The sequence below is a fragment of the Dermacentor albipictus genome, chromosome 6, assembly GCF_038994185.2.
Source record: "Dermacentor albipictus isolate Rhodes 1998 colony chromosome 6, USDA_Dalb.pri_finalv2, whole genome shotgun sequence".
Classification (NCBI taxonomy): domain Eukaryota; kingdom Metazoa; phylum Arthropoda; class Arachnida; order Ixodida; family Ixodidae; genus Dermacentor; species Dermacentor albipictus.
In genome coordinates this window covers 57703369-57847547 of record NC_091826.1, presented here as the reverse complement: position 1 = coordinate 57847547, position 144179 = coordinate 57703369, and the positions used below count along the sequence as shown (strand labels likewise).

The following is a 144179-nucleotide window of genomic DNA, read 5'->3' as shown; positions in this document are numbered from 1 at the left end:
CCGGTGTACGATCATTGCGCGGAGCTGAGCGTCGTTGAACTCGACGTCGACGCCTCTCACAACACCCTTGCATGTATTGTCCGAGGCGGCCATGTACGCGGCCACTTCAAAGACCCCTTCGCGCAGGTGGATCTGTTGAACCATCGCGTAAGCACGCGCGTTCCTTTCTTCTGGTGTTGAGACGACGTAGATGTTTTGCACGCTATTTGGGCAGACGATGTCTTCGCCAACCTCGTCGGGTGAAAGCGCCGCCGCCATAGCCAGCGCCTGTGCCGCTCTAATAGTGCTTATCTTTTTCACGTCGAGGCCACCCCTTGGCCTAACGATGACTCGAATATGGTCCCGTGGCAGTCTCGGGAGCCTTGAGGCTGCGGCTAGCTTCTTCAGCGCGTTCCGCGGGGCTGCCGTGCGGCGGCCGCCCCTGCCGCCTCCCTGCTTTACCGGGCTCGGCGTCGACTTGGAAGTGTCTTGCCTTGCCTTCTTAGTCTTGCCCGTTGCCGTGGTCCAGCCGGGGCACCTTGCTTCTTCGGGGGTGATGGCCACCCCCTCCACCATCTCGACTTCGGGCATGATGCCCCACCACCCCGGAGTTAGGCCAAGGCCTAGCCCGTACTCCTCACCGGCGTTGACCCGTTAGGGTTAGCTCCGCCCGGCGTGGCGAAAAGTTCAAGGTCGTATAAACGTTCCAGAAAAGCACCTACCGATATAAATCCGGTATCGGCTTGATCCCCGCAACAAACTGCGTCGAATGATACACAGTGTTCAAGCGTTTTCGCGTACTGCACCACCGAAAACATTTGAGGAAACGGGAGCCGATGTTTGCGCGTCCGCACTTCTCGGCGCCCCCTGGCGATCTCCACTGGAAAAGGAATTCGTGTTTGAGTTTCCGCGTAAGAGAATTATATTTTCTGGTATATTCAAATTACAGTCCCACGCTATCGTGTCTGTAGGTTGTGTATAGGTCGTACTTTAAGATTTTTCTGACACATTTTACTTTGAGGAATTCAATTATTTCAGTAACGCCTCTGCGTCACGCGGAGGGTCTGCATCGTTGTGGTTCGGTATTATTTTTCGCGTAACGACGTCGGAAGTCGACATCGAGTTTTTTGCGACATGGGGCTCTTAATGCTGTCGCGTTAACATGTCTGGTTCTTGCGTTAGGCGATGGCCGGCGCTGACGGTTTTCCGTCAGTCTCATCTCACGCACCGTCGAGCTGCGTTCCAGGCCAGCGTTGCTGGTGTCCTACAAAGTTCGGTTCCCTGGTATCAGCCAACGCTCGGTTCCCACTACGCCGCAACAGTCATCTGGCATGTTGCGCCTGGTCATATGTCGCTTCCACGTATTGTCAGAACACCGCGTGACACGCTCTGCCGCCGCTCTTTACAGCGAAGCTGTTTATGGCTAGGGTTCCGTGCATTTTTTGTTCTGCACGGGCATGCATGCTGACTGATCCTGGTGAAAGTGCAGCAAGGGTCCAAGCGCAACGGCACATATCCTTGTGAACTCCGGGCGATAGGCTCCGGGAACGGTAACGCGTTTTTGAACTACCTTTATCACACCTGGGACCAAAAGAGGTCCCTCTTTAATATCTTGGGTCCAAATAAAGCCTGCATCACATATTTTAAGCTGACAAGTACAGATACCACACTTTGACACGCGTCGGTCATGTCTACGTTCACGTCGCCCTCTCTCTGTCGGCGTTCCAAGCTCATGCATATCATTCCTTCCGCTCTAGCCTGGTGGCGGTCGCGTCGAAACGTCACGCGTGTCTAGTTCCTGCGCCACCTCTGCATGTGTCGTGTACTAAACAGCTTCGCTGATCATCTGCCTTCACAGAATGATATAGATCATTTTTTTTGTTACCGTAATAATAGCCTATTCACGTACATGGTCCTGAATATTTCCCTGCGCGTGTTCGAAGAAAGGTTTTGCGCTCACTGCTGCACTGTTCTTGCTCAAATTTTGCAGAACGATCGCATTTTGGCGTCGGCTTCGTTTGGTGTAAAACATGGCGCAGGTAATTGCCTGGGTTTCAAGAAAAAAGTGCAAATTTTATTCTGCTTATGGGGATGCGAACAGCTTCGGCGACGGCACAATAATAAACTTGTGTCGCCACCTGCCGCCAGCTGCAAGAAGCAGCGTTTCAGGGAAGGCTGCCGCGTGTTGCTCAACTCGAGGAAGAATTAACACCAGCATGGGGGAAGAAACTGCATAAAAGGCAGCATCAAGGGATAAAATTAAAGTCATAAAATATTGTGCAGAACATATCAGTAATGATTGTCAGTGTAAGCGAACAGGCGAATGCGAACGCTTTCACTCTTACATGTGTATATGTATGTGTGCGCGTGCGTGTGTATGTGTGTTTTAAGAGAGACAGAAAGAGCTGATTTCAAGCAATAGTGTTCACATATACCAAAGGGGTGGCTTTTGGTTTTCTATGTGTTACGCACAGGAACGCAAAAGAAGTGGCGAAAGAAAAGAAACCATATATAGTTAACAGTGGTGGATTGCGAAGATAACAACTGCATCTGCACCGTGTGCACGTTATTTCCCAAGTATAAGCGTCAACACGTCTCTCACCCCGTTGCACTGTTCGCCCCTTCCAAGTGCTGATAACGCAGCTTAATTTGCCCGACTAAACTTGCCTTGGCGGTATATCTTCACCATGCATCCTTCCTTGCCCAACAGTGCCTCGAGCCACCGCTAGAGCGCAGTCAATGCTGTATTCAACTCTTCTATCCCAGCGAAAAATTCTCCCTAATCCCTTTCGGTGTGCTACTCCTGAAGCTCCGCGCTGCAAGAAAAAACTGAATGAACGGGGAGAAAAGACGAGGGCAAAAAGCTTGTTTAAGAACCTAGTACGTCGTCGGGGCTTAACAAAAACATAAATAAATTGTCCAAATAAAGAGTTCTTTCCACGACGAAATACGACAGCCGGAGGCGCACAGGGTGGCCTCTTGCTTCCCTTCTATTTTTTTTTCGGGAAGCGGATTGTTCTTGCGATTCCTTAATCTCCCGCCTCGAGAGCGCGCGCTCTCATCGCTCCGGGCGTTTTCATCCCCCGACGTCGACGACGCCAACGCGAGAGCCGAGTTCGCGCTCCGCTGCTCCCGCGACCGCCGCAGACCGCCTCCCCACCCTCGCGGCGTCTCATTTCCCATCGTTTCCCTCTCTTTTACCCTTTCCCTCCTAACAGCAGAGATCCCCCCGAACCCGTCCTTTCCTCCGTCTCCCCACTCACTCTCAAACACACGAGCACCACATTTCTAGGCATGCATGCGTGGAGCACCTATTTCCTCGTTGACGAAGTAATCGCATCATCACCGCTTGCGCCGTCGGCCAACCGTGAGTGCGCGGTAGGGAAGAAGGGAAGAAGGGAAGAAGGCAAAAATAAAAGGAACGCCACGTCGTTCCTGTTGGGGATAGTGGGAAGGTGCGTTACAGCGACCGACGGGTAGACGGGAAGGGCCGGGGAAAGACAGTGGGTGAGCGAAAGGAAAACCAAGTCTCGAGTGCTCTTTCTTTCCTTTCTTTCTCTCTTACCTTCTTCCTTTCTTTCTGTCTCTCTTTCGTGAATCGTTGTCTTGGCACGACTTGGCCTGACTTGGCCTGAAGCGCGGCGGAGTGTTTTAGGTTTCCTCGCCTAACCCCAGAGAGACTCGCTCTCTCCGCGTTTTCACCGGCACCTTGCACTTTGACGTGTACGTACTTCGTATATACGCCCCAAGCTTTTAAGCACCCTATTACTTTCGTGTTCCTTTCGAGTGATGTTCCCGCCATCTCTCCTTGCCCCGCCATGATGCTGCCGCTCCTGCAGCTTCTGGAACGCCCGAACTCAACCTTTTCGGCTTTCCGCCACAATTTAACGCCTGCCAGCTTTTTCGTTCGGCTCTTCACTCTCGAGACGCAATGCCTCGGTGGTTTCATTACTTGTCTTTCTCTCTCGTTCTCGCTCTTTCTGTTGCGCAGCCCTTGTGTCGCTTCCTTCTCGTCTCGAAGCTTGATCGTTTTAGAAGCTTAGCCATCTTTTATGTTTTTTGTCGCTCACACATTTTCCTCGTCCTCGCCGTTGCCTTTCGACATCGTTTCCCTGGAAACGAGGTGTTTGTTTCGTCTTCTCGCACCATTAAGCCTCGTCTCCCTGAGGGCCTATGAAGACGCTCGGCATCGTCTTCTTTTCATTATATTCACGCGGGCATAAAGCTCCCCATCCAGGTTTTCTTAGTGGGACTTCGCGTTTACCTTTTAGTTACATCATAATTGTTATGCTTCCTCATTTTTAATTTGCTGCTTGAAGCAGTGTTCATTAGCAGGACGCACCCTGCCGGCCTCCTCAAAAAATTTTCTTTTGCGCATCCTTCGTCCGTAGTTAATGACACGTAGCAAACGCGTTCTTGCGAAACTAAGGATGAGGCTGAGCGTTAAAAAGTGCGAGAAAACCTTGGGCGTGGCACTGGCACAGCCTTGTCCTCGTAAAACGCACATCCAGAAGTCGCGAAAACCATTCCCATAACAGTTACCGCTGGCACTCTTCAAACGAGTTATCAATAGGTTTTCTGAAGGACCCCTCACCAGGTTCCATCGGAAAACTTGATTATATGCAAACAGTTGTCAAGCGCCGTCCAGGAAACGCTCTACCTAAGATTGTTTTACAAAGTTACTCCTTATAGAGATATAAGCAAATGAACCTTCGCTATTAGCTCCGAGAACTACCTACAGGGGCGCTACGAGCGCCGCTCATGTGACGTCAAGGCACGGACTCGCACCTGTCTGCTGCAGTGCAGGTGGTGTCCGGGCGTCTTCTGCAGTGTTTCCGTTTGTCCGCTCTGGTTGCCTGTACTTGCATACTTATGACGGTCGTCTCAAGTATACTTTTACGACATCTTCGTTCGCAAAAAAATATTCAAAGAGCTTATTTCCTAGACGGCAATATATTTCCCAAAGGTAACTCTACATAGCCAGCCGGAGGAGCTCAGAACAGCGCATTGTAGGTTTTTCCTGCGCGGATCTACATCTTGCAGCGGTAGCTCAGGTGAATAATGAAAGCATGAACCCGAAAAAAATAGCACATAATAAATTTAGGATACCATGCTTGCCGTGATGCAACAAGAATCTCACAAACGCTGGCTATCTATGACTTCTACCCGCTAAAGCATGTTTGCCCACGACAAGTAGTCCAAGGTATAATATCGAATATTTGCACTTCGTCACAGAAACGCTCGATAGCAAAACGAGGGCTTAACTAACAGTGCAGTTTAGATTCTACCAGCACCACTTGTTTGAGTGCTTCTCAAAATTAAACCGTTCTTCACCGGTCAAAATTAAGTAGCATTAATTTGAAGTAGTGCTAATTGAGGATTACAGCTGTTTGCAGCACACAGAAAGGAATGTAGCAATATTTCTTCCCATTTCCATGCTACAAGTTCAACTAACTTGAGCAATTTACTGGTGCTTGTTGCTTGAGGGACAGACATGACGAATATGCTTGGCGAATTGACACAGGTTGCTCGGCCTAAATTTTTTAAATGAAATATACCTTTTGGACCATATGGCTGCAGCCAGATAGAACCCGAAGCCTTTGTAATTAGTGGTATAAAGCACATTGAAAGTATCATTATTCCAAGGTGGAGAATAAAAATCAAGTGAATTCATGTGAGACTTGTGGTCTCTTCCTTATGAAGCGGGTAAGCGAGGTTATCTTTATGTACTGACGAAGCGACTGGTTCTCAGTTTGTATAAGTAAGCAAGGCAGGATCGAGACATGGCGGGGCAGAAGATGCTTGAAGTTTCATTTCCAAGGCAGCCTAAGATGTCCTGCAGTGCATCGAGTATACTTTAGGCATTGCAATTGACGCTATAAAAAAACTGTATCATGGTTTGAATTCCAAGTTGTTGTGAATTCATGAGTTTCGCGAACAATGCGTATATCCCCACAAGGACAGTCGGTTGCTTGCGTTGCGTGACATACATGCCATATTGTCGATAAAGGCTATTAAGGTTGATATTAAGGTATATATTAAGGCCACTATGATACGATATACATAGCGCCAATTAATTGGACCTTGATCTTAATCACGAAACTTTTCTTTCAGGTGATTGCTCTTATAATATTCGTGGAGCATATACATACTATACATGACGTACCGTCGTGTTAACAGCCATGAGCAATCCGTTTTCTGGCTGCCTGTTTCAGAGAACGGTGAAAGTATAGAGCAAACTTTTTCCTACAATCTGCGCGCCTAACTATTCCCTTTGCGATTCCTCTTAAGCATTAATAAAGTGGCCATATTTGACTAAAACAACTCACCAGAGTAATACGAATCATGATGAAAGCTTCGCTGGACAGTGTCTTAACACGGATTTATAATGTTGACACTATATAATACCAAAACTTTTCTTCCATGTAAAATGCAATCTCTCTCATCGCTAAGTGCTAAAGGAACGAAGTGTTGAGCGGAGCATCATACACGACATCGCGTGTTGAATTTGCAGACTTTCTTTTTACGAAAAATTTATGGAGAGACACGGCGCATATATGCATTGCAATACCAGTAGACCTCTTCAACGCTACGTGGCTTGCGATATCCAAGCCGCAAATTTTCTCGACTCACGTTCTTTTGAAGAAGAAACTTCGGTTCAGGCATGAAAGCAGAAAGAAGCCGACATATCCTTCAATAAGTGCGGCTCGCGCCACTAATACCCCAAACATGCACGAAGGGAACGAATGCGCGCGGCAGCCGCGTGAGCCGGAGTGAGCAACGTCCTGGCCGTGACGTCACTCACGAGAGGGCGCCACTCCAACTTCTCGCCGCTAATGCCGTAGTGCGAACGACGTGAGCAATCCTACCTGCCGCTTACACTCTCTCCCACCGCCACCAAGCGGCATTCCTTTCCTGCTTCACGTCACCGTGTCGGAGGCGAGAGCCAACGTGATGCTTCAATCCCGTTGCATTGTTTTTTCTTTTCTTTTTTTTTTGCCCTACCTTTTTTGTTTGCTGCGCGGCGTACAAGCGGTTCCGTGCGCTTCAGCTTTGGCGTAAATCTCCGACTTCGGGCCGCTGTTGGCTATTCGTGTGCTGCATGCGATACCCCCGCGACGCCAAGGCATCACGTTTCTGACGTCATCTCGTCTGGCGGGCAGAGTGACTTCTCTGCGGAAGGCGCGTGAACGTTTTGAATTTTGAGTAGTTTCCCAGGCATCAAACGATGTAATGCTTTGTTAGTGTTCTATTTCAAACGCAACAGAAGATACATATATATATATATATATATATAATATAACAAAGAGAGGAAATGCAGGACGTCAACCAGACGAGCATCCGGTTTGCTACACTGGGAGTAAGGAAAAGGGAAGACAGAAAGAAGCAAAAGCGGAAGAAAACGGACCCCCTGCGTTCACACACAGGAAGACCATGAACGGATACTCAGGGCGGTGCACTTCGAGAACTGCACCAGTGCAAGGATGATAGCCTTTTGCACCGGCGACGGGTGGGGCCACGGTCCGAGCATCTCTGACGAAGAAAACGGTCTCGAGTCCGTTGTCCGGACGGAGAGGCGTAGGCCGTCGCAGCGAGGACAGATGCACAACGGGTGCCTACTGGTCTCCTCGCACCCGCAGGAGTCGCACGTCCGGCTATCGGTCATTCCAATACGGTAGGAGCAGGAGTTAGTAAACGACCCTCCCAGCCATAAGCGCGGTACGACAGCCTTGTGCTTCCCAACGAGAAACGCCAGGTGGCACTTGACGAAACATGTCAAATTGATTGCCTAATGAGACCGCCTTCTCTTTTCGCAGTTTGTAAATTGGAGAGAGGGGAGGAGGGTAGCAAACCGGATCTTCCCCTCTGGTTAACCTCCCTGCCTTTCCCCTTTCCTATCTATCTATCTATCTATCTATCTATCTATCTATCTATCTATCTATCTATCTATCTATCTATCTATCTATCTATCTATCTATCTATCTATCTATCTATCTATCTATCTATCTATCTATCTATCTATCTATCTATCTATCTATCTATCTATCTATCTATCTATCTATCTATCTACCTATCTATCTATCTATCTATCTATCTATCTATCTATCTATCTATCTATCTATCTATCTATCTATCTATCTATCTATCTATCTATCGCATTGTAAATTAGGAAAGTGGCACTCGGCGGGTGCTACAACTTCCTCCTAGAACGTATCTTCTTCTCCGGGCCTACTTTCAGACTTCTCACTTTTTCTCGGGTGCCAGCTTCCAGTTTTAGAGTGCCGTTATACCTCACCAAGATTCACGTGCTAGCGAACAGATCCGCCTAACGTCCCCATGCGTGCCTCCAGTTGACGCCCTCCTTCTCCCCTGTACTCGTTGCTACATCATACGGAGCGCCGGTTTCGCTTCTTTTGTTTGCTCGACGATGTCGGAGGGCGCTGCTTTAAAGCGGGGTGAGGCAACGGGCTGCCTATGTCACCGTGAAATATGTAACGGTAATTACGCACCCTCGGCCATAATGCAGGAAAACCGGGCGGCGTTGAACGTTCGCGGCTCCGAAAAACAAGGCGGGGAAAAAAAATATGCGAGCGTGTGCAATAGGCAGACGACAAGAAAACTGTTTCCGCTCGTTCGTCCCTAAATACGGTGCAGTGTGCAGGAAACCAATCATATGAAAGAGACCATTGCAGGGTTGGTAGCCGCACTTTCGATCTGGTCATATTTTAATTGTCATCTCCATCCGCGGCTGAGTATTCTTTGTTGTTTCCTCTTCTCTGTTCTGAGTAAGATTACAAACAAAATGGCCAGGCTTAGCTTGGTTAAGCCAAGAATGCGTTGCATATTGCGCATGTTGGGGCCCAGCTTTTCCTCCGGTTGTCGTGACGTCACGTCACGTGGTTGCGCTAAAGGTCAATGGTGGCTGCCCGGCCGCGCCCAAGGGCTGAACTGAGTGATTGCAATATGTAACGCATAAAAATAGAAGCAACTTAATACCAAACATAGCAAACTTAAAAGAGAATAGACCCACATATGAGACGCGCAGCAATGAACAATGGCTCATACCCTCAATGGTGGCTGCCCGGCCGCGCCCAAGGGCTAAACTGAGTGATTGCAATATGCAACGCATAAAAGAAATTTCTAAACATTTGCTCATAGGCAGCTTAGTTTCGTACATTGCGCGTTCATTTTCGGCTTTATTTATGAACGGGAAACATTGTCGTCCAATCAGAAGTAGCCAGAAACTACGAAACGAACCCGTACGAGTTTCTCAGAATGTTTAGCAGTTGAAGAAAACGTCTTCCTGGTCCGGGTATCGAAGCCGGGACTGACGCTTTTTAGTGACGGCCGCAGCATCGTCTGAGCTAAACGTGAGACTACAGCAGGCCGCTGCACTGTAAAATAATTTACACTCTAAAAAAGTGAAAAAATAGGGTGTAAATGTGTCTATAACTCACACTCTTAGGGTGTTATCAATATAACGGACACCCTAAGGGTGTGAGTTATAGACATATTTACACCCTTTTCCACTTTTTAGGGGGTAAATTATTTTACAGTGTGTTCAGGAGCTTAGTACTTCGTGTTGTTGTCCAGTGGGGCTGTTCGGCTGCCGCCTCGACTGGTGTCAAAATGGTGGACGACATTAAATTGAAAAATGTTCTGTTTTCTCAACGCCGCATAATGCATAGCGTTTTACGCGGTGTCCGGTGTTTCGCAAAGCGTGCTTCGCCGCATTACTCTTTCCTACAGCTTGAGAAATGCCTCCTTCCCTCTTTCTGTTTTACCACTTCATCCGCTCAACGTACGCATTATCACTTCATTTTCCTTTTTTTGTGTATGTGTCTTTTTCTTTCCTTTCTTTGTAAGCATGTGTGACAACGTCCGTTGCACAAACTGAATTTAACTTCCCGTATTGCTTAACGGCGATTTACTTCGTCGTTATTTGTCTTTTTGTTTATCTAGCTTTCTTTCTCGGATAATTCCTCGAAAGTCCGTTCTCTAGCCGCTTGCGTGCACAGGAATGGGTTCGCTCTGCAAACGTCTGTATTTCATTTTCTATCCTTTCGACGCCTTGTTTGACCAGGAATAATAATGTACTGGAAGCACACACTGAAGATTTATTTTGTCGCTCGATATTCCTTGGCTTAGAGTTCAATTTATCTCAATCCGCCGCGGCCAATATTTGCACAACAATGGCTCGACTCTCGGAAACGCTGTGGCGGTTCCAAAGTTTTTCATTCTGCGCAAACGAAGAACGAAAATAAAGGACAGAAAAGAAAAAAAAAATGTGAAAGTCGGTAATTTTGAAGGCAGCGGAACAGTATGAACTTCTGAATTTCGCAATTGAGGACTTCCGTTCTTTCTTTTTTTTCGTTCCGGTTTGAGGTTTAGCTTTGACTATGAATTTGTAGGGGAACCGTGGGCTATAATCGCACTAAGACTGCTTAAAGTATACAAAAAGGGACGTCGAAAAGGTACATATTGCTTAGTGAAATTTCGACATCATTTTAACATGCGTGATTTCGACAGTTCAGATTCGATCGTCACATACCAGCTTGCTTTCTCTGATGTATATATATATATATATATATATATATATATATATATATATATATATATATATATATATATATATATATATATATATATATATATATATACTACCAATTTTGAACTTTCGCTTTCCCCTGTTCGCCGTTATCTGCTACTGATTTTGACTGATGAGACGGCGTTCCGTGGAACTCTCTATTTTTATCAGCATTCAATCTTCCTTGGTTCTCCACGTTCGCTCGCACGGCCGCTCCCACCATTAGAATATGCCTATCGGGACGTATTCGATACCTTCGTGGTCATCAAAGGGTTTTTTGCTCTCTCAGCAGGCGACACTATACCGTTGGCCATGTGCGGGCTATCGCGGCATCCTTGTCAACTTTAAACGTAGAACTGGCACGACGTATACATAAACTGAAAGGAGCGAGGCCCCATAAGGACGTCTATACAAGAAGCTGCCGAGTCGCGCTACGTTTTCGGTATCTGTTGTAGTGTCCATTCCTCCAGCTTATAAACCGAAGAGCATCCCACATATAGCGGACGCTTTTATGGGACGCTTCTGGTACGCGAGAAAACGGTATCCTACAGATAGACCAACTTGTACTGCATTGCGTGCAATTTTCAGCATTTGCCATAGAACGGCGTCATAGGCGAGAGGCTCGGGAAGGCTAGCATCTTTTTTCTTTCCCATTCATCAGAGAGTGCTGCATTGGAACAGCCGGATTACCCAGCGCAAGACTTTCTTAATATGTCGTTAACCCCTTCTAGCCATTCTGCATCAACTCTAAACCTGGCGTGATTAATTCTATAGAAGAACTCGTAAATAGCAGTGATTACTTTAATCATTTGTTAATGTCTCAAATTTTAATCCACCTCTTTCGAGTCCAAACTTTGTTAGAGACCATTGTTAGGTTCGGATCATTTTCGGCAATTCTGGAGATGCAATAGCTCCATTCGAACTCGATGCTATAACCGAACAAAGGGGCCCTGTCAGGAACTTGCCATATGTGGAGGCGGCTTCCCATCACAACAGTGATCGGTTGATTTCGACATCATAAAGCTGCTATGGCGTAGTTTCAAGGACGCCGTATGGCAGAGATATCTGGTATAATTTCGTTCACCGGGTGCTTTCTGAACCTCTTCAGTAATGACGACGCGCAAGCGGCTTAGTTCGGCGCAATGTTTTAGAATGACGCAACTAGAAATCGTACCCACAACTGTGTGCTCCATAATTGCGCGAATCCCACGCAGTTTGAGAGTTACAATGGATCGCGAAGCTTCTCGACTTCCATCACAAGCTTACTGTTGAGACGCTGTTGGCGCAGACGGAACTCCAAGCGTAGGTGTGTGCGAGCTGTGATGCACGAAACTTAACGCTTGACCAAGACCGCGTCTGTACATCGCTTGCGAGGACGTCGTGAGATTGCGCATCTCGACCTAGACGTATGTGACCACTCGTGTGACCGCCACTGGTGACGTATAAAACAAGCACCACTACGCATATAGTGCTTTATATCCAGAACATCCCGTGATTTTGTTCATAGGGCGCAACAGCTGAATGCCCTGGACGGACAGACAGAAACTTACGATTGTTTGTGACCTGACATCATTCCCATATTTTTTATAATGTTCGCAGTGATTTGAGAGCATTATGCAACGCGTATATGCGTTGGAAGTGGGAGCAAGCAAGCGAAGCTGCACCGATTTCACTGAAAGCGTAGCAGACGAAAAGTGCGAGCCCAGCGGTTTGCTGACGTCACGGGAGCGTCACGGACGCAAAGCTAAGTTACACGCGATGAGAACAAGTGTATGGTGCTAGTTCCTTTTTAGCGCGGTCACTGGAGCATCGGATACCTTTATATACGGGCACGTGGCTTCAGCGTGTGCGCGTGCATGAAGACTCCATCAACAAACGCATCATCGCTTTCCCTAAAAATCTATTATTTTTCTTTTATTCCAATTCAAAACCTCTTGGTGGCAGTTGTTGGTGCCACGTTTGGACCCCTTGTGAAGAGACAAATATATTGCATAGAATATCGAACATTACAACACATGCAGCTTTGCGATACTGCGGTGATCATGTATGCTCAAACGATAAATCTTCATCTCTGTCTTTAGCGCTGCATGACTCTTCGATAATTAACGAGAATATGAACCTCAAACAGAGATAACCAGGGCAGCTATGGAGGTTGTGTAGGGTAGCAAGCTATCTAACGCAACCAGCAGGGCGAGCCAAATATTGCGAACTTGCACTCCCTCCCTCCCCCCCCCCCCCCACACACACACACACACAAAATAGTAATTATAAAGACGCTTGCGTGCCATGCATTGGGTGCCGAACACCACCTGCTGGAAAAAAGATAGGCGGAGTCCCCCACTAGGCGTTCCTCACAATCAGATCGTAGTTTTGACACGCAGCACAAGCACAAATTACAATAATTAAGGTTCAAATTTTTAAAGCAAAGCTTTTTTTTTTTATTGCCGAGTTGCAGGCACTTCTGCGTACGTATCTGGCCTTTAACGCCGAACGTGTTTAACGGGATTGGTGTCGTCACCAATAGGAACGGTGCAGTGAAAAAAAAAAAACTAGTTTATCATTTCAGGCATAACGCGTCGTACAATAATTACTGGGGGAACTGCGATGAGGACGATTCATCCAGGACGGCAGTGATGGTTAGTAAATTAATTTGCCTAAACTTAGTCCTTGATGGCTTGACATTGTGGCTTCAGTTGCGACTTTGCAAACTCATCATTTTTCATCAATGTACGGCGTTATAAATGAACAAATTGACTTTTCCGACGATAGGACTCTAACACAGGGTCTCTAGCACGCAAGCCCGATATTAAAACCATTTCGACATGACGCAATTCATGGAACCAAATAGAAACTATTTATTTTTTTTTATTCGTTTGGTTTGCCAAGCGGTATAACTTCGGAATGAAATAGATATAACCATGTCGCGGCTATTGCCTTGAGACGCTTGGCGCGTTTTGATTCGCAGTTGAAGTAGAAGAAACTGACGCACCAGAAACGCCACAGGTGTTCCAACGCGGCCATTTGGACACCACTGAGCATTTAAACAAATAATGTGTATATGATGTACTGCGTGTGTATGATGTACTGTATGATGTGTGTACATAATATCCAGCCTGTCTATAATGCGCTCCAAGTCATATTTCTTCGTATAACAGGCTACTAATATTTATGTCTCGAAAACCACAATTCATCTACACACACGCATCGTGCATGAGCCAATCACACCAAGAATGCTTCGGTTTACGTAGATGTCAAATATTTACGTAGATGCCAGTTTTCTTTTTTATTTGTTTACGCGAAGCTTTTTTGTCTCATATCCCGATTTTCCGGGCGCTGCAGCTGTGCAGGTCATGCTCGAGCGTGCCGCTGGGTTTCTTGCAACACCACCAGGTGGCGCTCGCCTCCGCGCATCCCGGCCGGCGCCGCCGCGGCAGCGTTTCACAGTTTGTGCGTATGGCACACGTTGTGCATGCTTTCCCATGCGACCAGAATGCGGGTGCTGGGTTTCAGAGGTCGCGTACGTGCTGGGCTGTGATATTGTAAACATTACAATCGTCCATAGCCTGAAGGGAGCGCTTGGAGCTGGCGTCTCAGCAGCATGATGGCCGCGTACGCAAAAGGAACATGCAAACACGTGACAACAAATTGGCTCCAAAGCCTGCACTCGGCGTCGAGGAAAACCAGGTCCGAAAGAAGCGTCGCGCGAAACGGGGGCGTCTTCGCCACACAGCGAAACGTTGTGCAGACCGCGAATCTATGTGTATAACATATAGATTTAACTTTATAATATTTAATTGAACTGCGCACAGCCCCGTAATTCACTTGAATTTCACAAATTCTGCCACGATGCAATGCGTTCAGTGATAATGCTGCGCAGTGATGCGCAGTGATAATGCTCAACCCTCCCAGAGATTGTGAGCAACCACGCACAACAACACCTCAAGCAAACACGTGTGTACTATGGACTGCGCAGACAAACAGCAGTGGTACATGCGTGGCAACGTTTAACATCAACTCACCACTCTCGTATTGTGCTAAACGCTGAAGAAATAACACATGCGCGGCCAACAGCACCACTAGTTGTCGTCAATCAAAGCAAACTGCGCACAAAGCTTCGCTTACATCGATTCCCACAGTGCGCGGGATCCCTGTACTCGTTGTTTTATTTTTATTTTTTATCTCGTAAGTTAAGCGCCGCTAGCAAATCCTACACTGTCGGCCTCGAAATTGCCGCCCCGCAGAAAATTAACGGGACGGTTCAGGCTTTCCGGAAAATTCCGACTTTTTTTTTTTTTTTCGTTCAGCGCATAGACAAGCGCTCCGGCCTCTTTGTGGTAAACAGGCCCCAATCGAAAACTCTCGGGGCGCGTTGTAAATGCTGCTTGTTTTGCACGACTCGCGCTGAGTGAACGGGGCAAGCGAGGCTATAGCGAGGGACCGTGGCGTCACAGCTTCGGCAACCTGTTCATGGGTGGTTGGTTGCGTGTACCGCGCCGCCTGTTGGGAGCGTGCGCGTAACTGTGGTTTCACCCATTTCCTTTTTTTTTCCCTCTCCGTCGCACTTACACGCCTTGAATCCACTCAGGGATTAAGCGGGGAACCGGCAGCACGCATCCACGGGAAGCGGGCTTGCGAGTACGGCAGGGAAGCACAAAACAGGCCGCTTCGGAAAATTCCGATGAGGAGCGCTGCGTGAATGACTTCGTTCTTGTTTGCCTATGCGCTAATCGGGAAGTCGTGAAGCTCGGAGTAACTTGGTCCCGCCATGGGTGGTTTTCTTTGTTAGGGGTTCGCTCGAACGGCCAACTTTTTGAGAAGCTTTTCTTCTTGAAAACTTGCCACGTATAATTAAAAAAATATATTTCGGCGCCGAAGGTTACAGCGTCTGTAAACAACTTGCGCTCTGATGAATTGTAGACCGGAAGCGAAAGTGTAGCTAGGCACGGGCAAATAGCGTCGTTTCGTTGTACGCGAAATCCACTAAACAGTAAAAAAAAAGAGAGACGGAATTGCCTATTGTAAATTTAGAAATTCCTGAATGAATAACCTGTCAGGAAACCATTAATGCGTAATTCAAGTACACAAATGGTTCGTTAAAGGAGCTAGGAGTAGTAGAATGCAGAGACCAAATAGAATCTATTTTTTCTTTGTTCGCTTGGTTTGCCCCGCCGTATAACGTCAGAATGAAATCGATGTAACCATGCCGCGACTATTGCTTTATACCGCTTCTGTTTTACTCTGCGTTTTGTAGGGATTGTGTCCAAACAGAACGCGGCCCACAGGGCGTTAAATATGCGGCGTAACGCGCGAGCCATGGCCAGTGCACTGTGCGGACCCAGCTGTCCTTTCAGAAGTAAATGAGGACCTACTATTCTCCTGTCCGAGGCCTTGTGCTTTAAGGATGATAGAGCACAGTTAAACGAAGCTCCGGTGTACAATAAGTAAAAGGCGGCTGCAGCAATGCCAGCGCGAAGGCAGGGAACGAGCAGGATGAAAATGCGTCATTTTTGTTGGCTATGCGTTTCTTCCAGGTCTCACGGTTCGTTAACGAGAACTGCGGATAATAGGGGCTCTTAATAAACGCAGCAGAGATGTAGAAATAACGTAGGGGCAGAAGCTGCCCCGCTGTTTCGGCGGATATGCTCACGACGCAGATCAATTCGTCCACGGTAAAGTTAATTTGACAACTAAATTAACCGAAATTAATCATTTCACCATCTCACCAGCCGTCGCTAACTTCCTTCACGCCTGCTTTCAGGAACCTTCCGTTATCACCTGTCGCTTTCGACAGTTCGGGATTTTTGTCCCACACGTACAGTCACCGTCAAAATTTTAAGGACGGCGGGATCGCGGGAAACTGGCGCCGTTTCGCCCGAAAGGCGAACCATCAGACGCGATAGCAAATTAATAGACTGCTATAGGAAGTAATGACAGTAGCTTTATCGACCGCACGCACTTGTAAACATTCGCTTGCTGACTGAATTAACAAGCATGGTATTAGGCGCGCACACGCAAGCATGCACGCATCCCACTCGATGACCGCGGACCCATCGCACACGAAGCTATCAGCCCTCGGAGCGCCTAGACTCTGTACCCATCGCAGATCGCTTTCAAGATATGTCCAGAGCGGCCGCGCTCACCCGCGTCGTACGCCGTCGCCGCTCGCACAGAACGCCCCTCCCCCCCTCCCCCCCCGGTGCCTTGCGCGCGAGGCAAGACGGCGCTTTTCCTCCCCGCCTTCCCTCCTGGCGCGAGCGAGATCGAGCAACGATCCTTTTCGGCTCACCCCTGCACACTTTCACTCGCACCCACAGCATACGGCGCGCGGCCTCGATGTCAGCGCACTTGGACTTTATGTGGAACATCACGGCAGCGCCGACGCCGACGGCGGAAGGGCGCCTGAAGTGTCCACACAATTGATGTCGCAATGGAAAGCTGCATATTAACGCAGACTAACGTTATGATTTGCAGCCTGCACTTGCACTTGCGAGCAAGATAGCGTTGCACGGTTTCATTGGTTACGGCGGTAGCAACCTGCTGAGAAATTCAACATAGCCTCGAATCCTGGAGTCCGGAAACTTTTGAAGCTGACTGCACACATTGGTGCACGAAGCCATTAGCTACCCGGTGCGCTCTATACTGGTTCGCCTTCGAGAACCACTGCTAGTTATCGCAAGCTGGCATGTTACTGCACACTAATAATTCCCAATTTCCTCTTTTCAGGTTTCAACGAAGAGTCCACCGACTACCCGTCGCTCCTCGGGCTTCCCATGTTCTCCCTCCGATGCACCCACAAGGCCTCCGTTCAACTAATGAGCATTTATGAAAGAAAAAAAAAGAACCATCCTTGGGCCACTGAGTTCGTTTGGTGGGTAGATGAACTTGCTAAGCTCTAGCACCATTTGAATTCAGTTCATCCAAGGAGTCTGTTTCTACGTGGTAACATCGAAATAATAAGGAAACGCACGACCACTTCGTCAAGGTAAGCGTTCAATACTTTATTTAGCTGCTCTTGCCGATTGACGCCCTGAGCGTGATAGTTCCTGGAATATGGGGCCGTATGCGTGAAGTTTTTCGTTCGTAAGAGATCTTTATCACAGGCAGGCCGCCTTCTCTATAAATATGTCGAGTATCAGGATGGGCAGGAATTTTCTCCGACGAACAATAATACCATAAGACGTTTTTGTGGTCACGCACTCTGACGAGCAAAAGTGTCGAAAATGCGGACTGCCCTTTGCAGCCAATGGGAAAGGAAAATAACAACAGAAATGATAGACGACATAGGCAGTAACATTGATCCATGACTATTGCATCCGGTTTACGCCTTAAATTTTAGGCCTTAAATTAGCACAGTAAGTTGTGAAATGACGCGATGCAGAAGATTCCTGGCAAATGTGAACAACCTGGGCGTACACACCTGAGTCAAGGTAAGCGAGCGTTTCGCATTCTAGTTGCCCGATTCGAACGTGGCCGCCGATACCCGGAAAACGCCAGGACAACATCGCGCCTACAGCACGAGAGCGCTCATCCATTAAACCAATGCGGCAGATGTTCACACAAATCTGTTCGGTCGTGCAAGCTCCTTGGACTTTTCAGCCTTGCCGAAAAAAAAAAAAGTCACCTGATGTGTGGCTTCGTTTACGACACGAAAAATAACGCCTTGCTAATGAGCCCCAACACCAAAAACAAGAGAAACAAGAGGTAAGTAAGAATCCAGCTCTCTCGCTTAATCACCCCGTGCCGATTTGGAAGCTTACAGCTTGCTTGTCGCGAACTCTCGGCAGAATTAACGGAATCACTCCAAATTAGGAAACTACACACACACACACACACACACACACACACACACACACATATATATATATATATATATATATATATATATATATATATATATATATATAGTTGTCCGAGCGCGCGAGCCGAAGTGTGTCTTTCTCTTCATTACACTCGGCCCTGCTGCCGAAGGTCACTCAGGTGGTTGGGATGGCGCTGGTGATGGAAAGCTGTTAGTTAAGTCAAAAAGCGTTAACGGAAAGTCGTGAAGGCCGTTCTGTGCGCAGCCAGCATCTCTGGGGGTCGGCACTGAGTGTTGCGCTCGGGTGGCATGTCTCGCCGAAAGTTATATCTCGTCGCACTTGGCAAAGCACGGCAGGGGACGTTGTACACTGAACCGAGGAAGGCCGCAATGACGCGTCCTGCAAACAGCGAAATCCTCTGCCCAACCCGTCGCGCGCTTCCTCGCAACGTTGACCCTGACTGATCGAGGCTCGCCGTTGCGCTGGAATTGGTCGAGCTTGACGAAAAACCCCGTGCCTTGCCAAGGCGTCTGGCCTTTTGCTCGTCTAACGCGGTGTCTTGCGCGTCTTTCGCGTGCGGGCAGGCCTTCGATGATAATGACCTTAAGCAAGGCCTACCTCAGCGCGGTGTGAACGACAGCGAATTCGACTAATGACTGCGTGTATACATCCAGCGATGTGACTCCGATGAGTCAGGAAGCAACTCATTCTACTATCTGTGCACAGGTCGGGTTCCTGGAAGCGATAGAGTCGGCGCCTCCATGCACTCCGGCGATGACGTGTTTGGGAGCCGTTTTACTCACCGCTGTGGACCGAAAGTGGTCTCGGTGTCTCGAAGTGTTGCCAGAACTATTGCTTCAACGCGAACTCAGCGGCGAAAACGGAGCGCGCGCGAAGTTATCAGCGCTCTGTCCCCGTCGCAGATCGCTTTCAAGGCAGGACACGCGCTTTCCCGCGCGACCGACCCGCCGTGGTTGCACAGTGGCTATGGTGTCGGGCTGCTGAGCACGAGGTCGCGGGATCGAATCCCGGCCACGGCGGCCGCATTTCGATGGGGGCGAAATGCGAAAACACCCGTGTACTTAGATTTAGGTGCCCGTTAAAGAACCCCGGGTGGTCGAAATTTCCGGAGTCCTCCACTACGGCGTGCCTCATAATCAGAAAGTGGTTTTGGCACGTAAAACCTCATAATTTATTTTTTTTTTATTTTTTTTTCTCTCGTGACAGCACTATGCGCAGCAGCCTCGTGCTTCGACGATAACGATGACGATTTATTGGCGTCCCCTTTTAAACGGTGTGGTGGCAAATACTCATATGGCCTGCTCGAGTTACTCAGGTATGCCATACACCCTCTTCATTCTAGCATTCTTTGTATAAATCTGTTTAACATCTTTCTTTTCCTCTAAACTTCTCTACTTACCTTGTACAGCTACCTATGCGCGCGGACACACTGTGGACACATTGCGGACAATTGCGCCATCTAGGGACAATTCCGAGATGTCCGCGCGTGGCTTTCAAAGCGACAAGCGTGGCGCTCCGGTGCCTGAGGACTCCTAAAAATTGTTCCTTCACTTGCCGCACACTCAGTGGCACATGTTCTGTGATACAAGTTGGCGAGAGGTTCATTAAAGAGCAGAATACGTGGCCAGTGCGTTGATGGCGGAGCTCGCTCAAGCGTTGGCAGGAAAGGCGTTTATTGAAAGTGACACATACCGGGTACACTTGTGGCGCAACCTGGCAATGCGTCGGGTTGCTGTCGTTGAGGAACCTTTGTCACGTGAGTTCGATTCCGCTCATCATCGATGAAAATTAGAGGATCTTTCTCGTCGTAGTGGAGCGGCATATTCCCTATGGCACGTACCTAGTTACCCAAGTTGGCGTCAAAGACGTTCACTGAAGAGTGGCACACACTTACTGCCACACAACCAGTGAAACAAGTTAACATCGGAGGTTTATTGAAGCCAGCACAGACTAAATGGCACATACCTGATGCTCCAAGTCGACGTCAAAGAGTTTTTTCGAACAGCGGTACCCCTACCCATGCCCGCATCTGCAGCCACCCATGTCGGAGTCAAAGATGTTCGTTGAAGTGAGGCACGTATGTGCAACACATTGCCACATACTCAGTGACCCAAGTTTGTTCGGTGGCTGGTTTCGAACGCTCTTCCTTCACCACAGCAGCCCGATGCGCTACCCGTTCGACCTCGGACTACCCATTGGCCCAGGCAGGCAGGAAGTGCTTAAACAGAAAGATACACGGATACAAACACAGGCCCCGGAAAGTGCGTGAAGTGCCCAAAAAATGCTAACGCATTAATAATAATAATAATAATAATAATAATAATAATAATAATAATAATAATAATAATAATAATAATAATAATAATAATAATAATAATAATAATAATAATAATAATACAGATTATTATTATTATTATTATTATTATTATTATTATTATTATTATTATTATTATTATTATTATTATTATTATTATTACAACCAGCGTCGCCAATATCCCTAAAGCATTCAACAAGTGCAATCTTTTGACCTCCGTCTCCAACTTTACTTTTGAAACCAAGTGAACCTTAATTTTCCGGACGCATGGGGCAGCTTCTGGTGGCCCTCAGAATGAAATTATCTGTTGGCGCTGAGGCGATGTCGTCGTAACTTCAGGTTGCACGCAGTACAACAAACTCCGCTCCGCAGTGGCAACAATACGAAAAAGTATAATTGAGCTTTAGGAACATAATGTTACAATTGCGTCTCGTTTCTTCCTCAGAACGTGGAGACTTGGCGCTATGTTTAATGAAGATCGAGCGCCCTTATCTTTGTGCAATGAAATAAAACGGAGAAGAAAAGGACATCGCCATGGTTTCGAGGGTTGCGGTCGAGTGAACAAAATGTGGTCGGTGGTCGGGCGCGTTTGCATATTTACAGGGACTTGCACGGTCGTATAGCAACGCCTCCTACAAGAAAGTCGCCTTGCTTTTTCGAACGCAGAAGGCAATACGAAGCGACATAACGCGGGCAGAGACTTCGCACGTGTTACTTGGCGAGGGCATGGCTTCCATGCGTTCATTTCGTCGCGGAATCAGCGGCGACGCAATTTCGCTCGCAGCCAAGGTGTCGAGCCCAGGTCCTCATAGCGCAGTTCAGCATAAACCTAAAGTACATTGGAAGCGTCATCTGCGTTCCTAAACCACTCAGTATATACGGTTAACGGCGCCCGAGAGTCGCTCAACGTTATCGTCAATCGAGGAGATTAAGTTCGAGGGGGAGGTGCCGTAGGCGGCACCAACGAAAACCCCTCAGTGGCGGGCAGGCAAGGCGCCGCCGTCACTGACGACGCTTTTAAAGTTTAAAGCCGATCCGCACGACCCGCCGTTGTTAGCTCGCCCACTCTCCCACTTCCTTTCCAACTCTCCTCCGAACACTGCTCGGGGTCTCCTAAATCGGAACCTCATAAACCACGAGCGCATTGCGACCCCCCGTCTCCCAGTCATTTCCACGACGTAACTTCATTCGCACAGCGCCTGCCTAAGCGCCCTCCGTGTTCCACGTCCTCACCCCTGAGGTGTGCTCGCAAAGCCATCAGCGACCGGGGGGTTCTCGGTTGACAACGTTTCCCGGAGCGTATGGGCTCCAAGCCGAGATCTGGCAGCATGTGCGAATGTGGCACTTCGGCGCGCCGTAGACAATGGAAACTTGGCTGTGGGGAAAGGAAAAAAAAGAAAGAGAAAGCGTTTAAAGCTGGTTTCTCGCATAGCCCCAGCCACCGCTGGCACCAAGCCACCCGTCCTCCTTTTCCTTCCTATTCTCCCTCTCTCTCTCTCTCTCTCTCTCTCTGCCCCTCGCGTCCTCTCGTTCGGTCACCATCGCCACGAGTTCTCGCGCGACGTCTATGAGCGCGCTGGCACTGACGACCGTCTATTGTCGTGGCGGCGGCGACCGGGTCCGCTTAAACGGAATCGCACCGGTCGTCGAACAATGGCGGGTTGCATATGGGGGAGGGGCTCCGCCGAACGGGGCTCGACAAACGGCTTAAGGCAAACACCGCCGCGCGGCGGTTCTCCAGCGCGGGTCTCCTCCCCACTTCCCCTTTGGCAGTCGTTATGCGCGCAATCCGCTTCATCCTTCCTTACTTCACCTCTGTCGTTCGTGCACTCTTCTTACTCTATTTCGTTGTTTGTTGTTGTTGTTGTTGCACTTCTTTTTGACTGCTGCGCCGTTTTCCGTTCGCGCGGCGCTTGTGTCGCCGTTGATTGCAGTGCGCCCGCAACGCGTGGGCGCGCGGCAATACCGGAAACGCGGAGGACCGCCTCTCGCGTTTCGTCACCGCTGACGCCTGCCTTTCGCGGCAAAGAACTTCGGCCCAAAAGGCCTGGAGAGTGAGGAAGGTGCTCGAATGTGCGCGAGCTTTCAATTCTACCTGTAAGTACTTGAGCTTCTTTTCTTTCTTTCTTCCTTTCTTTCTTTGTTTCCTTTTCTTTCCTTCTTTCTTTCTTTCTTTCTTTCTTTCTTTCTTCTTTTTTTTTGCGGGACAATCTTCCGGCACGCGCACGATGAAAATCGGTTTACATTCAGACCGGCTAAAGCGAAGTTTTGCCGCACAAGAAGTGCTTAGGTTTCTTCGCTTCGTTTCTTTTCTTTTTCCTCGCGACTCTGGGTTTATAGTGCGAGCGAAAGCTGAGCTTTGCCCCTCCCCCCCCCCCTTCCTTCCCCACTAAAAGAGAAACGAACGCAGTTGCAGCCTTACGCATGCTCTTTAGCAGCGGGGTTAAGAATGGCGCAAAATGCAGCGTTCTCTTCCGTCTTTAGCCCGCTGGCGTTTTAAACAAGATTAGTCCCTCAAAAACGAAAAAAAAAGTAAAGCTAGAAATTGTGCCACTCAAATTCAAAACGTTCGCTGTCACGGACAAGTTCTTTGTTGCTCGAATGGCGAAAAGTGAGGCTGGGGGAGACAAGGAATGTTTTCAAGCCCGAGCCGATACCCTTACGGTTCATTGAAAGCACAAACACTCTCAAGATTTAATGCTTCCCACAGAGAATAGATACCACGCACACAAAAGTGCACTGCGTGCACAACGCATGCTCGAATGCGTTCATGTTGTACGTATGCACTCCTCACCACGACGCTGGTCACACAGACATTTTAACGTATAACACACAAGATATAATTGTTCTGGTGCTGTTAGACACAACTAAGAATTCGTTTAGAAGCTTTTATTGGTGTAGTATCCTTGGCGACATTAACTGAACGCAGCTAGTCGTAATCTGTATGCGTGCTATCCAAGTAGCAGTTTCACCGAGAATGGTGTTATGAACACTCCCTACATTCTCACTAAACTAGATTGTTGACAAATGGTGCCTGGCTTGCAGGCCAAAAAACACCGGCATGATGCCGTTCAGTGCATGGTTCTCGTATATGAAACCTGCGAGAAAATGGGAACCAAGAGCGTTCACCGATTTTCGCTGAAACAACGCTTAAAGCTCATCAATCAAGCCACGTCAGGTGCCCTATACACTTCGTGACCTTCGACCAGCGTCTCCAAAAAATGATGTGGTACCACAAATGAATTGTGGTACCATGTAATGTTCGGTGACCCTAATGGATGGCCCGCTGCAACGACACGATGACGTGACGCGCACGCTTAACCGCAACCACACGAAGCGCATTACAGGCGCATTTTCGGCGTCCCAGCGTCCGGCGTTGCTGGAGCCTGAATTTGGGTGAAATGTGCGCCATAATCTTGGGCGAAATGTGCGCAGTGAAGGAGGTTGCCCCGCCGTTTGTATGTTCACAATTTCCCAAGCACTGCGGGCTGCTGAAGCCAGTGTGGCCCTGGAAATATATGGGCCCCAACCACCTGCTTCCCCAATGCTTTCCTTTTACAACTAACGTTTTCTCAATTCAATGCGATATCAATTCGGCTAGTTCGTAAAGCATATGAAGAACTGTAATTACTGCAGGAAGGTTAGTTGTTTCTAAAGGACAACTATGACAATAAGTACATGACTGAGTGGTACAGAAGATCCAAAGCTAATAAGTACTGCGAATGAGACCTCCGAATATAAATCGGTAAAAAATAGTACATACAGGAAGAAGTGAGGTGATTTGGTCATAGGAAATATAAATGTGACAAACACAGTCAAATAAAATTTAAACGAGTTGATCAAAAGCTTAACCGCAGAAAAAAAGAATACAGTTTTGAAATGCGCAATACACTTACATCTGTAGAGAAAAAAAACAGAACATGCAAATATAGAACACAACTACAGCTACTCCGACTAACGGTCAGCCGACTAGAAAGCGAAAAAAAAAACACTTAAATACACAAAGTGAAGCACGTGCGCTGTGTTCTTCACTTGTTTGCTTAAATGTGCTTTTACTTTTGCTCTAATGACAGTAATCAACGTTTACATTCGCACGCCAGGTCGACAGCACAGCATAGACCAAAAAACACGCGCGGAATGTGCAGGCACTGACTTTTCGCGGCAAAAACAAAGTAATAATAAATGCTACAATCATCGTTGTCCCAACAGCAACGCTAGCCTGGCAACGCTACACAAGAATAAAAAGGGAACAGAAACAAGTACGCAACGCAGGCACAAGACACGCAAAAAAAAAAAACAGACACATGCCTGTGAGTCACAGCCTGACGCCGTCTTTGTCTGTCGCCCAGCGCGGGAAGAAGTGCTCGCATATCCCACACCGTCATCTTGTTTTGCGTCCTTTACCGGCACTTTTCTCTAACCGCAATCAACACATCGCTCGTCGCCACGCGTAAACAGCAATTATTCAAATTGCGGCCGCTAGCGCGCGGGGAGAGGGCGAGGCGTGCCGCATGAACGTCTATAGCGAAGGTTGGACCCATGTGCTAAGCAAAAAAAAAATTAAAACAACAAATTATGAGCTTTAGTGTCCCAAATGAGCGCAGTGGGATGGAGGAAACACCTCGTAGCCGAGCGATTCGGATTAATTTTGACTACCCGGGGTACTTGAACATGTACCCGTAGCCCGATATATATTCTATATAGGAAAACTTTCTGGTGGGCGAGTTGGTTAAGCATGCTAATTGCTGCCATTGTCATTAGAGCGCATAAAATAAAGTACACACATGTGAACATGCACGCACGCATAGTGAGGTGAGAGAGGAGAACTTAATCGAGAACACTCAGGAAGGAAAGGGTAAAGGGGGAGGGGTATGAGGAGTGTTGATGTGAAAACATAGTGCAGGACGCTACGTTATACACGTTCGTGTGCGTAGGGCCAGTTCAGTCTTGAATCTAGGCATGCATACGCAAAAGGCTTTTGGAATACACAACACGAAGGTCCTTGTGCACATCTGCTTACCTGACCGTGTTGTGTAGTTGTGCGCAATATATATATATATATATATATATATATATATATATATATATATATATATATATATATATATATATATATATATATATATATATAAATCAATAATCATAAGTAAGCGAGCAGACTTCGCTGGAGGATGGTATTATGGGTCTTGGGTATGTATTAAAGCAGATGAGTAATTAATATTTGTGGCCAGTTATGGTCAGCATGTCTTAACGTTTACTCGTGCTAAAGTGGCCTTGCAAAAAGTCTCGCGCTTGCCTACACTTAGGTGGCAAAAGTTCATCCAGAGTCACTACGGCGTGCCTCACAAATACATAGATCATGGTTTCGGGGCGTAAAGCGCCCAGAATTTCAATCAGAGCATGCACATGACAGCTTAATCGAGCCGTCCGACAAACTAGTAGCGAATACGACCAGCCACTAGCAAACAACAATGGGGAAAAACGAAAGCTTTTGTCAATTCGGCCCCCGACGTTATTCTCTGCTAGCGCATCCGATGGCTCGGAGTGTGCCGTCAGTACGCCTCGTCAGAGCGCTTGCCTAGTCGCGCCGAGCACCGTCCTCCGATTGATGGATTGTTTGATTGATTCGTATAGGAACACTAAGGCGGCACGAGATACGGCCTTGCGGAGAACTGCGGGATGATTTCGACCACCCCGGGGGATGCTTCTTAAAGCTGGATTCACACGACGGACCGCATTCCGCGGACGAAAGTGACGAGACTGGATCAGGGGAAGGCGATAGAGCGGGGACAGGGAAAGACGATAGAGTGAAGGAGAGCCATCTGCATATACGAGACGAGCGAACGAAGCAGACGCCAATCCCTTCACGAGCTTGCACTACTACAGACAGACGAACACGCACATGACATATACTTCAAGAACAGACGACACGCCCAACACAGAGGGGGCTTGGTGGCGTCTTCGCTGGCCATTCCATGCCTCTGGCACCGCCGGGTCCCGAAGGGAGGAGAGGGGTACGGGCGAGAATCTCTCTGGCCACTTAATCTTATCCCGCTGGGGGCCGCCCTGTCACTTGGGCGAGGGGAGGGTGGCGAGGAAGGGTGCGGTGCGGGCACGCCAACCCCAGCCATCCAGCCGCCTCAGTTTCTGGCCCGCGCTCCAGACGTTCAGTGGGTTGTGCCTGCTTGTGGTGGAGTCGACGGTGGCTTGCAGCCGGCTTGGCGAAGAAGGGTGAGTGGCGTTTGCGTGCGCGGCGTCTTCCGAGCGCTCCTTGTTCCGTCTTTTTTTTTTTCTTCTTTCGTATCCTTTTTTTGCGTTGTTTGCTCGCGTGAGTGCTCGTACCCGTTATGTGGCCCACTTCTGCCCTATACAAGGTTAGCTCGCCGCGTGTTCTTTTTTTTTCTTTTTGTACGTTTTGTAGCTGCTTGTTAGCACGTGCGCGTCTCAGGCAGTTTCACGGTCAGCTTGGCCGCGGCCGCGGGATGCGCATACCTGAAAGAAAAGGGGGCCGGGGAGTGTCCGCGTACTCGCCAGTGCGCATGCGCATTGTTCATTATGTTTTTTTTCTTCATTTGCGGGGGGGTGTTGCGTTGTGATCGTATTGCTCAGAAAGTTGGGCATGTTGGTTACGGAAACTGTGTAACGTATTAACAGCGCTGGCCATGACGGGACTCGGGGCACGAAACATACACGTATAGGACGGGCGCTGCAGTCCCATATAGTTCGTGTGCTGCACCCCGTTCTGTTAGCGATGTTTGCATGCCCAGCAATTGGAAAGACCCGTTTGCCGTTCTTTTTTTTTTCGTGAAGACGCGGCTCAACGTTGGACCTAGGCTTTTCTTGGCCGTTCTGAACCTCTCGCATGCGAAATCCCGATTCATAGTCAGTCTCTTTTGGCTCGAGACGTCTTCAGTTCGACCGCAGCGCCTCTGCAGGTGAGCAACTTCTGGAAAAATATATGCATCCTAGTCGGAGCTTTGCTGGTGTCGTTGTCGTAGCAGCCGGGCACTAATCCCAACTGCATCGTCTCCAGATTGAGCATGTCGAAGAGCGCTGCTTGACAAAACAAAGTCACAGATTTCTGAGATGGGAACATGTGTGCGGGCGCCATCAAATCTCGAAAACTCGACAGCATATCATGAATGCTGCTGTATTATCTCGCGCGTAGTTAAGGCTTTTTTCAAGCTTCTTCCATGGCGGACTCGGAAATTCCTATGACAAGTGGTATAAGACAAGCTTGCTGCACAGTCACTTTTTCAACTTGATGGAACGTAGAGCGTTGGAAAGTGAAATGAATGCATCAGCACGCGAACATCTCGTTTGTGTTCTTGTTGTGACATCGGGGAAGTCGACAAATGTTTCGATCATGCTGAAAATAGTTAGAAATTGGTAATAGACCTTATTTCAGTAACTTTTGTTCACCGTGTCTCATTTGCACAGCTTTTCATCGCGTCATTATATCGACTGCGTAGTTTAACAGCGTGTTTTATAGCTATTTAATCGTTCTCGACAAAATTGTGACGTATTTGTTTTACGCTGTTATGCCAATGAATGAATGAATGAATGAATGCTCCAACGCGTGTGTTTCTCTGTAACGCGTTGAAAGTATTTCATATATGCTTTGGGATACGTCACGAGTGCCTTTATTGTTTCTGGCACTGTTCGAACTACTCATTCGACGTTTTTTTGTGACGCGGTACGCTGGATGCGCGGATTATTAAGCGACACCGCGAATGAGATGGGCTTACTGTTGTCGTAATGCCACTAGATCGGCATTATAACAACAGTAAAGGAATGATTGATGAAAACGCGTTAATCAAACGAAAAACAAGAAGATGCCACTAGACCTTATGCAGTGCCGTGTGTGCATTGGTTATGCCAAATCTTGAAGAAGGAGCGCGCTAGATTATGTTCAAATTTTCAGGTGTTAAAAGTACACAAAGGATAGAATAGCAGCTTGGGCTTGTTGGTTTTGCATCCGGGTGTTAACGGCGCAAAACGTAGACGGGACACGAGACGAGAAGACGCCACCACAAGCGTTGACTTTCAACAACGTTTATATGAAAGAAACACGGCTTCTTATACCTTTGTCCACACGTGTCACACACACGTAATTGCAGATCATGTGAAACACTCACTCAATAAACGTATTTAGCTAGAATATCAGCCCGGGGCTTGTTGGTTGTGTTTCATTCAAATAAGCATTGTTGAAAGTCAGCGCTTGTGGTGTCGTCTCGTGTCCCGTCTACGTTTTGCGCTGTTAACACCAGGTACACAAAGGCGAAGGGTAGACTACGCGACCCGAGCGCTCAATGTCATGTCGTGTAGCCGTCAGTTTGTCCTTCCCTCGTGTTCGCATTGGAAAGTTGAGCGTGAACAAGTACCGACCAGCCCCGTTTAACTAAATATTTACCCTACTTCTACGCCTAGTCGCTGCTACATATGCCGTATATCTGGCTTTATCCACCCCCTACCAAGATGGCGCCGTTGAGTCCTTGTTTTGAGGCGAAACTTTCTTTGCCTACTATCCCTGCTTGGCTGGTGTTGGGTCGGTTACTGTCTTGGCGAATGTGTTTGCGGACATGTTTGCGAAGATTATACGAAACTACGAACTAAGTAGGCTTATACGACTTTACTGTACATGTAAATAATAAATGTAGCTAGATAACAACAATATCAATTATTATACTAACTTCCCCCATAAAGCTTGAACATACAATGTCGATCGGCTCACATTCCTCCGTAAAGCAATCCGATCTGCTAATGGAATGGTCAATTATATTTATGCGGATCTCGGATTTACTTTGTCTTCTTTGATTTGACCACTAAGTATGCGCGTATGCCCGTTCTTGGCAAATCCTCTGAAATGGGCATGTCCTACTACTATTCCTGCATAACGCCTGAAGAGTTTATGTCGGCTCAGAAATATCCCTACAGCACATCGATTTTTTCATCAAACGGTGAATTATATCTAACCGATTCCATGGATTTACTTTTTTTTCTTTCTTTTTAATTTACCTCCTTGGTATGTGCCACTAGGACCTGCCGGTATGTGCCACTGTTCTTTGCCAATCCTACAGAATGGGCGTGTCCCACTGTGATGCCACCACAGCCATTGGATGACGACGCTGGAGTGACAACAATGGTACGACGATGACGTCGTGACGACAACGTGACGCCGATGCTGGATTGATGCGATGGCATGACGGCATGACGACGAAAGGTGTGACGACGGAGTGTAGATGACGGCACAACGCCAATGGAATGGTGAAGGTGGAATGGCGACGATGCTATGACTTGTCAATGACGAGAACTATGACGACGAAGATGCGGCGACGGAGTGCAGACGACGGCATAACGACAATGGAATGACCAAGGTGGAATGGCGACGATTCTATGACTTGACAATGACGAGGGCTGTGACGACGCAGTGTAGATGACCGCATAACGACAATGGAATGGCGAAGGTGGAATGGCGACGACGCTATGACTTGACAATGACGAGAGTTTTGACGACAGGATGAAGGCCAAAATATCGACGATGGAACGAACACCACGGCATTAGTTGGATCCTGAGGCAACGAAGCGTTGAGGCGGGCTGCCTCAATTCGCACTATACCTGATGATTGCACTGTGTACAGTACCGGCCAAGTGCCCAAGATTGCAGCCAGGAGCCAGCTGAGATGGCACTTGTACGCCGATGACGGCTCGATGATGATATTAGTCTCAGTATGACCAACGCATTCGGTAAGAGCCACCTCGATTCGCCCTATATCCGGTGTTTACTTACACTTTGCCCGCCACCACACAATCATCCAAGGCTGTAGCCAGAAGCCCACACAGATGGCAATGGTACTATGACACAGCGTGATGACGACACCACTTTCAGTATGACCCACGAATTGGGCAAGAGCTAGCCGACAAGGCTGCAAGAAGCAGCAGCAGCAGCTGCGGAAACGTCTAGGAAGAGGCGAACACAGCTACGCTTTTTTATTTATTACTAAGCGCTGAAGCCTAAATCAACCTGTTTTAGATGGATAATTAGCCTAACTTTATTGCTACTCATCATAAAATAGCGTAAAAGCACACAAATGTCCGAACAAACATAATAATCAGAACTAAGTGATAATGAGCGGGTGTTGAAGTGTTAGAATGTACCTAAGAGTACAATAATACCGTACAATAACATAACTGCATCTACGCCTATGTTAAATACTTCTTGCGAATTTCATGGTTGACACTGGTAAAAAGGTCAAAGTGAGCCATTTTATACACGTTCAGGAGCGACGAAATCATGTATTGTAAATGCTGATTACCTGTGTTTAAACGAAGAGTGGTTACTTCATAAGATTCACCACATCTAGTTAAATTATAATGTTCCCTTTTTTCATAATTGGACCAGCTTACACGCGTTAGTTTCGTACATCTGGAGTTCCCTAGACTAAATTTAACTCGCACGGTAATTGTATAAATTATGAACTGTAATACTTCCCATTTCACTAAAGTAAATCGAAATTGGTGCTCTGTGAGGTACGTTATATATAGCGCGAATAAATTTATTTTGTAGGACTATTACCGTTATTGTATTTTATGCCTACGGCATCACTAAGGCCTCTGCCAGCAGTCACCAGTTACCGCTTTCTTACGTCAGCCTTACTCCTTTCCATTTCTGTAGGTTTCTTAATCTTATTAAACCACCAAATCATCTGCCACTGTGGAGTTCGTCTCTTTTTTTTTTTCGCAACAACTCTATTTTTTCTGATAGACCTGACAACGACCGAGAGCTAAAAAATTTGGTAGGAATTCACGCTACTAAGAGGCAGGCGTGCAAACACTGGCACAAGTATAGAACGAACAGGACACTACAACATTGCTGTCAGCAACACTGCAGACAAGTTACAACAAATGATTGAGGACCTTAACAGTGAGAGTGTAAGAGTGGGGTTGAAGATTAATATGCAGAAGACAATGATAATGATGAATAACCGGGCAGGGAAACAAGAGTTCAGGATCGCCAGTCAGCCTCTAGAGTCTATGAAGAAGTGCGTTTACCTAGGTCAGTTAATCACAGGGAACCCTAATGAGAAAAAAATTCTTAGAAGAATAAAAATGGGTTGGATCGCATACGGCAGACATTGTCAGCTCCGTACTGGAAGCTTACCATTATCATTGAAAAGGGAGGTGTACAATCAGTGCATTTTACCGGTGCTGCCATATGGCGCAGAGACTTGGAGACTGGCGAAGGAGCTTGAGAGCAAGTTAAGGACCGCGCAATGAGCGATGGAACGAAGAATGCTAGGCATAACGTTAAGAGACAGAAAGAGAGAGATTTGGATCAAAGAGCAAACAGGTATATCCGATATTCTAATTGACATTAAGAGAAAAATATGGCGCTGGGCACGCCATGTAATGCACAGGTTAGATAACCGTTCGACCATTAGAGTTACAGAATGGACACCAAGAGAAGGGAACCAAGAGAAGACTAAGTGGGGCGATGAAATTAGGAAATTCGCGGGTGCTAGTTGCAATCGGTTGGTGCAGGACAGGGGTAATTGGAGATCGCAGGGAGAGGCCTTCGTCCTGCACTGAAAATAAGATAGGTTGATGATGATGATTACTTGCCAACGCGCAGAGTTCTAGTACCGCACCCGTAACGCAGGTTGCCCGCCGAATTTAGAGGCTGCGTTGCTGAGCAGACTTTCCGTTTCGCAATCTTCCACTGAAATTCAACATAATCTGTTCTGCTTTGAAGCTGTGGCAGTCGTCTTAATTTAGCACCAAACACGGCGAAGGGCACTGCAATGGAAAACGGCAAGCACGTGCACAAACCTTTAACTGACCCTAAATAAAACGACACAAACCCAAATCTGCGTGCGTCTTTTATTTATAGAGCACATATGCTTGCACGAAAACGTGAAATCAGCTGAAAGTTCGCGCATGTGCTTGTCGTTTCTCTGATTAGTCCCTCGTGCCGTATTTGGTGCAAATATAGGACGGGACTCAAAATCAACTAATCGCCCAAACGTTTACGTTAGCTCAGCCGCCACTCTGTGCATAAAGGTCTGAATGCTCCCACGCGCGCACATTTGCTCCTGATCATCTTGTCTCCAGAGCCCCCCCCCCTTCTCTTGACAACGTCGGATAACCTCGCGTGACCTCCCCGACTAATCTTCCCTGCTGGAAACGAGCGTTGGCAGCGCCTTCGACCAACGCCTGTCCGGAGATGCATAGTTTCGGAATCGCCATTGACGGAAGAGGGGAGTATATAGTTTCAGAGAGTGTTAGCGGACGAGGCAGAGAGCTGTTGCTTGGCGGAGATAGAAGGACGTAGTTCGCTCTTGCTCACCAAGGCCAAGCAACTCGAGGAGGGCGTTTCGAAGGGAAGGAGGCGGTGTTTACAGTGACTTGTCTGACAGGAAAGTGGGAGGTGTTTCCTGTCACCGTGGAAACTCGCCCGGCCCCCCTTGCGCCACGTGTGCCAACGTGGGTTGTCGCAACGGGAAACGCTCGGTCGTCGTCGCTGTGGGGAGAATGCGTTTCTTTCGCGCTAGCGGAGGCTTGCTTGTGATTCGCGTCCGAAAGGCCTAGTAAGTTGTTCTCGCTCCAACTACACGCAGGTATACCGCGTGGCGTTGTCCACTGCTGAAGTGATCTCGTGAAGCCTGACAGTGCGGACTCACCTCGAGCTTTCGAACAAACCACGAAGACATGGCGGCACCTTCCGGGAACCTGATCCTGGTGGTAAGAGTGTGTTCGCTTCTTTTCTCCACATCGTGCGATGCGGTTAGTGCATCCGACGCTGTGTTCGTGTCTTGTGAATACTCTGCTCGCCAGTGCGTGTGCTTTTGGTGTCATTAAAACCACAGTGTGGGTATCTAGGCTGATACACTTCTAAATACCGTGTCCCCGAATGATGCGGGCACGATAGCTCCGCGTTACCTTCCCTTTAGCCGTGTCGCAAGCCGGACGCGGTTAGTATTAGGTGCATTGATTGTGCGTATTAGTTTAAATTTAACTTGAATTTTCTGAATAATTAAGTTCTTTAAGAGGAAGCTTAAAGGGCTCAACTCCGACGCGACCTATTCAAATACATGTAAAACGCAGAAACGTTTTCCTGAGATAACCCCTGGACCGATTTTGATGAAATTCGTTGCATTTCAGAGGGAAAGTTAAAATCTAGTGACTGTTGGGAGCCGAATTTCTGTTTAAGGATTGAATTTTGTTAAAAAGATTTTCAAACGTTCGACCATTTGGGAAAGGTAGAAGCACGAAGTTTACAAATTCATCTCTCTGCATCAAGAAGAGATATCGCAGTTCTGTAAATGGCATCCATTAGATCATTCAAAGCGGACAAATTCGATATGTCATTTTACATATTACGTGAATTTGTTACGTTGGTTACAAGAGTCCTGCAAAAGCTGTATTTCCGTATTGCAAATTTTTTTAATATTCATGTGTAACATATCAATTTTGTCCGCTTTAGATGTATTATTAGGTGCAATTCACAGAATTGTATTATCATTTTTGTTGTTAAGTTACATAGTTGTGAACTAGATAGTTTCACTTTTTGGAATATTTTCGATTTTGCCAATTTTTAATGAAAAATTGACTACCTAACTCAAAAATTCGAAACCAATAGTCACTTGATTTTATGTTTTTCTTTTAAATCCAACAAACCTCGTCAAATTTGGTGCAGTGGTTGCCGAGAAACACGAATTCTCCTTTTACATGTAGTTAGATAGGAGCACTCGAGCTAAAGGCTTCCTCTTAAGTTCGTCTGTATGGAGCCACACATGTTCACCATATGATAATACACATATGCTTACTACAGGTACCCCTTGTACAGCGTTATGGTTCTGGGGTCCCACCTTTTATATGCCTGTTTGTACTACATTTCTAGGTACAATGAAAACTGATTGACTAAATGTTTAATTGATTGATTGATTGAAAAAGAAACGAATAATAAGAAATTAGTGAAAGCTGAAAGATTTCTATAGAAGCATATAAATATAAATTAGGGACACTCGGCCATCCGTCAGTAACCATACTGAAGTACAACGTACATGCATTTATGTCGATTACACAAGCGATCGCTGCATTGAGAGTTTAATTCTGTTATGTTCCATTTGGTTAAAAAGGCAGCTTACTATAGGCACACAGTTGACATAGTTTACTCTCGGCGATTGCCTACCTTTCACGCAAGAACCCGGTTCGGGGGACTCCATCGCGGCGACCGTGCGCAGTGAAATACAATGTGCATACATTTATGTCGATTACACAACACTTGTTATTTAATACCCAAAATGTTTTGCACTAACAGAGGCTCAAAATAATTAATCATGGTAGTGCGATGATGAGTATTCGTTTATCAATTTTCGAGGGTTTCATTCGTTTACTCACTTATACGTTGAAGTCGTGATTGTGTCCGCTCATTCGCTGACTTTGGAAAACACAGTGCCACACATTTATCTGTTGATTACTCGGCCTCCTTCTTTTCTTTTTTGATAAAAATGTCCTGCTTCTGTCTCTGTTGTTTCTACTTGCCGCTTTATCAAGCAGCACAGGAGTCTTATAAAAAAATATATTATTCCTTCTGCAGCATAGCAGCCCTCATTACGGTGAAATAAGAATGTTAGTGCACATAACGTTGTCATTACTGCGGGCTCATATCGCATGCAGATTGAAGAGCTACTTTAAGAGCATCAGTAATCATCGTCATTTCTGTGCAGGTGCTCTTCTCTGTCACTTGTGGACTTGCTGCCGGACAGCAGGTGAGATATACCTTTGGCATGTTTAAAATCTTACCACGAAATACTAATCTACAATTGCATATATTAGTGTTTCAGCATTTTCTTGTGATTTCGTGGTTACGCGGCTCTTGTTTCTGTGATCGATGGCGTTGTGTTTGCAATGTGGCAATCATGTCTAACCTACTTGCACTTGTGCAGGAACTTCTAGTTTTATTTTGAGCTTTATGATTGACGTCATTGTCTTGCAACTACATTGTTGTACGGCTTAATGTACTCTTTCCTGATACGCAAAATCTGCAGCATAGCGATTTAAAAAAAAGAAAACACACACAGACAAGGAACCTGAAGTAAAGCTTCGACATATATTCACTTGTGGAGCTATTCTAATATTTCATGTGCAATGCGACTAGTAACGCATTGATGAGGGCCTAACTAACTGAGCTAACAACTGCAGTTACCTTTTTAGTAACCAGTTAAACACGGAGAAGGACGAAATTAGTTTGAGTAATTCTATCCTCCATTCGCACTCAGGGTAACGATATTCAAAATTACAGCGAATGTTGTTTGCTTAAATATCGTACTTTCCTGACGCACGCATTTAAACGCGCAACTTCCAGCCTCCAAAAGCTGAAGCTGTTATAGACAAAGGAACAACAACAAACAGAATTTTGCTGAGATATAGACTGAATGCCTGCCATCTTTTGGTGCTACATGCTTGAGAAAATACCAAAACCGAATTTGCTTTTATTCAATGTTCAGGGTGGCCGGAATGCAGCTGCACCGTTCGTCATCAATGGTGAGTCACCTTTCTGTCCTGGTTCAGAATCTTTCTCTGAATTGCCTCTCGGTGGTTCGTTAGACAGTGGATTTTGCTTAAAACTGAAACGCGTTGAGATTACACGAAGATGAGTAACTAAGCACTATTCCTATTTGTAAATCGGCTGTCTTGTCTAAATGTTCCTGGTGAACAGCCGATGCTTTCAAGTGTATAAAAAAATTAAATAACCATAAAGAAACGTGCCAAAACTGTCACTTGCCACTTCCTCGTCGTAAAAGAAGCTCGTCAACTTCAAAACATGTGGTGTCGTTAATTTACTGGTCTTAGCGTCAACTAGTATTTCAGAAAGCAGTAGCTAGACGGCTGAAGATGTGTTGCAAGCAGTAATCTATAACAGGGAATTACAGATATGAAATTCAACTACCTCAGTATGGATATATAAACGCTGCCAAGGAAAGAAGCCGTTGCTATCGCGAAGACCCCTTGTTGCCTCCAAACGTTGCCTCCAAGGATATTCCGTCTTGTTTAATGAAAATGAAAAAAAAAACGAAAAGGAGATGTAGTCACCTTATAATAGTGACGGCTGCTGCTTTTCTCATAGCGGAAGCAACAATATAAAAAGATATTTAAGAAAATGAAATGAAATCATGTCAACAAGGGTATTCCTTGTTTGGTCCCTGTTAATCACTTCGAGCAGCCATCTTCCTGTGAACATCCTGTGATGTTCGGATACCTAGTTATGTAACTTTTAATGGGGCGATAATTATTTTATTTCATAATTCATTTGGTTTTATATAGAGCTACTTGACTCTGCGCTGCTTGCTCATTTTACTGAAGACGACTGAAACTGAACCCGCTACTTGCGATTTCTGTTTTTTTTTTCTCTCAAAATGAACTTTTTACTGATTCTTCCAGCCCTGCAGCGACACAATTTTTTTATTGGTTCAAATTGGTAATTCACGGAAGCATCACAGCTCATTATTATTTGATTGAAAGCGCAAGAAGCTATAATAGGATTACCGAAACACAGCAGTGTTTGACTTTGGCGTGGTTGGCGTCAATTGCGCGGTGTCTGAAGTGCGACACAGCGCGGTAAGACGAAGGCAGTCAGGTAGGGGTCAAGTGCAGACGCTAAATAACCATGGCTTTGCGCCTCGAGCGGATGGTAGCGCGGCAATTTTGCGTGCATTTTCGGTCTTCTTTTACGTTCGTAAAAACACTTTTACGCAGCGCGCCTTGAGCAACACAAAGCTGTATCGGGGATTTTTCATGTCGCTCTACAATTTTCGCATTGACACTTTTCATCTAACTACAATATTTGAGAAGTTGGTCAATTAAGAATAATTATCTAATTAGGAAGAATTAAACAATAGTTCGAATATCTCTCAGCGACGGCAAACAACATTACCTTTGTTCTGTCCAGCTACATGACATTTGCATACTTTTTAACTCTGGCTAAAGTTAGCTGGGACGCCCTGTATATGGCTCTCAAATATGCCGCTAATATGGGAGTAGGACTTTTGCAACACCCTTGCAAACAATGTAACAAATTCATCTGAGATGTGAATTTGTCCGCTTTCAGTGCTCTAACGGATGCAGTTTAGAGAACTGCGATATCTGTTCTCAGTGCCAAGCTACGAATTTGTAAACTTCTTCCTTCCTTCCTTTCCAAACTTATTGTTGTTGTTGTTGTTGTTGTTGTTGTTGTTGTTGTTGTTGTTGTTGTTGTTGTTGTTGTTGTTGTTGTTGTTGTTGTTGTTGTTGTTGTTGTTGTTGTTGTTGTTGTTGTTGTTGTTGTTAGTAGTAGTAGTAGTAGTAGTAGTAGTAGTAGTAGTAGTAGTAGTAGTAGTAGTAGTAGTAGTAGTAGTAGTAGTAGTAGTAGTAGTAGTAGTAGTAGTAGTAGTAGTAGTAGTAGTAGTAGTAGTAGTAGTAGTAGTAGTAGTGTAGTAGTAGTGTAGTAGTAGTGTGGTAGTAGTGTAGTAGTGGTAGTGTAGTAGTGGTAGTAGTAGTAGTAAAACTGTACTTAGTAGCCTCACAGCACAGACTCCATTTCGTTTATCGCACTTCTTTATTCTCTTTTCTCCCCCTGCCCCTTGTCTTGTTTCAACTTCTATTTGCAGGCCGTCATAGGACTGCTTCATTCCCCCCAGCATTGTTTGCATCCCTCCTGGGATGATACTTGAATATATTCCCAATAGCAGCGGATTCCATTGTGTCATTGGGACCAATGTACCATATGGTCTTTAGGTGTTCTTGTTGACTGGCTGTCTTGATCAGACAAAATGGTTCGTTATAGGCCGCGTTCTGGCTTGGTCTTCTTTTTACCAGTACGAAGTCGCCGACTTCGAGTGTCGGTAACGTTGTATTTTGCCTCTTGTCGAAATTTCTCTTCATTATTTCACGATACCTTGATCTACTATCTTCAGTTCTTGCTGCTTGTGTGAGCTTTATATCCTTGTAGATGCCGAGGCTTATATCCGCAGGCAGATAAGGTGGTCTCCCAGTTGCAGCGAATAGAGGAGTGCATCCCAGGCCAGTTGTACACGAGCGGTTGTGGTGGGCTATTGCCGCCTTCAGACAACATTTCCAACCACCTGGGAATGATGGATACATGCTAATGTATTGTTTTATGTCCCTGATAGCCCTTTCAGCTAGCCCATTTGCTGCGGGATGATAGGGCGCAGTGAACCTTAACTTGATGTTAGGCTTTTCAGCCTATTCCTGTAGCCGACGACTTTTGAAAGCAGGTACATTGTCGGAGACAATTACTTTTACATTGTCAAACATTTTCCTATTCAAAAATGAAATTACGCTGTTAGCATCTTCTTTACCAGGTCTTGCTGCAATCATCCTGGGGCACTCATCATTGCACAACAGGAAGCCTTGTGTCTTCTTAACTCCTTCAGCCTTTTTTTCGTAGTTCCGCGAAGCCTAGATGAATAACCTTAAATGGCGTGTTAGAATATTGTGGTATAGCCATGTTTTGCTTCGGTTGTCTAAACTTTACTTTGTTGATCTGGAATTTATGACATGATAAAACATAGTCTTTTGTTTCTTGCTTCATACGAGGCCACGAGAACCTTTTTGTCAATTTCATGTGGGTTCTCCAAAAGCCATCATGGCCTCCTGATTCGGGGCTATCATGACACAGTTCTAATATATTTGGAACCAAGGAAATAGGAACGGCAACTCGCCGATTTTTAGTACGTTGCAAAACCTCCGTTCCTTCCCATATCCTTGCAACATTTGCCTCTTCAAGACTGCCTGGAAGCATAATGGCTAATCGCGACATTGCATCTGCGTCCTTCATAGAAGCTCCCGGGCGATGAGCTGCTTCAAAATCAAATTGCTGCACTTCACCCACACAACGGGCTAACTTTCCTTTCTGTTTGGCCATCTTCAATATGCAAGTTAGTGCTTCATGGTCGGTGTATAGCTTGAACTTTGCACCTTCCAAATTTGAACGGAAGTAGCGGACGGCTTTTAAAACGGCGAGAGCTCCTTTTTCTGTCGTGGTATAGTTCAATTCTGTTTTGTTAAATGTGTACCTGTAGTATCCAGCTACACGAAGCTGTTGGTTTGGTGGCCGTGATTAGTCTCTCTGATATAAGACTGCCCCCATTCCATAGTGAGACGCATCGGCATTCAACTCGAAGGGCCGCGCAAAGTCTGGTAAGCAGAAGACGGGATCAGAAGAAATTATCGAACCAATTCTTTGTAGGCGTCATCACATTCTGCTGACCAACAAAAGGGAACATCCTTCTGAGTCAGTCTTGTCAGACAGCGACTTTTAAGGGCATAATCGTGAATGAATGCTCTGGAATGGCCCGCCAAGCCTAGAAACACGCGAAGTGAGTGTACACCGTATTGGCCTTACTAGTTTTGCTATGCGAGCTACCGATTCTTCTTTCGTATTCTTCGTTGTTCCGTCCAAAACTCCGCCAAGAAATGTCACCTTAGTTTTGAAGATCTCACTCTTCTTGAAATTAACTTTTATCTTAGCATCAGATAACGCTGCCATATTATGACCCAGGTGTTCGTCATGCAACTTTTCACATTTAGAGTAGATGATAATGTCGTCGACGTAAACATTGCAGAAGCGTCCAATGTAGGGATTCAAAACTGTGTTCATCATCTTTTGAAACCAACTAGGTGAGTTTTCCCATCCTAAAAGAAGACGATTATATTCGTATATGCCGAATGAAGTCGTAAATGCGGTGTATTGCTTGGTGTCTTCTTGCAGTGGCACCTGCGAGAAGCCCTCGCACAAGTCTATGCGAGAAAAACAGGTACAGCCTCCACTTTCATCAATGATGCTGTCAATCCTTGGCATTGGAAAAGGAATCAACAGGGTTTGACTATTTACTGCTCTGTAATCCGTACATAGCCATCAGATGCCGTCTTGCTTTGGAGCAATGGTGATAGGTGAAGCGAAGGGAGACACCGACGGGCGAATTACACCAGCATCTAACATCTTTTGTAGCTCTTCTTTTAGCCACGCCTTCTTTCTCTCGTCAAGTTGTATAGCCTTTTTCTCACAGCTATGTTGTCGGACAGGTGAAATGGCACTTCGAACTTTGTCGTTGCGGGTGGATATCCTCCCAAGCATACCAGTTCGGGGTTCAGTTGAGGAATTACAGCGTCTTTCTTCAGCGTCCTGTCGACTGCGCCAAAATATGTAATAAAAATGTACTTAGTAGCCTCACAACACAGACTCCATTTTATTTATCGCACTACTTCTTCTCTTTTCTCCCCCTGCCCCTTGTCTTGTTTCAACTTCTACTATTTGCAGGCCGTCATAGGACTGCTTCATCATCATCATCATCATCATCATCATTATTATTATTATTATTATTATTATTATTATTATTATTATTATTATTATTATTATTATTATTATTATTATTATTATTATTAATGACATTGCCTGTAGCTAGAACGTTATGGATAGGCAGTGGGTTACGTGAAGGCAACACGAAAAATCTATTAATCAAACTGTTGTACAAAAGTATATGGACAGCGTATAAACTACTTAAGTTTGTATTTATAATAGCAACAAAATTCATGGTGACGTTGTCAAGTCACTATGTTTAGAACCAGATGTGGCACTGGAAAAAAGCCACGCAATCTTATTTCGCATCCTGTCAGTCCTGACAGTTAGGTTGGCCCACCACCAACTTTAAGTTGATCCACCCCCAGATTTTAACTTGGCCCACCCTTAAACTTCAATTGGCCCCCATTTAAGTTCTAAGTCGGGGTTCCCACAAATTTAATTTGGCCCATATCCAAATTTCAAGTGGGCTCACCCATAAATTTCAAGTTCACCCATCCGCATTTGAATTTGGCCCACCCCTAAATTTAAGTTGGCCCACTACCAAATTTCACATTTGCCCACTCCCAAATTTCACGTTGGCCCACACCTAAATTTTAGTTGGTGCAGCTCTAAATTTAAAGTTGACCCAACTCCAAATTTAAAGTTAACTCAACCCCAGATTTCATGGCCACCTACTCCCAAATTTCAGTTGGCCCATCCCTACTATAAGCTTCCCCATATAATTTCTAAGGAGCCCTATGTAGCCTATGGGTATTGTCTTTTCATTTCATTTTTTTGCTTTTCATTGTTTATTATCGCTGAAAGGCATCCTATCATGTACATTTTCACTATTTTAACGATTAAATCTCTTTGCAAATTACGCAATTTTTGTGCAGCTACAAGGCCTTACACTTTTCGCGTGAGAGGGCTGGGGAACTCTCCAAAGAATGCTTACGCATTAATAGTGGACAGACAGGGCCACAAACAGTGGCTTAATGCTTAGTCACCATTTAAGAGGTTGAAATGCGCTACTATCTGTCCACGTACAAGAAGGCAATATTTATGACGAGGAATCAAGGCCTGATTCTATATGCCCCTATTTTTCCAAAGAGATTTTTCACAACCATTGCTCATATAAGTTCCACAATAATTTCATATTTTCGAATGTAATTTTCATATTAACGTTGTACTCGTTAATTGATGCTGTATTCAATCAGCGTTTTTGTAATGGATCCTCAACTAGCAATATCGGCTATGGATCCAGATACTGTCAGTCATGTAATGAAGGAGGTTTAAACAAGCACTTCTGGCATGTTCTATGACGTTTAGTGCAATAATCATTCTTCTTCTTTTTCTTCCTCTCCGGAATGCCTAAGTGTATACGCTTTAATGAACCTACTTTTTTTTTGCATGTGAACATCGCAAGAATATTGGGAGGAAACAGTAAGCGGCCGTGAGTGGCATTGCTCTCTCCCTTCATAAGTGGCCTAACCTAAATTACCCAAACAAAGAGTTACACGAGACGCTGGCGGCTTGAAGGGATCTATTTACTGATCGAATAATAGAATGTCTCTAGAGCCAAAGTTTTGGCAAGGAAACTCGTCCTCGCCAGGGCAATTACTACGGCGATTGCCCTAACGAATACAAGTCCCTTTGTCGAAATTCAGGCCCCAGGCACAATCATTGTTCGATCACTGTCGGCCGTATCCAGATCCGTGGTTGCATGTGCCGACGCCAATAACTCCGCCAGTGAGTGTCGACGTGCTACCTACACCCTAAGAATTCTGTATGAGCTTCCACTTACAAAACTGCATCGCCTGCAATGTGTGCCTCCGCGTTATAAAATGCAGTTCCCGATAGAGGCCGACATTGAAAAGAAGTTCGCCTCCACTGTGACGTTCCAGAAATGAACGAACTTAGATGGCTGGTGCAAAGATCCAATACGCAGTTGGACAGCGGTGTACTTGCCATTGCATTCTTAAGTCATCGGATACTAAGCATGAAACATACCGTCGATCCGTGAAGTAGTATGCTTACTCCTTTCGACCGATCTTGGACGCAGGGGGCAGCAACGGGGCACCCCAGGGATCGTCGGGTGGCGGTGGCGCAGTGGGCCTGGAGCACCTTCAGGTGGCGCCGGACCTGAAGCAGGCGCTATCACTGCGCGTGCCCACGGACTTCGTGCGTGACCACCTGGGAGACTACCACTTCCAAAACCCCAACATACTCCTTAAGGCGCTGCTGCACCCGACGTTCAAGACGCGCGACCGCAAGGACCGCCACGACTCCTTCGAGCCACTCGACTACATCGGATCGTTCGTCATGGACTACATCGTGTCCAGGTCAGTGAGTTACGCTGATTTAGGCGTAGACAGCGTCAATGGCGAACAAGGCGGCGTTTCTCAAAGCGTGGCCTACGGGCAGCCTGGAATCACGGAAGGGTTTCAATGAAGCCTACGGCGACTGCTTCACATTCTCCCGTTTTGCTTAGCATCGCGCGTCCTCAAGCCCTGTGGAAAACACGGCGTATAGCCTTTATCCAGAAGGCCCACGATGCGGTGGTACGGCATGGCCTGACTGTCCCAACGTGGGAGCAGCCCACAGCGCGCGGATTCGCGTACCTCAGTACGTTCATTAAAGTTTTGCATCCATCCATCTTTGCAACGATCACCCTGTGTATGGGTACGCGTTCCTCACGTTAATGCACATGTCTAGAAACGGCATTAATGTTCCTCCAGGCTCGTTTGCTCCGACTGTCCTTTTAAAGTGACAGAGTTATGATGAGGAGTGCATTCGTCATCGGGCAAGTACTTGAATGTCCCGTAGGAGCCCCTAATTGTCTTCTACTTAATTAATATATCGATTACTAAATGCTGTTCGCGATAATATTGAGGCCTAAGATATTCTTGATCACTAATCTATCACTTTATCTTAACTTAATATTTGCATTTAGTGTCCTTATCAGGGACACTATATGCACGTTACCTATCGAGTCATCGATCACAGACATGCGAAGGACGTGTAAAACAACTGTAGTTCTAGAGGCTGCAAATGTACTTCACCTTTTGAGTAATGTTTCAAACTCACGTCCGTTTTCCTGCTTCCACGCTTCTATATAAGGTGAAACGTAGCCAAATGCATCGTCCATGCACTTTTGAGGGCATGAAAAGTCTACAAACGTGTAACATGCTCACCACTTTCGGAGTACTGTATTCGAGAACGGGGTGCTTCGAAGCCTGCATCAGTATTTCACGTGGGAGTTCTCAGTTTCTTGAAGCGTTTTTTTCCCCCAAAAGTGAGCTTGTAGGGGGCAAGGTTTCGCTACTAGTGCCGATTGGTGGCCCTCTCAACAGGCCGCGCATTCCCTTGATCAGACCACCTCAAGCCGCTGGAGCCAAAAGACTCCAGTGTGGCACAAATGTCTTTTTTTTTTTTTCTTGTCTGCCGCACTCCTTTAAGGCTCCGTGAAGCAGGTGCAGGGGCTGTAATCGTAGCGGCGTTAATATCTGGGCTTTACTCTTCTCTGGCCAAGAGAAAGAATTTCGCTAGAGTAGAATTTTGCTATTTGCTAGAAGGAACATTGGCACGCCGTCCTAATACATCGTCCTTACTCCTTGTAGAGAAGGATGTGGGCAAGGGAAACAAAAAGCCACGCAGAAACTCCTCTGGGAGTTGCCTAAGTGTGTCTAAGTATTGTGCTACTTGCTAACCTTTACGCAGGCGTTGTCATTATCAATGCTATGAAGCTTAATCGGGCCAGTACGATCGACAGCGCTATGGCGACACGAACTGGTGCGGACGGTGGCGCAAGGAGCATTGATGACGCAAGCAAAGTGCTGCAGGTGGCGGCGCCAGGTGCGCTGATGAGGCTCCATTCATCATAAGCTGTTATCGCTCTTTAGCGCCTTATACATCTGCGTCGAACCATTATAAACCGTGACCAAAAGTACTCAGGCGGCGGCTTCGACTGGCACCACTGTGCGGGCCGCACCTTGAAAGCCATCTGCGATGACGGCTAAGGGCCGATTTACGCTCGAGCCGCCCATCGCCGCAAGCCGCACCGCACGCGTGCGGTCGCGCGAAAGACTGCACGTATCAAACACTTGTGCACAAATTTCGGTTTACAATGTGTAAGGTATACACTGTGTACACAATATAAACGGTAATTTGTGCACAAGTGCTGGATACGGGCAATTTTTCGCGCGACCGCACGCGTGCGGTGCGGCTTGCGGCGATGGGCGGCTCGAGCGTAAATCGGCCCTAAGAATGCCGACTGCTGATAGCTTCGCGCGCTGCGTTTTCACCGCTTACTTAACGCTGAAGAGACTAGCGCAGGCCCGTATCTTGAAAGCGACCTGCGAAAGTGACAGAGTGAGACGTGTGCAGAGAGCTCCGTGAGTGTTGTGCTCCATTTATTTCTCTCTTTCTCTCATTGGTTCGTTATGGAAGAAAAAATTATGTAGTCGGATACTACGCGTATTTATTTATTTATTTATTTATTTATTTTTATTTTTATTTATATTTATTTATAATAACCTAAGGGCCTTTCAAGGCATTACTGAGCAGAGTGGGTTACAGGACATATCAGGGATAATACGCGAAGAAAAAAAAGAAAAAATAGAGAATAGGCAGTACAAGTTGAAATACACAATAATTTGATAAAAATACACTATGCCGGCAAAAAATGAACTAATAGTATTAATGTAACATATGCGAGTGTGTGAAACCGCAGTCTAGTAAGTAATTTGGGCTAAGGCATCAGGAAAGCAGGAATTATCACTGGTGGAGTGTTTGCGGTAAGGTGGTTGCACTCTAGTGACATCAGAGGTATGAATGAGTGGGAAAATGTATTTTTGCTGCAAGTGAAAGTATCGATGATAACTGAAGATTCTTTTATATATTTGCGCAAGTAATAAAGCAAAGGCTGAGAAAGCGTAACGTTAATATGGTACGAATGTTTGTGCAAAGTGATACAAGTGCGAAACAATGCTTATAGTATTGCAAGGCTAAGTGCCCAAATGCGATTTCTCATTTATGAAATCGTAGCACAACGATGGAAATGCTCTGATGTAGGTGTGGCGTTTCGTGAAACAGAAATATACATTGAATTTATTAGGTGCAACACATGTTTGTTAACATATTGCGTTGAACCAGCACCACTTCGCACAGTTGCCCTGGCACCGTGTCAAGACAGTAGATGTTGTGCCGAATGAACTTGTGCCTGGTTCGTGGTGGTGTTGTTGACTCTGTACAATGTCGAAAAGTGGTGCGTGAGTCGAGAAATGCGAGGCGTGGTGAGAAACTTCCAGCACATCTATCCATCTGGCGAACACGTGGTCAAACGCACCACAAGTTCACGACGTGGCCAGTGATGACCGCCTAGAGTGATAGCTGACGTGAGGCACGCCGAAGGCATATTGCGTGAAGGCCTATAGGGCGTCCCAGTTAACGTTACCCCCCCCCCCCTCCCGAAAAAGAACGATAAAGGAAGACACGGTGCAAGATACGAGTTTAAGACCTATGGTGTTCGGTTATCAGACTTCTGACGACAGGACTCCGCAGGTTTCGTAATTGTGTCTTGCACTGTGTTTCCTAAATCCTTTTTTTTTTCATTGAGCAGCTTGGCTAACGTTAGCTGGGACACGCGGTATAACCACCGGTTTTCCGGTTTTCGTAGGCCGACACTAAAGTCTTCGGTGAAGACCAGCAGTGTCTTCTTGTCTTGGCTGCTCGAGCCAGGGATCACAGCCCCGGACGGGCAGGGCACGAAGCGCAATTCCAGGAAGTCCTTTAGCTAGCTTTTGCTTTGCCGACACACTTACGCAAAAGGCAGCCAACGCGACGGCGTCCACGTCCCTTCCCAACGCACGCGTCACCCACACCATCAGTGAACTCGGCGAAGTGTTTTTTCACTGCTATAGCACGAGGTCCCGGTTTCAAATCCCGGCCGTGGCGGCCGCATTTCGATGAAGAGGAAATGAAAAAAAAACGCCCATGCCCCATGCGTTGGGGCCCCTTCAAAGATCATCTTGTGGTCAAAATTAATCCGCAGTTCCCACTACGGCGTGCCTCATAATCAGATAGTGGTTTTGGCACCTAAAACTCCATAATTAAAAAATTACGATTGAATACTGAAACACAACTAATTAGAACTGCATCAGTGTTGCCTTTCCCACGCCCAAAGGGACCCTAAATGTAAACAATAAATTAGTTTGAATTGATAAAGTATTGTTTCAAAACCCTTTTATCATTATTTCACGGCAAAGAGGTGGCACCAAGGTAGCTGTAGAATCTTTGTAGATATTTCCTGAGATATTCACGTGTAGTAGTGGGTAATGAGGTAGCGTGGTAATCAGTAGTGTAGTAGTGAGTAATGAGGTAGCCTGTAAACCAGTAGAGGAGTAGTCGGTAATGAGCTTGCGTCTACTCGGCAAGACAGCAGCCAACACCAAGGAACTTATAAAAATCTTAAATCCTCCATGGCGACGTCCTTAAATTATGTGAGAAGAAACAAAGAATGCTTAGCTTTACAAAAGCAGGTGCAAGCAATTGCGAACTGCACGTAACTGTATAATGACATTGCAAGCCAATTCAAGCATCCCAATTCCATCCTGTTTGCGCCAAGCAAAATTGCAAGAGGCGCATCCTGTCAAGGTTTGGTAAATTAGACTTGAATGAACCGCGTAAACACAAAGAATTTATTTCCAACATTATCCAGGTTTTGTAGTGCGCCTGGATTCGCAGCTCATTTACATGAATGCGTACGCACTTTGCTGGTTCATCGTGCGTAGGAGTACTACTGAGGCATATGCTAAAGCATCTATGTGCACGTGCATTGTGACCTCGAACGGAGACATATAAACCTAAACAGCATTTCTGAAACTGGCCATCTCTGTAGCGATGGTGATTCCTTGTGCGCGCGTCTTCATGCAGGTACGTGCTGATGAATGCTCGCAACAAGTCCCAGCATCACATGGCTCAGGTGAAGGCGTCGGTGCTGCGTCAAGATTCGCTCGCCTATTTCGCCGTGAAGAACAACTTCCACAAGTTCGTCTTCGTCGACCGGCCCGTCGAGAAGGCTTCGCTGAGGGAGTTTGCTGACGGCCTCCGCAGTGTTCAGGTATGCCGCATTAACCGCGATACAAGCTGATAAAAAGTGTGATATAGCTGATCAGCTTATAAACATAGCTGAATGTCTAAGCAGACATTCTATACACTATTTCACAGAGAAATCTATATACAGACATATTTTTCTATAACATTTCCACATTGCATATAGGCAGCCTAGGGCATATCGAATGACTTTAGACACTTTGAAGACTAATGCGTCTGAGCTGTTCGCAAACAACGCCTTTGAAAGCTCATGGGTCACAGTAGACCGAAGAAAACCGACTTGTTAAAGGCGTTTATCTAAAGGCTATCATATATCTTATATAACCAACCAGGCATGTCAAGAACACAGCATGGTTGTCTTCAAATAGTCAGTTGAAAATTTGTAAACTGCCTAGTCTTCCATTTGTATGGTTACGCGACCGGAGCGAAGCAGTACGTCCGTCACACAGCTCTAAGTTAAATTCAGTGTGCAAAAACAAGCCCGTGTTTGTGCACGGTTGGTCAAAAAAAAATGGTCCCCAACCAAGCAGAACGTTTTCTCCAAAACATGTTGTATATTTGGTTTCCTTTGCTTCAAAATGCGCGATCTACATTATATCATGCGCACCTCTGTGGGCGGTTTACGTAATACGTACCAGTACCAAAGAAAAACCAGTCGAAAGCCAGTTTTGGTAGTTTCATTACAAGATTAAGTTGAGCTAAGTAATGATGATGACGGCTGTTTGAGTCGGTCTTCGCGTATTGAACAAGAGCTTTCGGTCTAATAAACGCTTCCGCGTGGACCATCTGGTAATTCCACAACACTTAAGAACCTATGACTCCAAGACAAATTATTAAATTACAATATATTTCATTGAAATATCTAGAGCGTTCACAACTTCAACAGTAGAAAGAAACTGTGCAGTTCCAACGCGCGTATCAGAACATATGGGAAGCGAATACATAGTAAAACTGTCAAGGAAGCGCTGCACAGCTAAATGTGTTACATATACAATGGTGTTTATTTCCATCCTATTCAAATCACATGACAGAAATCAGGAAGAGAACATCCAGTCGCACGCGAGATGTTGCTACATTCGGTCAAAATACGAGACGGTGTGAAAAAGCTTTGTTCCTTAGGCATAATCAACATAGCTACGCGTTAATCAATTTCGCCAGTGTAATTATTGAAGTCTATTTACATAGAAATGCAATGCATTTACTTTGTGGCACGTGGTGGTAAAGTCAGTATCCCGAAGGATGAAGATTGAGATTCACGGGGTTGAAAAATATTCTACATTTGAGGAACTGTAGTGCCGCGCAAATTTATGATTCAATGAAAACTGTCTGTAGGGATGATTCTCCATGATATATCACTCTTGTGAGGAAGAAACGAAGGTTCCAAACTGGTCACTTGTATCCCACTGACGAGCTTACAGCTTATAGTTAGAAGGCCTCCTTTACCTGATGATGCAGCCACAGTGAATAAAGTGCAAGTTTTCATGCTGCAAGATCTAAGAATTAGAATTCAAATGGTCACACATGAAACGGGTTTTGGCTCTGGAAGCGTGTGGAACATAATTGACGACAAACTGCATGTGTCTAAGGTGTCCGCACGTTGGGGGCCTCGGCAGCTAGCCTTTGTATAGAGCGAACACGACGCGACCTGTCAACGCAGATGTCAACTGTTTCGGAGCACAATGAAGAGGATTGTTTAGTCGTTTGGTAACTATTGATGAATTTTGGATCTACTTCTGTGATTCAAAGACTGAAGAGCTGAGCAACTCCACACTTCTCTACCGCCACTTTCCTCCTCCGCAAAATGACAAGGTGCAAAGGTCTGCAGGGAAGGTCGTGCTATCGGTATTCTGGGATTGTCTCCACCGCCCCTCTCCTCCTCCCTAAAATGACTAGGTGCAAAGGTCTGCAGGGAAGGTCGTGTTATCGGTATTCTGGGATTGTCATGGAGCCATCCTGACAGAGCACATTAGGAAAGGTCTGACTGCCAAACATCAGATGTTGCCGATTACTACTGAACAAATTATTACATTATCTGAAGCCGATATACCGTGTTATGATCTTCAAATATTTTTGTCTTCTCCCTAATAAAACACGTACACGCTCATCACAAGTTACTGTTGCGGAAGCAAGGCAATGTGGCTGTAGAATAATGGCCCAGTCATCCTATTTCCCCCGATCGCGCACTAAGTGAATATTTCTTGTTTTAAAAAAATGAAATATCCACTGAATGGTCGGCGATTTGGTGACACAGATGTAATAATTCTAGAGCTCGAACAGTGGTCTTTCATGAAATCTGATATATTCTACAATGAAGGTCTATGGAGCAATAAAAAACGCTGAGATAATGTGTAATTCTGAGTGGTGACTACGCAAGGAAGTCTTATTAACTACGAAGTAAAATAGAGCTTTTTATGTATATACTTGTTTCCGATGAGCATTACTTTTTAACCTCACCGTAATTGATACCTTGAACATATAATAACAGTATCTTCAATGCAGGGAAAGACAAATCTGCTCTCAAAAGAGCACTGCTCAGTATTTTCCCACATGTTTCCTTTCATTGGGATGAACTGTCAAGGAACTCGCTATGCTTCATTCTTTTGCAAAACTGTCTCAACTGACAAAAGGGTTATGAGCTGGCAAAGTGTCAGTTAACTTCACAAGAGGAAACGCATTGTGGTAAACATGTCTCGGCACTGGGAAGTTGCTACACTTGACAACTGTGCGCTGAGTTGATTCTTTTCAGTGCTTTCTATTTATTTATTTCAAATGCTTTTGTTTTCCGCAGGCCTTGTCTGAACTAAAGTACGCCAAAAAGAAACGCAGCTTCGTCTACAAGTTCTTCAAGTCTGTGTTTGGCGCCATCTTCGTCGACAGCGGCTACAACGTCCAGGTGGTCGAGCCGATACTTCTCAAGATGATAAAGCGGGATATTGACCTCCTTCTGTAGTTCAACTACCTTCGCGAGTGATTTTTTGAGCTCCGGATAGCTCGCTGGAACTCTTCACATGCTTGGAATCATTTTTTTTTACTTATGTGGTCAAGCCTGGACACATTGTACACTGTTGAACTGTTATGAAGACCCCATGTGCATAAAACACAATACTCCATGATATCAACCACTTAAGAGCATGGTTCCGTGTAGTTCGCTCATATTTAAGCGCAAATTCTTTACCACCGAAACCACAAACCATATCAAATGATGTTGGAAGGAACTGAGGAGAGCAAGAAAGCACTGTGTTATTGCGTACCGCTTTCGGTCCTGTTGCAATAAGTTACAGAAACGGTGATGTTGATTTATTCGGCCCAACATATCCAAATGCGCTTGACCCCGAGGCAGATAACGCTGCAATAAAGTGACTCCACCATGGAACTGGATACAAAATATCGAGCTCCATCAAAACTATATGAGATGAAAGGTTTGTGTCCTAAAGTTCTAGGAGCAGAGGTTTGACTAGCAATATATTATTTCCCCAGGCTGACACACGTGTATTGTTTACTTTTTTGAGAATACTCACAGAGCGACTTCAAAGGAGGTCATTTAGGCAGGGTCATACAAGATGCTGGTTATGCTGACGACGCACTCGTTTCAGCTCCCCCTGCCACTGCCCAATACGGTTGCAAATGAAAGGGAAAGAGTGATGGCAGGGCGCAGCGCAAGTTGTTCATGCCGTACGAACGGCACGGATAGAATATCAGAGAAAATGCGGCTGCGGCAACTGGTCATCAGCTCATCCCCACTTTGGAGAAACTTGGCAGGCACTGCAAAAAAATGTTCGGAGGGGGAGGGATATAAGGCACGCAGTGATGTTAACCAGTCCGGAGTCTGGTTGGTTGCCCTACGCCGGGGGAAAGAATAGGGGGAAGAGAGAGGAGGAGGAGAGAGGGGGAGAGCGTATGGAGACGTGCACAGACAGTCACTGAGTCAAAGCAGCTCGGAACTCAAATGCTCGAAACCGCCGGTTGCAGGATGGTAGAGGACGTGAAAATAAGCAACCGTCCATCCCATCACGCTGTTTAACCTTATTGCAGAAATTGGGGAAGATACTGTGCATTCCGTGATGGATTCTCGCGAATGCAAGGTGGCGTGCGGCTCTCTTGGCTGACCAGACCCGTCGAGCTGCAGGCGCCTCGACGGCATGAGCGCTCCGCTCCCGCATAAACGAGGAGGGGAGGGGAGGGGCGACGTTTTTATCTCCTGTTTGCATCCTGCAAGTGATGTCTTGTTTCCGTAATAAATTGGTTCTGCCACGTGTATACTGGTTGTTGCTGTTTCTTTTGTGTTTCCGAGGCGAGTGGACCACGCGCAGTGAAATGTAATCAAAGTACGAGCAATCTAGTAAGTGCACGTATTGAAGTATCTCGTATTCACAAATCATCCGCAAGACGCGCCAAATCGTCGAGGTTAGAGTACCCTTATACCAATATTAAAGGAACCACTGAGATACCTTCGAAGAAGCCGTAGCGACTAAACACATGTCCTGCAAAAAAAAATGTGTTCAGTAAGACTAAATATTAAGCAGTAAAACTACTTGATTGTTATTGAATGTCACATCTGAATGGAACACATCACGAGTAGCTGCTGCTTGAAAGCTTGTTCGAAGTTTCCTGTCGCACTGCTCACGAGTGTACCAAGAAATGAAATTCTCGACTGTGGTCTTGACCAGAGAAATGGTGTACAACGTTCCTCGCACGCCAACATTTTTATTAGAAAGTCACAGTGCTGGAATGAACCCCTCCAGTTGTTTAAAATCAAAACTGTCTTGTGTTACCGCAATCGGAAGCATGTTCGCAGACAAGTCATTGTGGTTTAGAAAGCGATGTTTTGTTAAGTATGATATGCTTTAACTTAGGCGAGGAGAGTTTATTATTAATTCTGCGCATGTTGTTAATATTGTCTCGGCTCAACATCTGGAAAAATTTGTGTTCCGAACACCACAGACTAATATCCTGCAACCATTTTCTGAATTCCTTATGAGGACGTGGTAACTACTTCCGCAAAATCCATGCATGTTTGAAAGCAGCAGAGTAATGAAAATAAATTCACCTTTTTTTCATGAATTAGCACTAATAATAAGAAATAATGGGCGAAGCTGTAATTGGCAACATAAAACAGGTACTCGATTAAGGTTCCAAAGGAAATAAAAAAATATGATGACGTTTCTAGACCGCTGCGGATTCCCTGTTTACAATGAAGATGGCCGCAAGAGAGGGCGATTATTTATTCGTTGGGTGGCGCATTGTGCGCGTATATATCTCGAGGAGATTACCCCGCTTCCAGTTAATTGTGTTTTTAGTCGTTTGATAATGTAAAGATTCTAAGGCCAGCCGTGAAGATAGGCGTTTCTCTGTCGCGATTGTGCTCGCAGTACCCCAATCGATGCTGCTCGGTTTGGGAGTCATGTTGAGGATCCACCAAGGTGTACGAACTTGCATTGCATTTCCTGACATCGCTCTGGTGCTGCTGAATCCTTCTTTTGAAATTTCCAGTTTCACCTATGTGAGTTGTGTCACAACTCTAGCTCGGAATCATTCATGCAGTTGAAAGATGCAATGGAAGTTTATAAATTATGAGTTTTTACGTGCCAGAACCACGATCTGATTATGAGGCATGCCGTAGTGAGGGTCTACGGAAATTTAGGCCTCCTGGCTTCTTAAACGTGCACCTAAATCGAAGTACACGGGTGTTTTCACATTTCACTCCCACCGGAATGTGGCCGCCGTGGTCGGGATACCATGCCGCGACCTCATGCTTAGCAGCCCAACACCATAGCCACTAAGTAACCACGGCGGGTAACAGAAGTTCTTAAGAAGCTGACCATTAAGTTAACGCCAAAGTGAACAGAACTGTTCACTACTGCTCGAGTTATTTACTTGCATGTTGTTGGAAATGTTCGCAAAGGTTATGACGCCGGTTGCTCTAGAAACCACCAGTTGTTCCACAAATAAAGAATGCTAATTTAGTGTGAAACAAGTGAATTCCGGCCGCGAAGCAGTTTTCGAAAACGCGAGTTGACACTCAATTGAATGTAAAAAATACGCACCAACAAAATCTGAAGCGTCTGCGGTTGAACGCAATTTACTTAAAGCATCACCGATTTAAATCCAGGAACCGGTAACGTAACCGCATAAACGCACGTTATCTACCACACCCCACCCTCTCTCCCCCGCCCCTTTTTCCCCCAGAGCCCTACGTAGCTCTTGCACATAACCTGTGAAAATGTGCTAACAACACAAGAAAACACACATCTAAATAACAAACACACAAATAAACAACCAAGGAAAACACACATCTTGGGTTATGTGCAGACCATCGGCTCAAACGTCCGAATGCCCCCGCAGCGACCCACTTTGCCTGGAGCGGAAATGCCAAGGGTTATGTGCGAGAAAAGTCGGTACACCACGCGCGGCTGACACTCACGAGAACACCGCCTGATAGTTAACGATAAGAACGCGGGTGGTGAATACAGCAGAGCAAATAGCGTGATTGTCGTTCTAGCGATTCCAGCCCGAAAACAGCTTTCGCCTATTTTATCATGAGGATATATGCGGATTATTTTATCGTAAGGATATATACCCGTTCTTTGCGAACAAAACGCCCACTCTGCAAAGCCAGCTAAAAGCCGCGAAGCCTTGTCCAGAATCCGCAGCTTAGAACTGAGAAAATCCTCGTGAATAATTTCCCGCACGAGCGTGCCCAAATTTTCCGAAACAAGCTTCCCAATTGTTTCGTTGCGAAAGGCGCGGCATACCGCCTTCTATGTTACCAAGCCGTCGGCTTGGCTGGCTTACTTGGCAGCGCACAAAGCAATGAAAGGCACTTAGCCAGCGGTAAGTGCCGGCTCTCGCTTTTCCTATCCTCATTTTCGTTTTTTTTTTTGTCTCTTTTAACATTTCTGTGCCATAAAGTTAGAAGCTAAAGCGGGACATTACCAGCAGTGCTTTCACGTTAATTAACGAGAACGGCGAACAGGTGCAGTCCATAGCTGTACACAGAGCATGGTAGAAACATCTGTGATCATTAATCAAGCCCGCAATTCTTTCTCTCATTTTCTTTCTTTTCCTTCTGCTTTCTTGTTTGTCTGTTTTTTGTAACAGCGAAACTGTTAGTCTCTAGTTGGTCACGATTTCTCGCTGCATCGTCCTCAAGGGAAAAAAGAAACCTTCAGGCGATCGAACAGGATAGTGCATACATTGTTTCGTAGCACGCGTGCAGCATGCAATACAGCACTCGTTTCTATAAAAAAAATGCACAGAACAAGCATCCTAACCACGTCATGGATGATAAGGCACTCCTGATAACAATGCTAAGCACGTAGCGCTCACCGCATTCGTTTGCCGGTAAATATTACTGTTGCACAAGATGCCGAGGCGACGGCAGCTTGAGACGTGGGCCGTCACGTCCCTAGCGTTTCATATATAAGAGAGCCAGCCTAGCAACTGATTTCTTTGTTGTAGCAGCTGCGCTAATTGCGGGCAACGGAGAGTTAGTACTCCCGAGGAGTAGCGTGAACGCATGGAGCGGTAAAGGGGAAAAGAAACGGCAACACGACCAGCGGCAGCATGCTGCCAAAATTACCATTGCGCCCATTACTCTAAATTACAGTTACTGCCCATTACTCTGAAGTAATAAGGTACTGTAAACCCCGTACTAGCCTTAGTGGTGGTTTTCAACATCTTCGTTGGACATCCACTATCCCAGCGCCAGGATGACGAGTGAATGTTTTTGTGATTTTATTCTTAAAATGATAGCTGCAAATGGTCCTTCGTGCTACTCTTGAAGGCTCCGTAATAGGTCACATCATCGCGTTGGGGGTCATGTTTCCTTGGCAGAAGTGAAAAAAAAATGACAGCCTCCATCCACCGCTTGACAGGAGGTCTGATAGCGACGTCGTTGTTGACGATGTCGTGTCGCGAGGATGACGTTGACGTGGAGCCAATAATTGCACTATTGGGTGGGATTTATTTTCGTCCGAGTAGTGATTTAAAATGTTTTTCTTCTTTTACTTATTTTTCTTATTTTCATTCTCCCATGTCGCTCAATAGTTCTAAGCATTTGCAAGCAAACAGCCAGAGAAAATAAGAAATCAGTACGTTATCCTTCTGGCGAGAGTTGGACACGCCGCTTCAAAGGTAGGACGCGCGCAAGAAAAAAGAAAAAAAAACGGCACGCAAGCAAGAACGCGGTCATCGTTTCTCCCGGAATTACCTCGTGCAGCCTCTTGGGTCGACTGTCATTGCGAACGTTCTTTTTTTTTTTGACAGCCCTGACCTGAATCGAACACGCAGTCACCTATTCGTGATCCGCGGAGAAGCCGCGGACCCTTCATGGGAGCTATTGATGTTTCTACTTTAGAATGGCCCGTTAGGAGTGACTCTGATACTCCCAGGTGGTCGCCAACCCCCTCTATATTCAGCGCGTTTTCTTTCTTTCGCTGTAATTCTTTACGTCTTTTCTTTTTAGGTTAGCAAACCAGGTGCTCCTCTTCCTGTTTACCGACCTGCCTTTCCCACCTTGTATTTCTCCCTCTCTCTCTCTGTCTTTCTTCATCAAAAAAAAAAAAACAAGACGTGCGCCATGGCCTGGTACCCAATAACAGGTTCTGTATAGAATCGTATGTTATCATGTGATGTTGCCAAATATGGACACTACTGGACATAAGTTCCTTTCTTTCTTTCCATTTATAATGCTTCTGTTGTGCGTTATAGCAGAAAGATGTTCATTTTTTGTCCAAGAAGTAGTTGTGCCTAAATTCTGTCAGAGTTACCTGACAGGGATCATTGATCAAGGATACATTGGTAAAGCCACAAAATTACGTTGCAGAATATCATCTCCCGAAGTCCGTAGCCTAAGGGCAATAATAGCATCAATAGAATCCCATAAAGCTGAATGATAAGTGAACTCAGCACATGCAATACAAATACTATTTCTTTAATTCTATATACGTACTGACGTACACGTACTTGACGTATTACAGCTATAGGATGTGTAGTGAGAAGAGCATTAAGGATACATATAAAAATGACGTTTCCATGGTGATATATGATATGGCAGAAAAACACATCATCAGCGGACCATAAGAAGCGCAGCTGACATCGTCATAGCCAACTTCCAGGCGTAAATATGTTGACTACCAGTCACAAATACCGTTAAAAAATCCTAAGTCTAATGACGACAGCTGCTATTGCTTCGCTGTGATGAAGCTGATGATGATGATGATGATCATCATCATCATCAGCAGCAGCAGCAGCAGCAGCAGCAGCATCCTATTTTTAAGCTCACTGCAAGACGAAGGTCTCTCCCAGTGATCTCCAATTACCCCTGTGCTGCGCTTGTCCATTACTCCTTGCGCCTGCAAATTTTCTAATTTCATCAACCCACCCAGTTTTCTGCCGTCCTCCACTGCGTTCTCCTTGCCTCTACACGCATTCTGTAACTACAATGGCCCACCGGTTACCGGCCCTACGCATTACAAGGCCTGCCCAGCTCTGAATCTCCAGGCTGACCATGCAGCCAAAGCTGGGCACACTTCGAGAGAAGTAGTCGAGGTACCTTTCTCGAGAAAAGACGCGGCGACACTAGTATCTGCACACGCTTGGCGTCTCCAGCGATCCCTCGGGACATACGCCAGCTACCAGTACGGACCCTTTACAAAATAGATCAATCGTGCCACTTTTACACGTCGCCTCAGTAGACAAGACCAAATGCCTTCACCGCATAAGATTCAACGTGGCCTACACAAACTACTTCAGGTGTAAGATTCAACTCACAGACTTGGCAATGTGCTCTGAATGTAACGTCCATGAAGACCTGCAGCATGTTCTGTGTGACTGCTAACGTCAGAGAGGGAGTCTCTGGAGGTGTTACTGCACGTTCAGCGGGACTCGAGCTTGGCTCTACCGCACATTCTCGGCCCATTGCAAAGCACCACCTGTGTGTTAGGCGCTGCGAAGGCGCTGCTGACGTTCTTGCGGCCCACGAGCCTTAACGAAATTTTGTAACTATTTTGTAAGTGTGTGTGTTTACATGTACGTGCGGTAAAGGGTGTTTGTCACTCTATATAAGATAATCATCACCCAGCACGTGGAGTAGCATGTCAGGCGAACAGCCAGACTAACATCTCCAGCATATCATTAAAGCTTTTTTCTCTCTCCCTCCCTCCATGTATTCCTGCTAATGTTCACTACAATATCGGTCATAGCTCATAGTTCAAGAAAGGCATAGCTTAAACAAGCACACACAAGAAAAAAATCCCACCGTACCTCTTATACCTGTTCCTTTGTTTTTGTTTTTTCTAAGCTACGTTCTTTCTTCATTGTTTTTCTTGCGGCTTCCCGCCTAAAGCCATGCTTTTCTCCAACCGAGCATACAACTGTGGGCACAGCCGAATCAGAAATAGATTGATAGCCGCCCTTTCTGAGCCTCTCTTCTTTTCCTTCTTCTTTATTTCTTTTTTTCTTTTCTTTTTCACCAGCATTCAGAGCGTGCCTTGATGTCCGCCCGTCGCTGTCATGAGACTTGACCCCTCAGATTCCGGGAATTTGGAGACGTTGGTGCTTCCTTCTTACCTCCTTCCCTTCTCTCTCTCTCGACAGCGGCAATCTCGTTCCGCAACGGAAAACACGCGCGCTGCCCGGGCTTTAGTTCCGCCACCCTCGGCTCAGATAACCGAGCGGTTCCGCCCCCCCCCCCTCCACGATTGCGCTCAGCTGCCGAGTAAGGAGCAACAAGAAGACGAGCCTCCCGTCTGTTGCCTTCGCCCGAGGAGTGCAGTTGAGGGCGCCGCAGATTGCTGTGTACGCCACCCCGCGACAACCACGTGACTCAACGAGCACTGTCCTTTTTTGTTCAGTGCAGTACAGTGTCGCGCCTGAAAGTGAGTGAGGACGCAGCGCGTTAGCTTGCGCGTTTATTCCGAGTCTGATAGGTCGTCGTCACCATCAGCATCATCATTTATGACTAAGGACGGCCTCTCCCAGCGGTCTCCATTTACCCGTGCCTTGCAATTGCTTACCACATCTTTCGCCTGCAAACTTTTGGGTGTTCTTGCGAAATCTCGGGATTCTATCTCGTTTTGCCGGACCGAATAAAATTTTATTCACTCGCACACTCACTCATTTCGAGAGTATTTAGAACCCTTTTCACCTCGCGTCAACACTTTGTTTCTTTTCCCTTTGGCCAGATCGTTTACTTTGTAGTTTGTCAACGCAGACGTCGCTATAGTGTAACATTTTTGTTTGTTTGGATCAAGAACAATACTCTTTATTTGATAATATGTGTCCGACTTGAAAACTCGTTTTTCGTGCCTGTTGTGCCACAGTGTTGCCTGTAAAGCCACGGCATCGCTGATAATTTCCGAAGGCAGGCGAAGAAGCAACCGCAAAGCTGAAAAAAAAAACGCGAGAGAGAAAGCTTAATCGCGATACGCTCGCCGCTCTCTGCGGTCTATTTTTTTTTTTAAATCTCGCGTCAAATCTTGGACTGCAGAAATCAAATGCCTCCGCCCCGGACGGATATGATTGCGGCCGTGCAGATAGGCGCTTTGCGATAATTTCAAGCCTCCCTAGACTTTTACAAGTCGCTCCCTGCACCGAGACGCGCCATTCGAGGAGCATCGGCAGCGTACTACCAACACTGCACGCAACAGTTGGAGCATCGCGGGGGGCGCCCACCGAAGTGTTGCGAAGACGCCGAGATCCGCTGTCATTTGAGGCGTCGCCCGCCAGACTTAATGCCAAGTCGCCGCTGCTGCTGCTGCTTTCCTTCGCTTTCGCCTGCCTTCGAGTCACGTGGATCGAGATTCCGATGACGTCGTGTTCGTGACGAGTCTCGAAGGGGGGGTGATCGGAACGCGTGGCCCGGCATCCGAACGTGCGTGCGTCACTTGAAGGCGGCGAGTGTGAAACTGGATCCATTTCGAAACTTTGCTTACGCCGGGCGACGAGAACCCAGAACTGGAACGGCGTCATGGCTGAGTTGAAACGTTGTGCTTCGCTTTTGGTAAGTACGACAGGAAATGCACCCGATTTATTTGAGCACGCTGTTGTGGCGCCAGTTCTGTATGACTGGGTGCCTTTGAGGGGGATGGGCTGGAGTGTGTTATTTTTGCCGATAATGTTTGCATGTATTTGCAAGCTCTGGTCGAAGCGACGTGATGCTTAGTGGTTTCGCGCTGGCTTGCTCAGGGCTTAGTTTGGCCTTCGTGGTGTGGTAAATATGTGGTCGTATCCGTGTCGGAAATATATTTCATTTGCTTTGATCTGCACGCATTTGATCATGCAGTTATTTGCCACGGTCACCGTAAGCCCTCGAGCACAGCTTCTTTGCAAACGTTAACTACCGAGCGCAGAGCATGCTTGTAGCGCGCAAATTTAGTGTTCTTACTGTTGGACAAATGACAGCTCCCTAAATGTCTCCAAAACAACACGCATTTTGTTTTTCTTCCTTTCTGAGCGACTCGGCTTGTATTACTACTACAAGTGAGCTGTCAAACTTGTCTGTTTCGTAGTTTGTTGTTTCTTTTTCTACTTTGCACAGTGGTATTTTGAACAGTAGTACTTTGCACTTTACGTGCTTGCTTGTATGTGCGTGTTTGCGCTTGAGTGCCAGTTTATCTTAAGCTGCAAAATGATATGGCGATAGTCAAAAAGGCGCGTGACAATGTTGCGTCATCAGTTAATGTGGTACAGCGTTCTCGAACCATTCGACTCCGTATACGGTTGTTGACACTAAGGACACATCGGACTTGTTTCCAAGCGTACAAGCGAAGCTTCAGTGATCATTTAACAGAGTAACTGATAATTATCCTGACAGTCAGCACGCTCGTAGAGTATTGAGAAAGTCGGAACAATACTACTAATATCGTCAGTTTGTGTAACGAAGCTTCACTGTTGTTTTGCGCAACCACTGTGTAACGACTAAGCAACGAACCGTCCTTACGGCTACACTGAACGTACTACCGTCAGCTTCATGAAGGAGAAGACGCGAGCGCGAAACAAACAGCCTCGTCGGCCACATGTTGCCCGGCGCCGCAGTTTAAGGCGAAAACGAACGGATAGAACGCTGTCACACTCTAAATGAACACCACCAAAATGGAGTAGCAGCCTAAATCAGTCTATAACTGACACTTTTACACCTAAAAAGGATGTAAGAGAGTATAGACCGATTTAAGCCCTTATTCCCTCTTAAAAGTGTTAATTATCTTACACTGTGTTCCTTCTACTGCATACGACCATTCTCTCTCTCGCAAGCTTCATTCTTTGAGTTGATAATGCTCGCAAAGAGGAGAAGAACGAAAGAATCTGATAGGGTGATCCCGATAACGCTTATACTCGACGTTTACTCCTGTTGCTTCCGAAGCTTCGACAACTGCAGCGCGTTCACTTCGAATTCGGGTCAGACCGTTCTCGTTTATGGTCTTCCAGCGGATGAATAGTTCGTCGGAAGATACACGAAATCTGCTTACAATGAAAGGCGATAACGTTGCACGTAGTCTGTGCGAATAGCCTGTTTCTACGCCTGACCTTTTCAGGCAACACAATAAAGGCCGAGGTGTCTGTCTCAGCTTGGATGCAAATCTGCTTACATTTTTTTCCACGAGGACAGTATCGTGACTGCACGCACAGTTACAACGACGGCTCCGTTTTATCCGCCATCATCTTGCGCGCTGTGAATTATTCGAAATAAATTCTGGGGTTCTCCGTGCCAAAACGAAGATATGATCACGAGGTGCGCCGTCGTGTGGTGCTCCGGATTAATTTTAGCCACCCGGGAATGCTTTAACGCACAGCCAATGCATAGTAGACGCGCATTTTAGCATTCCACCCCCATCGGAATGCGGCTGGTGGCGAACCCACGACCTCGAGCTCAGCACCGCAAAGCCATAGCTGCTGGGCTAGCGCAACGGGGTTCGGGCACCGTTATCATCCAGGTTAGAGCACTGCACGAACGTATTTTTCCTTTTTTTTTGTCGTGTAAACTATATGCGGCCCGATCCCTCAAGTGACATTTGCCGGCCCGCCCAAGGTCAATCCAAATAGGTCGCGAAGCTTCGGGCGAAAAGCAGTTCAGAAGACATTGTCATCGACATCAGCAAACGTGGTTATGGCAGCAGCGATTCAAGCGCGACTATCTGAGGAGGGAACATTGGTAAAGGCAAAGTCGTTTTTAATTGAAACCAGACAGTCAGAATAATTCGAGGAAAATAAAATTCGCATTCATTTTTAACTGCGCGTGACGAAAAAAGAAAGGGCAACGCTATTTTACTTTATCATTATCAATAAATACCTTTTTTTTTCAGCGCCTACCATAAGAGAGGGGCGTTGATGCTTCTATCACTTGCAATGCAATGCATCTCTTGAAGTGCACAGAAAGGCGCACTCGTAATATTCGCGTGTTACAATACGCCTCCCTCACACGTTGTGTTGTTTTGCTTATCGAAGTTTGTCAGAATTTCATAGCTCGGGCAGTTTCATCGTTTCTTCGCCTGTTCAGTCAAAAGTGGGGAGTTACGGCCGCCAGATTTTTGTTTACTTTAGCGCTGACCGACGGGCTTGGCGTCCGACGATGGGACCAGCACTCTACACTCAAAGCTTTCGTCGGCCTCCAAAGAAAGTACGTCCAGTGCAGGGATACGATTCCGACACCTGTACGGCTGATCTTTTACTGCATGGCTTTCCGCGCTGAAAGCTCGAAACAGTCGTCAGGTCGAATGGCGGGTAATTAGAATATACAGCTCTATTGTCAGGCCACCGAAACAAGTTTCGCGCCTTTGAGAACGAAATGACATCATTCTGTGTTTAACGAATATGGCGTCGTAGTATTTTTTACTCCTCCAGAAGTGTTTCCTACTCACACAGATGGCGCTAAGCCCCATGAACCACCGAAGAACCGCTGTGCTATAAACGTATGGGCTTCTATGCAAGCTTCGCTACCCGCTATATTTACCTTGGCCCGCCCGAGCCCGGTTAGACACGTTAGCCGTTGAGCCTAAACGAAGCATGGCCTAGTTGTCGATTATTAAGAGATACAAGCAGCACATAAGATTTTTCGCTCGCGACAGGTTTAACTGTATTGCCGCCGTGGTGGCTCAGTGACTGTGGCGCTTCGTTGCTAAGCAATAAACCCAATAAATCCCACAATGTCACCTGAAAAAATATTAGTATCAGGTTCACTAGCGCATTTCACACTTATATATAATGTATTTTGTTCTCCCCTTTCCTCTGGAATATCTCAGTCCAATTTCTCATCCTTATACAGAGTAGCATGCCAGCGATTCTGGACCCGCCTGCGAAATCTCAGTTTTTCTAGTAAAGACCTTCTCTCTGGCTCTCACCACCTCCCTTTCGCTCTCTGGTTGCTAAACACAAGATCGTGAAATTAAATCCTGATATAGGCGACGGCATTTCGACGGGGGCTAAATGCAAACTCTCCTGTGTACCGTGCATTACGTGCGCGGTAAATAACCTCAGGTCGTCGAAATTAATCCGGAGATCTTCACTTCGGCGTGCCTCGTAATCAGGACGTTGGATTTGAAACTCAGAACCTCAGGACATGGGTTTTTAATTTGATAGTCTCAGGTTTTCCGCTGCAGTTGTTACTGACGAAAGAAAGGGTAAAATCGAAAGAAAAAAAGTACATCGTCTGTTCATTATGCTCTTTTGTTAATACTGTGTTACATAAACGTTCCTACTACATTAGCCAAATAGTTGTACAACAATATAGACCGAAGACGTAGATAGGCGGCGCTCGGGTGGACATAAATGTGTAGTGCTAGCATGTGATCTCCCTAGATAGGCGGCTTTTTCCGAGGATTTTTTTCGCATTCGGAGGTACTGCACTATTCATTTTTCACTAACCACTGTAATCAACTCAGGGGAATGCGGGCACGCGCTGAGCTGATGTCTTTCTGCATGAAACTCCTGCAAAGGGTCGCATATGTGGAGGCATTTTGCATCGACAGAATTCGGCTTTACAGCGAGGCAGCATCCGGATGGCTCACTCAAATTTTTAGCCAAATAGATCCAAGTGGTGTTAACATACGTTATCTTAAAGACCTCTGTGCTTGCTTAAATTACTCTGCAAATTTTGTCTTCGCGTCTAAATATAATTATGCGTAACTCTAAAGTAAATATTTCGTGCTACCTATTTAGCATTCCTTAATTTCCTCTAACAAATTTACCGCAGAGCTCATCACACGATGACTGTAGATGATAATGTGAATAGCAATCGAGCAATGTCCCAACAGATCATATTCCTGAACTCACGTATATACAGCACGTGCAGTGACAAACATGAGGCTTTGAGGGGCTAGTTGGTTGCTAGCTTGGTGGTTATAATAGAATGCACACAGGACAGTCAGCGAACTTCAACTCAGTTTAAGTTCGGCGACTGTCCTGCGTGCGTTCTTTCTGTATCCTCTCCACAAAACGCGCAGTTATACCCATGTTCCATCATGAGACTTGCGTTTCTTTGGCTATATGGCCACAAACTCTGACATCGTTCCACTTTGCTGTGCCAAGGCGACCCATGAGCATGGAGGCATGCCGCCGGCCGAATGATGCTGACGCAGCAACGACGGAATGCCGAATAAGGAATGATATCGATCGAAAAACAGATGCGTGTAACGAGAATGGCTTGACGATAATGAGATGCCGTTATTGGAAATACGACGATGATATAACTACAACGACGTGATGACCCCGACATGAGTACACTGAGATGATGACGACATCATGGTTATGATGACGTCACGACAACAGGATGAAGAAGAGGGAATGACGACGGTGGCACGATCATATGGCGGCATATGACGACACAATGATAACGGTGGCATAATGACGATTGAATGACGACATCATGATTACTATAGGATGACGAACAAGTAATGACGTCGATTTATCGACGACGTATGGACGAAAGTGGTATGACGATAATGGGATGACAATACTGAAGTGATGACAACGATTAAACGACAACGTGAAAGCGATGGTGTTACTTCTCGATACGGCAATGAGCATTCCTTCGACGTTTACCACTAGGCAACCTCCCATTCGTCAGCGCATATCCAGAAGTCGACGCAGATTTGACGCCGACTGTTGACGGGTCGACAAAACACCACTCTTCCTGGACCTGACAACTTGAACTAATTCATGAATGGGGCCAACGTCGAATGCTACAGTGGGAACTACTTCGACCTCTGATTCCTATATTGAAACACGCTTGCGACATATGCGGGGGCGAAGGTGCAACGTAGGAGGCGGAGTTCGGCACAACGGTGCGATACCATGGGCGGGATGTTGTGAACGATTCGACGATTGTGGTTGTCCGCAATGCAGTCATCAGATTTTCTAGTCTGGTCGGCAAGGGAAGACGACGGTATTCAAAGCGGAGACCTTTGGTGCAGGAGTGGTCGTGACGGGTCCCGATGTGAACTCGGACGTTTAATGTGCTCCTGCGGGCAGTGGGCTTCCGTATGTGGAGCCAGTGTAATTAATGTAAAATAAACGCCATCTCGAGCCGGAACGATGGCATGAAGACAACGGCATGAGGAGAGTCGGATGTCGAAGTTACTGTGATGACGTCGAAACGACCGTGAAGGCATCCCGACGACGGTATGACGAATGTATGACGACGACTGTATGACGCGGAGACAGTGATGACAATGACACGAAAACCGCATGAGGACCATGGAATGACGGCGAGTGTGTGATGAGAATAGCGTGACGACGACTGTATGACGAAACCTATGTGATCATGATGGTCGGATGACGACGGCACGACGGCAGTCAGATGACGAAGCTGGAGGGGCGCTTATGGCCCTACGCCGAGGTCATTACGACCACGGTCGGACAATGGAGGCACCATAACGACTGTCTCACAATGACGGCATGACAAGGGCGGCATAATCACGATGGAATGGCTACATTACAACCACAATGAAATGACGAACGAAAATTGACGTCGTCGGAACGGGAAAGGCGCTACGACGACGACTACGTGACATCAATGGGATGGCGTTACTGAAGCGATGACAATAACAAAACGACACCGTGACGATGACTGTGTGACGACAATGGCGCGGTGACGACGGCATGATCAGAGTCGGATATGACAAAGCTGGAATGACGAAGGCAGCATCGCGACCCCGAGCACACACCCAGTGGCCCATGCCATCGGGCAACTAGGACCACTGGGTCGGAGTGGAAAGAGTCACGACATGTCTGCACGACGAAAGTTGGATCACGAAGGTGGAATGCGATGATTGAGCTACCACGATGGCATCGGTGTGGCGCTGGGACAACGTGTGAATGACGACTGCAAGACGGTGATTGCGTGACGACGAAGGCACGCCGAGTGTAGGAGGACGAAGCTCGAGGGACGGCGACGATACCACCGCGAAGGCATCACGACCACGTGCCCGTAGCTAGCGGTTCAGGCTACTTACAACTTGGGCCACTGGGTCGGTATAGAAGGCGCGACGACGAAGGCATGACGAGAGCAAGATATCACGAAGCCGGATTTACAGTGGAATACACGCTGTTGAAGTGTTTGCTTTAATGTGATATCGAAAGAAGGTGGTGCGAGTTAAAGATATCGGCGGTCGAAAACAAGAACGCTGGAAATTTTATAAAAGGCTATTCTTTATTTGAATACTTTAGTATTAGAATTCCCAAAGTGGAATAAGTGCATGTGTGTGGTGAAGTGCAGGAAGCCGATCACGTGGCAGAGGTGATACATACATATATATATATATATATATATATATATATATATATATATATATATATATATATATCTGTGTGTGTGTGTGTGTGTGTGTGTGTGTGTGTGTGTGTGTGTGTGTGTGTGTGTGTGTGTGTGTGTGTGTGTGTGTGTGTGTGTGTGTGTGTGTGTGTGTGTGTGTGCGGCCTAATGCTAAAGCATTTCTCGCGCATTTACCGCTAGATCGCTACTGAATTTTTTTCTTTGGGCTGAAACGACAAGAAGACGAGATGGTGAAGGCTAAGCGCTCTTTGCCTGACCAGATGACAACCTTTCTGATGACAAGGAGTGCACTCGGCACAAACTGGCACTACGGCGCTAACAAACTTCTTTATTAGTGCAGCATCAGTAGCACGAAAAAATTGGCATAAGCACGACGTAAATTTTAGCTTTTGTGGATGTTCATCCGTCTTATAGATTTCCTTACATTTATACTTTAAAAAGTAGTTCTGGTTTCTTCCATACGGCCATCGACGCGACGCAGTAGGGCATTTTACATAACTATAAAGCGCTACGACGTCAGAAAAAAACGATGGAATACCATGGAGACAAGTTTGTTCCAGTAGTTATCCATTCGTTCGTTAATCCATTCGTTATCATGTATTCCTTCAATATGCCTCAGTGCACACACGTGCTTGTCTTTTCTACCATACGTACACCTCGCCAAAGATTGTTTTCGGCGATGGTTAACCAACGAGTATTTTAATAATTTGCAATTCGAATGATCATTTTCATTGATGTAGTCATCCTTTCCATGATCTGTGGAGTATCTGCATGATTTATTGTTCCTTCGATTATCAATATAGGCAACTTTATGTGGCAAGCAGTGTTCACAATTTCACTAATTAGACTTCTTTTTTGCAGCTTTGCTTTCTCGTCACTTCTGCGGTGACGACGTATGCTCGGCATGCTCAAGTAAGTGATCGATCGGAGCACAAGCATTTCAGTACTCGCTGAAATCTATTAAAATATATTTTTTTATTGATATGATATAAGGAGATGTTGGCGCGCAATTTAAGGCGCCGGCTACTCCTTATCTCTTGGGTGGTTCCGTCATACATCATTCAGGGTTCACGGTTACATATCAAATAATCTTTTCACACAAGCACCAGGACTTATAAAGCAACGTTTCCACAGGAAGACTATGGCAAATGTCTCCACACCGATGTAGTCGAAAGTCTCAAAAGTACAAACGATACTGTCGCCTAATAACACATTGTCTAGTCAGTGGGTGGTATATACATCGTGTAAATATATTAGCACATACAGTCACAACAGAGCAGTCAACATAACATAATTCCCAAACAGATGGATATATAGAGTGACATTGAAATTAACAGAACAATGAAAGCACTAATAACGTCCAACGATGCCGCTGTCTTCAAAAAAAAGTCTTTAGTGCTTTTAAAGCGCTCTTCTGCAAGGCCGTTGTTGGCCAAGGGCCCAAAAGTTTCCTTAAACTGAAAGGTCTGCGGTCTAATTTACTTAGCGCTGACTTAAGTCGGCATCTTGGTGTGTCGTGATGTGGGCAATGTAGAAGGAGGTGATATATATCTTCATCTACAAATCCACAATCACATTCGGGGGTTTCCGCTCGGCCAATTCTGTGTAAGAAATGCTTTGTGTAGGCAGTGCCTAGCCTTAAACGATGAATAAGCGTTTCCATAGTTCTATCTAATGACAATGAAAATTTGAATTCAATATTTATTTTATTTGTAAAGCATGTGCTTACTACTGAACAGTTCCCGGGCATTACAATGCGTGTAGGATGTAAAAAAAGGTCTGTCTAAAACATCTTAAATTATTGATGCATAAAAAATAAATGAAACAAAAGAAAAGGCCGGATGGTTGTTATCCAAACGTGATTCATTAATTTAAATGTTAACGTGATTAATGAATAAATTCAACCAAGAAACATGGCAAGGAAGCAAATGATTGTAAATGTCTTATTACTGAGATAGTTCGACGCGAGTAACACTTGTGCTCTGGAAATATAAATGGAAATTTAGCTTGCCTGAAAGGCTACAAGTAAATGTAGCCCCATGGGCGTCTGTCTGTCTGTTCTGTTCTGTTCTGTTCTGTTCTGTTCTGTTCTGGATTGGACTGGACTGGACTGGTCTTCTAATCGATATATCATCGAGCTGGCTCTGCTGAGGGGACAATGCACTCCAATGAACTCTGACGCCAACTTGGGTCACGGAGTATATGCCACTTAGTCTATATATGCGTCGCTCTTGAATGACCAAAATATTCTCCAAAATTTCTCTGGTTCTGGGCGGAATCAAACCCGCGTCTTGTATATTCAGACATAGACCACGCGCTCACCTTGCGGCGGCGCCGTTAGGTGGCGCAGTGTGTCGAGAGGGAAGCGCGAGAGAGGAACCCAGCTGCAGCGCACGCCTCAAGCGTGGTGCGTTTCGGCGGTGGCAACATGGTGTTTCGCTACATTGTATCAATGTTAATCACTTGAACCCCATACTCCCTTACCCCAGTGCAGGGTAGAAAACCGGACGTGCGTCTGCTTAACCTCCATGCCTGTCCTGTCTTCTATTTCTCTCTCTCTCTCCCTCACGTCGAGAATCATCGTTAGACAGTTTCTGCCGCAATATTTGAGGCGAGCGCATTAGATGGTTCAGGGGTCGAAAAATCAGATGTCCCGGCGTTACACATAAATGCACAGGGAGTCGAACCCTCGATCTTTGGTGGTAGTCGAAGCCACAACCCTGGGTGTGAATTATAGCGAACTTAGTTAAGACCCATGACTTTTGGTGTTAATTAAGGGGAAGTTAATTACGGTACAGTAAATGCAGACGCAGTTGTTAAGGCACTCGAACGCACGACGTTCGGTGGGAATCGAATCCTCAACCTCTGGCGTTAAGGAAGGGACTATCAACAGTTACGCAATCACTTGAAATTACACACGACTTCGCGGCTGCTATTAACTCTGGTTTGCAAGTGGATGCAGTGTTCGTTGACTTTGCAAAGGCTTTTGATTCTGTTCCACATTGTAAATTAATTGAGAAGCTTAAAATGATTGGTATTAATTCAAACATAGTTTCCTGAATTACAGCTTACCTCTCAGGCCGTACTCAATACGTCGAAATAAAAAATGCCAAATCCATTAGCCTAGACGTTTGCTCTGGTGTTCCACAGGGATCAGTATTAGGACCTACACTTTTTTTAATCTATATAAATGACATTTTTTCCTGTGTCCCTCCAGATGTTGTACTGAGATTATTTGCAGACGACTGCGTTGTGTACACTACGGTTAGTTCACAAGATGACCAAAATAATCTGCACTTAACCCTAACTAACATTGATTCTTGGTGTAAAACTTGGGATATGAAAATAAATGTAAGCAAAACGTCCTCTGTCACCATAACAAGGAAAAAAACTCCCATCTATTTTACTTACCTTTTATCAGGATCTGCTGTGACGCGTAATAATGAAGTAAAGTACTTGGGGGTAACGTTTACTGAAAAATTGAGTTGGGAATCCCAGGTAGATAACATATGTACAAAAGCATACCGACCACTTGGATTCATCCGACGAAAATTGTCAGCTGCACCTGCGCATGTAAAACTAAACGCCTATATGACTCTAGTAAGACCCATCCTGGAGTACAGCGCCATAGTTTGGAACCCCCATCAGTCTTACCTGAAAACGAAACTTGAAAGAATTCAAAGCCTAGCACTCCGTTTTATTTACTCCCGATACTCCCGCTACGATAGCGTGACACTTCTCCGTAAAAGGGCTAGCATCTCGACGTTAGAATGCCGACGACTAACTGCCTGTATAAAATTTCTTTTCCTATTATATCATGATTGCATCAACATAACTAAAGACGTGTACCTAAAGCGACCTCACCATCGCTCCAAAAGAATCAATCACGACTTGTGCATACGGCCATTTGCTGCTAGATGTAATTTATTCAAATTTTATTTTTTTCCTCGATCCATAGAACTATGGAATAGCCTGCCCAGCCATATTGTGAATGATGTGTCAATTGATGTCTTTGTTGCGAACGTTGAATCTTTCTTTGAAAATGCTTTTGTAAATGTGTTGTAGTCACAGCCTTCTTGATTATGAGTCATGAATTGTATGATTCTACAGCTCTGCACACTTTGATTCTATTATTTATATAAGTTATGTATCTTTTCATTCATCTTCCGGAACACCAAACCTGTTGTACCACCTATTGTACATTCCACTCCTGTCAGAGCCTGAGAAAGGCTCACAGTATTATGAAATAAATAAATGATAAATAAATAAAAAAATTAAGATAGAATTAATTAGGGCACTTGAACCCTCTACCTGTAGCGGGAGTTGAACCCACAGCCGGGAGTGTTAATTAATGTGAATTAAGACCCACGATCGTTGGTGTTAATTAAGTAGTAGTTAGTTACCGCACAGTAACTGATGATACAGTTAATTCAGTAAAGTTAATTAAAGCACAGTTAATTAAGGTCCTCAAACCCTCGACCTTTGGTGGTAGTCGAACTTACTTTTCGTGTTAATTAGTGCACATGTAATTAGTTAATTTAATTTGACCTAATTGGGGCACTCGATCGATCCCACGACATTTGCGGGAGAAAACAAATGTTATGGAACAAGGCATTCGAATGAGAATGTCAAGTAATGTAAACAATGCCTCGTCAGCGCGAAGGCTTTCACCTTCATCCTCTTTAGCGTATGCTAAACTTTTTTTTCGTACTTATAATGAAGAATATGATAGAATGAGCTTGCGGCAATGACAATGATATTTTAGTCTGTAATCCGCCCTGCAAAACAACCACCTATATATGTTCGTAATTTGTTAATTGGCGTAGCAGTGGAAGCATGTACAGCAGACGTCTTTTTAACGGAACGTTGTGGGGAACGAAGTTATTTGCTAAAAAGAAGATTTGGCGGGTAAAAGACACTTCGTGGATGTTCTACGGCTATAGTCTTGGAAGGTAATTTTTTAAAAAATAATTATGCCTGTGTGAGAAACATTTGCTGCCGGCGGCGCCTTTCCGGCTCTACAGTGGCAATATAGCTTAGCCCCAAAAAGTTAGAAAATAATGAAAGGGGAATATTAGCGACACTTCTACGCGTACTTTGCAGACAGTTCAAGTGAGCACTTCAGACAGCATAGCAGGTAAACTATGTAAAGCATTCCCATGCATGTTACTTTTTAAAAATGACACTAGAAACTGCTAACATCAATGAAATGCCAACAGCTTGAAACGTAACTAGGTATAGCAGCCTAAGTAACTGACGTAAGCTGCAGTTACATGCCGCCGACTTATCGCAAAGCGTAAGCCTACTCGAATATGACAAGACATAGGCGCCAAAAAACAGTGTCATAGGCGGCATCTTGTGAAGCAGTGTTCCACCTAAGCACGTCTAACTGTCATTGATATTATCGTTTGTACTTCACCTATTTCTTTAGCGCAAACATGTCGGCTGCTGGAGAATTACCGCAAGAGTATTTTTTGTATCGTTTCATTCTCGAATATTAGTACAACGGAGTATTTCTGGATCAAAACTGGGCTGGGATAGTTGGTTCATTCATTGCTGTAATAGGTACGTAAACAGAGTGGAACCAATACGAGGAAAGGAGTAAAAACACATATAAAACTCAGACACACGGTCGTCACAGGTGCCCTTACTTAAATCCTGTTTAGTGCTATAGGCGCCGTTTTCGTATTATGTCTGTAGGAGTATTAGCCCATTAAGGTGGTCCGTTGTCCATCTCCTTGTCTTTTGTGTTCTGTTAGGCACCCATTACACCACGATGATTATAGCTCATTACAGCGCCATGAGATGTCGCCACCGGTACTTCAGTTCACCGATACATTTCCCCGTGCTGCAGGTGAACTAGAAACGCTAAACGTTAAAACACGTATGCGTGGTTTAGCATCGCGCAAGCCATGCTAGTTTATTCCTTGCAAACTTGTTTTCCACCATTTTCTGTGTACGAGGTACCCTCCCCGCTCGCGCTGGCAATTTTTGACGGCTTCTAGCGAAAACCCAACATTTTCGCCGCAGCCTTGCGCTGTTTTCGGAGGGAAACTCGTATCTGTCCATGCTTGCTTTGAGTTTCACGATCCCCTCGCATTCGAACAAAACGTCTCCTCTACTGTGTTCTTTCGGCATAACCGTCTAGCTTCCCTTGCCTTAAAGGCTCGTAAGAACTGGTAAGAAAGAGCGCGCTAATGGAGTGATTCGGTTAATGATCAAATGAGTTATAGTTGAAGCAAGGCTATCGTGTATACACGGGTCAGTCGTGGCACGGGGAGAACATATCACCGCCTCCTTTTTTTTTCATCTCTTTGGTGTCCTCCTTTTTTGTGTGTGCTTGTGAAGCAGTAAATTGGCATTTCCGAAATTCGATATCAGGAAACTGCTCAGCGAGGCCGTCCGGGCGAATAGCCCTCGAAAGCGAGCTCGTGCTTCCAAATCAAACTAGACAAAACGTGCCAATTAGCGCACGGCGTGCCATAAAGTGACCACCGCTCCCCCAAGAGCGGCGGGATTACGGCGGCAGCTCGTAAGCCGATTGCCTCATGCAGCGGCCTCTCGTATGAAGACGCTATCGCTCGGCGAAGGCTAGGGGCCGGGGATTATTAAGGGACTGCATTATGTATCGGCGAGCAAGAAAAGAAATGAGAAAGATCCTCAGTTACGATGTCTGCCAAAGAGTCACTTTCAAAGTTGTAAGGGAAGGAAGACATTTTTTTTTTTTTTGGCGCGAGCGTGAAGACGGTAAATGAAAACAAAGAGCGGGAAACGCGGGAATAAGACTAGCATAAGCCCAACGAGAGTCGTTACGAGAAAGCTGTTAATCTAAGACATCTTCAATTAATAACGCGCCCAACCCCCTTTCCCTTTGCCTCGACGGCAATGGCCGCAACAGTGCGGGGACCTCCGCTTCGCTTGACTGCACTTATTTGGCCCGTTCGCTATCACTGTTCATTCTGATCGCACAGAGTTCCAAAGCTAGTTAGTTCCGTGCACCACGATCAAAGGAAAGCTGCAGAGTATGTTTGGATAAAGCGTTCTTTACTTTGCGGTTCTTTCTGACTCCTATGGCGCGCTGCAACATCTGCTATTTACCAAACTGCTGCAGTACGTTTGTGTGTAGAGAACAAAAACACTGCGAGTTGTTTAAGCCGCACCACACTGACATAAGTTTGAAATGACAATGAATACATGCGATGAATTTAGAAGGAAAGTGCACTGGCTAGAGAAGTAGTGCCTCTAACAGATTAGTTAAGGGAGGTAAATGTAAGAATCCACGATAGTAAAATCGGCGTCTCCTTACTTTTCTCTAGGTGATATCTTTCTTCGCCCTGAACCCATTATTATAAGTTGTTCGCCTGCGGTCTATTACAAGCTGTCCACACTAACGCAACGCATCATATTCCTTATAACGTAAATTGTGCTAATAACCGAATATGCACCTTCACGTTCACCTTAAGCTGGATAAAGCCAGTTTCGGGATATTTTTCCCCAAAGTGTGAGACGAAATACATGGACGTACCAGTTACTTTCGTGTGGCAATGCATAAAGCTGAGTATTAATTAAAGAAAGAGTAAACGGAACAACATTGCATTATTACAGAGTTTGATGACGTATATATTCGAACCGGTGTCATGCCGAACATTAATTACAAGTGGATGTGCCTTGCAAACTGACCAGCTATAATTCGTAAATTGCAATATCTACCATAAAGTATTTACTTAAAGAAGGAATTAGTGATTATTTTTTTAATATTTGAATATGTGTTTCGATTTCTAATACAAGTAGTGTCCGCCTCCCTTAATAACCTTGCTCAGTGACTAACTACTATTATGGTATCTGCAACAGGCAATTTTTTTTTAATCTCAGAAAACCTAAAAGGGAACACCCCCTAGGTATGTGTCCATTAATTCCATGTAACATTGTCTAATACTGATATGTCGCAAAATACGGCGCATTTAATACCTGGAAGGCGTCGCAGATGGGAGCATATTTACATTCGAACAAGCGGAGTGACACGTTTCTGCGACCAGCAGCCACAGCACACCCCTTGCGCTGGCGACCAAAACATAGTGCATCGCATACTGCAAGCGCAAGGCTACACGTAAGTAATACGTAATATGACATAACTTTACACTCGCGCGTTGCAATTGTAACACGCGCAGCATTTACCCCATAGGAAGCGTCGCAGATCGAAAACAACCTCACTGCGAAATCAGCGGAGTGATACTTCCATGGCCGCACTATTTGTCTAGCTTCCGCTGCGTAGCCTGGTAAGTATCTAACGTCTGTGACTATTAGTGCAATTACTATTAGACCACACGCCTCAGCGAACTCACCTGTAATTTCCTTCTTTCCTTCCCTCCTCTCTCTCCATGTAATATTTGTTTTCCCCTTTCCCATCCCTCCGGTGTAGGGTAGCCAACCGGACGTTATTCTGGTTAACCTCTTTGCCTTCTGCTTTTATCTTTCCCTTCTTTCCCTTCATCTAACGGAATTATTAGCCGCACGAGAAATTCAACATGTAATAATAACACGTAGGATAAAACCAAGAGTAGTGCCATTTACTGCCACGAAAGAAAACGAAGGCGATGCAGATTTCCTTTGAGCGTTAGACAGACTTAAGGCCGATCCCCTAAGAGCGGGTTGCGTGATTTCGCTAATGAACGACCTACCAACCAGACGGCGAGTGCAGGCTATAGCATATGTGAATACTTGCGAAAGGCCAGAGAAACGAGGCAAATGAAGAAAAACGACGCAGTGAACGAGCTCGGACACCGCTCCGGACGGGCTGTGATTAGTAATCGATGCCGTATTCTCGTCTCTCGGCCGAAGACGAGCGGTATAATAGCAGACGAAAAAAAAAGTAAGGATAAGATCGCGAGTGTTGAGTGCGTCTGCACGTCTAGAACAAGTGCGACTGCGCCGTGGACATCTCTCGGTCTTGTCGCAAATGGAAACTCGACGACAACATTAGTGGGTTCTCTGGCCCTCCTGTTCTGCCGTCACATCCACGCAGTTCGTTGCTTTTTTCTCCGCGACTGTCTTTCGATAGCGAGATTAGTTTCAGGGATAAAAGGCTTTTAAATGCGTAAGCATCTCTGTGCCTACCCAACGAGGAAACCTCGCCGTCACGAAGAAGAATCGCCATAAAGGAAATAATGCATGAAACAACAGTTTCTATGACGGCTTTGTTAGAAGATTTGGTGATGGTAAAATAAAAGCCATCACTACAACCAGAGCCGAGAAGGCGCGTCGTAGACATCAGGAAAATTCAGATTTTGCGAAAAATTAGTTCCAAACACGCTACATCCCCGATGTATTTTGGTGGTCGCGGGATGTCCCTTTCGTTGGGGCGTTCCTTCACCGATGTAAGTCCCACCGATCTATGAGGCCTCATGCGCTTCACGTCGCACCACCCAGACAGATAAGCAGCCAATGACTTGATAAGGATCATAAGGAGTGATGGGTTATACCGGTCTCATAACGGTTTATAATGGTCCGACGCGGATGGATAAGGTGCTAAAGAGCGATAAGCGCTTACAGTGGTCGTATCAATTCTCATAATATTAATAAACACTGATAACGGTTGATAAGTGTCCGATCAAGTCCGATAAGGTTGATAAGGATCGATAAGAGTTGATATTGATCGAAACGTGTCCGATAAGGCTGATAAGGGCAGACAAGTGTTGATAAGAGTTGGCTCGAGTCCGACAAGGTTGATAACCGATAATGGTTGATAAGGTGGGATCTAGTCCGATAAGGTTGATAACGGCTGCTAAAGGTTGATAAGATTTATACTTGTCGGAGCATGTTTCATAACATTGGCAATGCTACAGGGCAGCATGGATACGAGCAAGTGGCACAATTCTTACGCATAGTTAAACAACTTCCAGAGAATTTTGTGCGTGTACTTCTTTATTGCGATGCCAATTTTACAGACGCTGGAGCCGCATTCGCACCGTTGCCGTTATCGTGCTGTCCTGCTATTGACGCAGCATGCATGGCCCGCGAGTTGATTAGAAGGCAGCCAGACAGCTTTACTATATATGGGCCGTTGGCAAACTCTGCGGGCTCGCCATAGCCGCAAGCTGGCCGCTGGCTCTGGCTTAAGAAGTGGTGGCGCTTCGATCTCGATGCGCCCTGTTCACGTGACTTTTACTCTACGTGACGTCTGCTTCATTGCCAGCTGTCGCCCGCATTTAACTCGCAGTAACCACCACTGGCTTTTTAGAACAATACGAGCTCTTGGAATCGTGCTAATGGTACTTATTACGAGGGAATGTCTCCCCCTGCCGTAAACAAAGCCACCTCGCTCTATGGGGTCACGTCGTCATTATCATCATCATCATCATCATCATCATCATATTTGTGTCCACTGTAGGACGAAGGCCTCTCCTCGTGATCTCCAATTACCCCTGTCCTGGTCACATCTGGGGTCACATCTGAACTGTTCTAATGCAGTAGCTAGGAACTCTCGACCCGCGGTCTGTGGTTCTGTTTAGAAATTGCTGAGTGCTGACCGATACCAGTGCTTCTTAGATATGGTGTTCGTTTACCTAAAGTATGAACGTTCATAAAACTTTGGAAGTGAGGATTTCTGAAGAAGCTTTCTTTGTGTGCCGCTCTCATGCCGCTTTCGCAATGAATAAATAAATTGTGCGTTCGACTGGAACACGATTTATCTGGTTATAACGGTCATGCATGACGTTATGTCGGTGCACTCATTTGTTAGTACTCAGCCTGTTACGTTGTGCGTAACGCTTCGCGTTACACACGGCGTAACAGATTCAGTACTAACATATGACTGCACCAACATCAACGTTTCGACAACTACACCTTTAAATTTCTGCGCATATTACCATTTCTTGTCGTGTTTGCATTAAGTGTAAATGTTCTGCTTGCGCAAAGATGTCTTATAAACTTTGAGAAGCATGGAATGAGCGAATAAACCTTAAGAAGCCAGAAAAAGGAAAGGCGCGCACGATTGTTCTCGAGTGAAATGGAGGGATTTCAGCTAGCACCACGTTCGGCGTGCGAATTTGTATACCGTTCCATGGAAAGTTTCTTTTTTTTTTGGTGGTACAACAGCTTGGACCGGTTCACCTCGACACGACAAGTATTCGCTCAAAGTGAATCGCGAGCAAAGACATCCGCTATATCCACTCGTATTATTATACATCCGCGATATCCACTCATATCCACTCTTATTTGCTTATCGTCTGCGTCCAGTCAAGAGAGCAGAATTGCCCAAAACAGTCGTCTGCGTAGTCTATCGAGCGTGAAAGATCTAACCGCATTCGGTAACGTCGATCCGCGTCTCTTCTTTTTTTTTTGCACCACGGACGGAAGAATTGCGCTTTGCCCCCCCCCCGCCCCGGAAAAAAAAATTGGCCGACGATTACGCTTATTGGTAATGCGATCTTTGAGCGCAGCTGCTGCCTTAATTCAACAACAGGCAACTGCATACAGAACACACAGTGCCAAATAGAGGCGGTTCTGCGTTTCAGATTGGACAGCACACTACGCGCTCCGCCGGTATCGAGCCGGCGCTACGGTGACGCGCCATCGCGCCATGTTATAGTGGGTCACCGGTGCGGAGAGGGGGGGGTGGAGATTAGCAATTATTATTTAACGTTTCCTCTGAGATGGGATGAGGAAGTGGGTGGAGCAAACGGGTATTGAGTGGAGGTCCCACACTCATTCACTCACAGGCGGACCTCAATGTGCCGCACAAGGTTGGGGTGGGAAGTAGAAGTAAGGGGACGAAACGCTATAACTGTCTTTCGAGTCACCGCGAAGGCCTTGCGCCAGGTAAGGGGGCGTATAGGGCAAGAGGAGAGGCGGGAGATGGACAGCCAGGCGCAAGCACTGCGAGAGGCAACAAATGCCACTGAGGAACGCGCCCCGCAAACCGGGAATCGAGAGACACGGCTGAGAGCCGTACAACCACGAGACGCAGAGACAGCCACGCAACGCAGAGAGCCGTGGATCACGCGCGAGACGCCAAGGAGCGCCCGCAGTCGGCAGCGCGGCAGTGCCGCGACAGCAGGAGAAGTGACGGCGAGGGCGGAGTGGACGGTAGCGGCGAGGGTCACCGCAACGGCGCTGCGCGGAGAAAGGGGCCGAGAGGATAGACGAGAACACGAGATCCGGCTTTGGAGGACAAGGAGAAAGCAAGACTCGCGCCGCGCCCTAGAGGTGGCAGCAGGAGCGCGCACCTTTAGAGCAGCACGCGGATGATGCCCTTGGTTACGACGAGGCACAACGGCGACGCGAAACGCGGGAACGGACGCCAAAGAGCTGCGCTCTAAAAACGAGGAAGTGGACGCCCCCTCACAATCCGCTCAAACAGGGCAGCGTTCTGGTTGCTCCCGTTCTGTGGATGTGCCTTGCACGCACACGCGTTAGAGTTCATATTGAGCAGATGTGTGTGCATACCACACCGCGGTGAACGTTAAGCGAAATTTGTGTAATCCTTTCTTTTGACTCTGTCCAACGCCGACGACTTTCCTTCGGTCTCATCTCGTGCACTACTGAGGTGCGACGCCTGCAAGGCCGCTGGAACACTGCTCATTCACGCCAATGTTTTAAGCTGAACACTCGCTATCGGCTTCAATGCTCCTCCGGGAAGTAAAACTAACATTCCTTATTATTATCACTAGCCACATCGGCAATAGCTTCATGGGTGGTGCCTCGTTTCGTGAGCCGTGTTTAGCCCTTTAACGCCGTCGTGTTTTCGTCTCTTGACTTAGCTACTTAAGCAGCTGGGCATGCCAACTCGGCTAAGCCCCGAGAGAGGAGAAAAACAAAAAAGAAAACGTCCGACAACTCCGTCTGATGAGCCCACGCATCGCTGAAAAACCTTTTTTTCGCATAAGGCTTTAGAAAACAGTGAAAGGAGAGTAGTAGTGAGCCATTGCTTACGGTTCACTGCACGCTTTGGAAAAATGTCATCGTGTCAAATGCCATTCGTGTTTGGGCTGTTTTCCGCGGTGTTGTCAGAAGGGAAGCGGGTAGAGCGATGGCAACAATTTCGCGACCCGATTAGCAGTGCAAGTGAGTGAGTGAGTGAGTGAGTGAGTGAGTGAGTGAGTGAGTGAGTGAGTGAGTGAGTGAGTGAGTGAGTGAGTGAGTGAGTGAGTGAGTGAGTGAGTGAGTGAGTGAGTGAGTGAGTGAGTGAGTGAGTGAGTGAGTGAGTGAGTGAGTGAGTGAGTGAGTGAGTGAGTGAGTGAGTGAGTGAGTGAGTGAGTGAGTGAGTGAGTGAGTGAGTGAGTGAGTGAGTGAGTGAGTGAGTGAGTGAGTGAGTGAGTGAGTGAGTGAGTGAGTGAGTGAGTGAGTGAGTGAGTGAGTGAGTGAGTGAGTGAGTGAGTGAGTGAGTGAGTGAGTGAGTGAGTGAGTGAGTGAGTGAGTGAGTGAGTGAGTGAGTGAGTGAGTGAGTGAGTGAGTGAGTGAGTGAGTGAGTGAGTGAGTGAGTGAGTGAGTGAGTGAGTGAGTGAGTGAGTGAGTGAGTGAGTGAGTGAGTGAGTGAGTGAGTGAGTGAGTGAGTGAGTGAGTGAGTGAGTGAGTGAGTGAGTGAGGTGACTCGTGTTCAATGGTATCATCAACGGCCATTTGCTGCGCCTTAAGTTCGAGAGAGCTGCCAGTCCTAGAAAGTATTCAGCGCTATTCACGAAGGCCATATCTCCTATTCTGTCAAGGTCTGATAAAAATGGGTGCTTAACGTTTCATAGAACACGAACGCCAGCATCTTGAGTGCGGTTTTGGTAGGAATCACCTTGGTATGATTTTTCTTTTGCTTATTATAAATATGACAGGTTTCTGAATGTCCACGTCCGGGAACGCTGCTGAAGCTATACCAAAATAAACGCACAGTTGCCCAGCTACTCCAGCTTCAGACATTTTCGGACACCATCTGATTTACAGTGCAGTGTACAGAAAAGAACACAAATCTTGTTTGACAAAGAGACAAACATTTTAAGGTAAGAAAGGCAGAGAAATCGGCCTTAAGAACTTTTTTCTCTGGCCAGGTACTATGCATAAGAAAAAAAGGTAAGGGGAGGGGAGAGGATCGAGCGCGGATGACGATGATAGTGCACAGTGAACTGTAGACGTTGCTGAACTAAACGATTGTCTCAAACCAACATTCGTCAGAATATTCGTATACGAGAACACATAATTCTGTTACGCAGAAACTAACACAGACCCCTTTTCCAGCGGCCATTTGAAGTTTGGCGCGGCTGTGCACAATTTCCTGGATCGGCCCACGCATGAGGCCGCGTTTCTACCAGAAAGCTCGCAAACGTTCCTGTTACGTAAGCTGAAGTTGCGGGGAAGCGTGGCAAGTAGTCTGGGATCTTTTAATGCTATCACGTTCCACTATTAAAAATCAAGCTTTAGCGTCCTCCAATTTTTTATGACCACTGGAGGACAAAGGTCCCGAACACGATCTCCAACCACCCCTGTCTTGCGCTTATCGATTCCAACTTGCACCTGCAAGTGTCCTCATTTCATCACCCACCGTAATTTTCTGCCATCCTCGACTGCGCTTCCCTTCCTTTTGCACCCATTATGTGACTCTAGTGCTCCACCGGTTATCTGCCCCACGCATTACATGGCCTGCCTAGCTCAATTTCTTGTCAATCTCGAATTGAACATCGCCTATGCCCATTTGCCCTCTGATTCACAATGATATCTTCCTGTCTGTTAACATTACGCCCAACATTTTCCGTTCCATGGCTTTTTGCGCAGTCCTTAACTTGTTCTCAAGCTTCTTTGTCAGTCTCCAAGTTTCTGCCCCATATGTCACCACCGATGGAATGCAATGATTGTACGCCTTCTTTTCTAATGAAAGCTTCCAAGCTTCTAGTCAGGAGCTGACAATGTCTCCCGCATGTGCTCCAACCCATTTTAATTCTTCAGTAAATTTCCTTCTCATGATCGGGATATCCTGTGAGTAATTGACCTAGATAAACCTACTCCTTCAAAGACTCTAGAGGCTGACTAGCGATCATGAATTCTTATTCCCTTGCTAGGCATTTGAACGTTACCTTTGTCTTCTGCATTTTAATACGCATCCCTACTCTTACATCTTCTCGGTTATGGTTCCCAATCATTTGTTGCTGAAGAGGAGGACATCGTCATCTGCAAACCGACGCGTTAAGGAGAAAGTAGTTGTGAAGGTTAGAGCAGCTAACGCTTCATAAGTCTATATTTTCATCAATAATTTGTTAAGTAAGGATGGAAGTTGAAATGCTACCATTTGGCGCCCATAGTTTGTTCTTACTTTTGGTAATACCCTGTGTGGTTTATGCCGGCGTGGATATGTGCAATGAAATAATTCGATCGAGGCTAAGTCAGATATATTACTTATGCATCTTCTTTGTTCTAGTTTGTAGGTGCGTAGTAGTCTATAAGCATAGAGGCTGAAAACGTTTATGATCTTGTTCTTGAAAAATAAGTTTCTTGTTAAGTGTCTACTTGGCAGGTTATGAACTAACCTGAGGGCCCGTTTTTCGAGAGTTCCTAGTTTTTTCAGATCGGTTTTTGTAGCAGTACCCCATACTAATAAGCAGTAGTTTAGATGGGAGCGAAATAATGCATGATATAGAGGTAGTTTTACTTTTTGTGGGAGATAAATTTTGGAACGCGTTATAAATCCTATGGCTCTAGATGCCTTTAACGCTACACTGTCTATGCGGTCGTCCCACAACATGTTTTCGGTGAATGTTATGCCAAGTGATTTGAATGACGTTACTAACTCAATCTGGTCTCTGTTATAATATAACTCACCAAAATCACCGAATTTTTTGGGGGGGGGGACGAAAAAGTACTGCCTTTCACTTTGCATTATTAACAGACAAAAGATTTTTATCGGACCATATATGTATTTTTTTGCAGGAGTATATTTGCATTTGTCCTTAACTTACTACTGCTATCGTCAAATAAAAACAAACTAGTATCATCGGCGTAGATTATGAAACGAACATTAGTATCCACACTGATGATATCATTAATGTACAGGTTAAAAAGCAATGGTCCTAAGATACTCCCTTGCGGTGCCCCGCACGAAACTGTTCGTAAACTTGAATTTTATTCGTTTATCTGGACGTACTGTCTTCTATGCATTAGGTGAGATTTAATTAAAAGTAATGCTGGGACTCTACTTCCATAACATTCAAGCTTCTGAAACAAGATGCTATGATTTATGCGACCAAAGGCTTTGCTATAATCTAAGAAAATTCCCAAGACGAGGTTCCTATGTTCAAAGTTCCTTAGTGTATATTCTTTCTGGTGTAAAAGAGCAAGTTCCGTCGATCGGTTTTTTTCTGAAGCCACACTAGTTGTCAGAAAGTATACTGTGTTTATTTAAAAACTTTCAACGCGCTTAAGAATGAGCTTCTCGAGCACTCTTGAGAAGACAAGCATAATACTGATTGGTCTATAGTTCCCAAAGTCATTTTTGCTACCTTTTTTATATAACACTGCTACTCTAGCAATCTGCATTCTCGGGGGAAAAGTAGGGGTTTCTAAGCATAAGTTGTATATGTGCTCCAATGGCGCAGCAATTATGTCAGTGACGTGCTTAACTGGACGTATCTGTATATTTTCCGCATCACATGATGTACTGTTCTTTAGGTCTCTGAACGCAGACAAAATTTCACTTGTAGAGGCAGGTTCCAGAAACAAAGACGAGGGACATCTATCAATAGTTATGGGAGTTTTGTCTGCTGAGGAGTTCGGTGCGGCCGTAAAAAAGTTGTTAAATTTTTCTGCGAGAGAATTACCTGAGTACTCTGTGCCATCGCTTGTAATTTTATCTGGAGTTGTGACCTGCGAGATGCCAGATCATATATATATATATATATATATATATATATATATATATATATATATATATATATATATATATATATATATATATAGCGTGTGTGTGTGTGTATAGTATATACTTACTGATACAAATTAAACACGTAGCCGGTAAAATCTGTGACGTCACAGTGAGTTAGTGCGGGAACTTCGAGTTGGCGTCGCCGGCTGCCTTTCTTTCTTGGCCTTAATTTCTAGCTTACGAAGCGTATTGTCATATTACGACAGGCTTTCTTTTTTTTTGTCGGTATTCTAGCAGCGTAATATACTTACACGGATGAAATTAACTCTTTTTTTTTTCCTCGATGTGTCTTTTCAATAACTTTCACGCCCACGCTTCTCTCTCGCAGCCGGTGTCCAGCCGGTCGGACGGTGCGGGTATCGCCGAGCTCCAGGAGGTGCCTACGGGCGAGAGGAGGATGGCGAGGACGGCGTCGCTGATTCGACAGACCCTTCACCGGCCGTCCGGCGCGGTCCCCAGGGGCATCGTCGTTCTCGTCCCCGACAGTGCGTAGGCCAACAGCCGCACCACCGCCAGCGGCAGCGGCTCTTCCTCTCAATGTTGCATCATTCGCGTTCGCAAGCACCGATGCATCTTCGCGCGTTCCGCATTTTTTCTCCTCTGTTCATTTTTTCTTTTCCTTTTCTCGTTCTTTTTTTTTCCCTTTGGGGGGCGTGAATTAACTGCCGGCTTCCTTCTCTGATGCTGATGTATTGCGCGCGCTGGGGCAGTGCGCCAGAGAGAAGTGCATATTTAACGCTGACGGAGCTGCTTTACTTCTCTTGTAGTGCACTTCTTTTTTTGCTTCTTTCAATATGCTCCAACTCGGTTCTATCTGTCTTCCTTCATTTCCGCTTTCCTCGCTTACCTTGCTTAATTTGATGATTCGCGCGTCCTTCTTTATTTCCTTACTTTCTCTCTTCATTGTATCACTTGTTTTCTCTCGTTCAAAACCTCTATTAGTTCGTTTGTGTGTCTGCTTGTTCTCCGTTTCAGTGTTTTGTTTATTTGCCTTGCCATCCTTTCTTTCTTTCTTTCTTGCTTGCTTGCTTGCTTGCTTGCTTGCTGGCTTGCTTGCTTTCTTTCCTCCTTTCCTTCTTCTCTTCCTTTCTTTCTTTTGCAACTCGCAGCGCCAACGCAGTGTCTATAGCATAATGCTGCTGTGTAGAAGGTAAACTGGGCTGGCCGTGCAAAGAAAAAGATTTAAAAAAAAGAAACTCGAAGAAGAAATGCGCTCGCAAATTTGCGCGCCCAAGAACCCCAGGTGGTCTAAATTAATCTGAGCTTTTCCTTAGGGTGTTTCTTTCGCGCAGCCAAAGGGTAGCCTTATCAAGTCGTAAAACGTAATCAATTATTGTTAAGAGGGCGCCGCAACCGTGCGCTGCACGCAAGTTGGCGAATATCGCGGGCGATAGCGAGAAATGTTGCGCAGCGAAGAGAGATTTTATCTTGTTCTCACGAGCCAACCTAGACGTTTACGTCACATACCGGCAGAAAGGATCCTCGCGTCGTAGCTACTCACTTACTTTTTTTTTACATTGAATGCGCCATGAAAAAGGAATGTAAATGAATTTTATTTCTGTATTTGTTTAGTACAGTATACAGTGAAAAATGTGTGAAAAATGCATTTGGATCCCTAGCTTGATCGAGGCAAGTTGAGATCCATAGCAAACTGGGGTAAGGGAAACAAAGCAAAGTACAGGTAGCGCAAATAGGCGTAAGCAGTATGAACCACGTGCTTTTACATGAACAATAAGTGAATATACTACAAAAAAAGAACATCGTTGCATTGCGAGATGTACAGATAGGCATTACAGAAGTAGGAACATTTCACAGCAGCTGCTATGCATCAAAAAAGCCGGTAGCATATGTAGCCTTAAACAGAGCAAGAGACATCGTGATAATGCAGTGTGTGATGTCTGAAAACTAGCTGCCTGCGTTACTAACGCTCGTCTACTGTTTCACCTGGATTTGCCCCACACGTTATATTATTCGCTTACCACACGCAATGCGGACTTTTGAAACTGAAAAATAATTCGTATTTAGCTCACTGCGTTTATTACCGCCTGCGTAAGCTATGTTGGCCACACGCACTGGACCGTTATTTACGATGTGGTTGTTAACCATCACGAGAGTAATGAGAAAAGTGGAAAAATGTGAAGATTGAAAATAAAAACGCTCAATTTATGATGCTTGATTCCAATCTGCCGTCAGATACCGGAAGCACGAGGTTCTGCATGCCGCCGTGCGGAAATCCTCTCACCATATCCACGAATATTCCCAATAATAACGGCTCTATGTCATTAGCCAATCATTTCCACTAAAGATAGGTTTGGCGTATTAGGACTGGCTGGTGCCTGCTCTTATAAGATCTCCATTAGCGCGTAAACTACTTCGTGACTACTAACCATGAATCTTTTCTTGTACCGTTGCACAAAAGTCACGTTCTGCTTCACGCTATGATGTTGAAATATTACCAGACGTGGTTGCTAGAGGAACCTTATCATTATCATCAGCCTATCTTATGTCCAGTGCAGGGCAGCGATATCTCTAAGAGGTTTGCACTTACCCCTGTTTTCTGCCAGCTGCCACCGCCAGCCTGTAAATTTCTTAATTTTATCCCACCACCTAATTATCTGCGCCTTCGACAAGGCTTCCCTTCTCTTGGCACTCAATCTGTGGCAGTGATAGACCGTCGGTTATCTGCCCTACGCGTTACATTCACTTCCCAACTCTATTTCTTGTTCTTAAGACTCACCGTGGTGGCTTAGCGGCTATGCTGTTGCGCTGCTAAACACGAGGTCGCGGGATCAAATCCCAGTCGCGGCGGCCGCATTTCGACCTCTGTCTCTGAAAAATGGTCTGTCTGATATGTTTGACATGCTCCGAAGAACGTCGCGTTCAGTGTCACAACGATCACAAAAACACAACGCGTATTCAACCGTGTCTTCATAGTTGCACGAGTCACAGATAGGTGTGTCTGACATTCCAATAAGGAACGAGTAGGTGTTTGTAAAAGCCACAGGTAGCAGTGGCCATTTCACTGGAACATAGTTCTACATATTTATTCTCATGTGAATTTAGAAAAGTAAATATTCGAGCATACGAATAACCATTTACTATATTTTGCGATTTTATGCGGAACGCCGTTTCATTTAGGTAAGTGGAAAATATTTGCAAAGTATTTGCACTTATCATCGGTAGCTATGTAGAACGCGATTAGGAGTCTACACGAGGCTTCTTTGGCCGCTGCAGTGGTCAATTAAAGTGTTCACTCACATGTGACTGGATGAATCAAAATCAGTGGGCGACCGCTGGATTGCTGACACCACATTTGTGACATGTCATTTCTTGCTTCAAAGAAGCTTCCCGACCTCTAAACAGTGTAGAAAATATTGTGGAGCATGAAAACCGACGCAAATAGTGTACCATCTTAGTTTTTCTGTACGAACGAGCCTCGGTATGGTTTCCCAGGAGGTGCGCTAGTGTCAGGACGTCATGGGCACAGAAGCTGGTCACGTGGCAGCAGAGCATCGTCAGGCTATTCGTAACTTACTTCTGCTCCCCTCGGCTGTCTGCTATACGCCGCTTTATCGCGACGCGCGACGAGCAGTCGCGTTCCTCGACTGCATGTAGAACGAGCACCCACGCATTACAGGTGCAGTTGAGAACCTTGCGACGGGAGGTAGTGCGAGCACGATACAAAACGCTCGCCCGACGCCTCGTAAGTGTAGTCGTTGCCAACATTTCAACAAAATTTCAACAAAATTTCAACAAAATTTCAACAGAATTTCAACAGACTTTCAACCGAATTTCAACCGAATTTCAGCAGAATTTCAACAGCATTTCAACAGTATTTCAACAGCATTTCAATACTTGTTTGCGCCAACGCACTAGCGAAGATCCTGTTGCTAGACAATGCTATTCGCGCTTGTAGCAGCGGCCAGACGGTGTTTCGCAATGAAGGCGGCTCTTGTTCGAGGTATGCGCGGCTGAATACCTTCGCGCCGTTACGAAACGGTTGCGGGAAGCAAGGAGAAAGTAAGGAAATGACTAGGCGGGGCAGCTATCGAACGACACGTGCAGATAGAATGGCTCGGCGTTTCACGCTCCCTACCAGACAGAAGAAAATAGGGAAACGGCAAAGGGAGGGAGGTTAGGTTAAGCTATACTAGTAAGTTACGTTTCTGCAGCAGCAAAGCTGCAGCCGCTATCACTGCGGAGTGAGATTCGCTAAGCCGGCAAAATCAAGAACCAAGGACGCCCGGCGGCGCGGCGCTGACGTTGCCGAACTACAGATCGCCATGACGTCATCAATTTCGACAGCCGTGTTCGCGAGTGTCGTTCATTTCTTGCTCTCAAACTTACCGACAAAAGCAGGACATAGCAATTTTTATGATATCTGGGCCACAGTGTCACAGGTACAAGAAAGTAATTCTTAATTCTTGACGCCCTATTGAGAACTCGAATCGCTAGAGAGCAGTACTCGAAGCTCTTCTATTAAAGAAGCACGATGCCATCTTCATAAGTGTGCCGTCACTCGTCTCAACTAAAAAAGGTGTGTTCGCATCTAGAATCTCCGGTGACATGAGGTGGCGAAGATACGTTCGTTGAAGAGTGGCAAATGCTTAATGACCCAAAATGACTGAATGGTTGGCTTCTAACTTGGTCGCCTCAAGACAGCAGCCCGATGCCAGACCCATTAAATCATGGACTACGAGGTGAGCCAAGCTGGCAGGAAAATGGATATATCTGAGCGTAGATAGACAGAGAGGTGGATAGACAGACCCAGGAAAGTACATGGAGTATTGCTAAGAATGCTAATTGCGTTAATACAAGGAATATTCAACATTGGTTCACATTCATGTCATCAATCTGTTTAATAAAAAAATTGTAGAGTATAACCAACCTCTCGGCAAACATCCAATGCTTTGGAAGGAGAACATATCAAGCTAGCACATTCAGTGAAGAAAGCTCCACCACCCTCTGCAGGACAAGCAACAAAGGTGATGAAGGCGTGTTTGGGTTAAGTATGACGGTGAATGTACAGTCAAAAAAAAACGCCGAGCTTTCAGTCCTAAACTGCGGTTAATTAGTTCGCGTATACTTTAACAAATCCTGAACTACGTGAACCCATAATCTCATTCTAGATAAGTTCGACTAAGAGAAACCCATTTTAATAGAAACTAACTACCTCCAGGGCTAGTTCGCCGTGCGGCTAATTACGCGATCCGCGCAAAGACGCGAAGTACAGCTGCACGTAATCTCGGTTTCACCGGTAGTGGGTTCGCAATAAGCGCCACGAGGTGTCTGAACCCGCCACCTCCCAGCTTCGAAGGAAGTAGCGTTCATCGCATCATTGCTGGTAAACGAAACTAAAACGTTCCACTTATTTATGTGGTACTTATGTGCCACGAAACGAAGGGCGAGGTACGTGTAACAATGGAAAACAGATGCGACACTTTAGGGCGGTCGTTACACATAGCTTTCACTTAGTAAGTGGTACATTTTTCTGCAAATATCTTCCACTCACTTAATACAACTTACGTGAGACGAGATGGAGAGTTATATACGATGACGGAATTGACCCTGCACGCACCGTACAACGTGGCGTGCCTAGGGTCCACGGCGAAGGAGTACGAGGACTACTTCAAGAGTGCCTACCGGTCGCTCCTGGTTGGCCGAGCGTTGGACTCCTTGACCCGCCATTCGCTGTCGAGGAAGAACGTCACGCTGACCACCAGCACTGCTCTGGCTCGCGCTCTGCAAAGCCACTCGCTGACGCTCGACGAGCTAGCGCTGATCGTGGCCGATGACGCCGACTCCCTTTTCACCGGCGCAGCGCTGGACGCGGACGTCATCGGGTGCGTAGGCTGCGCAGTATGGCTGGAGGTCGTGTAGTTTAAACATTGCAGTCGTGGCACGCAGTTACCCGTGCGCCCACTTCTCTAATACTGGTGTCGCACGTACACTTCTGAGCGCGATCGGGAGCGATCCTGATCGAAATTCTTGAGTGCGATCGGCTCTCTCGCGCATTTTGTGCAAAGGAGCCTATCGCGACCGAGAAATTCGATCCGGATCGGGCTTGACCGCGATCAAACGTGCGCCGTGTGACACCCGTATAACACATCCTACCCATCCCAACCTCCTTCTCGGCCCATCATTTATTTGAAGAAGTTGTCTCGCAGCCCCTCCCCATCAACTCACTTATTCAGTTTATTTGATTAGTACATCGCCACTCCCTTCGCTGATACAGCTTGTCAGAGGAAACTAAAAATTGGAGAGCTTAGGTTGCAATCGTCGCGTTTCACGAGTGATGCTGTGAGAATCTTAAAATTGAAATGCCGCCAGTAATGTTACTCTGTTCTTCAATGTCGCTAACAAAAGATAATTTAAAGAAGCTTGCTGCTGGTGTGGAACGACGTCGCTACACCATTATTATACATCGTGATGTGATCACACCCCAGTCGTCTTGGTCGCCTTCGAGAACCAAAGTGTCCAGTCTATTTCTTATCTTTTATAATATCTTCTGCGGTCACAATGTGCCGTGAAATAACCTATACACACCACGAAATTACGGCTTAGCAAATGAGCAGACTGGTGAAATATATATCCCGTGTCTTCCAGCAGCCCGGTCCATATTCCAGGAATATTTCAGGCTTAATTTTTATTTTAATTTATATAGCAGTTTTAGCGGACGCTACTTTTAAAGAAAACAGCAATTCTACGCGTCATCGAACTACCTATAGTGAGGCATGGCATATCAAACTGCAACCTCCCCCGTCCAAACGCGCAAACATACATGCACATCGACAAGCACCCGCGAATTCTAAATCCTGTAGAGCATGTTTGTTTGATGGCCTGGTGACCTGCCCTGTGGTTTGTAGTGTGGTCACATAGTTCGTGAAAAATCATCCGCGTTTTCCCTTCAAAGTGACAGTGAACTGCAAGCAACGTTTCCCATTGATTGATTGATTGATTGATTGATTGATTGATTGATTGATTGATTGATTGATTGATTGATTGATTGATTGATTGATTGATTGATTGATTGATTGATTGATTGATTGATTGATTGATTGTGTTCGCAGATCGTTGGTGTCATCCCTAACTCCGAGCTCACTTAAGATTGTAGGCTTTACGAGGCCTGGCTGGACGATGCCACAGCGAAGACAAAGGGTACGTGGTTAAATACTTGCTTCCCACTTGTGCGCTGGTGCAAATGAGGCTCAGAAGAAACATGACTGGGGCGAAGCGTCGAGAGAAAATCAGCGAAATTACCGAATCTGTCGTCCCTCCCCACTACTTATCCCGCCTAGGCATCCTACAGCCGCTCCTACAGTGACCGCTCGGTACGAATGTGAAGAGAAGGTCCTTAAGGGATTGTCAACGACGCCCCAGGCCTTACCAAAACTTTACTCAGTGAGCAGAGTGGTTAACCTCCCTGTCTGTCTTCTGCTTCTCTATTTCTCTCTCACTTTACTCCAAATACTTTCAACAGCACTCAGTTTGCGCTAAATTGGTACTCATCAGAAACGCATATATTATGGTGAGACTCACTGCGTATACGTCCTGCGCAAACTGTCACAGTCGCTACTATAGCAACGGAACCGTTCTCCTGCCTCTGGATTTCTCATTGGACGCTGGCCTGGCGTTATGGGCCACGCACGAGAAAGCGTTGATTCCTTTAAATGCCAAGAAATACGTCTTCTTCAAGAATTCGTGTTTTTTTTCTTACGTTTCTTTTTGTGTGTGTTTTGATTGGCATAAACCATACTGTCCGCCCCCCCCCCCCCCCTTCAACCATCTGGACCTTATCAAAACGCATTACAAATTCTCGAAACGGTGTCTGCTCTCTGCGGATGCACCCAAAAGCACATAGCACGCCCCACATATACGATACAGGGATGCGATGATACGGAGGCTTCTCCTTGTGTATGAGACAGGTGTGATCCCGTGTCTTTTTGTTCACAGACCAGGCACGTACCCAGGGGGGGGGGGGGGCCGGGGGGGCCCGGCCCCCCCCCCCCCGAAATCAAGTGGCATACCCCCCCCCCCCACCTCCCCGCCCACGCCACCGCTCTTCACACATTCCTAAAGCGCCACCAGATTAATGTTGAGACTTCACAGCTGTTCATCGGTCAGCATTATGCTGCCTTTTTCACTCCTTTTAGATGGCGGTAGTTATCGGCATCCCTTGTAATGTAAAGGACAGTTTTCTCATATATTCCGCACCCGCGCGATTAACTCGAGATGCGTTCAATTGTCACCATCTATTCAACCGTCACGCGCATAGCTGTTGCTTTTGTTAGTTCAACCTTCTTTGTTTAGGCTGGTCCTGGGACCAGGAGAGGGATGCGGCTGTTACTCAGCTGGTCTGTACTCTCATGGAACGAGTTGCGGCCGGAGAAAACGCCAATTGCGTTTAACTTATCCCTTTGCTTCATTATTTCCTTGAGTTACGGCTCGCCGCGACGCTGGCAGGTGCCCGGAACCATATACACTTGATATGGGTTAGATAAGGAGGGAAAGAAAATAATGTGAAAGAGCGTCCATCATGAAACCCTGCAATAACCCTTAAACCCAAAAGTAAGATGACTGTCGCCCGTTACCTCGTCTGTTTTTCACTAATTGTATAGCAATTTTCGTGCAAAATTGGCAACTGGAAACAAAAATCACAAGGAGTTGAGAAATTAAGCGATCTACTAAGAGAGAGAGCCAAGGCAACAACCAAACTGCAATCAAAAGCGAATAATAAATAAGTTAACCGTTGTTTATGAGAATATTTATGGATCAACATCTTTTTATTTAAAAAGGAAGTAGAGAAAACGCCGCCGGAAGTGGAGAACAATTACTTGTTTGAAACCGCCTCACGTAGCCACTTCTCTGCTGTGCTTATGTGGGTGTTTGTCTAACCTTTCGCGGCGAGCGCAGTACGTCTATAGAATCGCAGAGTCCTGCGCTCTACGCGGTTGTTTGGGACTGGCGGCCGCACAGCGTTACGCGATTTGCGGAGCTGTCAAAACTGATCAACAAGGCGAAATAAATAACTGATATTCGAAACTATAACATGAGAAAGACTGAAGAAGCCGTAAAAAATGAACGCAGCCTGAAATCAGTAAAAAAGAAACCTGGCATAGGACAAACCATGATGTATGCACTAAAATATAAGAAGGATAATATCATCAGCAATCTCGAAGATATAGTAAAAGCAGCGGAAAAATTCTAAACTGACCTGTGTACAGCACCCAGAGGAGTCACGATAGCTCACTTAGAAACAGTAATGAACAGGATACAGAAACTCTCCTATAACTAGCGATGAGGTCAGAAGGGCCCTGCAAGACATGAAACGATGAAGAGCGGGAGGAGAAGGTGGAATAACGGTCGATTTAATCAAAGATGGAGGAGACATAATGCTCGGAAAACTGGCGGCTCTTTATACGAAGTGTCTACCGACGGCAAGGGTCCCAGAAATCTGGAAGAATGCAGATATTATACTAATACACAAAAAAGGAGACATTAAAGAATCGAAAAATTATGGGACCATTAGCTTGCTCCCAGTATTATATAAAATATTAACCAAAATAATCTCCAATAGAATAAGGGCAACACTGGATTTTGTCAACCAAGGGAACAGGCTGGCTTCAGGAAGAGATACTTTACACTGGATCACATCCATGTCATCAATCAGGTTATCGCGAAATCTGCAGAGTACAATAAGCCTCGCTATGTGGCTTATATAGATTACGAAAAGGCATTTGATTCAGTAGAGATACCAGCAATCGTAGAGGCACTACGTAATCAAGGAGTACAGAACGCTTACGTAAAAAGCTTGGAAAATATTGCTACATGCGTGTGGTATTTGTTTGTTTGAACGAGGCGCGTAGGCGCCATAACTCCAGAAAAGAGGAGGAAGAACGAACTGGGCTTACGCTGTGAATCTAACCGGTCAGCGCTGCAACCGTTGTTGTAAATATAATCTGTAAATAGTTTCTCGTATTACTGACTCGTCCTTCCCGTAAGAATATCTATAGATGTTCTACAGCTACCTTAATTCTACAAAAGAAAAGCAGGGAGGTACCTATAGAGAAAGGGGTCAGACAGGGAGACACAATTTCTCCAAAGTTATTCATTGCGTGCTTAGAAGAATTCACGCTATTAAACTGGGAAAGCTTAGGAGTAAAGATCGACGGCAAATATCTCAGCAACCTTCGGTTTGCCGATGATATTGTTCTATTCAACAACAATGCAGACGAGTTACAACAAATGATTGGAGACTTTAACAGAGACAGTGTAAGAGTGGTATTGAATATTAATATGCAGAAGATGAAGATAATGATAAATAGCCGGGCAAAGGAACAAGAGATCAGGATCGCCAGTCGGCCACCAGAGACTGTGAAGGAGTATGTTTACCTATAGGTCAATTAATCACAGGGAACCATGATCATAGGAAGGAAATTCACAGAAGAATAAAAATAGGTTGGATCGCATACGGCAGACATTGCCAGCTGCTGACTGGAAGCTTACCATTATTATTGAAAAGTAAGGTGTGCATGCAATCAGTGCATTTGGCCAGTGCTGACATATGGGGCAGAGACTTGAGAGCAAGTTAAGGACCGCGCAAAGAGCGATCGAACGAAGATTGCTAGGCATAACGTTAAGAGAGAAAGAGAGTGGTTTGGATCAGAGAGCGAACGGGTATAGACGATCTTCTAATTGACATAAAGAGGAAAAAACTGTAGCTGGGCAGGTCATGTAATGCGCCGGTTAGATAACCGTTGGACCATTAGGGTTACAGAATGGGTACCAAGAGAAGGGAAACGCAATCGAGGACGACAAAACACTAGGTGGAGCGATGAAATTAGGAAATTCGCGGGCGCTAGTTGGAATCGGTTGGCGCAGGAGAGGGGTAATTGGAGATCGCAGGGAGAGGCCTTCGTCCTGCAGTGGACATAAAACAGGCTGATGATGATGATGATGACGATGACGACGACGACGACGACGATGATGATGATGATGATGATGATGATGATGATGATGATGATGATGGAGGTGGTGGGCCCCCCCCCGAAAAAAAATCCTGGGTACGTGCCTGTCACAGACCGAATACGCAATACACGTTGGGGAACGCGCCTTTATGGCGTCCGTTTGTGCATGGCTCTGCCTTTATGCCACAGCACGATTTCGATGAAACCTAATTTCTCACTTACGTGACAGGGTCACACTTGTTCAGTGTGACCAGAAAAATGTGTGCTATAATATGATGAATGACGAAAGGACCAAGGATATACAATGCACTTGTTCAAACTGAATTAATAAAACAAATGATGCCTAGTCTCATGCAACAAAATAATAGTAATGATTATGCGCATTAACTGCATTGTCGGCGTTCTGTAAGCCCGATCTGTCGATAAAAGAAAATCGCGCTCCGCCCTCCTGCACTGCTGATTTTCCGTTCGTCCAGACTTTTCTTGTTGTTTTTTTTTACTGCAGCGCACTACAGCGAAAATTATTGCTGCTTGCCTTGCATCGTCTCGACAATGTTGCAGTTGGCTTGTCAAAGCTTTTACTCCCAACTGTCTTTGTCATTTGCCAGCCGCATTTACTCAACATATTGTCGCGGCTTTTCAGCAGCCGTTTTTATGAAGCGTTGTGTATAGCGCAATGACAGCTTTCCGAATAGGGCTCCTGGGCCTTTCGCCTCTGTCGTGCCCTGCTTCCATCTTTGGCGGCAAAGGAACACGTCGTCTCTGTGATACCTCTGTAATAACCCAGTAGTACTTCTTTGCCACGTCTCTACTTCCTCTGTACTACTTATCGGTTATTTATTTGTCACCTCTGCCCTACATTGCCACGTAGTCCCTTGTGCGTTACAAATAAAGTGGATGACGGTGGAAGGGCATGTTAGGCCACCTCGCCTTGAGAACTTAAGTAGCTTGAGAATCTCGAGAGGGAGGCGCAGTGATTCCCCGAAAGTGCGTTGCAGTGTGTTGATAAATTGTTGTTTTTCTCTGCACAGGAGGAGCCTCCAACGTCCTCGGCGACGTCTGCACCATTCGGTAAGCATTACACATTGTTCTCAATTCATTTTTTTTTCATAACTGCTGTCGCAGTTAAGAGCTCGAACCTTGGATTTGCCTTGTTCGTCCGTCCCGTTCATTCTGTTACACTGACAACGACTATTGTGCTAATCGACGACGCAGCGAATATTCTTTTTTTTTTGTCGTTGTCAGGCAGCCCCAGCATCGTCATTGTGACAGGGTGCAGAAAAAACAAAACATCTGCACAACCATATGCACTGGGATTCGAACCCAAGAAGTGAAGCAATGCGCATTTGGGAGACAAACGCGCCAATGACAAAGCTGTCGCCTTTCTTTTTTCGTGGTATTTATTACGGTAACGTGTAACCCAATGAAACATTCAACAGTTAGGTAATTGACTGGCGGTAAGAATGGCAGTCACACTTAGAACAGGCACTGTCGATACTTTATGCGAAAAAGCTGGTTCCGTTTTAGAAGAGCGGTAAGGATAAGTACTTCACCAGAATGGAGCACCCGTCCGGTTGAATGTCACATTCATCGTAAACATGTTTTAGGCGCACACCCATCTGAACGAAATGCACCGCTGTAGGCACAATTTGGTTCGGCGCGGCGGTCCATCATGCTCTCTTTCCACAAACTGTGCATTTCCATGACAAAATGCAGTTCCAAAGCTACATCATCTCCGAGGACGGCAGTAGATATTACTCAGTATGAGGGTTGATTTCAAACTCTTCCTTTTGGGTCCCTTGGACGACATTCTGAAATAGGATGGCGTCGTTGCAGCCAATGAAACAAAACAGCGCTATCGCCCAACAACGGATTTGGACAATTAGGGCAAGGTTTTTCTCTTCCCACAGACTTTGAGAACGGTGGCATCTGTGCACGTATTTCGGAGGTCATAACGAGCGCTACTGTACTGAAAGCGGATTACATTATGTTGATCGCATTAAAAGAAATCGTTCTTCGCAAAACGAATGGCGCTGTGTTTGCCAGCAATTCGTCGTTGTAATGTTCGTAAAACAAGCCTTCAGCGGCACAAAGAGGCGTACAAGACAAGGACTATGAAAGGATTTACGCATTACACATACCCCGAATAAATTATGCGCCGAAAATGAGGTCCGTGTCCGGCTTCCATACACACATGCACTCTGTTCCACGTTGACATTCCTAACGCTAACGCATCCAAAAAGACAAATATTATTTGCTACGAGTTCGATATAATTTCTGCACAATTATAGAACGTTGCATATGCAAGCATATTGTGCAGTCTATTGGCAAAAAGAGCGAATTTTAGAAGTTTATGCTGGATAGTTATGTGATTTTATAATGCTATATGTGATTGTGTTATTATGTAGAACACTGATGAAACCTCGGAAAGACTTCAGAGTACGTAGGCTGTAAACACGTTATATATTCAATGAACTTCCCCATTGAAACAAACAAGCCACGACCGCGTTCGATCGAGGACGTGAGCCAGCAAGAAGGCTTTACGTCAGAAATCGGTTACACAGCTTCGCTCATTTTGACGTCTCAGCCGCGAGATTGGCGCACATCCATGGAGGATTTTTGTTTATTGTCATAGCATTTGTACGGCGCCGTTGCCGCTGATGTTGGAACGACAGAAAGCTGAGCTAGTTGGTAAAGATTCATTATGCAAAAAAAAAGGTGAGGCGTGCAGACAGGACACAAGAGAAGAGAAGTGGACATGAACGCCGACTATCAGTCGATAGTCACCCGCCGTGGTTGCTCAGTGGCTATGGTGTTGGGCTGCTGAGCACGAGGTCGCGGGATCGAAACCCGGCCACGGCGGCCGCATTTCGATGGGGGCGAAATGCGAAAACACCGGTGTGCTTAGATTTAGGTGCACGTTAAAGAACCCCAGGTGGTCAAAATTTCCGGAGTCCTCCACTACGGCGTGCCTCATAATCAGAAATTGGTTTTGGCACGTAAAACCCCAAATATTATTATTATATCAGTCGATAGCCGGCGTTCGTGTTGTCTACTTCTCTTGCGTCCTGTATGCACGCCTCACCTTTTATTCATTTACGATGACGTTGTCGGGCTGCCGCGCTATCGACGCCGCAGGCGTTGCACATGGAGGTGCAGAGTTCATTTTCCCCGAATATGTGGAATGCGTTTCGCTGCTAGAACGACGAAGCCTAGTGAAACGCACCATCAACGCTCACTCGATACCCCTTCCATAGTCAAGAAAGTGCTTCCTGCCCTACTTGACTTTTGTTCTGACACGCAGCTGAGGGCGCGGCTGTAAGCCCCGCATTGCTTCTTCAACCTTCTTGTTATTTTATGCGAAGCATACTAGCCGCACAACCACGCTCTTCCTTGCTGCGCCGCGCGCGGCCGCGTAGCTACCATATGACGTCATAACAGCTGCAAAAGCGGAGGCTCAACTCGTGCGCTCGCTTGCGGCCGCGTAGCTACATAGCCGGGTCTCAGCTCGTGCGCTCGCCTGCATGAGTTGTTTCTTCGTCTAGCCGAACCAAATATAGCCAAGCAACAGCAGTTCACCAGGCTAAACAGTGGTTCAACAACTAAAATAAAGGCTAGTATGCTTCGCATCCTCGGCTTAACCTTAGCTAAGCCACAGCCATTTTTTTCCGCCCTCCTTTCCTTCTCTCCCTTGTCTTTTTCTCCCCACTCCCCTTGCCCTGTGCAGTGCTGTTGAGGTGTCCTCCTCTGAGAGACAGTTACGGCATTGCACATCTCTCTTCCTCTCCTTCAAAAATCACTACAGACACACACACACGATCGACCCGGTGGCGGAGCCAGGGAGGTATCCTGTGAGAGTCCACCTAGTGGACGGTCCATTTCGGCCGCTGCTGATTGGATGGAGTTGTGCGAGCGAGGAGGAGACGAGCGGCCGCAGCCAATCAGCGGCGGTTGAAATGGCCGCTTATGGCGTTTTCTCGCCATGGTAATCGCGCACCACACTAGAGCTAGAGGAGTAAAAATTTGGAGGACGCTTAAGCTTCGCCTTCAAGAATGGAACGCGACAGCCTGAGTGCTTCTCACGCTTCGCAGCAACTGCAGCTTATGTAACCGTAATGTTTACAGGGAAACACTGGCGGCGAAAGCTATGCACGAAGGCGAACTTTATGGTTCTTTCTGGTTTTTTTTTTGTTTGTTTGATATCGTGCAAGGAACCGGGGGTGGAGGGGGGGGGGGGGGGCACGCCGCTCAGTTGGAAAACGCGATCACGTGAAAAGGGGTTTTTGTTTGAGTCTCCGCGTGACATAAATATGTTTTCCAGTATATTCAAATTACAATTCGACGCTGTTATGTCTGTAGGTTGTGAGTAAGTCGTACTTTACGATTTTTCTGACGTATTTTACTTTGAGAAATTTAGTTAGTTGAGCAATTTTTTTTTTTGCGCTACACGGAGGGCTTGCGTGATTGGCTATGCGTGGTTCGCATCGGAATTACAGTAGTCGGACGCTCGACGCCGACGCCGAATTTTCTGCTGCACGGGGCCCTTAACGCTATTGCGTTAATACATGGATGATGCAGTGAGCAATTATGCCTCTGGGGCCGTTCCGCAATGCCCACGCATCACCAGTGCAAATAATGTGGTGCCCTAACTCGAAGTCAAACCGCGTTTAAGGCTCTGCGCCACCTCCGTAGTCCCAGCAGCGTAAAAACAAGCAACATATCTCAAGAATAACGACAAACGTTGATGTTGCAGAATTCGAAACAGTCTAATTATTCATAAAGGCACTCAGGAACCAATCCTGGTGTTTTTTCTATCATCGTATTGGTTCTATAAGGACTCATTTCATAATAGGTAATGCAATGTTTTTTTCTTTCTCTGTGTGCAGTTATTTTTTCTATTTTCTTACCATGTCTTTGTGATGTTATATGTTGCAACTATGTTGCGCTTTAGTAATTTGCGGTACAAGAAGTGCATGCACGAATGGCCTGACATGTTATGTATCGATGTAACGTATCATGCACCAAGTCATAATAAATCTCACTAATTCGGCCAATAATCCGAGAGCTACATCCGGGCTTGTATAACACTGCGCATTGCCTCTGTACACTTCATACTTACGGCAGTGCTTCAAGTAACTTTTCAGATACAAGCCATATTGGCGCTCCGATTCGTTTCATGTCCCTGAATTTCTTTCTCTATGTCCCTTGTCTGAAATAAAATTTACTTCTGTATATCACACAGATGTCCTATTGCACAAGCGCTGCTGGAGCCGAATTATACATGCGAATGGGTACTTGTTGTCTATCACAGCCGCAACAGTGACTCTGCGCGACTTTCCGAGTTTTCCGCAAACACTTGTTTAAATTTTGATTAGCAAGGGCTGCAGAGCAGCAGCTTTTGAGCTATCCGCCAATAACATGCGCCTTTTAGTTTAATACGTTTTCAGCACACTTAAAAAAAAGTGAGAACGCGGGGAATGAGGTCAGATTTTACAATAATGCGTCTGTGTCACTATAGCCAGTCTTTCATCCTACTCCTGATGCAGCTCCTCAAGTGAAAGGAAAAGATTAAATACGAGTTGATTTAACCAAGGATAGAAGTGATATCTTGGTTAGGAAGCTTGCGGCCTTTTATATGCTATGGTTCACGACTTCAAGTGTACCAGAGAGCTAGAAGAACGCCAACGTTTCACTAATCCAATAGAAGGGAGGCAATAAAGAATTGAAGAATTATACGCCCATTGGCTTGTTTTCAGCGTTGTATAAAGTCTTCACCAAGACAATTATTTAAAGTTTCAGGGCGACAGTTGACTTCATTCAGCCAAGGAAACGGGCTGGCTTTAGAAAGGGATATTCTATAAATGATCACGTCCATGTCAGCAATCAATTAATTGAGAAATCTGCTCAGTCCAATCAAAATCTCTATATGGCTTTAATAAATTACGAAAAGGCATTTATTTCAGTAGAGATACCAGCAGTCATAGAGACATTACGTGATCAAGGAGTACACGAGGCGACCGTGAATATATTGGGAAATATATACAAATATTCTAGAGTTACCTTGCTTCTCCACACAAAAAGTAGGAAATCACCTATCAAAAGAGGGACCAGTCAAGGAGACACAATCTCTCCAATGTTCCTGACTGCGTTTGGAAGAAGCATTCAAGCTACTGGTAAACAACTGGGAAGGCAGGGAAGGGAGGATGAGCGGCCAATATATCTACAACATTCGGTTTGCAAATGGCATGGTCTTGTTCGCAAGCACTGGGAAGGAACTGCAACAAATGTTTGAGGACCTGAATCGAGAAGGCGTAAGAGTAGGGTTGAAGATCAATATGCAGATGACAAAGCTAATGTCTAATAGACTGGCAAGGGAACAAGAGTTGAGAATTGCTAGTGAGCCTATGTGCAGGAGTACGTTTATCTAGCTCAATTTCTCACAGGGGACCCTGACCCTGAGAAGGAAATTTACAGAAGTATAAAAATTTGTTTGAGCGCATACCGGAGGGGTGCGTTTGAGTGCGTGTGCACACGCACACACGCGCGCGCGCCGTAACGCAAGCGCATATCAGCGATAACGTCTTGCGTTTTCTCGCATCGTTGCATGTCCCCACTGTTGTATTAGGTTCAAGGCAGGCTGAACAGGTGTTGAAGGTAATTGAGTAAACTGCGCAGACTGCAGTTTGCTATATTGTGGCCTGCCAAATGCGGAAGTTTCGTTTCGTAAATAACAGCCTGTTGCACTGAATCCATTAGAAGTAACTGAAATGAAAGGCGTGTTTTAATTTGACCCAATTTTTGGTGGCTCTGCGTGGCTGACGAAAGTGCAAGTACCCCATCCCTCGCACGCATAACTCGTAAAGGAGATCCCCTCCTTGTGGTGGCAATAACGGGGAACGGGATTTGCCACCGTTTAAAGCCGAACTACACGGACGCGTGCCGGCGCGCGAGAGCAAATGGTGTACGACAGATCGTACGCGTCGAAGCGCGGCACGAGCAAAGATACCTTCTCCAGACAAACGTCGGTGATCTGGCTATAGCTCACAAAAATACGAAACGATGTATGCCAAAGCGAAAATAGCGAGCCATGTGGGCGCGCGCTGGCGCGCGTCGTGCAGCTTCAGACCGCCATTCCTTGGGAGGCGCGGCAAATCTTCAAGGCGCGTGGGCGCGCGTACATGTAGTTTGTAATTTAGGTGTCAAATTGAACGGGCATCGTTCGCGCTTTCTATTACTTTTGTTCTTTCATTTGCTCGTTTTTTATTCGTTCGTTTCTTCATGCGTTGTTTTTATTGTTTGTTTTGCTTTCTTTTTTCAGAGTTCCCTATATTATAAATAAAGCGTTTCGTGTGTGGGAATCGCCCATCGCTGCTTAGGGGCTTTGGCGTCGCGCTGCTAAGCACGAGGTCGCGGGATCAAATCTCGGCCGCGCCGACCGCATATCGTTGGGAGCTAGATTCATAAACACCCGTTGGTGCACGTCAAAGAAGCCCAAGTGGTCTAAATGAATCCAGAGTCCTCCGCTATGGCGTGCCTCATAACCGTCATCCTGGTTTTGGCACGTAAAACCCCAGAATTCAATTAATTAATTTACTGTTTGCAAAAATCAATGTCATGTTACCGCCTACAAGGTAGGCTACAAATGCTTTCGTTTTCAGGTATTAGAAGCTTTCCTGCTTGTGTTACCACTACTACCACCACCACGCGGAACAGCGTATGAGGTTTTCTAAACAAGCAATTAAACACGGAGTCCCGGGCCTAATACAGAAAGCGTTTCGCTTGTAAGAAATGTACGTCCCTCATCGACTGCATTCTCTACTGATGTGTTCGTTGTGCAACACTTGCCCAGCGTCCGCTCTAGCGCCTGAAACACTTTGCCGAATGCGTGCTAGAATTTATTTTTCCGCGACACCGTGAACTATCATGTGTAGCTGCTCTGATAGGTGGACCAAAAAAAAAAAAAAACAAGCAGCGATGTGGGTTAGTGCAGATAGAATGATAACTAGTCATAGCAGAAGAGTACGCATTTGGGCTGATTGGTTCCTGATTATGGTGACTGAAAGAATAAAGACACTTTGGTTGTTATTCAGCGCTGCTGTCTGTGTCCCTCTGCTCGTCGTGTTGTTTAGCGCTGCTTTTACTGCTCGTAGTCATAGCAACCACATTTTCGAACTCTGTCAATGCCCTCACGATTGCACTGTAACTTCAAATGGATGTCCGGTCTTGCCTGTGGCGTCCGCGCAGGTCTGGACGCGGCTGCCAAGTCATCGCTCCGCTTCCCCCAGCGGCTCGTGGACGAGAAGCTGTCTTCGTACTCGTTTCGGGACCGTGACCTCCTTCTGCGCGCCCTGCTCCACCCATCCAAGGCACGCCGCATCGGTTCCAACGTCTCGTACCGGCCGCTGGACTACGTGGGACAGTTCGCCCTCGAGTTCGTTCTCTTGCGGTAGGTGCACGCCTCGGAGATGAACGAAAAAATTCGGTTCATTCATTCATTCAGTGTTCATTCATTCATTCATTCATTCATTCATTCATTCATTCATTCATTCATTCATTCATTCATTCATTCATTCATTTGTTCGTGATTTCGTTCGTCGGTGCATACATTCGTTAGTGCATTCACTTAAAGTTCATCAGCGCGTTCATTCCTCGTTTCATTTTTACTCTCTTTATCTTATTCAAAACATATCTCTATCATGTCATATCATATAGTATCATAGCATAATCTGCTGCTCTGGTTTATTATGTACCATACAGTTTTACCGCTGCGCGGTAGAACTGTAGTGGTGAGTTTCTGCCTCACCACTGCATTCCAGTGAAACTGGAATGTTAAAGCACTAGTGTGCTGTGATTTAGGGGCGTGTTAACGACTCACTTGTGGTAAGCATAATATCGTGTCCTCCGCTCCGGTGTATCTGGCAGCCCAGTTGCTGCTGGGGGATGCAAACCCTTAACAAATAATTTATTGGTTCTTTTATTTTTGGGTAAGCAAGTGAACAAAAAAAAAATACGCAGATCCGACGGACATGTTGTAGACTGTGCGATGCGAAACTTTAGTGAAGCGGTTAATTATGCTTTATGCAATTAAACGCTACGCACTCAATTGTCTTTATTTTCATCCTAGACAACATATAACCTCATCCGATGTTTATGTTTATGATTGGTTCGTGCAGCTCTGGTGTCTTTAATGGCATGGTGATGCAATTTCAGCCTTCCTAGCTGGCATTCAACTGTACGCTCGTGACAACTTTGTTCTGGCTTCAACACATAGTAACATAGTAACATATTTACCTCAAAGAAAAAAATGTGCAGAAGCAAAAGTTGTACCGAATAAACCAAGCAATTTCACTACCTGTGAAAATCGCTCTGCAGAAGAGTCTCGGTTCGTAGCTTCGTTCATTGCGCACCTTTTCATATAAGAAAGCAAGGAAAAATAGCTACCGCGAGCCATTTAATTAGTTTAAGTGTACATAGCGGGTTTCTAAACCCTCGGGTTCTTATAAACATTGAAATAAATTCCTCTTCCTCACAAAATACTTCACGTACTGTTTATTCTAGTGGCATCCAGCAGAATGGAAGAAGGCAAAGTCATTACCGTGTGCGTCTTTCAGAGACTCATAAGCAAAATCCATTGGGCAATTCTAAGAAAGGGCGAATACCTACTTTCCGTGTGAGTCCATTGTTCTGATAAAAAAAAAACTGTGCTATTTTACTGTAGGTGGCAACCAGCGTTAAGTTTTCTTCAACGTGCGTCAAAAGCCGTGCCTTTGTTCGTAAGTAGCTAAAGCTTGTTCATTAACTCTGGCTTCCCCACAATCAGAGGCTTTAAGAGGAGAAGCCCTCTTTACTTTTTCTTTTAACAGTCAGGTTTAGTGTTTCTATTGAACCTTAATAATAATAATAATAATAATAATAATAATAATAATAATAATAATAATAATAATAATAATATTATTATTATTATTATTATTATTATTATTATTATTATTATTATTATTATTATTATTATTATTATTATTATTATTATTATTATTATTATTATTATTATTATTATTATTAGCGCTTATCAGGCTTGCGACGTCACTTAACGGGCTAGTGCCACACTATCTACATTTTTATGTAACAGCTGCCGTGCAGTCCCTTTACCTAACGCGCTTTATTTTCTAACCCATGCAAGGGTATCGTGCGAAGCAAGAAATTATTGCTGCCCAGAGTGCATGTGTCACGCAATTTTAGTCGCTCTCACCTTCTCGCGATGCCTTTTTGAGGGTGAATGCTATCCATCGAGCTACACAGTTTAGAGGAAGCCAATTTAACGTTACGTGAAAATTATTCCACCTTGTATTATCTCCCTCCCTTTTTTCTTTCTTTTCTGTCATTTCTGTTTCGGCGGGGTAGGGGGAAGGGGGGCAAGCGGGTCATTTTACTTGATCAATGGCCGGAAGCATGTCCCATCTAACGTTTGGTGACATTTTCTTCTATGAAATGCATGGCTAGAAGCACTAACCAGAACACGACGTGTGAAGAACAGATAAGTGTACGTCTCGTCTGCTTGTCTCACTTCTTGTTCCAATTTCGGCTTCTAGCAATAAGTGTTCATCAACTAGCCCCATTGCGTACCTTATTTCATTCCCATTTATGCATGCCTGCCTATCTGACCTCCTATCTATTTTTTAAACCGAAGCTTTCTTTGCCCCTTCTCCCGACTTTCCGCGTGCCGCTGCTGTTGTGGCCTGCCTAGCGCGCACCGCTGTGGTTTCTTGCAACACTACCAGATGGCGCTCCCCCCTCCGCACATCTCGGAAAAAACGAAATCGGGAAAGAAACATTGCATGATAACTCAAAGAGAAGCTCTTTACATTTCGAAGCGAGATCAGGGCGCCTTAGAACGGGTACTTATAAAGCGAGAAGCGTGAATTGCTGGACCAGTTGTTTCCTGTTTAAAGAGGGGGGGGGGGGGGGGGGGTAGGCAGCGAAAACCAAGACGCAGGACCAGAAGGTGGCACACACACACAGTCGCCGTTGCATGTGTGCCTTCGGTGACACTGTGGGTGTGTGTGTGCCTCCTTCTGGTCCTGCGTCTCGGTTTTCGCTGGTTTTTCTTTTTTTTTCGTTACAAAGCGAGGGACAACAAGGACGAAGAAGCATGCGCATGCTTTGGTAAATCTACGGAAACGATGGAACATGTTTGATTAGAATGTGAAGATATCTACCCAGCGATCAGTTTACGGTCCTCTGGCCTCCTTGAAGCCCTTGGATTCACTGATATCAGGGGGAAAGTAAACATGTCCGCTGTAGAAATTAGTAAGAGGCGATTGGAAGTTTGGTGGCAGAAAAGTAAGGAGATCACAAACAACGTGGAGGCGTACAAAAACAAAGTTCCCCAACAGCTGTTAAGAAAGTTCGAGGCTGGGAATACTGTTCATTTATTTATTTTTTTAGTATAGATAGGACATTAGGCAAAATAATAAGAGGCTGGCGGCACCAACCAGCACCCCGTTTCAAAGGGTACGCTCATAGCATCCATCCATTCGTCCATACCGGCCGGTGCCGCCGCGGCAGCGTTTCACACTTTGTTTGTATGGCACGCGTTGTGCTTGCTTTCCTATGCGACAAGAATGCGGGTGCTGGGCTGCGGAGGTCGCGTACGTGCTGGGCTGTGATATTGTAAGCATTACAATCGTCTATAGCCTGAAGAGAGCGCTTGGAGCTGGCGTCTCAACAGCGTGATGGCCACGTACGCAGAGGGAGCACGTAAACACGTACCAACAAAATGGCTCCAAAGCGTGCACTCAGCGTCGAGGGCACCCAGGCCCGAAAGAAAGAGAGAGAGAAGAAACTTTATTATAAAGTGAAAGGATTTATGTGGTTGGGGCCCTCTGTCCAGGGCCCCAATGGCTGTCGCTACCGCTCGTGCTCGTCGTATCAGGGCCAGCCAGACCTGAGGCTCGGAGCGACGGAGGATCGCCTCCCACTGCGCATATGTTGGTTGGCGGGATTGTAGAACAGAGGTATCCTTAGGTGGTTTTTGGCACTCAGTCATGACGTGGAACGTCGTCGGTGGTGCACCGCACCCTGGGCAGGTGGTGGGATATAAGGTTGGGGAGAGCTTGTTGAGAAGGAGGAGGTTCGGATATGAGTTGGTTTGAAGCCGTCTTAGGGATACGGCTTCATTCCGGGAGAAGGATTTGGGACGAGGGTGATATTGCAAGCGCCCTAGTCTTTAAATTTCTAGAGTGTCCCGGTATGTGTTGGGCAAATTCTGGCAGGCTTGATATGGGTTTCTCGCCTCACTGCCAGGTGCCCTTCAGGTTAGCTCTCGGGCAGCCGCATGAGCGCGGTCATTGCCCGACAGTGAGGCATGAGCAGGCGTCCAAATCAGCCTGATGCGTGGTATTGAGGGATCTGGAATGGCGGGTAGCTTACGTGTGCTGGTGAGAGCGCGATTGGCTTCCTGAGGTATATGACTCCTGAGGTAGGCTCGACATGCGTCTTTTGAGTCTGTAATGATGATATGGTCATGTTTTGGTGATCTTTTCATGTGACCGACGATGTGCTTGAAGGCGAGTGCTATGGCCAACGTCTCCCCTGTGAGCGTAGCCTCGGTTTGGACGCTACACGAGGTGACAATATTACCCTGCTTGTCCGCAAGCACCGACACTTGTCTTTCTTTTTTCCGAAAGAAGCGTCGCGCGAAGCAGGAGCGTCTTCGCTACGCAGCGAAACGTGGTGCAAGCCGCGAATGTATGAATGCAATGTATGCATACAATTGTATAATAATTATCTGAATTATGCAGAGCCCTATAATTTCATTAACGTTTACCACTTCTGCCACGAGAAAGACAAGTGGTTCTTCATGAAGAAGGGAAGGGTTAGCACTGTCTTCTGCAGCCCTTGAGGATGCAGAAGACAGTACTAACCTATATATATAGAACGTGTGTATAAAATGTATACACATAATTATAATATTCATTTAATTATGTACAGGCCCATTATTCAAACAATGTTTAACGCTTCGGCCACGTCAGTCAAAGCAAAGAGCTCGCAAAGCTTCGCTTACATCGATTCCCACAGTGCGTGCGATCCGCTGATTTTTTTTTTAGTTTTTTTGTTTCTATGGCAGCAGCTATAGGAACTTGGAAAGCTCGATGTTTCTAAGTCAGTTGTTCGGTATCGTTTCTTGCATCACGCCATCGGCGTGACGTCGTTATCGTGTCGCTCTCGTTAGGCCAGCTTCTCTCTCTCAGCGTCCGACGTCACCCCATGGCAAAGAAAGAAAAAGCAACGCTTTGCCAATCACCGCCGCTGGGACTCCTGACGGTAACATGATGCGACGTAGAGCCTGACATGCGAGCCACTAGGAGGAAGGAAAGAGAAAAGCAGAAGGGGACAGGGAAGTTAACCAGAATAACGTCCGGTTGGCTACCCTACACCGACGAAACGGGAAAGGGGGAAAGCAAAGATTACAGGGAGAGACAGGAGGGAAGGAAAGAAGGAAATTACCGGTGAGTTCGCTGACGCGTGTGGTCTAATAGTTATCGCATTAATAGTCACAGACGTTCACACAAGCCCGTCGTCCTCAAGAAGCACAAGAGTGCCTTCGCCGCTTTATGGGCCGACGAGCGATGGGGGTGGTGTTCCAGCAGCACCTGCACAGAAAGCGGCCGATTGTCCAGTTTTTGGCGAGCATTAGCAAGTTCTTGTCTTTCTGGGGCATATCGTGGGCAGTGGGACAGCAGGTGATGGATATTTGTGAATTGCTCGTTTGCGGCAAGTTCATTGCGCTTTAAGTGTCATAACTTGCAGAAGAATTTACTGGCTTATTTATTTAAAAATGTACGGTTACTTCCAAAAGTAAACCAGTATAATCCAAGACAAAGCGTAGTAAATAAAGCCACATGAATGTCGAAAGCCGCAAGTACGAAGACAAGTCAATACCACGTACTAATCGTATAGTTCCTATGAAAGCAGAAAGATCGCAGCGCCAGGGTTCTCCCGATAAATTTCTACAGCAAATTACTAGTTTTTTTTTGCAATGGCTTTACCCGGTTATTTTAAGTCACCTGTTGCAGGTGGATAGCACAACTCTAATCCTTTTGTCGGGTTACTCAAAGAGAGGGACATGAATGAAATGATGATCCGTAAGAAAGACACACGAAGTTAGGGCAGTGCTATGTACGGAGAAGTTATCATGCGTGTTTAGTACATTTACTTTTTTTTTAGTTCTAAGCTTAATTTTGACGCCTGTCTCCTTGTCGTACGTGCACTAGAAGGCCTCAAATCGTCTAATTTACGAGACTAAAGTGGCCAGAAAAACAGGCTCCACGAACCCCAAATCAATGCAAAGTCGCCAAAGAAGACTTTGTCTTCAAAAATAATGAAGATGAACACGTGAAACGAGTCGGGCTAAAACGTCGACCAACGTTTTGTGCAGGGAAGGAGAAACAATGATTATGCAGTTCAAAAACTTCTTTCTAATTTAAACAAAATTTGCTATTTTAATGTTTCCAAATAAAGCGGCAGCAAAACATACTATACAATAGTGATTAGGCGACATTTTGCTCGGGCCGCTAGATTGTGAAACTGGAGCCACAAATTGGGCCAAAGCTTCTTTTGTTTTCATTTTTCTCGTGATTTTTGTCGAGAAAGGTTTGTTTCTTGTCATAGTATCCAAGTCATCTCGCATACACAAATGGCAAGCTCATGTTGTGAATATATTCTTCGTGGAACAAATAGCTTTCTGTCTAAAAAATAGTAAATGTGCGGCAATTGTCCACTTTTTCTCATGACAAAAAATAACGTCAATTAAAACAAAAAGTATTAAACTACAATAGTCATGAAACAGTGCCGCCTGTATAATATAGAAAAAATTTCGCCGTAATAGGTCAAAGTAATAACTTTGTAGAATTTTTGTCTGCCCGACATAGTTTCCCCTTGTGTGCGCGACCTTCGAAGAGTCCTCATTGCGTGATACACTCCTTTCAGATAGGAATCGCTTGAATAATTACGTCCCACATTGAGGTAAAATAGTACTTTTTCAGCAGAACCAGAGATGATCGACATAACACCTAGTGCACTTGAGACATATACACACACGGGTCAGTCCATCTCAAGTGCTCTAGGTGTTTTGTCGATCATCTCCAATTCTGCTGAAAAAAAATACTATTTTATATATACATATATTGCAACTGACCGTGGTCTGCTCCGTACCACCATCAGTCGCACTTCACCCTCGAGTAAGATCCCGAACAGCACCTTACAATCTGGTGAACGTGGTTAAATCATTGCTCCGGGACCTCAACAAAGCGCGACGTAATGCTGACGCGTATCTTTCGCATTCACAGCTAAATCTTCGCAGATTATTGTTATTATTTTTTTTGTTTTGGTTCCTCTCTCCAAAGAGACATGGTGAAGAACGGCACCCTTAAGAGCAATCAGGATCTGCACGACACCAGGAAGCGGCTGCTCCGCCAGGAGGCGTTGGCGCGTGTGGCAGCACTCAATGGTCTCGACCACTACGTCTTCCTCGACGAAGGGCCCGAGAAGACGTCCATGACTACGTACGCTAACGTGGCGAGGTCTCAGGTGAGCCAGCGATATCCAGTCTAACGGCGATCGCCACTGTGACTGAGGTGTATCGTCGTTGTATTCGTATCGGCCTTGAGCTACCCATACCTTCTTAAAGAAACCATGCATGATGTCGTCAGCATAGCAGAGGATCTCCCGATTCGAATACATGTAAACAGTAAAATTTCTGCGTTTGGGCAACCGCTGAACCAAGCCGAATTATTTTGAAGCATTTAGGAGAAAAACTGTGTTCGAACGACAGTAGGAAACATAACATTGATGTAAGCCCTCGCGTTATTTTGATTGATTGATTGATTGATTGATTGATTGATTGATTGATTGATTGATTGGTTGATTGATTGATTGATTGATTGATTGATTGATTGATTGATTGATTGATTGATTGATTGATTGATTGATTGATTGATTGATTGATTGATTGATTGATTGATTGATTGATTGATTGATTGATTGATTGATTGATTGATGCGGCTTGTAGTATTGAGCATTATATGGACTTATTTATTTAGGGCTCACTGACAACTGCCAGTACTCTTCCCTAGTTTTAAAGGGTATATGGATCTTTAGCCAACGAAAAGAAAACATAACAAATCGAGAATTCTATGCCACCACTACGTGAACGTTGCGCTGCCACGACAACCATCGGCGAAATGGATCACTGGCTTCAGCAAAATGAGCCCCCGACTGCAGCACGCTCGGGTGGCGTTCGCAATGCAATAGACCCCATGCCTTTGCTGACTGAACCCGCAGTACTGACAAAGCACGAGAGAGAAGCGCGAGAGAAAAAAAAAGTCGAGTCAGTTTATAAATTTTAATGAGGTTCCGCAAGCGCTACTCTTGTCCGGTAAATCAATTGCCGCGTGACATAATCGTGGTAAATGTAAGATAAGAGCCGAAATACGGTTAACTGCGAATGCAATGACCACTTGCGATGGGGACGCTACTGGTATGGCGCTGAATAATAACGTCGTGGTAGGTAATGATGAGTTTGGAGGGGACACGCTGTTCATAAGGACGAAGTTAAAATTGTCGGTGCCTGTACCGATGGCGATCTTGATGGATTAATGGCGTGCGTAGTTATTCCGGAGCTTTCGACGTGATATGGAGTCGTTCAACATGATTAACGGTGGTTGAGACAACGCGCCTTCACCTTAACGTTCTTTCTTATCCAGGCCTCATCACCCGGAGCGACCGACAACAAACAGAACAGCTTCCTCCATAACTTTCTTCAGTCTGTGGCTGGTGCAGTGTACATCGACAGCGGTTACGACGTCGACACGATTGAACGCATCTTTTTGAAGTTCTTCAAGCCGCACCTATAGTCGACCTTGTCACCCACTTTGCCCGACTGGCGCTCTGCATACAGACTCTTGGCAGAACGAAAGTGCCGGACTGTGTTTTATTACTGCAGGACAAGCTATTTGGCTGTTCGCTGCATTGTCGAGTGATGAAGGTGTCTGCGCATACAGGTACTCGGACAAGACGGTCGAGACAAACCTTAAGCATTACTTTTCTCCAGCTCTAACAAAAATAAAACTAATAATAATTATAACTGGAAAAATACTTGCTAATGAAGAGCAACGTCTTCGATCACAAGAAGATTTTTTGTGTTTTTTTTGTGCAGTGTTGTAACGCAAACTCCCTGCCATGTGTGCACATTGCTGTACACCTGGGACGGCAAAGCTGCATAAAGGAACCTGTAGCTTTTAGTTGGCCTCATTTACCGAATTGAGTGAATAAGATTGATTGATTGATTGATTGATTGATTGATTGATTGATTTACCGGTGCCAGGGCAAAGCTGCGACGTTTGGGCCTTCTGTCATAGTGGCGTCTCGTCAGGTGGCAGCGCTCCGCCAAATTCGTCACGTGCGTGGCAAGCGCGAACAGCCACACCTACAGAGATGCGCGTACGTTCACGCCTGTCATGCAGGCCGCAAAGTTTCACCAACTACAGTCCAACGAAAAGAATACACTTCTAAGCACTTTCAGCTGGCCGCTTCGTCCTTCTTGTTTCAGCATTCGCGCCCTCCTCCCTCCCCCTGCTTTTCCTCCTCGCACAGAAGTGCGATAGCGTGACAGTGTCGATGGCCCCGATAGTCGCCAGCGCCGCTGTCCCGCTGTCTGCGCGCAGCTCTGGCTTGAAAGTTTTGCAGAAGCAGGGGAGGGTCCGTAGATTGGCGTCTCACATGCATCGCAAGTGCAACTCATACGAGTATATGTGGGCAAATGCGTTGCTCTGTGGAGCAAGGTCGACGAGTGGGGCCACTTCTATGGTGTTTTCAGCGAACGTGCCGGGCGCTTTGGTGAAGTGTATCAGTGAGCGAACGCGTACTCCATGCTAGTTTGGGACAAGACTGGGAAGACTGGACTGCATAAGAATTTCTCGGAAGGCGAACTAAAGTTCCGCACAGGGAAAACTTGCGAGACACTGGCAAACCTGCTGGACAATGGTGAGTAGTAAGCGTCTAACTTTTCGTGCAGTCAGATGCATCTTATCACCTACGCTTGCATTGCTGATGGCTGATCGACCCAAGCCTGGGTAGGGCTACTTCTTAGCTTTTGGAAGAAACAGGCCTGATCCTAGAAGAACACTAGGACCACGTATTGCCGGCGCTGCTAGATAAGCACTAAAATAACGAAGAAATTGGGCATTATGCTATGTATCACTGCATGAAGTGCTCTCCGAATATGCTCGGTGTGTGAGCGGGGCAATCTTGCCATTTTTGTATTTTGTAAACCCATCACCATCCAGCGGTGCTATCTGTAGTGTGGTCTGCTCTTTGGTATGGTAATATGATCGGCCGGTTATCTGCCCTACGGCATTACATCATTATATATTCATGTTAAAACCTGAACTGCTTACTCCCGGGGGCTAGCACATTTCTGCTTCCTCCGGACGAAAACAGCGCTTGCGGCATGGGACCATCATGTCGCTTTGCACACCATGTCGTCATGGGACATGGTAATACGGATAGCTCCGAACCGCTTGGCTACTCATTACAAACTTTCATTTATCCGAGCCAGAGCTGAACGGGAACGAAGTCGGAGAGCGTTGAACCTGAACTCGAACTGAACTTTTTTTTTTTACACCCTGCATGAAACCATGACGAACAAGATAACTTAGCTAAATTACACGACAAATGTGAATGAAGCGTGGATTGTACGTGAGCTAATAAATCACACATGATGCTCAGCCTAACTCACAAGATTAATTATACATCAAATCAGCATATCATAATTAAAAAAGGCTCGAGGTTTATCCACATGTGCACAATTCTAGAAACATACTAATTTTCGTTTAATCACTGGAGAAAGAAGGAGAAAGTACGGAATGCGTTGAAATTGAATATTACTTGCATTTCTTCTTGACCTGCCGGTGGTTACTCAGTGGCTATGGTGTTGGGCTGCTGACCTCGAGGTCGTGGGATAGAATCCCAGCCACGGCGGCCGCATTTCGATGGGGGCGACGTGCGAAAACACCCGTGTACTTAGACTTGGGTGCACGTTAAAGAACCCCAGGTGGTCGAAATTTCCGGAGTCCTTCACTACGGCGTGCTTCTAATCAGGAAGTGGTTTTGGCACGTTAAACCCCACATTTTTATTTTTAATTTTTTCTTGCTTCAACTGCAACGTGCTAAGGAAGAAATCACTTAGCATTTAAGTGTGGTTATGCATCTGCAAACATACAACGCAAAACATTCGTGCAGTTGACTTCGATTATCCTAATTGGGCCGCCATCTGAACTTCTCCTTCAAGCACTTCAAAAGCGTCAAATTTGGAACTCGGTCATTGAACCCCATTCTTTCCTCTCCCCATCGCCCTCCTTTCACGTCCCTTCACAAACGTGAAACATAATTATCGCGAAGGCTGAGAAGTAAAAAAATTTGTGGCGATTTAGCGGTAAACGCCAGAGAAATGCTTTGTCATTTCGACGTACTTCATGAAGGTCCCGGGTCCATGATCTAATGCGCGTTCATCACACTGCGAAGTGTTGTTCAGGAGCTCACTCAGCGTTGTCCTACCACTTCGAGAAGGGAAACGCAACTGACGGAGATCAGGAGCAGACCGCCATCAGTTAAACCATACATACATACATACATACATACATACATACATACATACATACATACATACATACGTACGTACGTACATACATACATACATACATACATACATACATACATACATACATACATACATACATACATACATACGTACGTACGTACGTACGTACGTACGTACATACATACATACATACATACATACATACGTACGTACGTACGTACGTACGTACGTACGTACGTACGTACATACATACATACATACATACATACATACATACATACATACATACATACATACATACATACATACATACATACATACATGCATGCATGCATGCATGCATGCATGCATGCATGCATACATACATACATACATACATACATACATACATACATACATACATACATACATACATACATACATGAAACAGTCCTGTCGACTGCGCCATTTTTATTACAATACATACATACAGCTCTTTTGAGCTCTTCCATCACCTTCCGAGCTCTGCCAAGTGACCGCCTTCCAACATTCGCACACATTTTCCGCTTTGACACACCTAATGCTAACGTAATAACACACAGAAAAAAATAATGTTATTAAAGAGCCAGACTCGCCCACCATGCTGCTTCGCCCCAAAAAACCATATGCTGTCGCCCTCAAGTAGCCAAGTTCGGAACCACACAGCGTAAACAGCTCTGAATGAAGCTATTGAAGCACAGCCTCCGAGTTCTTTAACGTCCGTTTAAATCTCGGAGGCCGTAATAGGAGTGAGTGTGCTTTTAATTGTTGCCACTAGATGGCCCTACAACGCTGCAGGAAAGCAGCGCCGAGCAGTTCTCAGTTTCGTTCGCGTGCACTTCCAGTAGAAGAGCTTTACAACTACCGCCACTACTGCTGCTGCTGGCTGTAGTCGATGTTCCGCGCCGCGGGAGGGCGGTTGCTTCTCCTGTTTGCTCTCGGGTTGCGCGTTTTGCGCGCCGCCGGCGATCATTCATGTCCCCACGCCCCGCTCGCCGCCAACGGTCAAAGCAAGGCGCCACATCGTCGCACCCACCCCGTCCTGCCTGGCCCTTCCATTACGCCTGCAGAGGTCCCGGACACGTCGCGTCTGTGGGAAACGGCCGGCTGGCCAGGTCGACCGCGGCATGTCTCTCTTGAAAGCGGGAAGGCCCGCTGTTGTATGAGCGCGTGAACTCGTGCGCTTTGAAGTTCGTCCACGAAACGCCTCGTTGTGTGCTTGTGTTGAAAGCCACTGTAGTCGGTGACGACCTTTTAAGTGTGCAGCACAATCTGGACCCACAAGAACGCAGCGCACCTGCCCTTCACCTCTGAGAGAGAGTCGAGCCAGCTGGAATGTCTTCACAGCTTAATGAGAATTAAATTACTCTGCTAACGTAAATGCTAGGCTAATTACAATGTAAAAGCCCGTTGTTTCGAGTGAAAATGTAACATTTACATGAGCACTGTGATCAGGATCCCCCATAAAATTAGCCAGGACGTTCAGGTTTCATCCTAAAACCAGTGACACTGAGACAGATCTGTGCGATGATAATAGTCATTTGGAACAGGGCTCGACGTCCGAAAAGACATTGACAGTGGTTTAATTAACCTTCGGGCATTTGAATGCGAAGGCATTATGACTTCTCTAATTAATCGGTTACGACCGTGATACGTGACGTCATACGTTACCACGTATCCTTCACAACTGTACCTTAATCCACGTGGCTCTAATTTGTACCAACCTTAATCCACTTTAATTGACCTTCCTTTCCAGAAGAGGGTTATAGCGCCGAAAAAACAACACACAGCAACAGGCGCAACACACAGGACAGGCGCAACTTCCAACTGTTTATTCACCGCGTATGCGAATGAATATAAGGTCAAACAAAGATGGGTAGCAAGAACCACACATGCGCACGAGGTTTTTACAAAAGGCGGATAAAGATAGGTGAGGTACACACGTATCTCACGCCCGTGTATCTAAAAAAGCAGTTTCATTCTTATAAATGGAGATAGATGGGGCGCTAACACAATCGCTACAGTTTCTTTCAATGTAGTAGGCCTCCAACAGTTCACGGGCTGTCTGGTCCTTACTTCTGTTTAAAACCTTTGCTTCTTTCAGCCTTGCGACACACTTAATCTTCCTTTCTTCTCCGCAGGCTTTACAATGATGCGGCAGATGAGAACCAGTGCCATTTTTTAAATCGCAATTATGTTCCGCTAATCGGTCATTAATGCAACGGCCGGTTTGTCCGATGTACTTCTTTCCAGATGTGTGAGGTATCTGATATACAACACCTACGGCACATTTAACAAGCGGGGCTGCATGTCTCTTTTTACAGTCAGTTTTGTTTACTTTGTTGGGATCAGTTTTAACGCATAAGCCAGCCAGTTTTTTTGGGGCGGAAAAAACCACAGGAACCTTTTATTTTGTCGCTACATGCTTCAAATTGTGCGCTACCTTATGGGTGTATGGGATGACAACCGGTCTACTTTTGCTTTTGGGGACTTCATCTTGGTCGCCCTTCTTTGTACTTTCTTTTTTCAATTTTCTCAGCAAGGCTTCCGCTACTCCGGTTAAGATCGAGGTTGGAAAGCCTGCTTTTTCCAACTTCCGAATCTGGGAAGTTGGATTTGGTTGGATCTGGGAAGTTGGATCTGGGAGATGGAAGTTGGAAAAATGGCACTGGTTCTCATCTGCCGCATCATTGTAAAGCCTGCGGAGAAGAAAGGAAGATTAAGTGTGTCGCAGGCACGTACCCAGGGGGGGGGGGGGGGGCCCGGGGGGGCCCGGGCCCCCCCCGAAATTAAGTGGCATACCCCCCCTCCCCACCCACGCCACCACTCCTCACACATTCCTAAAGCGCCGCCAGATCAATGTTGAGACTTGGCAGCTACTAATCGGTCAGCATTATGCTGCCTTTTTCACTCCTTTTAGATATCGGTAGTTCTCGGCATCTCTTGTAATGTGAAGGACAGTTTTCTCATAGATTCCGCACCCGTGCGATTAACTCGATATGCGTTCAGTTGTCACCATCTATACAACCGTCACGCGCATAGCTGTTGCTTTTGTTAGCTCAACCTTCTTTGTTTATAGGCTGATCCTGGGACCAGGAAAGGGATGCGGCTGTTACTGAGCTGGTCTGTACTCTCGTGGAACGAGTTGCGACCGGAGTAAACGCCAGTTGCGTTTAACTTATCCCTTTGCTTCATTATTTCTTTGAGTTACGGCTCACCGAGAGGCTGACAGATGCCCGCAACCATATACACGTGATATGGGTTAGATAAGATGGGAAATAAAATAATGTGAAAGTGCGTCCATCATGAAACCCTGCAATAACCCTTAAACCCATAAGCAAGATGACTGTCGCCCGTTACCTAGTCTGTTTTTCCCTAATTGTATAGCACTTTTCGTGCAAAACTGGCAACTGGAAACAAAAATCGCAAGGAGATGAGAAATAAGCGATCTACTAATGGAGAGAGCCAGGGCGACAACCAAACTGCAAGGAAAATCGAATAATAAAAATGTTAACCGTTATTTATGAGAATATTTATGGATCAACATCTTTTTATTTAAAGAGGAAGTAGAGAAAACGCTGCCGGAAGTGGAGAATAATTACTTGCTTTGAATGACGCTTCTACAGTTATCGGTCGAACCGCCTCACGTAGCCACTTCTCTGCTGTGCTTATGTGGGTGTTCATCTAACCTTTCGCGGTGAGCGCAGTACATCTAGAATCGCAGAGTCCTGCGCTCTACGCGGTTGTGTGCGACTGGCGGCCGCACAGCGTTACGCTATTCGCGGAACTGTCAAAACTGATGAACAAGGCGAAAATAACTGATATTCGAAACTATAACACGAGAAAGACTGAAGAAGCTGTAAAAAATGAACGCAGCCTGAAATCAGTAAAAAAGAAACCTGGCTTGGGACAAACCATGACGTATACACTAAAATATAATATCATCAGCAATCTCGAAGATATAGTAAAAACAGCGGAAAAATTCTAAGCTGACCTGTATACAGTACTCAGAGGAGACACGATACCTCACTTAGAAACAGTAATGAACAGGATACAGAAACTCTCCTATAACTAGCGATGAGGTCAGAAGGGCCCTGCAAGAAATGAAACGATGAAGAGCGGGAAGAGAATGTGGAATAACAGTCCATTTAATCAAAGATGGAGGAAACATAATGCTTGGAAAACTGGCGCCTCTTTATACGAAGTGTCTATCGACTGCAAGGGTCCCAGAAAACTGGAAGAATGCAGATATTATACTAATCCACAAAAAAAGAGACGTTAACGAATTGAAAAACTATAGGACCATTAGCTTGCTCCCAGTATTATATAAAATATTTACCAAAATACTCTCCAATAGAATAAGGGCAACACTGGATTTTGTCAACCAAGGGAAGAGGCTAGCTTCAGGAAGAGATACTTTACAATGGATCACATCCATGTCATCACTCAGGTTATTGCGAAATCCGCAGAGTACAATAAGCCTCTTTACGTGGCTTATATAGATTACGAAAAGGCATTTGATTCAGTAGAGATACCAGCAGTCATAGAGGCACTACGTAATCAAAGAGTACAGAACGCTCACGTAAAAAGCTTGGAAAATATTGCTACATGCGTGTGGTATTTGTTTGCTTGAACGAGGCGCGTGGGCGCTATCACTTCAGAAAAGAGGAGGAAGAGCGAACTGGGCTCGCGCTGTGAATCTAACCGGTCAGCGCTGCAACCGCTGTTCTAAATATAATCTGTAAATAGTTTCTCGTCTTACTGACTCGTCCTTCGCGTAAGAATATCTACAGATGTTCTACAGCTACCTTAATCCTACACAAGAAAAGCAAGGAGATACCTATAGAGAAAGGGGTCAGACAGGGAGTCAATGCTATTCAATGCGTGCTTAGAAGTATTCAAGCTATTAAACTGGGAAGGCTTATGGGTAAAGATCGACGGCAAATATCTCAGCAACCTTCGGTTTGCCGATGACATTGTTCTATTCAACAACAATGCAGACGAGTTACAACAAATGATTGGGGACCTTAACTGAGAGAGTGTAAGAATGGGGTTGAATATTAATATGCAGAAGGCGAAGATAATGATAAATAGTCGGGCAAAGGAACAAGACATCAGGATCGCCAGTTGGCCACAAGAGACTGTGAAGGAGTTCGTTTACCTAGGTCAATTAATCACAGGGAACTCTGATCATGAGAAGGAAATTCACAGAAGAATAAAAATAAGTTGGATCGCATACGGCAGACATTGCCAGCTCCTTATACTGGAAGCTTACCATTATTATTGAAAAGTAAGGTGTGCACTCAGCGCATTTTGCCAGTGCTGACATATGGGGCAGAGACTTGAGATCAAGTTAAGAACCGCGCAAAGAGCGATCGAACGAAGATTGCTAGGCATAACGTTAAGAGAGAGAAAGAGAGCGGTTTGGATCAGAGAGCGAACGGGTATAGACGATATTCTAATTGACATCAAGAGGAAGAAATGTAGCTGGGCAGGTCATGTAATGCGCCGGTAAGATAACCGTTGGACCATTAGGGTTACAGAATGGGTACCAAGAGAAGGGAAGCGCAATAGAAGACGGCAGAAAACTATAGATGGTGCGATGAAATTAGGAAATTCGCGGGTGCTAGTTGGAATCGGTTGGCGGCAGGACACGGGTAATTGGAGATCGCAGGGAGAGGCCTTCGTCCTGCAGTGGACATAAAACATGATGATGATGATGATGATGATGGAGGTAGTGGGCCCCCCCCCGAAAAAAAATCCTGGGTACGTGCCTGGTGTGTCGCAAGGCTGAAAGAAGCAAAGGTTTTAAACAGAAGTAAGGACCAGACAGCCCGTGAACTGTTGGAGGCCTACTACATTGAAAGAAACTGTAGCGATTGTGTTAGCGCCCCATCTATCTCCATTTATAAGAATGAAACTGCTTTTTTAGATACACGGGCGTGAGATACGTGTGTACCTCACCTATCTTTATCCGCTTTTTGTAAAAACCTCGTGCGCATGTGTGGTTCTTGCTACCCATCTTTGTTTGACCTTACATTCATTCGCATACGCGGTGAATAAACAGTTGGAAGTTGCGCCTGTCCCGTCTCGCTTGCTGTGTGTTGTGTGTTTTCGGCGCTATAACCCTCTTCTGGAAACATGCACCAGCTAGCCCCCCAACAAGTATTACTTAATTGACCTTCATTCACCTTACTTCAGCTTAATTCCACTTTACTCCACCTTAACTCCCCTTACTCTGACTTGTTCCAACTTTAATGTTGCGTTGCTACTGGTGGCATTCAAGACGATGATGACGTCACTGACAATCTTTGTTACCTCTCATTGTGGATAACGCTGGCTTAATTTCCTGCTTCATGTGACATATATAACGATTACGCAATCTACAAAATCTGCAAATTTTGTTTGGGTCGGGCACCATACATGGGCGTCTTGCGCTGGAGTTTGAGGTATAGTAGCGGCGCCTGGTGGCGGCGCGGGAAACGACATCTGGGTCGTACCAGCTTGGATCGTATTGAGCCCTGGCTGTGGCGAAGCACGTTTCTAGGCCGAGTTTTGCGTCGATTCGCACTTCTTTCGGCCCTGTTCCGAGTACGAAAAGGCCCGTCACTACTCACAGACCACGCTGACCACGCTGCGAGCTCGCGGTAGCCTATAGTTTAACGAAAACGGACTCTCCGTGTGCCGTGGGACGTAAATCTAGGAGCAGAAGGAATCGGTGACGCCGATCCGGAGAGACCTAGCCCAGCCTCGGAAAGGCGTCACCGTCATTACTTCTGCGTCGTGGGCTGCCATGAACAAGAAGACCTGAATCCCAACATAAGATTCGACCGTTTTCCTTCAAGGCCTCACGAAGTGGAGCGTCGAGCGCGCTGCATAGCTGCAGTTCGTCGCGCTGAGTAAGCGAAACTTCGTGCCATGCTGACTACTTCGACTGTCTTGAAGCTTGCTTGATTATCTGCGTTCTAAATTTCGGTCTTTTGCACCTACAGTCCCGACAGCAGATCGACATAGCAGCAGGCATGGCTGGTAATTCACGATTCGAGACCCGGCCACAGCGAAAATTAACAATTCGACCGATGCGAAGTGGTGAAGTGACCCAGGTGTGTGCAAATGAGCACAAATGGTCGGGCTCATTCGATGACAATTCACTACTCCACTACGAGCAGCACAGGTTAAAAGAGTTAAATGCGCTCACCCTTGATCTCAAGCCAGCACGTTGAGGCAGCGCAGCAAGGCAGTATTGATTGCGGCAAATCGATGTTCGAGCGCTGTCATTAAAAGCTACATCAAGCGAGCAGCTCGCGCTGCAGCGCGATTCGCGCGTACGTGCGAGCTCATATGCATTGCATCAGTTATTACCAGTTACTAAAAGGGACAGATGGCCGCTACTACAACGCAGACATAACTACTTGTTTCGCGGCATGCAGTCAACAAAGATTGCAGGAGACCCGCCGTTTCGCGGAATGTCGAAAGACCGCTGCCGTCGCGGCGCGTACGATCGTGCGCTCGAGCAGTTCGTACATTGCGGCGCGTACCGTCGGGTGCTCGAGCAGTTCCGTACACATGATGTCTGCTTATCGCTGCTGTGGATTCACTTATAGCAAGCATTTCCTCGCGTTTGTGCGCCTGAATCTATAGCAGCTAGCGTGTAAACCTTACCGGAAGTTCCACTTCGTACGCGACTCGCTTTACTTGCGATTGACACCGTGCTAAAACTTCGCCGCCTAATTCTTGAACGGCGTACACGTATTCGGCACTGCATAATTTCTTGCCTTTACGCAGCGTGCCACCCCTGAAAAAATTTTCGGCGCCCGATATTCGCTGCAGGCCATGATACAACACAACTGAAAGTGGCGGGTCCATATTGTAAACGTGCTTTCCGAAGCAGACGACCGAGCTTGGTACGACCCATTTTAGGACAGAGGGCGCTTTTTAGCACCTTTTTCGCAGCGCCCCCTGGGCAATGCAAGAGCCCCATATAACGAAGCGAGGTGCGGCACTTTCCTAGCTGGTATTCCATTACGACGTGCATAGCGCGGTTGACAAACGAAGACGAAAAAATGACAAGCTCTTGTCCTCGTCGTTCTTCTTCGTCACTGTCTGTCAGCCGCGCTGTGCACATCGTCCATAACCTTTTATTCCTAGGTTGTCACCCACTATAGGAGTGCTGCCGGCGGCAACAGCAGCGGGAGGGCGACAAAACGGCGTCTCCCGCTGATGCGTTCTGCTCCGCTGTAGCGAGTCCCATTCGAAACAATGAGCCCAATCAAGACGCATCTACGAGTGAATCGTTACCCAATAAAAAAATGCGCAGCTTTATTCGTTTGGTACGGCGTCTCTCTAGAGGTCAAGTTGTCTTCGCCCTTATAGGCCCCTTCAAGGAAGTATTATTTACTTTTTTATGGTTCGACTAAGTGTCTCCATATATAAAATCACTTCGGTAGATGTGAATCGCATCGTCTGTTCTTTTTTGTTTTCTTATCTCTTGTTTTATCTTGCAAATTGTGTTCCCGACCTCTACAGACCGTCTGGTTACGCTTTACGTTGTACTGTTGCACGGTTCTTTGTGTTGTGCTTATACTCCGTTGAGGTAAACTGGACTATATATAACAGTAAAATCTTCTCTTTAATTGACCGCTTTGTACCAAGGATAGCGGGAACCTTAGGCTCGCAATCACCCTGGTTCAATAACTAGTTTAAATGGCTACTAAATACAGATAAGCATTTAATCAGTCGAGAAGAGTTTAAATATAGTCATGGCAACTGGGCTGCTTACTGCCGTGCAAACAATGAGTACAATTTAGCCGTCTTCCAGGTCAGTCATTCTCCAACGTCACGTGACCAACGCTCCTTCGACACACCCGAGTTGATTCTGGAATATTGTTAGGCGAACCGTTACTAACTCCATACAGTTAACCCATGCAGATGACACTCCTGTGTGTACCGACCAATGTTGCAAAGTGCGTAATGATGTAGTTTTGAAAAACAAATTGACCCTGCGAAATCCCGGCCCTGCAAAGCGGATGTCCAGCGAAGCTGTTGAAAACCGCCACTACAGCAGCAGAGGGGGGAATGCAATGCTTTGTTGCTTTAGAGTAATGGTAGTAATGGGCGTAAAGGTAATTTTGATAACCCGCCGCCACTAGTTGCATTTCCGTTTCTTCTTCCCTTCGCCGCTACTTGCATTAATTCTGCTCCTCAGGAGTCCAAACTATGTGTTACCTACCATAGCGATGCTGCAACAACAATGAAATCAGTTGCTAGGCTTGTTCTTTTATATGCGAAAAACTGGTGACGTCACTCCTCACATCGCAAGCTGCCGTCGCCTCGGCAGCTTGCGCAACATAATTTGTTGCCGGAAAACGTATGCGAGATGCGCTACGTGCTTCGCATTGTTATCAGGAGCGCCTTATCATCAATTATGAGGTTCGGATGCATGTGTTGTGCTTCTTCTTTATTAAACCGAATGCTGTCCTGTATGTTGTATGTGTTATTCCAGACTCATGCACCTTTTGCTTCATTTAGCTGAATGCTTGAGGCCTGCTTCACCTGCGCCGCGGGTCGGCCTCGTATTGCACTACCTCCGGGATCGGCCCACATTTTTGCCCACGGACAATGACACGAAAAATGCCGACTGACGAGAGGATCATAGCTTCGCTGTCGAAACTATTTTACATCGATTCTTCAAGGGAAAAAAAACGCCTTGCAGTGCAAGTCAGCGTGTACCTGTTTACGGCTTTTCACCAATGGATATCATCTCTGCTAACTGGGATGACGCTGGCAAACTGATTAGTAACCTTAAACCTTCATCTCCAGGTCCCGACTCAATAACTCAACAAATATTGAAATGTATAAAAATGTGTTCATCTACAACCATATCGAAGCTTTTCGCGCAGTCATTGCAGTGGTCTTGCTTACCCAGTGACCAAAAAATATAGGACAGCTGCTTACAGTCTACAAATCAGGTAACGTACGATGGCCAGGAAACTATCGTCCGATCTCACTAACTAGTATACGCCTGTAAATTATTTTAGCTGACCATTTTTTCACACATAGTCGATTTTCTTGATACTATTCCTTAGTTGTTGTGAGCATGGATTCATAGAAGCATTTTCATGTGATGCACAATTTCTACTTTTCGCTAACGACTCTCCTCACCGAACCCATAACCTTCGCATTTCGCCTGCGATGCTCTACAAATTGAGCTACCATTTGAGCTACCGCGTTTCGGTTTCCACCTGCGGCAAGTCGTTTATTCATCCACTTTAATTTCCAATAATTTATTTCTTTATGTCATTTATGAAGCACAAGTAATTTCCCCTATGTTGTCCTTGGTGTCAGTGTTTGTTGGCTTCTTATGGTATGACTAATAAAAATCAGGTCCCTTGGTTGACCCCCTTTTCTTCTCGTTGACACACACACATATATATATATATATAATATATATATATATATATATATATATATATATATATATATATATATATATATATATATATATATATATATATATATATGTCATCAGCCTAGTTACGCCCACTGCAGGGCAAAGGCCTCTCCCATACTTCTCCAACTACCCCGGTCATGTACTAATTGTGCCCATGTTGTCCCTGCAGACGTCTGAATGTCATCCGCCCACCTAACTTTCTGCCGCCCCCTTCTACGCTTCCCTTCGCTTGGAATCCAGTCCGCAACCCTTACCATCGGCTATCTTCCCTCCTCATTACATGTCCGGCCCATGCCCATTTTTTTTTCTTGATTTCAACTAAGATGTCGTTTACCTGCGTTTGTTGCCTCACCCAATCTGCTCTTTTCTTATCCCTTAACGTTACACCCATCATTTTTCTTTCCATAGCTCGTTGCGTCGTCCTCAATTTCAGCAGAACCCTTTTCGTAAGCCTCCAGGTTTCTGCCCCATATGTGAGTACTGGTAACACACAGCTGTTATACACTTTCCTTTTGAGGGATAGTGGCAACCTGCTGTTCATGATTTGAGAATGCCTGCCAAACGCACCCCAACCCATTCTTATTCTTCTGGTTATTTCAGTCTCATGATCCGGATCCGTGGTCACTACCTGCCCTAAGTAGATGCATTCCCTTACCACTTCCAGTGCTTCGCTACCTATCGTAAACTGCTGTTCTCTTCCGAGACTATTAAACAATACTTTAGTTTTCTGCAGATTAATTTTCATGCCCACCCTTCTGCTTTGCCTCTCCATGTCAGTGAGCATGCATTGCAATTGGTCTCCTGAGTTACTAAGCAAGGCAATATCATCAGCAAATCGCAAGTTGCTAAGGTATTCTCCATCAACTTTTATTCCCAATTCTTCCCACTCCAGGCCTCTGAATACCTCCTGTAAACATGCTGTGAATAGCATTGGAGATATCGTATCTCCCTGTCTGACGCCTTTCTTTATAGGGATTTTGTTGCTTTCTTTGTGGAGGACTACGGTGACTGTGGAGCCGCTATAGATATCTTCCACCATTTTTACATATGGCTCACCTACACCCTGATTCCGTAATGCCTCCATGACTGCTGAGGTTTCGACTGAATCAAACGCTTTCTCGTAATCAATGGAAGCTATATATAAGGGTTGGTTATATTCTCCTAGAGGCATATCCTAGAGGCACCTCGGCGAATAACGGAAAATTTTTGAACAGTGGTTACCTACAACAATGTTCTGATTACTATAGGTTAAACAAATTCTAAATATGTTAACAAATATTACTTACGCTGTTAAAAACGCTACTTTTATTGAGGAAACTTTTATAAACCTGAACTGGTAATCTGTGATCACATTTTGTTTCCTACAAAATTAAGTCACTGTTGTCTTAACTTCTCAAGACATTTAGGAAATACAGGCAAGATTGATATTGGGGCTATAATCAGAAAAATCTTTTCTATCGCCAAATTGTTCTGAAAATTGCTATTAGCATGGCGATTTGCATGCGCCGCCGAAATCTACCATTCGCCAAAAGAAAAAATAATTGTACACGTGCTCGAAGACAGGACCAATTAGGTGTAACACGTGCTTTGCTGGAAGGATCTGCAAATCATCGATACCACAACTTTTGCTGCTGCGAAAACTATGAAACGTGCTGTACATTATCAGCTTGTTAGTTGAACTTAAGAATGCACTTCGACTATATTTGGTTTTACGTATTCTATGCAACAAGGATCGTTGGAACTATTCACCGGCGACACAAAACTATTCTTAAAAGCATAAGCCTGTATCTCATGTCGGCTTAACATTATTACTAACTCTCCCACTCCCTCTGGCTGCTTATTTAGACCACGTAAACTGTTTAGCATCTTTTTTCAAGTAATATAGGTTCGCATTATTGTATCGGCATCAAATGATTTCTGAGAATATTGCGCTTTTGCTGCCCTTAGAATGCCACTAACTTTATTCGGGAACGTGTGCCTATTCATTTTTTGAAAACAGCATCTTTTTTTTTATCAAATTCAGAGTACCGTAAGTAATACAAGCTTTCCTTCATCCATGGCGTTTTCTGTATTGCTTTTTTAATTGACTTAGCGTAAGCACACTTAAAAGCTAATAAAAGCAACCTGTGTGCCTCCTTGCCACGGTCTGTTTCCTAATGCACGTCTTGCCAGTTTATCCGTGATATTCATTTGTGAAATTTCTCAAATGTGAATACTTAAATATAAAGTGTTTTTTATTATTATTGATATCATATAAGGAAATGTTGACACACAATTTAAGGCACCGGCTACTCCTTAGCTCTTGAAATGGTCTAGCGTACAACATACAGGGTACAGGATTACATATCACATAACATTTTAATAGAAGCACCAGGACTTGTAAAAGAACGTTTTCGCAGTAACACTGTGACGTAAGAAACACATGGTACATACAATATACAAGTTAAATGACTCTACAGTTCTGTAGAAAAAAATGGTCTCAAAAATACAAATGATACTTCCGCCTAATAACGCAGTCTCTAGTCAGCGGGTGGTACATACATCACATATAGTCCCAGCAGAACAGTCAACATAACATAATCCACATATACATACATATATACAGTGTTGATCTTTATAACGACGCGAGGGCAACACATGTGCATTAGCAAGTAAAAAAATGGCTGTGGCTTAGGTAAGGTTAAGCCCAGGATGCGAAGCATACTAGCCTTTATTTTAGTTGTTGAACCACTGTTTAGCCTGGTGAACTGCTGTTGCTTGGCTATATTTGGTTCGGCTAGACGAAGAAACAACTCATGCATTACTGCTTCGCCTTCAAGAGTGGAACGCGACAGCGTTCCCGTCGACCCGCCAAGGGGTGTAAGACAATGGGCTACAGGGCAGCGACTACGCGCCCCGCATTGGACGCGGTGAGCGTCGAGCAAAGCAGCGTTCGGCGCGGCAACGAAATGTGCGCCTGAGCAAGAGACGCACGCCTTAGAAACAGCTCGTTTCTAAAGCAACACCGCATTCACTAGAGGCGCTTTTGTACCGCTTTGAAGCATCGTACTTGTGGCTCAGTGGTAGCGTCTCCGTCCCACACTCCGGAGACCCTGGTTCGATTCCCACCCAGCCCGTCTTGCAAGAGTTGAGCCAAAGCCACTTCTCCTCTGTCGTGACGTCACGGTGTCACGTGGTTTCAAGGCGACACCGCCGCGCCTGAGGAGCTCGGTTGAGCTCTCGTAATATGCTTCGCATAAAAAAAATCACCGACGATTAGGATACTCCCTAACACGAAGCTTGAGCGCAGCTGTGTCTGTGTTTTCGTTTCCGTTATATTGGCTGGCGCAGATAATCTGGCTCGTGCGACAAGTTGAGAGCGGAGCGAAGTGTGGCGCGACCACAAAAAACCTAGCGCGACTGCCTCGCCAATCACGAGTTCGCGAGTAAAACTGAATGTATACCGCCATGTTTTAAAGATTGCCGAGTCCTCCTTCCCTGCGCATTCCCTGACACGTATGGCATGTATGCGATTTTCTTAAAATTTATGGTCGTATGCCAGGTTTCGCACCGTTGAGAGAATTTATCAAGAGAGATGCAAATATGAGATAGGCAGGGAGGTTAACCAGAGTTAAAACCTCCGGTTGGCTACCCTGCACCAGGGGAAGGGAAAGGGGAAGTAAGGACGGAAAGAAGAGCGTGACAAAAAATAAAAGCGTGAAAGAAAATGAGAAGGGACGGACTAGGATCATTATAGTCTTTCTAACAATCGACTGCCTCATAAAAAGGTCAACAAAGCCTTGACCGACTTTCGGTGCGACGACAGTTCATGTCGGCCTTCCAAGACTGACTGTTCTGAAAGTGGCCTGTCGTCAAGGCGTGCTAGCGTGGTCGCTAGTGACAGCAGTTGCCCGCTGTATCGAGCACAGCGGCAGAGCACGTGTTCTATGGTCTCCTCGCCACCGCAGTGACTGCAAGCAGCGCTCTCGTCCATACCGGCTCGGAAGGCGAAATATCTTGAGAAAGCGACACCAAGCAACAGTCGGCAAAGCATTGCTGTCTCGAGTCGAGAGAGTCCAGATGGGGGTCGAAGTCGAAAGGACGGGTCCAGTCGGTGTAGACGTGTGTGCTTCAAGCTTGGTGTGTTCCATAAAGTTCTGATGGCTACATTTGCAAGCACACAAATTTTCATTGCAGCGTCTGTTCTTGAGAATGGAATGGAGTCTTGCAAGCCCTCCTCATGTGCAGATCGTGCTGCTGCGTCGGCATGTTAATTTCCCATTATGCCACAGTGGCTTGGCACTGTAACGTGATGTCGTGTCCTTGCTCGACGAGGTGGTGAAGCAGCAGTCTGATTTTTAAAACTAGTTTTTGGTGGGGTCCACGGCGTAAGGCAGAAACCAAACAATGAAGAGCAGCCTTGGAGTCAGTGAACACGCTCCATTTCTTGAGTATTTCATCAGAAATTACACGATGTGCACAACGAATAGCAGCGAGCTCCGCGGAAGTCAATGTAGTCTGTTGAGATAGTCTTATCTTTATGCTGGAGGTTTTTGCAGGAAAGATAAAAATTTATCAAAAGCATCATTAAGGAGAATATGATCATCAGGGCGAGTTTACAGTTTGATAGCGCACGCGATCGTCCATATATAAACGCATATTGACAAGTATGTTACAAAGTAAATCATTAACATGCAGCAAAAAGAGTAAGGGCCCTAGAACGGATCCCTGCGGCACGCCAGAAGATACGTCAACAGCAGGATAATTAGTTTTTTTTTTGCTTTTTGAAGGGAACCCACTGTGAACGGCTGGTAAGAAAACTAGTCGTCCAATTTACAAGAGAAGGATTGTTTAATATTCGCTCAAGCTTGCGCATATTCTTGGAGTGAGTCACTATGTCGAATCCTTCGGAGAAGTCGATGACTGTAGCACCGATTCGGTGACCCAAATCAAGTGCAGAAAGGATGGCCTGACTAAATTATATCAACTGTGTAGTAGTACACTATATCTGCGACGAAAAGCATGTTGAGAATTGCATAAAATGTCATTGCTGTCAAGGTAATCTGTAATGTGCTACTGTATTGTCAGCTCCAGGATTTCGCTCGAGCAGCATGTTAAAGAGATTGGCCTACAATTTAATAGACTTTGATCCATATACAGACTGGCGGCTGCCAGCACTGACAAGGCCGGTCGCCGCCAGTCACTACCCTCCTCACCCCCCTCCTTCCCGCCACTCCCACCCGTACTGTCCCGAATTAGTCCACTCTAGAGTTGGTAACCCTAGTTGTTACCCTTGATCATAAATACGCATGCACCGACAAACTGTGTTCCTTGTTGTAGGCATGAACATTCACATGGATCCATATGCATGCGTTGCGTGAGTGAATGGGGTATTGTGCGTGCGTGCGCGCGTGCGTTTTCAGTTTATTGATTTCAAATATAGTACAGCGTGTGGTAGTATGTACATAGACAGAGGTCTAAGAAGTGAGGCACTGTAAGAGGACCCCTTGTTATAATGCCTCTTAAATTTGGCATAAATAGAATAGCAGCTAAAGAAGTAGTGAATGTACAGAATTATCATTAGAAGCACGAAAAAGCTAAATTAGAGCAGGAAGAGTATCCGCAAAACCGAAACACGGACAGCATACGAGTGCAAATTACAATATGAAATTATGAGATATGTGCTTTTAGAAGTAGTTTGAAGCTTGTTAGGCATCCAGCAATTTTAATGTCAACCGGTAAATCATTCCAAAATTTCATTCTAGAAAATCTTAGTACGAATGCTCAGTACGAACCCTTGAAAGAACATTAGTTTGACTGTCAATGAGTTATCTCCACGGTGCTAATAAATACGAAAGCGTTAGCGTCGGGAATCAGACGGTAAGCTATAGTGCCAAGGCCAGACGAAATGAGGTTAATCACCGGAAAATGTTTAAGCTTTCTGAAGATAAGACGGGCAGGCTGCATAGTATACAGTGCGTGATTATTCGAACAGCCTCACGCTGGATGAGCTGCAATGGCTGCAAAAGTGAATGATATGTTAATCCCCATGCATGTTTCGTTGCAGCGATCAAGGTGAAGTCGTATAAAATCGAAGTAAAACATCAGTAACGCTGGTGCATCAAAATAGTGACGCACTTTAATTATATTTCGGCGCGTGTGCGTGTTTATTTTGTGAAGTGCTAAAATATTGCGCATTTCCGCAAACATATTTTCCGGAAAGCTTTAGGATGCAGAGCATAAATGTGGAGCTCTTGGCAACAAACATCATATTTTACACGAGCTCATATTGCTAACCTTCGCTTCATTCTGGCTTCTGCTGCATTTATTCTTCTCCTCACACGACGCACTCTCACGACTCACACGACGCTTACATATTATTTGCTGGACATTATTTCCGGTAGACAACGTTGGCTGAGGCCGTTCAATATGTGCCTTTCTTTCCCTCGCTTCACCAAACCGATTACTTATTTCTTTTTCTCTTTTCTTTTTTTTTCTTTTCTTTTTTGTCGTTTCTGCTGGCGACGACGCGGTGTTCCATATTTCGCGCATCGAACGTGTCATCCGTCCACCCTGACCCAGTAAACGCGGAGGACGAAACCGCGAGAAACCATACAAAGAACGAAAAAAAAAGAAAAGAAACAACGGAAACACGCCACCGCGAAGGCAAACAAATGGCGCTTCACGCAACCACTCCACTCTCACGCAAGCCTGTAAGAATGGCCCCGCAAAGAGAGCATCGCGCCACGCTTCTCGATGCGGCGCTCACGACATCCGCAGGCCACGCAAGCCTTGGCTCGCACGCATGCCGGGAAGGAACCTTTCGCATACGAAACTAACCCATCGATTGCCGGTTGCACGCGCTATTGACCGGGCGCCCCGGAGCCGAGCGCGCCGCGGCTTCGTAATATAACGGCATCGCGACGCTGTGTATGGAAAGCCCGCGAACAACGCCGTACGACCGGTCCCGCGCCGTCCGCGCCTTGCGAAGCCGAAGCCAAAGCCGAAACCGCCTCAGGGATGGGCCTTATCGCCTTTTTCTGGGTGTTGTATACATTCAGGCCGCGCAGGAGCGAGATGGCGGCGCGTGGAGCCAGCGCACGTCTGTCACGACTTTGATCGAGAAGTAGTGGGCGCGTGAGGGGATTCTCGCACGAGAAGATGCGCGAACAAGACACGGTTCTCTCTCTCTCTCTCTTCTCTTGTTTCCTCCTTTCTATCTACCTTTTGTATTTCTTCCTTTTTTTCGTTCGCAGGTTCTTCTTTTCTCTCGCTTTTTACTTCTTCCCCTGTTCCTCCTTTGCTCTTGCCGACATGCAGGCGACTTGTTTCTGCAGACGACTTGCAGACGTCTTGTCGTGTACATACATCCCCTTGCGTTTTTTTGGTACTTGTGCCCTTTCAGCTGCTCTCGTTTCTGCCGTCCTTCTGCTTCCTCGTTTTCGTTTCTGTTTTCTTTCTTCTCACCCTTCCGAGGTCGTTTGTGTTACGCGGACACTGCTCTGTATAGTCTTCCGCTTCGGTCGGCTGCGAATGAATACCTCGTGCTATGCGTCAGAAAAGACAGTATGGTAATGCGGAGTGCAGCACCTGGCTTTTTTGTATACCTGGGACTTTCGGTATACCGACGGAGGAGCGCGCGAGGTCGTACAACCCGCTAGCACCTGCCGCGGCTTCAATTTCCGGGCTTGTCTTCCGGCGGGGTTTCTTTCGTGGCGAGGCAAGCTACCAATGGCGACTGATTCAGTCCGAAGCGCGTGACTTGAGTGATACGCAGAATCGAGAAAATTTGCGAATTACACCTGGGTGACTTGGTTTGGGTAACACGAAGAACCAGTGCTAAAGACGTACGCAAAAAGAAGAAACGACCGGAATTTATTGAATAATGACTTCGGCACTGTCAGCAACTGAATGGATATTTCAGCAGAAGCAGAGCCTTTTCAGCGAGCCTTTTACCACATAGGAACACCTGGTTGTCTCTGTTGCCATTTTTCACAAGTCGGGGGTGTCATTGAAAATAAGAATTCACTCGCACTGTGCGTTTGGACAACACTGTGTTTAATGTGCAGCTGATCTGGAGAATAACTAATTGATGCAGTATTTGTTCCTCTTGTGAAATCCATCAATGGTGTTGCACGTTTGAAGCGGTAGTATTCACTTATGCACGTAAAGGCCCGAATGCTATGGATACAATAATGTCGCCTTTCGGACGTGATATTGCAGTCCTTTGAGTCATGTTGCAATCGCACCGCCGGCACGAGTTGTTGCATCTGGGTCGCAAGCCCCAAGGGTAGCGTTTGCCTGGCGGCCTGGGGCACAACTGGAAGCATCCGAAGGTCCTGGAAAAGCATGAGTTGACTGCTAACAGAACAACTTGTTTATTGTAGCATCGCAAAAGAGCGGCCGGTCAGGTCGACCGAAGTGGAGAGACGGGAGAGCACGCTACTCGACGGAAGAATTCGGAGCCTCTCTCTTGGCGTCCGGGGGCAGCTGCTTTTATACTCTCGGAGTTGAGGGCAAGAAGGAACGTCTCGGGATGAGGCCACGTGACGGCGGGGCATGGACACGCTGAGAGACACGTTGAGACGAGTGTAGTGACGCATCCGCCGGGCCGGCGCCGGTCAGACCTCCTCGCTTCACACTTGGGGAGCTCCTCTCCCCGGCTGCAGCGCTTTGACAAGCGTGGGTACCAACATGCACAGACACACACACGCACACACGAAGACACGTGGCATTGAAACATGCCTGGACGCGCTTGGCGGGAAGGCGTTACGGCGGCGCTGAACGGGCCAAAATGTCCGCCGCTTTGAACGAAGCCCCGGCGTCCGTTGCATCCGCGCCGGCTATACCGCGCGTCGTAGGCGAAACGTAACAGTCATTTCTCCCTATCTTGAACAAAATATCAAATTATTGACCCTCGCGCGCTGTGGCGCGATGACATTTCTGAAGTTGTTCCACTTTCTGTCGAGTAAGGATTGCCTTAAGGACTAATTTAGGTTATCGGAGGGGGCGGGGCGAAACAATTTTTTGAGAGGTCTGAGAGATTTGTTTTTATGTTGCTCGTTTTTTCTGTTCGCTGTGAGATACGTGGCATTGACGTCTGGAAGACGTCATTTATTCCAAAAAAGACGACAGAGACTCCCCAATATACGACAAGAATTTTCGTCGTATTCCCCGTTCACCTATACTATCATTTGGCAATCCTGGGCGCCCGGGCTGACTGCGTTCCACTTAACGACCATCGCAAATGGACTTCTCGGTTTTGCATTTCTCCGCGTCGCCGATCGATACAGGAGTCACCAAACTCGGTGCACCTGGACAACCTGTTCGATCCGTCCTTGGGCATCGGCGGGCGGGTAGCGAAATGAAATGGCCCTGGTACTCCGCTTCACTGAAGCGACAAGTCCTCGATGCCGTTAAATCTATGTCCCCGTAGCGACGTGCTTTCTTTCCTTCTTTTTAACTTCTACCGCTGCGCGTTGTTCAATGGGCGAATCAAATAAACAAAACATAACGAGGCCCATCACTACTACACGCTTGACAAACGCTGGTGACCACTTCTGAAGTTGCCGAGCCTTAAAACCATTCCCGGGCGTTTCACTTATCGGCCGGTGGCCCGTTTGTGTACATACACGGTGTGCGGTCATCCGTGCGTTTCGCTCGATAGACGTTCGGGTTCGGTGCTAGGCCTCGCGTTGTTCTTGCTCGCGAAGTTTACAAGCTTGAAGCGCAAGTACTCCACATAGAAAGAACGAGAAAACGAAGAAGATTGTAAGCGCATATAGATGGGGAGCTAGCGAGAGACTCTGCCGACCTATATATACATATAGTGTGCGGTTCTGCCGCGCACAATAGGCCTTGCTCCGACGTACTCAAGCACCACGCCTGTCCAGTCACGAACACTTCTTTTTTTTTTGTTAATGGAGGCTCTTCGAGCGTGCCCGTGAAGAGCCCCTCGAGTTGGCCAAACGGGCCGAGTCAAAGCACCTTTTTCCTTCGTTTACAACCGGCGCTCGCACCGCTTGTGGCTGGAGGTGGGACGGCTTCAGCAACGAGGCAATAAAAAAGCGGGGCGATGGACAAGCGCCGATTATGGTTGCCAACGTCAGATTAAAGTTTAAGGAAACTGCGGTCGTGTGTACGAGGCGAGTTTATGGCTTTACGGAGGCCATGGTGCAACTGCGGTTCACGGAGCGTTCTTCTATGAACTGACGACGCGAAGAAGCCTGCTTGCAGAACCACTGACCATGCTACTCGGCGTTGTGCTTTCAAACCGCACGATGAGGGAACGAAGGAAGTTTAAGCTGTTTGGAAACTTAAGCGGGACGAAGCCCCTGCAAAGCTTAACCATAGGCTTAATTTGATATCTCGGAATGCCGATTTAGTCGCGTAGAACTTAACGCAAAGCCCGTATAATAGTGTTTTTCAATCGCCGAAGTGAAGTTTCAATGATGGATGGTTCAGAATAGCATTTTTTACCTATTCATTACTATACTAATATTGTTTTAACGCAATTACCATTAGGTGCTCGAAACTTAATATTCCTTGTCCGTCCGTCCATTCTGCTACGTTGACGACTACCGTTGTAGTCGTCGACTACGCACAGCTATGATGTTTTTCTTCATTATAGGTCATCCCCAGCTTACACAACGCCACAGCTTGAAGAAGAAAGAACGGTCATTTCTCCACAACCCCCTCAAACGGGATTTAAACCCACTCGAGTGAAGTAATGTGAATTATAGAGTCGAGTGCTCTATCCATTGAGCTACCATGCAATTTTTCTTTATTACACGAGAGCAGAATCTTCAGCAAGATAAGAAAAATAACAAGAGTGCCGTGCAATTATTTCAAGACTTCATGCTCGCTCTCACAGACTTTGAGAGCAGGGGCGCCTGTGCATATATTCAGGAGGCCAGAAATGAGCCATACTGTATTGGAGAGGATTACACTATGTGCGCTGCATGGAAATTGTTCTTGACAAGATGTCTGTCTTGTGCAATCCTTCCTTTCCGCGCTCGTGAAAGCAGCGTCGGTGGCACAATGGTGGCGTATCCATGACAACGACGGTTATAAGCCTTCCAGACGACACATACCCACAATAAAGAATACGCTGAGAATAATCCTGTTGGTTTGAAAAGAACGTCGAAAGCATCGACAACGTCAATGCCAACAGCGACGTCGCAGCGACAATTCCTCGAAAGGTTTACACAGCGGCTCGCAGTAATCACAGGCGCTTAAATGCCCTATAGAGTAGTACGGCAAATGTATATACAGAGAAAATGAAATTGCTCAAATCTCGTAGGCAGCACTGCGTCATTTTGCTCGTGGCATCAGTTTCACTAGAAGTTACGGTCGCAGAACCCGTTGGAAGGTCCCAGGCGGTGCCTTCAAAACGGATCGTCGAGCCCTAAAATCGTGAAGCCTTTCACAGAGCAACTGCCTCCTCATCAGCTGCCTAATTATTGATTTACACAGCAATTGAATTAAAAAGAAAGCCGTAAAGAGACTACAAATTTTAAGGTCATCTCAGATGCCATCCTGCGGTCAATTCGAGCAGGTAGGTGTTTGGATGTTGTCCCACTGAACGATGTAAACAAAGAAATGTGGCTGTTTTACACAAAAACAAGCAAAAATAAACACGATTCAGTAAGATTATCTGAATCGCATATATTTTATTAGTAATGTGTTCAACCGCAGCGAACACAATGCAATGATTAGCGTAAGTTTTCGGCCAAACAATTGCGAAGAAAAGGTACACCAGCCTTTGGCATTTTAAGCAAATAAATATAGCCTACAGACAGAAGCAGTCTGAGAGCGCTAAAATCTGTCCATACGCGTAGTTCGATTTCCACATCATTATGCAATACAGAAATGAAGTTGCGTATATCAACGAAATATAATTACTTTCAAATATTATAATAAATACGTCGCTTAAATTTTTTATACGTTTTTTGTACGACCGCACCGTTCCTCCCTAACAAATCGCCCTGTAACCGCTGGGTTCTTGTCCAGTTCGCTGTAGTGGGCGAGCGCAACTATATGAGGAATGTACAACCAGCCCAAACAAAACGAGTAAGATGCTGACCTTCACTGTGGAAGGATGCTGCTGTCACAGTTCTTAAACGAGTGCAGAACCAAAGGAACCTCTGAACACTGCTGTCCATATTTTGCATACGAATGTATTATTAGTGGCAGGAGCATCGAGTGACACTTTTGTTTTATTTTGTTATAGCGCAAGCTTGACAAGGACAATAGAAGGCACATCTGACACACACAGCGCTGTGTGTGTCAGATGTGCCTTCCGTTGTCCTTGTCAAGCTTGCGCTATAACAAAATAAGATATGCCGTACCAACAAGCCCCTATTGCTATCCTCATACACTTTTGTTTCTTGCGCAGCACTTCCGGTTCACCTCCTGAGACGACCGGGGAAGAAATTCAAAATAAATCCAAAAACATAGAAAAAAGTATTACAGTACAAAATTAAAGAGTTTCATTACAGATATGATATCAGAGCAATAAGTATAGTTGCAAGTTGAGTTACTGAACTGTCTGGAATAATTAGAATTAATTAGAAATCATTGAGACGACAGGGGTGGAAATTCAAAATAAATCTGAAAATAAGAAAGGTACAGTACACAATTCATAGATTTCATTATGGATATGATATCGGAGCATAAATTTAGTTACAATTTGAGTTAGTGAAGTGTCTGGAATAATTAGACATAATTAAATATCACTCAGACAACCAGGAAAGAAATTCCAGATAAATCAGCAAAATAATGAAACAAAATAGGGCAGCATAAAATTAATTAGTTTAATTATAGATATGACATCAGAGAATACGTTAGTTACAAGTTGAGTTACTGAAGTGTCTGTAATAATTAGAATTAATTGGAAAGCACTGAGACGACCGGGGGCGAAATTAAACACAAATCAGCGAAAAGAAAGGGAAACTAGTACAGTACAATATTCCTGGATTTATTTATAGATATGATATCAGAGCATAAGTTTAGTTACAAGATGAATTACTGAAGTGTCTGGAATAATTAGAATTACTTATAAATCACTGAGGGGACCGGGGACGAAATTTTAAATAAATCAGAAAAAAATGAAAGAAATAGCACAGTACCAACATCATGGGTTTCATTATAGATATGATATCGGAGCATAAGTTCAGCTACAAGTTGAGTTACTGAAGTGTCTGGAATAGTCAGAATTAATTAGAAATCACTGACTGCCGCCCAGCGGAGCACAGAATCGTAGACTTTAGAGACCCGCTACGTGAGCACCTACTTTGGCGAAATTCCTGGAAACCCGGAAGTAGAAAGCGCAACCAATGACGTCACTCATAACGTCACACAAAAGAAGGTGGCATGATCTTTACCCGGCTAATTAATGGGAAACAATTGCCTCCTAGTTCGGTTCGTGCATTGGGTTCGCTTAAAGTTAACCTAAAGAACACCAAAGCCGAGGTGCGAGTGCCACCAAGACAACTTCGTCAAAGACGAGGGTCGCCTACCATTTTTCTTTTCGTGGCAAGCAATAAGCTTGAAGAAGCTCTAATTTCCCTTGGTCGGAAGTAGTGTTATGACTTAGTTGGGTTGAAGAGACACTGAAAAGAAACGCTAAATTATTTTATATATAGACTGATCGAAGCAATTTTCGAAAACTGTGTTTTCGTTAATGTTGCGGTAAGAGGTTATGCTGATAATATAATGGAATAAAGACCGAATTTCAATATTTATTTATTAATTTCGCACCGATGCGTCAGTGTTACGTACATTGCGTTTTGCATCACAAGTTTCAAAGTAGTTTTCATTTCCCCTATTTCTGCTGATGGGGCGCGGCAAAATTTGTTAAAATTTATTAACTTCAGTTTTTCAGTCCTATACCGTCTGTAATTTAGTTCACCCTTGCCGATAACACAATCTCAGATCCCATGCATCTGTGTGCATTGATTATAAGCGAAGCTTTCTTCACTTTCACACCATATTCCCTCCTACATGGCTGCAATGCGCGTTCTGGTCCCGTTTTCGTCACTTCTTTCTCCGCACTCGGCTGCTTCTGCTGCTGACTTCATCACATTTCTTTTTTTGCCTATTGCTCTGCTTGCATATTTGATCCCGTTCCTAGTGACATGTACCCTTTCTGGGGCAAAGACCAAAAATATTCGTGCACTAAGTTACACACAGCAAGAGGCCAAAATTGTCTATTCGCACATGTAAACCCGTGAGCAAAAGTATACGGACCAGGGGTTCAGTGGTAAAACCAATTCGTTTTTCCTCCGCCTGTGAACGCAACTTGAAATTGAGGACTGCAGTCCAAACTTGGCATTGCAAACTTTTCAATGTACTCGTTGATTCATGCTTATGCTTGTCAATTACGAAGAAATTCAACTTTTTCCGCGACCCTGCGGTCCATATACTTTTGCTCACGGGTGTACCTGCAGGGACATATGCCCAGTCACACATACCCAGTGACCCAAGCAGCCTGTTCGACCACGTGTACCCAGCGACCCAAGCCGTATTATCGAGAAGGCAGTCTGCCAGCAGGAGCAGCGGGAAAGTCTAAGGCGCTAGCAAAGGTAGTTACGCTTTAAAAAAAAGGAATTACAGTTAAAACTCGATGTAACGAAGCCCGATTTTACGAACTTCTCGATTTAACGAAATAATTCGAGCGTAGTCATCACTTCGTTAAATCGAGTTTCAACTGTAGAGGCTCGCGCTGTCGGCATCAAGCTCTGCAACGTCACGGCAAACTTGGGCACGAATTTCAAAGGGGCTTCGTGGCGCGTCTTTGTCTTGCGACTTTTCTGCATAGCTTATCGAGCTTCCTATCACAGTGGGAGGGGCTTTATTTGGTATTGTAAGAAGTATAACCTACTAATATGTCATAAATTATCTATTTTTTTTCTCTTTAGCGTTCTTTCAACGCAAACGCGCTGTTAGAACTTGACCTCTTAACAGGCAAGATTGCGACCTCTGCATTCCACAAGCGCTCGCCTGCGAATCGCCAGCGAAGGTTTTTTAAATGTGGTTCCCAATGTCAAAAGAATGCTGCGAGAAGAAACTTGAAAAAATATATATATAGAAACGCTTTGTTCATATATTTCGCCGACATGAATAAAGCGCGTAGCTCTTCTATATTCTCCCTCTCTCCCCTTTCTCTTACGAAAAGTGACATTAGGTGACAACCTCCGTGAGATAAGTGACCGCGCAAAATGCCCAGCCGTAAAGTATTCGCTTCTGTCTTTATCACACCGCGCGGACTGGCTTGTTGGCCTTTCCTATCGCTGTCGCCACTCATTTCCTCATTGACCGAGTTGACCAACCGCGGAGCGCTTCTTTTCTTTTTTATTTTTTGCCCCCTTTCGCACCTGCTTCCGCTATACCATTCTTATCAGCACAGTCGGCGTCGACAGGGGTCGAGTACGACGTGTGGCACTCCGCTTGATCACCAGCGACGTTGTATTGATTCCCGTGCACGTCGTCGATGGCAGCGAACACGCACACACGCACGCATAGACGCGTGCACGCACCTATGTGGCGTGCCTTTATGTGCACGCACATAAATACGCATCAGTAAAGCAGAATGAACGGGAGGCTGAAGCCAGTACGCGCACTCTGAAAATGAAGTCGCGTAGCGCAGATGCTGTGTACGCAAGCTTATAATAAGTTAAGCTATAGTGTACACACTGACTGGCGAAAGAGAGCAGCCTCATTGTAGACAGCAGCATTGTTACTGTAGTGGCGTCGTCGTAATATTCCTGGAGAGCGCTTGCGATATGCATACATTCAAATCATGTCGCTACGGTTTGTCACAGCGCAAACGCAGGAGGTCGACCGCACGATGCTGAATCGGCTGTGCGTGACACCGGTCAAGGGGGGCAAACGTTGCCGAAAATCGTGCCACGGAGGGCCCCTTTCGCAACATTCCGTTTCCCGTTTCTCGTTCGTTCAGTTGGAATTTGCTGGCTGCTCTATTTCGCGAGTGCCTTGTTTTCTTTCTTTGGAATAGCTGAATCAATGAACGATCTCGTGGCCCCGGTAAACAAAACGCTGAAGTAAATTGTGTCTGTTGATACGCATTCACAGACTCGGCTTCGAGAGTAATTCCTGCGGAGGCTTATACAGACGATCTGAACCCCTTTCCAGCGCCGGCGTATGTTTATTTTGCTGTGGTCTACTCGGTTTAAATCGTAACGCAGCAGTCGCGATTGCTCGCTCACGTGCGTTCTGAAGTCACTGACTCGAACTACCTCGTGTGGCGAGGCATTGGCGCACACGCCACACAGGAAAGTATATAAGCCAAGTAAAATTAGCCCGCTGTTTGTCGCACGCGCACATTTGCGTGCAGTGTCGTGGTGAGTGAACGCCTGGTAGTCTTTATGCGATTACGGTCCTAGGAATAGCTACACAGTAAAGGGCCTAGCGCGCTCGCTTCGTTCGCTCCTTCGTTCGTTCGTTCGTTCGTTCGTTCGTTCGTTCGTTCGTTCGTTCGTTCGTTCGTTCGTTCGTTCGTTCGTTCGTTCGTTCGTTCGTTCGTTCGTTCGTTCGTTCGTTCGTTCGTTCGTTCGTTCGTTCGTTCGTTCGTTCGTTCGTTCGTTCGTTCGTTCGTTCGTTCGTTCGTTCGTTCGTTCGTTCGTTCGTTCGTTCGTTCGTTCGTTCGTTCGTTCGTTCGTTCGTTCGTTCGTTCGTTCGTTCGTTCGTTCGTTCGTTCGTTCGTTCGTTCGTTCGTTCGTTCGTTCGTTCGTTCGTTCGTTCGTTCGTTCGTTCGTTCGTTCGTTCGTTCGTTCGTTCGTTCGTTCGTTCGTTCGTTCGTTCGTTCGTTCGTTCGTTCGTTCGTTCGTTCGTTCGTTCGTTCGTTCGTTCGTTCGTTCGTTCGTTCGTTCGTTCGTTCGTTCGTTCGTTCGTTCGTTCGTTCGTGCGTGCGTGCGTGCGTGCGTGCGTGCGTGCGTGCGTGCGTGCGTGCGTGCGTGCGTGCGTGCGTGCGTGCGTGCGTGCGTGCGTGCGTGCGTGGCAGTCACAGTGATTGGATGAACAGAGTGACAAAGTGTATCATGACGTCATGATGTACCCTCCTTCTGGGTCCCAAAACTGTTTTGTAAAAGCAAGTCTTATAGTGTGGTATTAGCGTTCATTCCTGAGATTTTTCGTGCCAGAACCACGATATGATTGAAAGGTATTGAGTAGTTGAATACTCTGAATCAATTTTGACCACCTGGTGTTTGTTACAGCTGATTCAAAGTACGTTATGCAAATTATTAAAAGTGCTTCGCTGCATCCCATTTTAGTGTTCAGTCGGCTTATGCCTTTGCTTAATGCAAGAGAAATTAGAAGTCGAAAATTTCATGCGAGTACTTCTTAAAAAGATCGCACATTGATCCACTGGGGCGCGTGGATCACACGGCCGGTGTGGCTGTTTCCTTGAATTTCTCGCGTTGGTTGCGCGCCATTATTAATCTCAACAGCTACGTTAACACTGCAGAGCAAAATGAGAGTCAATACTCCGAATTTCACCTGTCGCGACTGTTCAGTTGTTGTGCCGTTCTGGACTGGCCGGTCCTGGCAACCGCCTTCCAACGGGCTATGTTACAAAGCTGTCAATCTGGCTTTCTCACAATGCACAGTGTCCACAATATACCTATCGGTGAATTATGAAAACGCCTATTACTATCTGTCTGGTGCGCTGTACAATGTACTGGCTGACCGGCAAATATACTAGGGTTGTTCGAACAGGCGAATTTGCGAAGGGGTTCAAATACGACTGTTCGATGAAAAAAAAATTTTTTTCTTCCGAATATTGAATCAAACATGAAATGCTATTTTTGTGGTTCCTCATACCGTTTCATAAATTCTACGTGAAGTACGTGCAGTAAAAAAAAAAGTGTTTTTTTACATTATTTGATACATGCACGTGGTGTCGTTCCTATAGCTGGACGACAACTAATTTGAGGAGTTTTTAGTTTAAAAACTGCTTTCAGTCATCTGGTGCGCCATGAGAATGGCGGTAATGAAACAAGGAAACAGGACATCACCATATGCACATATAAAGCCGTGTTCATTTAAGGTGCCAAAGAGTGGTACTGCCACACCGCCCATAGTTTTAAACTGTTACAGGCATGGCGAGACTGACCAAATAACGAGTTGCTTCGTCTGAATCGAGAAAATAAATTTGCCGTCGATAAACCTAAAAACAATTAGTTCTTACTCAATGACTAGAAATTACTGAGCAGAAGTTATCAGCCCTGTGCGTCTACTAGGAAACCGAAGCCTCTGCGAAACAAGAAGTTGGAAGGCTATTGATCCAGTTACGGTCAATGAAAGACGATGTCTTCTTGAGCTGGTTGTGGTTGAAAATGGAAGCGCACGGTACTCTATCGTGCCACCCGTCGCGTGAGGAAAGTACGCGAAGAGTGTCAGACTACAGTTTTTTTTTACTGAACTACTTTTGCGATTGGCCCACATTTTGACGCATGATGACGTATTAATTCATTTTAAATAATTTCTGTAATTTCACAAGCCAGAACTACGACCTTGTAATGCCCGCCGTAGTGAAGGGAAAAGCGTTCATTGTGTGATTTATTGTTATGTAATTGAGGCGCAATTGTTGCGCGATTTATGTGCTAGAGGTCCTCTATTGGAATCCAACCATTGGGCAGTTTTACTTATTTAAATATGCATTACATATATATTCGCGAAATATTACGGTGACCAGTGGCCCCGAGGGCCCATACCCGCATACCCAGCACCACATATGGGCCCACATTTTTTAAGCTGCACTACCTTCGGTATCGACCCACTAAAAAAGGCTAGAAGCATACCCGATGCCGAAAAGCGCTGTCAACTCGCCAAGCAAGATGTTGGCATTAAAATCGCGGCTCTCCAGCAACATAATCATTCAGAGCATTCCTCACTGGAATCGGTCTGTCAAACTTTAGGCTACAATAAGTGTTGTTATCCGCTACATTCGAGCAGAAAAGAATGGTCGACAATATCGAATACTGAGTTCTCGAATCGAGCATAAATCCGATGGCAAAGACTATTCGACTCTTATTCGAAACGAGGAATAACCACACACCCTTAGTAAATACCATTTTAAGCAGAAGCTGGCCGCCATATATCGGCAAGTACTGAGTTGCGTGATTACCAGCTTAGCTCATTTATGAAGGGTTCAATGCATAAACGCTCGCCTACCAAGTTTTGCCGACAGTGTACTGCGTTAGGGATGAAAAATTATTCCGCGAGCACTTCCACCACAGCGTCTCTAAACGTTCGATCTGTTGCTTTAGAAAG

At 45.8% G+C, this 144179-nt stretch overlaps 2 protein-coding genes across 4 annotated transcripts; both read left to right on the top strand.

The window, feature by feature from the left end:
* Window positions 1-26772: 26772 nt before the first annotated feature.
* LOC135896120 (ribonuclease 3-like) lies at window positions 26773-52410 on the top strand. 2 transcript variants are annotated; one of them, XM_065424463.2, is made up of 8 exons: window positions 26773-26932; window positions 27512-27636; window positions 33319-33442; window positions 35431-35472; window positions 36211-36247; window positions 43105-43384; window positions 47976-48162; window positions 50944-52410. In XM_065424463.2, the coding sequence occupies exons 3-8, from the start codon at window positions 33410-33412 to the stop codon at window positions 51103-51105; spliced, it is 741 nt and encodes a 246-aa protein (XP_065280535.1). In that variant the 5' UTR covers window positions 26773-26932; window positions 27512-27636; window positions 33319-33409; the 3' UTR covers window positions 51106-52410. The 2 variants fall into 2 exon arrangements, with proteins under 2 accessions (XP_065280535.1, XP_065280534.1); XM_065424462.1 differs by lacking the exon at window positions 27512-27636 and having other exon boundaries at window positions 26774-26932.
* A 7261-nt stretch (window positions 52411-59671) lies between these two features.
* LOC135896130 (uncharacterized) lies at window positions 59672-112116 on the top strand. Of its 2 annotated transcripts, XM_065424480.2 has the most exons (9): window positions 59674-60156; window positions 67783-67833; window positions 84144-84300; window positions 89415-89658; window positions 90886-90973; window positions 95814-95853; window positions 103027-103228; window positions 110184-110367; window positions 111543-112116. In XM_065424480.2, the coding sequence occupies exons 1-9, from the start codon at window positions 60124-60126 to the stop codon at window positions 111690-111692; spliced, it is 1149 nt and encodes a 382-aa protein (XP_065280552.1). In that variant the 5' UTR covers window positions 59674-60123; the 3' UTR covers window positions 111693-112116. The 2 variants fall into 2 exon arrangements, with proteins under 2 accessions (XP_065280553.1, XP_065280552.1); XM_065424481.2 differs by lacking the exon at window positions 67783-67833 and having other exon boundaries at window positions 59672-60156.
* The last annotated feature ends 32063 nt before the right edge of the window (window positions 112117-144179 follow it).

Excerpts from the sequence above, each read along its gene's own strand:
- LOC135896120 (XM_065424463.2), top strand. The coding sequence starts at position 33,410 with ATGGCGGCACCTTCCGGGAACCTGATCCTGGTG. Across the intron at positions 33,443-35,430 it reads CCGGGAACCTGATCCTGGTG|GTGCTCTTCTCTGTCACTTG; the intron begins GTAAGAGTGTGT and ends ATTTCTGTGCAG. Across the intron at positions 36,248-43,104 it reads TGCACCGTTCGTCATCAATG|GGGGCAGCAACGGGGCACCC; the intron begins GTGAGTCACCTT and ends TCTTGGACGCAG.
- LOC135896130 (XM_065424480.2), top strand. The coding sequence starts at position 60,124 with ATGGCTGAGTTGAAACGTTGTGCTTCGCTTTTG. Across the intron at positions 90,974-95,813 it reads TGCCACAGCGAAGACAAAGG|GAGGAGCCTCCAACGTCCTC; the intron begins GTACGTGGTTAA and ends TTCTCTGCACAG. Across the intron at positions 110,368-111,542 it reads CTAACGTGGCGAGGTCTCAG|GCCTCATCACCCGGAGCGAC; the intron begins GTGAGCCAGCGA and ends TTTCTTATCCAG.